Source organism: Ixodes scapularis, unplaced genomic scaffold, assembly GCF_016920785.2.
Source record: "Ixodes scapularis isolate PalLabHiFi unplaced genomic scaffold, ASM1692078v2 PGA_scaffold2__306_contigs__length_199485367, whole genome shotgun sequence".
NCBI lineage: Eukaryota > Metazoa > Arthropoda > Arachnida > Ixodida > Ixodidae > Ixodes > Ixodes scapularis.
The window spans coordinates 90,508,592-90,652,770 of NW_024609857.1; the positions used below are offsets into that span (position 1 = coordinate 90,508,592).

At 46.4% G+C, this 144,179-nt stretch overlaps 2 protein-coding genes, 1 non-coding gene and 1 pseudogene across 4 annotated transcripts; 1 reads left to right on the forward strand and 3 right to left on the reverse strand.

The window, feature by feature from the left end:
* Window positions 1-5,080: 5,080 nt before the first annotated feature.
* LOC8038680 (tRNA (uracil(54)-C(5))-methyltransferase homolog-B) lies at window positions 5,081-68,727 on the reverse strand. 2 transcript variants are annotated; one of them, XM_029983111.4, is made up of 14 exons: window positions 61,603-61,740; window positions 46,609-46,755; window positions 43,280-43,334; window positions 38,706-38,828; window positions 37,450-37,549; window positions 34,831-34,904; window positions 29,573-29,719; window positions 27,561-27,655; window positions 26,409-26,526; window positions 25,581-25,677; window positions 20,711-20,812; window positions 15,842-15,958; window positions 9,789-9,888; window positions 5,081-7,253 (listed from the first exon to the last, which is right to left on the reverse strand). In XM_029983111.4, the coding sequence occupies exons 1-14, from the start codon at window positions 61,716-61,718 to the stop codon at window positions 7,127-7,129; spliced, it is 1,518 nt and encodes a 505-aa protein (XP_029838971.2). In that variant the 5' UTR covers window positions 61,719-61,740; the 3' UTR covers window positions 5,081-7,126. The 2 variants fall into 2 exon arrangements, with proteins under 2 accessions (XP_029838971.2, XP_040062557.1); XM_040206623.3 differs by lacking the exon at window positions 61,603-61,740 and adding an exon at window positions 68,556-68,727 and having other exon boundaries at window positions 6,270-7,253.
* Trnaf-gaa lies at window positions 47,596-47,668 on the reverse strand. The gene has a single exon. It is a non-coding gene; the product is annotated as a tRNA-Phe (tRNA).
* On the forward strand, window positions 61,963-75,003 carry LOC115322761. Its single transcript, XM_029983112.3, has 2 exons — window positions 61,963-62,133; window positions 72,682-75,003. The coding sequence occupies exons 1-2, from the start codon at window positions 62,117-62,119 to the stop codon at window positions 74,852-74,854; spliced, it is 2,190 nt and encodes a 729-aa protein (XP_029838972.2). The 5' UTR covers window positions 61,963-62,116; the 3' UTR covers window positions 74,855-75,003.
* Window positions 75,004-133,444: 58,441 nt separating this feature from the next.
* Window positions 133,445-135,784, reverse strand: LOC115322768 (annotated as a pseudogene).
* Window positions 135,785-144,179: the final 8,395 nt, after the last annotated feature.

A 144,179-nucleotide genomic window follows, 5' to 3' on the forward strand; every position in this document is an offset into this window, starting at 1 on the left:
CTGCTGAATTCTGCTCCATGCTATTCAATGCCATTTTAAATTCAGATGCAGCTGACGCCTAGAGCTGATGGGACTAATCAGACAGCATCAAGAGCGCAGCATCATGGCGTTCGTCATGATTCTTTGCACGTTCTGCCGTCGCGAACCAAACAGAAAAGGCGCAGTGACTCGCGCTGTTGACGCTGCTTGCATGGTCCCATTAGCTCGTAGCATCATGTGTACTGAAGCTGAAATGAAATATAACCATTTTATTTGCAAACACCACCAGGCGGTGCTGCATTCTTTGACGTCCCAGTGAACTTCCGGTTCATAAAACAAATCACCAAAGCTCACCTTAACATTGCTGCTTGAAACGTCAATGGAACATCTAACCACCATGCAATCTCCAGGCGAATGCCAAAAGAACGAAGAAATGCGAGATCTGTTCAAATTTTTTGAATATTCTTGTAAACCAACTTGTCTCCTTCAAGACAGCCAAAGGCCTTCCTTAAATCTCCAACTTCGTTGTCCGCACAGCATTTATGCTTTCTAGCACTGCTGACATAAGCAAGCTCCACAGGCTTGCAAAGACACAGCGAACGGAAGTCGCTTGGGGCGCAAGCGGCAGTTTATGTTTGTAAACAGTAAAAGGGTCTATACCTCATGCTTCACATGACCTGCTTCACACACCTTGAGCTTTGTATGCATTGTTATGGGCATTGACTGCTTGGCCGGACTTCTAATATAAAGGGCGAGGTGTATGAAATCCACACTTATGATACGCGTCCAAATTGAGCGTTTTTATGCCGGACGTTTACGGGGGCATGTGTGATAAGTAGACTGGACGACCTCACCTCATTTGTGTCAGTGTATACTGAAGATGCCACCTGCATAGGTGGCGAAACGTCTGTACCTTTTGTTATTAATTTGTTATGTTAAGTCGGAGTAAACCTTTTCAATCATGAATTCACCCGGCTTTTGGAACATTTTTGCACGTGTTTTTATGGAAGGCCGTAAAATGCTGCCCCTGCCTTATATTTTTCTAAAAAGAGTTGATTTAATGGTTTTTGATGACGCCCAGCAAGTTTATAATTGGAACTTTGTCTGCTTTCACTAATTCAAAAGTTAATTAACAAAATTATACTTAGTTAGCCGGCTGATCGTTACGATTAGCCCCCTATATTATGTCCCCCAGGCCGCATAACTCACCTGCACAAACCACATAAATGTAGCTTTTAAGGCTCTTTTTAAACAAGTCTGTAAAGCTTGAAAAAAAAAAAAAAAAACTTGTACAGTCAAACCCGTTTATAACGAACAGCAGGAAACGCTACGATCAGTTCAATATAGCAAGTAATGAGGAAATTAGCGCAAATACAAGGAAGGAAGAACGTTGGGACAGGAAAGAGCGCTTTTTTGTCCCAACTTTCTTCCTTCCTTGTATTTGCGCTAATTTCCTCATTATGTTTAGCCAACTAGCCCACCAGATGATTTTAATGCAATATAGCAAGTAGTTTGATATAGCAAAAAACATAACGAACTTCCACAATGAGTTTGTTGTAAGGCGAGAGCTTCTCTTTCTATCTCATCTCTTCACTTCCGCCTTGTAACATTGCACTAAACTTGTTTTCTTTTAGCATGCGTGCAAAGTTTGTTTTTTAGCTTATCTTTTCCCTGAATCGTTGCTGTTCGTGGGCAAACGCTTTGGGATGAAAAGATTTTTTTTTTTTTTTTTCCTGTGCTTGCATTTTGTGTATGCATTTTTTTTTTAGCTTTCTCCCCTTCTGAATTGCTTTTCTTCGCGCAATTTTGTTTGCAACATGAGCTTTTGGAATTTTCTTTCTTTCCTGCTTCTTTTTTTTGGGAAAGGGACAGGCTAGAAGACGATTGTTTGCGTGTTTTTGGAAGCCTTTCCAGAGGGAAAGAGTTCGATATGGCCAATATGTTATTCGTTATAAAACATACTTTTTACATGCATTTTCATTTAAAATTTTTGTGAGTTCGATATCGACAATAATTCGCTGTACGTGGGTTCGTTCTAAACGGGTTTCACTGTATATGTGTGGTGGTTGTCTCTCAGCCTGCCAACACAACGGTCACAGCACCCATGAGATTAGTGCTGCATTGGTTTGCAAAAGGCAATGAGGCTAGTACAGTCCGACTGCCACACTATCGACACCAGAGGCGGGCCAGTTCAGTGGCTGTCTGTGTCCGAAGCTGGTGGGAGCACGAGTTTATCGAAAGGTTCAACGATTCTGGATGGTGTGAATAGGCCTGCAAACTGTAGCCAAGGGTGGCAACCACTGGCAACAAAGTGATGCAGAGGTGGGCTGGTCAGGGTGTTAGTTTACAAAAAAAATGTGCAACAAATTGCTGGGCAGTGGACCTCTTGGCGAATATGTGCTGCCACCTAGACACGTGACTGGGTTCGAGGCTAAGTGGCGAGAAAACAACATGCGCGCAAAGCTTCTCCCACCCGTTCCACACCCGAAACGTCAGCTACATCCTGTTCACCCATTCAGGCGCTGTGACCTAGACCCCCAAACTCGCTTTTGTCCCTATCGTGCGTAATCTTCCGCCCCGAAGTCGACACAACAAAACCATCTTCCCTCTCTACTCGGCTAGAAGGAAGAGAGAGAGGGTACTGGAACCATTTACTCTCAAACTGATGTTTCTATAAAAGATCCATAGTGTTACACATGAAATGTTCCGGTATCGCTCCGGAACGTTACCGAGCGTTACCAAGCCTGGCCCCTACGCTCGCGGCGCTCTTCATCGGATAATTGAACACATGCCATAGAAATTTGATAGCAGTTACTGGAATGAAGATCCAGGCATCTAGTCAGGTTTTAAAGCCTGGCGAGTTTCCAGAACCTCCCATACTCGCCGGAATTATCCAATCACTGTTGATCACGACCCTTCCACCAGCCAATCGGCGTCGAGCTTTGCGGTCGATTTTTGGGGCTTCACTAAATCTGGTGACACGCCCCCGACGAGCCAAAGAATGTTTCACGTTAAAGAGTCTGTGGCCTTTCTGGCGCATCTCACCAGTCATATCTAGGCGACGGGGCGTTAAACTATGGTGGCGAGTTGAACCATTGAGTGAGGAAAAATGGCGATGAAAAAAGCAGTTTCTTCCTTTTGTGTAGAGTAATGGTGAGGAGAAAGGGGTCAGTGTTCCTTCCTTTTGGTCGCAAGTCAGCCTTTATTAACGGGAAGCTCTGGCAAAATATTGATGGTCATTGATTTTTATAAAAGTTTCACCATGTACTAAATATCCACCCGTAAGTATGACTACAAGTTTAATCAAAATATTCATCTTCTTTCGAGAAAATGAATTTTGAAGTTTGCGCGTACACCTCCAAATCACTCGCTGCCGCTCTACTGATGAGCAGGGGCATTCATGACGTCAAATGTATCTGAACAGACGACGCTTCCCAATCCACGACGTATGTTGTAGTGAATGGGCGTTTGTGCTTGGTTTTGCAAATTGCGTCAATGCAGCAGATCGAGCGACATCTTATTGGTCTCCGGTAGAGGAAGTCTCTGCGGCAAAATTGGGTCCACGCAGTCCGATGTTCGCATTGTGCTAGAAAACATCTCACACCTTGCTAGCAAATAAAACCTTTCATGCCATTCTGCTTTGAAGCGGCATCTGGGTCCACACGTCGGCGGACCGCAAATGCAGCTTTCACGGAAGGTCCCCCCGGAGGCAATGCCAGTGGATCTAATGTGAATTACGAATTGTCCGAAATCATGAGCATCTGCTGGTCATTGTTGACTAAAACGAGTTTGATGAATTGTAGTCCATTATTTCCCACTGTCGAGATGACGTTCCGAGGCGAAACAGGTTTGAGCTGCCCGTGTGCTGATATTTATAAAACATCCGATGTCGCAACAAGATGGCAAACCAGTAAAGTTGCAGGTTAGTTTCGGTTAGAATGTATTTCTACATGCGAAAATGTATTTAAAAACTTTTTTCTGAAATTTGCTTGCTGCTTTAGGCTCACTTTCTTGTGCTCATTAAGAAAGTATGTTTACTTGAATACGTTCAAATTGACGCCGGAGTTCCCCTTTAAAGGGATGCGGAACCGAAATTGGGATTCCCCAAAACATGGCGGCAGAAGCGTGCAACGGGATGTTACGAGCAACAAAACATCACTCATACAGCGATATCTCGTACAAATGACCGTATTTTCCTAAAAAAAAAAAAAAGGAGGCACATTTGACAGATATGTTGACGTCTTGTTTAGTCAAGAAGGAGAGGAAACGGCCTCGCGTCTTTTCCGCCTTGCCGCCTTGAGGGGGCGAAGTGAAAAGAGGAGGAAACGAGATATGTTCACGTCGCGCACCTCGTCGGCCTCGTTCATTCTCGATTTCTTTTTCAGAAATACGGCCGTCCATTCAAGATATCGATTTGCGAGTGGCGTTGTAGAGATTGTAGCGTCCCGCCTACCACTCCTGCATTGTTTTTGTGAAATCCAAATTTCAATTCACCATTCCTTTAAGCACTTTAGAAATTTTGCCATTGCACCAGCTCCCCTGCCGAAACAAGGAGGGTCATTCCAAATTCAGGCCCAACCAGGGGCGGATTTAGAGGGGGGGTCAGGATGTCCTGATTCCCCTCTTGATTTCTGCATGTGTAAAATTTGGGGCGTATAACGAAGGAGAGGGGGAGGGGTTCCTAAGCAAATGGTACGCTGACCAACACCTGACCCCTCCCTCAGGAAATTCCTGTATCCGCCCCTGGGCCCAACACAACAGTCCAATTCGTTAGACCATGAGATGACATCACCAGCAGCTCCAATATGTAAGAATCTTGACTGAAGAACTAACGCGAAAAAACAGGGAGCCAACACCCAGCCAACACTTGTCATGTGGACTACTACATGGTGTTGGTAGTCCCATGGCTGGATGGATTGATGGATGGTAATGGCTATACCCTTTGCAACGGGTGGCAGCTTGCACGACCCATCCTAACATTTCGTCATCCCTTCTTTTTTTTTTAAATTTGTATAAATTTTGTTCTGACACAACCACCCACCCCCCCTTAAAGTTGGTTTTTCTAACACAACCACTTTGACCCTAAGGATGACTTTCAACTGTCGAGGTATGTTCTGTGTGTCCCATTCACTTGTGTTACGCCTTCAGTTCACGTAGATATGCCCCACATCTATCATGCTTTGTCCGCATTAAAATAATAGGGCTACATTTCCAAATTGGACCAGGCAGCATGATCTCTTTCTCAATCTCTTGACACTGCATAACTGCTTCCTGGGAGTTCCAGTGACGATTATTACGTCCACATTCCTGTCGCCTTTGTCAGTTACAGTTTTCATAATCACCGAGGCACTCTATAATATACTGACTCAAACGTGGGTTCTTGTATTAGCTCTTCAGTCATTGTTATAACTCATGGTTGCCAGTTTATCACTACTATATTCCAGATCTAACATGTCTCCTGCATCACAGATCTTGACTAATTCCTGGAAATAGCCTGCTATCCGCCAGTAGCACTACATATTGCTGGCGTACATCAGTACGATAGTAACTGGTTTGTAGCGTGAGCTACGGTGGCCGAGGTTTAGCAGTTTTGCGTGGCTGTCGAAGAGCCGTGCTGTGCAAGCGCGAGGAGCAGTGACGTCACACAGCGCACTGCTGGCGCGCCAGAGCCGCCGCCGCAGCAGCACGCTCTGCTGCCGCCACGCGTGCCTCGCCGATCTGCGCATGCGCGAGGAACAGTGACGTCGCACAGCGCACAGCCGGCGCGCCGAAGCCGCCGCCGCGTGCTCCGCCACCACCACACGCACCTCGCTGGTCTGCGCATTCCAGAGGAGTGAGGCCATAGCCGCGGCAGACGCACCGGCGCCGCCGCATGGCCAGCTGTGTGCCTCTGTTGCTCAGTAGCCAAGTCTGACGCTGCACCGGAGCTCATTTTGTGCGCATAAGCTCACGCTACGTATATCCTGGCATAGCCAAGCTAAGCCACCACAATTTTTTTTTATCTTTTGGCCACGTCTGCAGCACGAGGGATCAAGGCCGACACTGCTCTTCTCTGGCCTCCACTCTGCGAATCGTAAAGGCCGCAAAGAACATCCCTGCCCAAGTGCTCGACTCGTATCTTTACTTATGGGCCTATTTATTTTCGCCAGGGGGCTGTAGCTTCTGCTAGCATGAACGAGGCGTGACCATTAATGCTGACATACAGCGACGTCCCGGTGGTTCATCATGCACGGTCCACGGCGTCTGTCATTCTTAGCAGCACTTGTCCCTGTCCACTCTTTCGTGTTTGTCTTGTGTTTGCGCAAACAAGTTTATTCAATCTGCCAGTCTGTCTACGCACACTTACGGGGGGTTTGAAAAAAACTAAAAAAATCTCGGATATTAGCAGAAAAACGGTGGAACTGGCAAACCTTCCACGTCATATCAAAGTGCTATAATGATTTTCGAAAGTTTTTTCCTTCTTTTATTTCAAAAATTTGTATCGACAATGGCGAGCGTGGTGATGCGCAACTGAACAGCAGCTCAAAAGTATCGGACTTTGCCCTCTAGGGATGCTGCTAAAATCTTCAAAAACTACAGGCCTATTGGGTCTTCAAAGTTCCCTTTGCACATTTCGAGCCCCCCATTCTCTCTGCAAACTCCCCACATTCACGCTCGTCAATATCCCACAGATCCACTCAGTTTGCCTCGTCGCGAGCTCCCAACATCCAAAAACGCAAGCCAGAGCAGTCCGTTTCCACATCTGCAGCTTCTATGAACCGTGTTCGGGAAAACATAAATTGCCCTCAAGCCTCCCTCGTTTCTGCAATGCCAGACAACATCATTTGTTTTAACAATAGAATATTAAAATCTTTCCGTAGTTTCTTTATGAAACTGTCTAAATTTCAAATCAAAATCAAAATATGACAAACGCAGACACAGGGCAATGCAAAAAGGAACTAATGTCCACAAACGCCACTGCTTTCCTTGCAGACAAAAAGGGGCGATGCTCTGCACCAGCCCCGGCTCAATCACTTGGGAGACTAGCGGGCGGTGCTTGCGGGTGACTGGTTCCACTTCTTCGAGGGGCGCCTTATCTAAGCACCAGCAAGTGGTGGTAACATAGTCGCAGCAACGTTGAGGGCTTCAAGTGGGAAAGCGAGGCCGGTCACGATCGGCCAAACAGCATGATGAGCTCGCAGTGCCGCGTCTGTGGGAACATGTCCACGGGGCATGCCAGCAGCGGCCGGAATGGAGGTCCCAGAAGCCGCGACCGGCCAGTCGAGCGGCAGAGCCTGCAACGAACCACGAGGTTCCCACGGCAATCGGTGCAAGGTCACAGATTCGGATCATTTCTCCTAAAGCGGCAGGTAGAGAAGCATTACATAAGCTACACTTAGAGTAACGACACTCCATTTCCCGATTCTCTCTTGGGCGCCGCCTTTTTGTTGCCGGGTGCAGGGCGGGCTCAACTGACGACGGTCGCGATTCGAAAATGCGACTTCATCCGGTTTGGACGCACTGTCAGAAGGTTGAGGCAATGTTGTTCTGCTCTGTTGCAGACTGTTTCGACATTTCTGGAGGATGGAAAACGTTTTCTGCAATTTCAGATGACGCTTTCGATAACAGGCAAGGACAATTTTAAGCAACAAGATGCCTGAAGGGTCATTAGTAGGAAGCTTAGCTTATATTTAGTGGTAGAGAAAACCAAACGGTGCAATGCAACGCTGTTGCTGAGGAAGTGGCCCGTGCATCTATCTACCACTTGCTTTGATCTGGGAGTTGAAGGGGTTAGGACATGCCAAAATACAATAGGAGATAACTATACTGCTAGGACCCATTGGATGTTCCCATATTTCTGCTAAATTTGTTTAGAAAATTGTGCGATAGTTTCGTGGATAAATAGATTCATATGCGGGATGCTCGGATCCGCCTCATTCGAAGAAGTCGCCGTGGTGGTTGGGTTTATGACGTCACCTGCCCATCGTGTGGCATCCCTTTGCACGCGCTTACAGGCTTGGCTCTCTTGGCATTTCAAGCTTCAGCTTCCTTGTTTACGTTCTGCGTTTCAAGCCTGCGGTTCGTGACGATTACATCTGCGGCATTGCTTGCTTTGTCGAAGTCCTCGACACTGATCGCAGCAGCGATGAGTGTGATTGTTATCGAGAGAAGTGAAAGCTGGTCATTTTGACTGCGACCCACTGGCGACCAGCTCCAGCGATGACGAGTCGCGGACGAACTCGCAGTGGCTGCCGTTGTTCGTGACAATCTCGCAGGTGCATGCGTGGAAGAAGGACAAAGGGCCAGGGATGAGAGCGAGAATAGCTTTAGGGTTGCTGAGTTGCATGAGCAGTTTTGATCGTGCCACGGCAAGGCAAGCTTGGGCGATCATGGGGGCACCTAGAACAAGAGAGCGTTCAGGATTGTGTGGTTTATAGGCACCATGGTGTGATTAACTTGAGCAGTGCGCCCTGGTCACCAGACGAAAATTATAAAATTCGTAAATTGATTATTGCAAGTACTAGAGCTGTGAAAATTGTGAAACTTGGTGTATATACTAAGTAGCCAATGAGCATTCTGTGTCAAGAATAATCTACCCGTTTAATTTTTGTGTCCTAACCCCTTTATACGGAGATGATGATATTTAAACAGACCACAAAAATCATGCCTAGAATTTTTAGGAAGCAATTCCATTTAATTTCTGGCACTGAGAAAACAATGCCATACTCTTCAGTATTACCTGGGCAGACTACGAGCCAAATATTAGACTATAATTCCAGCTAAATGTCTATAAAACTGGCCAACGTAGTCATCAGAAGCTGCTAACAGTACAGCGGGTGGCATGGGATGCCACAAAACGGTGCAACCCAAGTAGTATGTACATCGCAGGGCCGACGGGCAATGCAAGCAAGTGGGTGAGGGCAAGCGCGCAAATGCACTGCCTTTTCTATTTATCTCTCATCAATGTCACGTGTTAGATGACATGAAAGCAAGAAGGAGCATATGAAACGTTCCCATAATTCGAATTGTGCAAAGCCCGCGACTATTTGAGATTTTATGGAACTGGTTTATTGCAGCCAAGCAGAGAGAAAACCTTCCGCACACAATGCACTCTTAAGGGGTGACATGGGTCTTTGGAGCCGAAAACTTCCTAAAACTGCATTCTTTTGAAAATCGCGATGGCTGTTGTTCTTCTGAATCTACCAGGCTTATAATTTCGTGAATGAATATCTGAGCTATAAATCAATTTATAATATCTATGTGGGTTGTATGTGCATTGAAGTTGACTCTAAAGCATTGTTTTCACAAAACACAAGTTTTGAACTCCTTGAAAATTTACAGGAGGGATATCTCAGCATCTACAGCAGATAAAAATATAATCTTTTTTGAAATGTGTTGCTAAATGTGTGAAGCATACAATGTTGAGAGCAGATTTTTTAATATAAGTCTAGAAAAATTTCTATTTGATCTTTTGCTATATTACTTGTTAGACATGCATTGAGCACTGAACTTCAATGTGTGGTAAAATCTCTAATAATGAGTTTATTTTAAAAGTGCTTCCAACATTGTATTCTCTACACTTTGTAGTATCTAGCCATCTGTTAAAAATAATATTTTGTTGAGCAGTTTTTTTTCTATCGTTTTTCCAAACAAAGGCAGGCAAGTTTTAATTATTTTAAGGACAATGCTACTGACCGAGAAAGTGAGCAGATATATAAAATCAGCACAAAAAGCTGAACAAGCATGTGCAGTTTCATTAAGTTTGGTCCTAAAATAAGAAAAAAAGCTCCAAGACCAGTGTTCCCCCTTAAAGAGTACCCAGAACTCACTGCACGAAGTTGTCCTGGGCGACCCCCTCGGGCTTGCAGGAGATGTAGACCAGCCTTTTGATCTGCTTGTAGTCTCGCATCGCCCGGATCGCTTTGCTGCCTGCAGGGGTGGGAACAGTGGCATGAGGGCAGTCCTACGTTCAGCCAGCTCTGCCTGGGGACACCAACAAGTGTCTCAGGGAAAAGGGGTGTAAAGTAGTTAAGTTACCGGAAATACTTTCCAAGTTCTAAAGAAATTTCAGTTACTCAGTTCGGTTACAGTTACTTACAAAACTTGTGGTGACAACTACAGTTGACTCTCATTATTTCAAACTCCAGGAAACCAGACTTTAGATTGAAATATCAGAAGTTTTGGATTGTCAGAAATTCATCTAAATATGATGTAAGGCAAAGAAGCGATTTGCTATAGGAATAACTACATATACCAAGCAGATTTTTGTATACTTTTCTTTGCACAGGCCTGTTTATAAGCAGGCACGCATATGAAACATTGGTGAAGTTTGGTATAAACAGCAGTTTTGGCCAAATATTTTCTAGTTGAATATCAAACAGTTTCTACAGGCCTTTTACTACAGTCATACCATGCTTAAATGAAAATTCAGCTGAACTCACAAAGGTTGTTCCCAACCTTCCACTTGTCCACTTCTAAGCTCTGCAAGTTTTTAAAGAACTATATCTCTGAACTGTGGCCTCAAAGTCCAATGCCTACATCGGAGTGGCACATAAATGACAATAAACTTAAACAGGCGCCCAGCTATCCAAATCGAGGGAATTTATAAATCTGCTCGCTATATTCAAATATTCTTTCTTTAATCTCGAATTTAAGCTTGTCAGAAAAATTAAAAAAAAACAAGCACGAATAATTAAAGCAAATTGTCAGGACAGTACTGCTTGCATAATCGCAGTGGGTTAATCCCATCAAGTGCGCTTCTCGCCGAGCACCGGCGTACTGTGAAAAAGCAATACCTCTGAGCTTCGTCGCTATTGCTTTCCCGCGGTACACAGGTGCTCCGTGAGAGGCACACTCAACGGGGCTAACCTGCCGCTATGAACAAGTAGTATAAATTAAGCGGAAGCGATGTTTGAAGTAAGCAGCTTATAAATGCATTTAAAACATTTTGGGACAACTAAAATTTTTAAATTCGTTTGAATTAGCCGGAAGCATGAAATATTCGAGTTTGAATTATCGCGAGTCCATTTACTCTGTTCACCCCTAAGCTGACAGTGCGCTCGAAGCTACGTGATCGTCAGACCAATCGCCTCCCTTTAATCACCTGACCCCCACACTCTGTACACGGCTATGGGTCATGCACACCCACTATGATCCTAATCGCATGGCAAAGGGCAGATGTACGACCTCTACACCAAGCATGCAGCTTCCACCGCAGTGTCAGCTTAGGGGTGCAGAAAGTATTTTGAAATTCGCGTGGCAAAGGGCAGATGTACGACCTCTACACCAAGCATGCAGCTTCCACCACAGTGTCAGCTTAGGGGTGCAGAAAGTATTTTGAAATTCGCGCAGATTTTGTCTCGACGTCAGCTGTTATGTCAAAGAGTCTGTCCCCCTGAGTGTTGGATCAAATTGGAAATGTGCCAACATCTCCACATTGGAACACGAACTGTTGGATCACAGTACATCTCAACATCACAGAATACCTTACAAGTACACTTTCCAGGTTTTCACCGAAAAAACAAACAAAAAAACCGCTAAACATTCGACAGTGTCGGATATACAAAATCGGCTAAAACCGAAAAACAGTTTTTTTTCATATTTCCGAGCAAGCGCTGGTTTTTTTCACCGAAAAAGTCCTGCATACTTCCCAGTTTTAACCGAAAAACATCAATAAACATTCGCTGGTGACGGAAATAAAAATCGTTCAAAACAAAAAAACACCGGTTTCTAAATATATTTTTTCTAGCAATGTGTTATTTTCAATGAAAAAGTCCTTCGCAAACTTCTGTCAAACACATTATCATACCCGGAATCATGCACTTTGCCTGCCTTTCTTTTGTGACCTACAGGGTCTTGGACCCTTGGAGGACAGTAGCTCTGTTCCACTGTTCTCCAAGGTTAGTGGGACTCCTGGGCTGCTGAGTTAGACCACTATCAGTGGCCTGAGATGCCAGTCATAGCTGTCTGCAGTACTGTCCCAAGCCTCGTTGGACGCCTTGGGGTTTCCCGTGTCCAGCGCAAATGTTGAGCGGGCATCCTCGAAATTGCGTGTCGTTAACAGGAGGGAGCGGGCGTAAGTGGCAGGCATGAGCCCAGGAATGTATGCATTAATTTACTACAATAATCAAGTGTGAAAGAGATTGAGTAAAAGATATCCTTCAGTGGTAGTTTACATTCGCAAATTTTTCCCCAATAACCACCGTTTTTAGTGTCTGCGCGACAGAATTCATCGAAAAGCACCAGTATTGGTGAAATAAATAAACACCGACAAACAGCTGCTGATTTTTGTCATAAATAAACGCCGGAAAGTATATACCCTACTTACAAGTAATTGGAATGTAGCTGAGTTAACTTTTAAGAAACTGTCAAACTATGTGCTTTTTGGGAATATATGACAAAGTTTGACAGGCTCTTTCTTGTGATCTATTTCAGATTTCTGGAGATATCAAGAATATTGATCTATTGTATATAGATGTATTCAGATGTGTATAGGTGTATTCAGTTCAAACATTAGCAAACAGCAGAAATAAAAAAATATTCAGGCTTCATCCTCTTGCACAAAAAAAACAACAAAAAAAACACTAGAGAATAGAATGTGACCCACACAAACCACACTCGTTTGTGCAAGATTTTTCTTTATTACATTTTTGTTTTATTTGTCTTACTTTTATTTATTTACGTAATTACTTTTAATTTATAACTTTTTTATTTATTTTGTTTCATGCTTTCTATTTTATTTTTTGCTTATGCGTTATTATTTTCAACCAAAACCTGCCGCTGTCGCCGGCACTTCTGCAATCAAATAAAATCATTGACCCATCTGTATTGGCTGCGCCAGTAGCTCAGTGGCTGTACACGGACATGCGGCTCTGATGTCGCGCCACTGCGGCGGCACTGTTGTTAACACAAGGCATGCACAGACGCTTCACCTCATGCGAATGTGGTTTCTGCGCACGCGCAGTGCCCACACCTTGTCTGGGCAAAGGCGGACTTGTTTGTAAACAGTGACCACCACAACACCGACCCAGGTTTGAGCCCCACTGGGAGCTCACACTTTATATATAAACCTCATATATACCCTTACTGTGTGCAACACTCCCAGCTTGTCACTCATTCATGATGCTCGTTCATGACAATTTTCTCATAACAAACGCCAAATAAAACACATTCTGTGTTAAAAAACAAATATACAGATACTTTGGCTATGGCAATGCAACATGATTTATTTGAAAGTAAAATGAATGTTTCGAAGCTTAAGATCTTGCCACCTCTGCATTGCATATGCAATGCAGAGGTGGCAAACAAAACGCACAACATAGCATGCCTAGCGGCTGGTTCGGCAGCGCTAAGGTAGTGCTGCCAAACCTATCCAAGCCTTCTAAAACATCGAGCCAAACCCACGGTCAAGCCAGCAAAAAATGCAAGATGACAGCCTCTCTGCGACCGCTGCTCATAATTCATAACTATTTTTGGTCCGAGAAATCAAAATTTTGGACTGCATCCGAAAAATTGGTTGTTAATACATAGTATTTCAATAGGCCTTTCCGGAAATATGTGATGTCCCCAGCGTCTGCGTTACGCATTGCGACGCTCAGGTGTACGGCACATGAAATTATGCAAGAACCAAAAACAAAGTTGACATTGGTTTATCAGTTTGTGATTTCATAATGCAGACAAGGCGTAAGGAAAGCAAAACAGAGTAGGTACGTGATGACCCTCTTTTCCGCTTGCTTAATTTTTGCGTGTGTTCCGCGCTCCTAATGACAAGATAAAATTAATTGTGCCGCTACCAGGATGTATGAAGCATTCGAGCCGGCACGAGTGTAAATACGAACAGCCCCTCAATTCCCCCCGTTGCAAGGTTTCCCGGGATTTTCTGGAAAGGTCTATTGGCTGAGTAACGGTTCGTCGTCGATGTCCGAAATAATGAGCAAGTCCGAATTTACGAAGTCTGAAAAATTGGTCGGGGACTGTAGTGCAACTTATACAAACTTATTTCTGAAAACAGCCGTTTATAGGGGGGGGGGGGGGGGGGGGGGCGGGAGGTGCAACTTATAAAAAAAAACTGTCGCATCTGCCCCTTTGCGTCATACTCTCGTCAAGCTTCACCGCGTTTGCTGCTTGCGGCGGCTTGGAGATCCACTAACGATGATGTAATACACCGGCCCGTCTTCGAGGTAGTATTGGATGGATGGACATGGTCGAACCCTTTTAATCGGGCGGCGGCTTGCACCACCCGGTCAAAGCTTTTAATGTCAACAATTACCCCCCATTAAATTTAGAATTAAGAATGACAAAGTTTCTATCGTGACGTCACAGCCACTGTGGCCATCTGTACTCCATTCACCCCTAAGCTGAGACTTAGGAGGAGGCCACACCCGGGTTATTCGAGTTGTACGCCTCTCTTTTGGCACGTGGTCACGCTCTATCCCATACCCGAGCGAAGAGGGCCGGGTCAGGTGACGGAAGGGGAGTGGCCGATTGGTTCGGCAAGCACGTAGCTCCCGGCGCAGTCTTGGCTTAGGGGTGAATGGAGCATGGTGGGCACTGCGCGAGACTCAAAAGCATATGAGTCTTCAAATATTGTATGTAAAGCAGATTGTCAAAGCTGTGGCGTAACTCTGTGGCAATGTGTCAGACCCAGGGTCAAATCCTGAGACCGCAGCGGCGGCAGGCAATCTTTTTCAAGCAGTTGACAATGTCGACGACAGCGCCCTATGCCCTACTATGACAACTACAACTTGAATAACTATGACTACGACGACAACAAACATTATTTCCAGCGGTGGGAAGAGCCCAAACAGCCATCTCTGCAAGAGGCGCCACTTATAGGCCACAAAATATGACCATACCTAGGCAAAAGAGGTGGCTTAGCATTTTTGTGGAACCTATGAGAATTAGTAAATACCTACATGCTAGAGTGGTCGATATGGTCACTCCACCTTTGTCCCGTAAGTAACAAAGTCTTCAAATCAAATTTTTATCCGTGCGAATCATCATCAGTTATTTTCTAAAGTTGTGCAGATATTCAAATTTCAAATAGTAGTTTCGAATATTACACTATTCGATATTCGCTTTGAGGTGTACTGCGATATTCATATTTTTCTAAGTGTTGAGGGTTAGCTCTGTCAAGTGTGCTTCTTATCGAGCATAGGTGCGCTGTGGAGAAACAACACCCTTGGAAGCCGAAGCTCTGTGGGTGTTGCTTCTCCGCAGTGCACCGGTGCTCAGTAAAAAGCGCGGTCAATGGGGTAACCCACTGCGATCAACATTTGGAAAAGGATGAGTATGGCAATGGCGTGCTTGGGAGAAAAGCACACTTTTAAAGTGGGATGGTGCATGCATGTGCCTGGTGTTTTTAAAAAGATGCGGAAACTTTGTGAATGTTGTATTTACGTTGCAGTAAAATCTTCAAAATTAAACTGTGGCTGTTATGCTTTAGTATATCTTGGGCAGAGATGCCCTGACAACTTGTGTTCATCATTCATGATTTTTCTTAATTTTTTTTTGTTTGAAAGTGAACAAAGAACATTTGCACCATAGCAAGGTTTGTAAATCCACTAAATATTAGGTATAACTGGGCATCTCTCTAGGTCTCATTTTATGTAAAATTCATTTACTTAAAAAAACTCTTTCACCTCACCGTGTTCAAAAAGTAAAGTATGACATCAGAGCGCATAAAACAAACTTTTGGCATTCGTTTAAAGTCGGTCCCACTCAGTTGTGCATGCCGAGTTGAATGGCAAGCCACTGACACGGAGAGCAAGCAATTAGAACTTTCCGAATTTTCCTGTGAGCTGGCCACAATACTATTTTAGAGATTCGACCCCCTCCAGTTTCGGCCATTGAGGATGCCTATCTTGACAAGAGTGAGACTTACTCAGTCCCCCACGTCCAGGGTTGACAACTGCACACAGCTCCTCGGCAAAAAACTCATTCCGCATGTTGGGGACCAGGTGCTCCGCACGTCCAGCCACGAACCTGGCATTGGTGATGCCTGCAAGAGCAGTACACTGTGCGGTTAGGTGGATATATGCAAATGGCTGAACCATTCAAATAAGATGACAGCTTGTGCCACCTAGGCACTGTTTTTAATATCAACATTTAACCTCTACCAAACATTAGTTTAGGTTTTTTAAAGTGATACTTCAATGAAACTCTAGAACTTATTTTATTGTCTAAAAGGCAACCACGTTGTGGTCACACTACAGAAACCAATTTTTTGTTCGAGAAAACACCAAAACATTATTTAAAACGAAAAAAAAAGAGGATGTTTACAATCTCCTGTAACGCCGAATTAGAGCGCAGCTCTTGAGGCGGAGGAGGAGAAGGTACGGAGAAGAGTCTATGCCCCTCCTCCTCTCCTGCTCGCGTCCTATTTAAAGAAAAATTTTCCGCTAAATTTGGCGGAGGGTTTTTTCCGCTAAATTTAGCGGGAAAATTTTCCGCTAAATTTAGCGGGGAAATTTTCCCGCTCATGTTAGCGGGGAATATTTGGCGCTAAATTTAGTGGGGAAATTTTTTTCGCTTAATTTAGAGGGGAAAATTTGGTGCTAAATTTAGCGGGGAATTTTTTCCGCTAAATTTAGCGGGAATTTTTCTGCTAAATTTAGCGGGGAATTGTTCCGCTAAATTTAGCGGGGAAATTTTCCGCCAAATTTAGAGGGGAAAATTTTCCACTAAATTTAGCGGGAAATGTTTCCACTAAATTTAGTGGGGAAAATTTAGTGCTAAATTTAGCGGGGAATTTTTTCCGCTAATTTTAGCAGGGAAAATTTTCCGCTAAATTTGGCGGGCAATTTTTTCTGCTAAATTTAGCAGGGAAATTTTTCCGCTAAATCTAGCAGGGAAAATTTTCTGCTAACTTTAGTGGGGAAATTTTTCCGCTAAATTTAGCAAGGAAATTTTTCTGCTAAATTTAGCAAAAAAAAAAAAATTCTGCTAATTTTAGCGCGAAAATTTACTTATAATGCTCACACAGTGACGTCATCTACGATGTCACTGTGACCCTTGTGACGTCACACGTGACGTCACGTGTGACATCATCATAAGAAACGTCCCATAATGCACCGCGCAACTTGATTCCCAGCTTGAGCGACGGTGACACCGCTCAAGCTGGAAACAAGCGCTTAAGAGCTGCGCTCTAAAAAAAAAAAGATAACCAAACTGCATTTGGTAGATGTTCCCGAATGTTGTTAGCACGTCAAACTTCCCCGAAAAGCAGCGCTCCTCCGCGGAAGTACGGCGCTGAGCTACGAGCGCGCGTAGGCTGTCAATCTTGTACGAACTGGACTTCCCTTTTGTCCCGCACCTATTCAACTACTGCATGAAGTGGCGAGCAAGCATCTCGAACAGCCAGGTTGTGACGCATTGACGCCATCAAGTGGCAAAGCTCAGAACCACGCCAGCCTCGCTGTGTGCTTGCCCATGAAGTTGAACGCGACGTTACAAACGCCCTGGAGGTGCCAGATCTCCCAAAACGCATCGCATCCTCCGATGGCTGCTCTTTGAGTGCTCGCCGAAACCAGCGGTATTTAACGAAAAATATAGCCATCCGTTTAAAGCACAAACATCCAATTGTCACTAGCAGATTTTGCTGATCATGCTCAACCTATTTCTGAGAGCTATACTATATTTAAATTTTCATTTCAGTATTCCTTTAAATGTAATACTGCTAAAACTTACGATCGATGTGATAGAAGCACTTCTTCGCTAGGAATAAGACAAAATCGTTTATTCTTCCTCGATCTTATGCCACAAGTCAGAAAACCTATGCCTGTTCATAGCCACAGGGTTACCAGTCATGGCTAGAGCCACACACATTCTTCTCAAGGGAAATTCCTTCCTTGTTTGTGTAATGCTTGGATTAGGCTTTCACAACCACTGTCTTGCAGGGAATTTCCGTCAATTGGACAACTCGAGTATGATAAACATCCGCCAAGTAAATAAATCAAGCTTTTGACAACAGAGTATTGCTGCCCGTACATCCCTAAGCTGAACACCCTTAACAGAACAGTGCCATGGCTACAGGTAACAAAATAGAATATGCTGACAAGACTAGATTGTTCCAATGATCCTGAGCACCAACCTGTTGTTACGAGACAATATTGCCGCGCGCAGGGTCACGGACTTCTGGAACTTTCTCGTTTATTCTTGCTCCGGACATAACTTAAATCGTTTATCCCTGCTTTTGTTGTTCTGGAAAGTGCGTGTTCATTCTCGCCCCGAGCGCGCTACGCTCGAACCTTCTCCGCCGAATCTTTAAGATAGTGACTCACTCTAGATAAGACGCCGCCCGTGACATTGTCGAGTCAGTTTCGCCCCAGCGTTTGACTCTGCTGTCACGCCGACTTCGACGCCCGCAACGCTCTGCTTTCTTCTGCTCCCTTTTTATTTTTGGGCACAAGTTCGCCACTTTAAACGTTTATTTCTTCCTCCTTATTTATTGTTCTTTTGGTCACCACCCGTGACACTATTAGGGAGAAAAGTTCCATAGGTCACTTTAAGCACCTTCTCATGCACTCTACTCGCTCGGACATAACAAGTGTATCGTAAAGAGGGCCCAAAAGTTGACAAAGAGACAAAGGCTAATAAAACAGATTTGTTTTATTAACCAACTAAAATCTCCATAGAAAAGGAAATCTCACACAAAAAGCCAAAGAAACAATGCAATATTTGTACTTCGAGAGCGTACTGAAGTCTGAATCCCTGACCCAACCTCCAGCCGCAAATGTCGACTCATATTTGCTGACTTGACTTGTGTGAGACAGTGTTCCCTCGGGTTCCTAAAGGTCTGTCCCTCTCAGAGGTTCTTCTCGCAGCTGACTCGAGAAAGTACAACTAGGATACCGTCTATCTTAAAGGCCGGCCAACTAGCAGAAAGGAGGACGCTAACTCTCCACTCTCCTCGATTTTCTCCTCCCCGTTTTTCCCGCAAGAGAAAAGAAGATAACCCCTCTTTTTTGTCGCTGCTTAGGATTAGACAAGATTAATCTAGCGGCCAGTTAATAAGCACACAAAGAAATGCAGAAGCCACACCCTCTATCTTCCCCACTTCCCCCTTCTTTATGCTACCCTTCACTTTGACCGTCACACTTGCGACGCCAACAGTGCCGTGGAAGCTAAGTGCTTGTCGGCCTAGTCATACGCCTATCTTTCCCCACAGAGGCTGCGCCCCCACCCATACCTACGTGTAGAGAGTGGGGTCCGGCAATGAAAGGAAGCGGTTGAATGGTCCGACCAGCTCATACCTCCCACCACACCGTCAGCTTTGGGCTGAAGAGAGTCTAGACTAAAACCGAAGAAAGCCAAGCGGCTATTCTCGCATGTTGGCATCTGCTTGCCCTATTGGGTTCCTCACGTGGTTCGTTCATTTCTACAACTGTCATTTTACCAATAAAGGAACATCAACAACAGCTTTTTTTCTAAGCAAAAACTTTTTTTCTGTTTAATTAAGGTTTTTTATTTTAGATATCTTGCAGTTTTTAGGGGTTTCTTTTTACTTTTATTTTTTTTATTAGAGAACGAAATGTGATTCTTCACTGTTTCAGCAACCGCATCAGATACTAAAACGGACAAACTTTTGCAAATAACTAATTTTGACAATTTTCATGACTTAAAAATATTCAGAAAAATTGATCATGCAAGTACATCACTCCATCGCAACCAGTACATAGCAAACCACTTCCAATCGTAAACTGTAGTGCCAACTAAATATTCCCAAAATTAATACTTTACGAAATCCACGAAGTTACGCGACCGCAAAAATTTAAATAATTTATAGTACAACGAATGTTGAGGTCTCTGAGCCTTTTTTCTATGTTCTTCTCAAAGAACAGGATGCGAGACTACGGCCTGAAAGAATACAGATGTCGGAGGAGGAGACATATTTTGCGCTTGAATGGCAAGCACTTACGAGCCCTATTTCTCACGGCAGAAGATGATGCAAAAAGGGTATGCAGCATGCGTAAGAAAAATTAAGTGGAAACTTTCGAGAGGGGCCGGAAAACTGTGAATGCAAAACTGCAAAACATGGGTGGAGAATCACACTGGGCAGGTTTCAACGGTCCGAGAGTGGGGCAGAAAATTTCTAACCAATAGACGACACGAGAGCCACATCGGCTGCACCGTCACCGGCAACGTGGCGGCGACCCAGAAGCATCTTTTGGAAAGATGTATAGGTGCCTGACAAGGCCTTGCCTGCACCCCCCCCCTCCCCCTCTTGATTTACAACCAAGAATGGACTAACGTTTTGTGATGTTTCAGAACACAAACAACACCGAACTACTCATGGTAGTGGGATGTTTTTCGAGCACCCGGGCCATCCGCCTGTTCCATGGGGGTTGGGGCGTCCTACGATGTGTCCCGTTTTCTTCGCCGTAAGCCGCGATGATCATCACTAGTTTGTTACCGAAGATTACGCTGAACAGCAACAAACTAAAACAATAAATAATCCTAAAAAAAAAAAAAACGCCAAATGCAAAGCAAGAGAAATAAACCCGAAAAACATAAAACCGTCATTATTACGTACCTCTATTAAAAAAAATTTGTAACGTAACAAAGTCTTCTCAGATTACTCATACTTCTGACATAGAAAGATAGTGCACTTCTTCCAAATTAGCAGAACAGGTTCAGGCAGTAGCCCTGATAGTCCACCGCCGATAAATAACAGTGGACAGGGGGAAACGGACGGCCTCTGCCGGAAAGCGAGCCTCAGAGAGGCGACGGAAGGACGGTTCAAGAAGCTCACCGTTGAGCTGTGCGTTGTGGCTTGCATCCTCCACCGCCTGGGAGCTCGCATCCATGCCAAACACCGAGTGGATCCCCCGGGCCATCGTCAAACCAATGGTGCCTGACAAGAGAAGGCGACGGGGCAGGGCAGCTCAGCCGTAGCACGAGGAAGAGATCGAGCAAAGACAAAACCTGTATTTTTCCTCTTCGTTCCTAGTAGATCTGAGCTGCACCAACTAGCTTGCGTCCGCGGCGCTGCACGTGCATCTCGCAGCATCTTGCAATGAGTGCCATGCTAGGGTGCGGCAACAGCAACATCTGTCACTGTGCAGGGCTCGTCTTTTATGTGGTATTAGTTTGAGGTGCTTCGTGCTGACTCTTTAATATGGAGGGCTGGCACACTGGGAGACAGCCGAGGCCCAATGCTACATGGTGGGACCAAGACACCGGGACGACGTTGTCTGCTGCAAGTGGTCAGCGCCGCGCCACTGACCAATCGAAGCAGATGACGTTGTCCAGGTCCCTTCGTCCCGCTGTGTAACGTAGGGCCCCAGGTGCATTCGCACATGTTTGCATTCGAACATTGCTGAAAAACGGCAGTGTTCGAATGCAAAAACCCACGTGTTCACTTCCTCGTTATCGTTTCTCGCACAACCACGTCGACTGTAGCGAGAAGCTCTCTCCCCGCAATCACGCTGGTTTTTGCTTTAGAACGTCGCCAACGCAGCATTGGGGTTCTGGAAGGTTCTCCGGAGCATCAAGACGTCGCTCCCTCAGTTTTTTCCCCCAGACAGGACCAGGCCCCACACGATACACTCTCCGTCCGAGAACTGGGAACGGCAAGCGTGTCGCGCCGAACAGGATAGACAGGGCGGCAGTGGCATGAAAGCAGCAAAAAGTGCAGGATTCTGACTATCACGTGCGGGAGGCAGCGCGTAAGCATCTTTCACACATCTCCTAAAGACCACCTCTTACAACTATTCCACTAAAGCCAGAGCACATCAACTAAAAGCAAATCTCTTAAAGTACATCTTTCAACAATGCAACATTTACCGCTGTCAATTGCAGCACAGTTTGTGTGGTTGTTTGCAATTCTTTTTGCTCTCGGGACATAAATAACAGCCATCGGTACCCTTTCCCCGATTTGTGTAAATTACTTCTTGAGTTAGTCGATCCCGCAAACATTTACAGGAAATTAGTTCCTTAGATTAAAGTCTGTTTGCTTGCTGCATGTTGTTTTTGACTAACTTTTGGTTGTTGGGAAATATGTTTGGGGGCCATGTCATTTTTAGGGGCTTAAAATATAAGTTTCATGCTGTTGACTGTTGTAAAAATAGTGAAAGCTGCAGGTAGTGTCAAGCATAAATGCCTAGGTGCTTCTCCATAATGTGCTCATTCAATCATCATCAATTAAGTATTAAAAGTAATTTTTTTGCAATATTCACATTAGATGCATATAAAACAGTTTATGATTTCACTCCCATAATTTTCAGGTTGTATAAGCTTTCAGACAGGCATTTTTAGAAATTCCACAGAACTTCGGGACAACTCCGCTCCAGTTACAGTATTTCTTGAAATCGTTCAATTTTGGGATAAGCCATAACTCAGTCCACATTTTATTGAGAACACATAACCAAGCTTGATAAAATTTCTATTACACAACAAATATTGTCGTAAATGTTCGGAATTTTAGATATTATTTCCAGAAATTAACTTGCCAGAAAAAACAAGCATGTGGGAAATATGATTAAATAAAAAAAACCTTCTTAATTTTGTATGAATCAATAATCAATACTTTTGACACCATTTATATTGAACAACTCCTTGATCTGATTCCAAGAATCCCGATTTGGAGACATCTAAAAACTCTAATTGGCGAACAACTGCAACACAAGAACAACAAAATATGTACAATGCTCAGTAAACTTATCTGAAACACATGCTAAGCCTACTCTTGGCCTGTTCTATTTTATTTTTTTCTATGTGTGCGTGCATAGCTGGTTCTAGCCCTAAGCTCTTTCACTTTGTATCACACTATGTCCGTAGCATACCTTCAGTTCACATAAATTTACGCAGTTGTCTCATACTTTATATTTTTTTCTGCATTCAATATTCCACAAGTGTTCCGTACAAGTATGATGAGCACTGCACTTATGTGCTCTCAACAGATGTCACGTGAAACCACCTCAGCCATTTGGTCTATTTGAGGGACTAAAAATAAAAAAAATTGCCTAATAAACAAAAAAACATTAAAAATATGTTGTTTTTTTTTTGTTTTTTTTTTTTTTAATTTTAAAACATTTGGTTACAGGTGACATGGTGCTCGAATTTTCTAAATTGCTCCACAAATGGCAACGTATATGAGGAAAATGCAAAGGGTCTGGACTTGCTCCACCAGGGATGGTGGGGAGGCACCTGGTACTACATTGTACAGTGGTAATCCCACTTCTGTCCGACGTGGGAGCATGTAGCTTTCTTTGGCGAGTCCTGGGCTGGTGGCATTTGCAGCAACTAATCCAGCCATATAGGACAACATGGAAGGGCGTTCCACCCGCTCTATACTCCACCCCTACGCTGAGACTGCGGTGGGAGCTATGTGCCCGCCGGACCAATCAGCCGCCTCCCTTTTATTACCTGAGCCAGCTCTCTGTAAGTGGTTACGGGCGGGAGCATGATGACGTGGCGAAAGAGAGGCATATGACTGGTCCAACGACGATGTAGCTTCCATCACAGTCTCAGCTTAGGAGTGCATGGAGTACACATGCCACAGCTGAACGCTGAAGGCTGCTCGCATGCTCTTCTCAGATGTCAGAAAGCTCTAGCAACGGTAAACAAAAATAAGGCATGAGAATTTATCAACATTATCATGATCAATAAGAAAAGAACAATAATAAAGTAGGACCGCAGGAAAAAGTGATGTGTTGACCTGCAGCCGATATGGGGACCAAAACCGGCAGGAAGCACGAGAGCAGCCTCCTGCGTTTAGCGGTGGCCTTTAGAGCAGGTATGACACCTTCAAGCTAACCGCTCCATGCTGCACCACGTGACTATATTACTATTGCGAATGCCACCAGTCTAGTGCTTGCCAGAGAAAGGTGCATGCTCCAGCATCATTGTCATAGATAGAAAGGAAAGAAGAATATAGAACTGGAAATAATAAACCCTTAATAACCAACTAGTGCCTGCTATTCAAACAAAACAAAAAGGCTCGAGGCACACCTAAGCACTTCATATGATTTGTGAATGTGAAAGCCATGCCAGTGATTCTTCCGCTCCTTATTTCGTCTGCGGCATATTTGCGTCGACGGCACACCGCGCACTCTCCTTGTCGCTCTGACCTTGGACGTTTCGTGTTACCGGCGCGGTGACGGCACAGACACGCAGCGCCATGGGGTGGCGGTCGTTGAAACTGATGAGCAGAGGCCAATGGGAGCCTCATTCTTTGAAACTATGACGCGCGCCAGCCAATGGGACCGAAGCCAAAATCCATGAGCGTCACTCCGCTCCTTTGGGGTAGGAGAAACTAGGTGCCGTTTGGCTAGGCTTTTCGCATGGTTTCAAAGCTGGGAGCCGGCTTCACTTGGAGAAGAGAGTTAAGGTGCCGTTTGGCATGGCTTCGAAGCTGATGATGTCGGCTCCCTTCATGGGACCAGTTAATGCTTTCGCATTAACTGGTCCCCGGTCCCAGGGAGCACCGAATGTGTCCCACACAAACCACACTCCCCGTGTGTGGTTCATGCTGTTTTTTTACATCTTTTTCTGAAAACATGCTTAATCTAGACATGGGCACTTGTCCGGTCAAATCGATAAAAACCAAGATGGCAGCCAATAAACGGCTTTGATGGCAGGGTGAACGGAATCAGAGAAAGCACATTTACCTTCACACGATATCCTCGTCATCGCCGCAGGCAGTTTCTTGGCTGCCGCAACAGGGTTAATATTTTCAACCCATGCCAGTGCTTTGGAGTGTTGGCACTTGACGTATAATTTGCAGAATTCCAAAGGTCGGGTAACGTTGGTGGTCGGGTAATGGTGGACACTTCCACGGTATTTTACGATATCTACTTTTTTTCTTTTTCATTTTTTTTTTTATTATTTTATCCTCTTATCTATTTTTTATGGCTATATTTTTATTTATTTAATTCTATTTCTTTTATTTATTATTCTCATCAAACACCCGATGCTCTCGCCAGCAGTTTTGCACTCAAATAAAAACAATAAACCCCCGCACAGCAGATATGCTAGTAGCTCAGTGGCTATAGTATCAGACTGCCACCGCACCGACCCAGGTTCAGATTTCTACTGTTGCTCATACTTTATATATAACCTTAACGTCTGTAACGCTCTCAGCGTGTCACTCCTTCATAACACTAGCTATGATGCTTATTCATAACGCTGGCTACTCTACTCGTTTTTACGCTCGTTCGTGACAATTTTCTCATAAAAAACTACTTGCTTAAGCAGATTTCACGTCAAAAGGGTACTGCCGCATCCTGCGTCGACGACGGAAGGGCAACTCCACTGAAACAGTGCGTTACCGTTGCTTTTATACACACGGTACATCCAGGAACGTCCTGAATCAGAACACGCGACGACAGCCCAGAATTGGCTGGAACTTTCCAGAAAAACAAAGATTGATGAGAGAAACGACTGTACCAAGCAGGGTTCGAACCCCATCCTTTTGTACAGAAGCCGCACGCGTCACCAACTCGACCACGCATGCGGCATTATGGACGAGTGCGACTACCTCTGTACACTGCAATACCCTTGTGCTTGCAAGTGATGACGCGGCACTCCTGTTTCATGCTTTTGTCGAATCGGTTTCATGAACCTCCTCCCACGTTGCAGATTAAGACGTTTTCTGCAACATAAAAATGCTGACTGCTCACCGGTGCCACAGCAGATGTCCAGGAGGGTGGAATGTTGGTTGCAGTCCAGCATCTGCCGCACTGCGTCGTACATGAAGCCCGCCACCGCACTGTTCACCTGCGTCGACCAACGGGCAAGCACGATGTCGTTGCAGACTCTCAACGTACGCACTCTATTTTGTGGGCCCGAAGTGCTGCTCGTGCTATGTTCAGTCTGCACACTGAGATCACTTCAATCTTGCACAACGACGGACTACACGAAAGGGTTTGGGATAGAGATCTTGCTTCTCTTTAGCATTTCTTAGGCACTCAGAAAAAAAGACATCCACTCTTGGAGATGTTTAAATTTCTACGAAGACTCAAGTTTCCCTCAAATTAAGTTTAAAAATCAGTGTATGAAACCTGAGGTTGGGTCAAACTAGAAGAAGGGTCGGTCCTAAGAGGGCCGAGAGAACTATGGACTTCTGATGCACCTAGCCTAGAATACGACTTGCATTGACGGCGCTTAAACTAGGAACGCACCAAACCACCAAGGTAGGCAGTCAACTGAACGTCTGGCATCTGCGTCATATGCTTCGCAAAACGATCAAGTAAGCCATACAGCTTTCTTGAGTGTTCAAAGAAGTATGTAGTGTGACACGGTAAGCAAAAATGGGTGTCTTTAGCCTTCCATTGCAGCACAGAATGCTAAGGCAAGAGCCAGAAACCAAAGTAGTAAACCAAAAGGGACAGTAAAAAGAAATCCAGAAGCACTCTAGTCAACGGTACGTTCTAGGTACCATAGCAACAGAGCACTGCTACACCATCTAATCAGTTGTATGGTACCTGGGATGCATGAGACAGGCTCACCTGGAAGAAGGACTCTGGCGAAAGGCGAAACCTGAGGTCCCCCATCTCCTCCTGGAGGTGCGGCGGCCCATGCAGCAGCTCAAAGGGGGCCTGCTCGTGGCTGCACCTTGTGTGGGGGCTGAGAAGGGGACATTCTCAGTCAGTGGGGAACAGGATGTTGGATCATCCCTCTCTTCAGGTCCACGTAAGGACATCTAAGAAAGAAGTTCCTTGTACACTGAAGTGCATAAGGAATGCTCAAGCAACATGCACACACATGCCATCTATGATACATATGAGCAACAACAGGAAAGAAGTTCTTTCCGTGTATGTAGAGCTTAGCCAGCTGTGGCTATTCCTGCGCTGCACTGGTCCATGGCTATTCCTGCACTGCCATCTCGATGAAAGTATATACTGTATTTACTCGAGTAATAGCCGCACTGTTTTTGAAGAAAACCTGAGGGTTCGCTTTTCCGCGTAGCATGCGGCTTTGCCAATCACCGCGATCGGCAGCATGTTTCCAGCGGTTTACAGGACAGAGATAACGTCTTCGCGCGAAGATACCATCTGTGAAGATTGCGTTTGTATGGAGAATCGTGTTCTCAATCTCGTTATTCACTATGTTATTTATGCACAATGCGATGATTGGCTGTATATGTATTCTGCAGGAAAGCAGACGCAAGGGCCTTGTTCATAAATAGTACGGCTACTACTCAAGTAAATACAATATAAGTAGGATTTTGCAATAAAATTTTTTAAAATGAGCCGAGCTCCATTTTTGGTGCCCTACTTGGTGACCCAAAATATGTTTTCTTCCGCATATGGTTCGGACAATAGACTTTCCTCCCTTTTCTTTTCACCTTGTGTTGAAAGCAGGCAATGCCACATTTCCTCATACATACCCCACACTTCTACTATGAAAAGGCCTGCGTATCAACTTTTGCACATTGCATGAGCTAATCGTGGCAATTTACCGGGTTCCGGCACAGTTCGCCGTTAAAATCTTTTGCATGCCTCACTGATCGCTGGAATCCTCGGCTCTAACACGTCGCCATGACTGGCTCCTGCACGTTTTGCAAAAAGCGCGTGCTCTTTGCAAGGGCTTATCGCACGAGAGTGGGCTCTATGTGAGGAAATGGGGAAGCTTTTGCCTGAAGCCAAAGAGCTCCTTACCATGCCTGGAAGTACAGAGAAGCAAGGTTGCAGTCCTTTCCCTCCCCGTGAACGAAGTAATCCACCAGACCCTGCTTTTCAGCTATCAGTTGTTCCTGCAAGTGTTTGGGGGGACAAGGTGACAGCACTGAAGCCTAGAAAAAACAATCACATTTAAAGTCATCACAACTGCACAAAATGAACCTGAAAGTTGCTCCAAATGAGGCAAAAGAAAAAAATGGAAGACGTTTACATTTCTTTGTATTACGTAATTAGGGCGCAGCTCTTGAGGAGGGGGGGGGGGGAGGGTATGCTTCTGCTCCCCCTCCATACCATCCCCTCCTTCTCTCCTCCTTCCCTCCCATTTAACGGGAAATTTTTTTTATAAATTTTCCGCTCAATTTAGCAGGGAAATTTTCCCACTAAATTTCGCAAGAAATTTAGCGAAAATTTTCCTGCTAAATTTAGCAAGCTAAGTTTCCCCACTAAATTTAGCAGGAAAGTTGACATCACGTGACCTCAACACTAATTCAGTTTTCCCGCTAAATTTAGCGGGGAAAACTGGGACGTCCCATAATGCAATGTGTGCGGTTACGCCGACACCGCTCGACCCAGAAACAAGCACATAAGAACTGCACTCTAAAAGTAAATTTTGGGAACCTTCACACCAAATTACTGTGTTAAATATATATATATAGGTGAGGACACACAGCACTGCAAACGCTGCGACGCAATCGACTAGATAAAGTCCTATTGGCACGCGACCGAGTAGCCTCAGCCAACAGCTTCTCCACTGTCCAGAAGGTGCAACTAAGAAAAAAAAGATGCAAAGACAACCTTAAAGGTGTCTTTTTCCCATGGTTCTCTGACCTTGACAGATGCTGGCATGAAAACCATGCTAGAAATCTTTCTGCTTCAACGCATTCATAGAACTGTTATTGCTTCCAGTGAGGCACAAAGCTAAGGTCAATGACAAAGAAGTGTCTAAGCAACATGTGATGCACAAGTGCAAAGTTCTACATGAGGCGGCACACCCAGAAAACGACTTTAAAAACAAGCGTGTTGTTTACCATACAAAAGCATGGGAAACCGGGCCTGCGACAGGCTGCCATTAGCCCCATACCGAGGAATCATCTCGTGGCACCACTTGCGACCAAACGGGGAAAGGACTTCATGTGGTGGCTGCATTATGCACGGTGTCCACACCTATATTTATCTTGCACAGTGCACCAAACTAACGAAGAGCATATGCCATCTGGCATGCCCTTCATTGACTTATACCACCTAAAGATCTTTGGTGAAATCCTCTCCGTAATGAGCATTCGTAAAATTGCAGGGACCCCAACTAAGCTTCAACTAAGTCTCAACAAAGCAATACGGCACCTCCCGAAAAATAGAAACACGGAAAAATTGTATCATCCCACCTTCTCCATAGGGAAGGCAACCGTGCTACCAAACCCGTGGTCCCTTCCCCGACAAATTCAGAGCTATAATTCCAAATTCCCCGATTCGTTTAGCGAGAAAACCAAGTCAACCAGTGATATCCCAGTGTGGATGATGACTCTTGGCGAGCCCGCAAGATACCAGAATCACGTCCGAAGCTTCTGCAGTGCATGTTTATTGACTTTCTACTCATGATGTCCCGTCCTCATTTCCAGGGCTTGAAGTGTGTGCGGTGAAACTCAAAACGACGTACGAAAACTGGGATTGGTGGCAGAGCGTGTTAGCGCACCGCAGCGCACACTTTCATGTTGAGTGAAAGCGTGCACTGCGGAACATGGGGATCTTGGGTCGAGTCCCCACCCCAGCCCGTTTTGATCTGGATAAGCGTTGTACCGACGTGCAGCCGTGCACCGCCACTGCGCGACAACAATTAAGACCCCGGGCTAGCAGTTGTACCACACTGCTAGCTCGGGATTTTTCACCTACAGTGAAGTTAGTGAGCCCACTGGGGATCACTAACTTCTTGCTATCTAAACAAACACACAACGTAACAACCTTTTTTTTTTACGCAAACTGACACTGGCACCCACCTGAGTCAGCTGCTGGGGGTGCATCACCACGATGGCCATGACGTCGTCCCTGCTATTGGAGCGCACCACGACGTTTTTCCAGTGGCCCTGGAAGTTGGTCTCGTAGCAGCCAGCAAGAGGCGACCTCTGGATGTAGCGCTGGAAAGCCTGCAACCAGTGTCTGCCCTCAGGAGGCTTGCCTACCGCAATGCCCGCAACCTGCCCAATGAGAACTTATTTTCCGAATGAGGAAAACGAGAAGACTGCAACTCACCAAATTCAATTCTGGGTAAATTGTGCCTCTCAAAAAAAAAAAAGAAAAGAAAAAGGCTGATATCATTTTTAGTTTTGGCACAACAGTATTTTGACATATTTTTTTCCTTTGGATTACCCCGCAGCACTTGAAGCACGTTTAAGGGCAGACATGGGTTCTTGAAACTTTTTTTAGGTTTCTGAACTGAACTGATTTCAATTAAACTTGTCATGCATATGTATTTTCTTGTGCTGATCCCAAATCTGGAATTAGTTTTTATATAGGTCCATGGAGAGAAGTGCTGTGGAAGTTATTAAAAATATATTTCAAGTACCGTATTTGCAGGAATATAAAGCAACCACCAATATAATGCGAGGGTAAACTTGAATGGCATAAAAAAGAGAAACAAAATTTCGAGGACACCTAGGCACTTCTTATGAGTTGTGAGTGCGAAAGCATGAATGTCCTTCTACCGCTCCCTAAGTTCGTTTGTGGTGCACTGGCGCGGACGGCCACGTTTCGCAACTGCTGAGGTAGCACCCGACGGCCGAGCGCGCGCTCTCTTGAAGTGGCCGCATCACACTCAGCTCAGCCGTGCAGCCTCTCCGGAGTTTGCCTGTGCAGGCTCTGCGACCAGCTGTTCTCTTTCACCGGCGGCCAGGCCAGTAAAAGAGAGGGCTTCTCTGGTGGCGTTCCTTGGAACTACGCTGTGCGAGAGCCAATGGGAGCCTTGTCCCTTCAAACTATGATGCGCAACAGCCAATGGAAGCCTATCCATCATATTTATGCTACAGACAACAGGGTTGGGTCTAATGGGACAGGGGAAGGTGCTGTCTGGCGCGGCTTCAAAAGGTGATGACGTTGTTTCGCTCCATAGGCCAGTTAATGCTTTCGCATTAAAAAAGATATTATTGCTATTATAACACGGACTGAGGCTGCGTAATTAGTGCACTTGAGAACATAAAAAAGTGAAAAGAGACCGGAAGTCGACATACTTTTTTTTTATTCTACTTGTCTTAGCTGCTGATCTCCTTGTCACTGTCCGTTCGTCGTTCGTGCCGTCAATGTTGTTGGAGAGGCAACCCTTGAGGAAGGCATACGACACAATTGAGCGCGGCATAGCCTCCCATGCGTTCGTGATCCACTGGGCGACTTGCAATATCGATCCCCACTTGACACGTCCCGCCAGTGTGAGCACCTTGTTATTCTCGACAAGGCACTCCTCATACTTCCTTTGCATATGATCCTTTAAAGGTTTGTTGATGCAGACATAGAGAGGCTGCAGTTGGGAAGTCATGCCCCCACGTATCACCACGAGGTCACACTTGGCTTTCCTGATGGCATTCTTGAATTCATCAGTCAAGTGTCCTCTGAAGGCGACCAGCACGAGCATGAACACCTTCGCCAATGCCGCACCCGGACGATTGTCCCACACAACGCAAAGCCACTCGCAGTTCGCATGTCGAGCATGCGAGCACGAGCTTGGCACAAAGCCCATGCTTTTTCTTTTGGTCCTTGGACACAGTCACGGTTTTCGCACTGTACTTTGGGCAGGGCATAAGTGTGAAGAATGAGTTGATAACCCTCAAGTCCAGGTAAAGTCTGTGCCACTGTAGCTTACCTTGTCGACATTCAGTAGCTTGAACTTGCGTTCTGTTGCCGACTGCGATGTCAGGCATTCTTTCATGCTACTCGCATTTGCTGCCCGCTCAGCAGCCTCCTCCGCCGAATAGCAGGCGGTATCCGTGCGGTTTTTGCTGGCACTCGTGACATGGGCCAGTGATGCCTCAACACCGGGCGCACTACTGGCCGTCTTCGACATGATTACAGCAGAATCCTCCGGTTTTGATGCAACAGGTAATACTGGTGGCTCAGCCTTTTTTACCGCCTTCTGCCGCACATTTTAGTGACACTTTCGTTTCCTGCCATTCGCCTCACGCATAGTTTTCTTTAGTCGAAGATCACCAGGCATTCCGACAGCAAACAGAAAGTCCACTTGTTCACCACGTTTCGTAACAAGTTATGTTCGCAGGCTCCCTTACAACACGAAGCGACAAATGCCACACGGAACTAATAGGAATGCACAATAAACACAGAAACTATTCAGTAATAAAGATAAAAAAAGAAATGTAAAAGGAGGCAAAAGAGATCGAGCTCTACAGCGGAGTCATGAGCATAGGCCAGAGCGAATGCATATCAGCAACAACCCACAGAGAGGCGAGGAATTCGGGGAGGTGAAAGGTGCGCTGGGGAAGGGGAGGCCAACAAAAGATGCGCACTCCACCAACCGCACGCTTTGGCTTATCGGCGGCTTGCAAAAGTCTTCAGAAAAACCCGGGAAAGCGGGAGCTTTCCTTGAGCGACGCCATTTTTTGACATGACACGAAACACGGAGAAAGAAAGCAGTTTGAAAACGAGACCAAGATGGTGGCCGCCTAGTGTCAGATTCGCAAATGGCGAGCGCCCAAAGTTGGAAGATATTTTTGCTGATATGGGGGCACTTTGTCTACTGCGACGTTAAAAAGTCAAATTTTAAATGCTTCCTGACTGAATTTCACGTTCATAAGTCGTGAAGAGGTACTTGAAGGTTAAATAACCCAAAAAATGTTTTCCAAAAAAAAAAAAACATTTCTAAGTTTTTTATTTATTTGATTTGCGTTTTCTCTTAAACGAAAGAAAGTGATTACATGCGCTCTTACTGCTTGCCAACTTGTGGCGACATAAGCTTGTTCTAATGTCATCATTACTCAAGGCACAGACTTCTTGAATATGAAAAGTCGGAGCCAGTAATGAAAATTCTCAGGGATGTTGTTGGAAGGAATGTGTCGGGGGTAACCATGCTTTCTTTATTATTTAAGAAAACTAAGTGAAATTTGTTTGATACAGCTTGTTTTTAATGTTCTGGATGCCATGAACAAGTGCAAAAACCATTTTCTTGCACACACATGAGACATGGCAACACACTTAAAGGGCAACTCCGCTCATTTTTGGTTTTGAAAAAACAATGCAGTCCTCTTCAGTATCGCCTAGGAAGACCACAAATGAAATGTTACGACGCAGTTCTGTCTAAATGTTTCTTAAACGGAGCGGCAAACTTTGCAACCCGCCAAGTTGCCGAAATTGCCTGACTTGAGCGGGCGAATTCAGGCGCAACCAACAGCGCAGTCAAGACTACGGCATGGGCGAAGCCAACATTGAGCTAAACATCATTATCATGGCCCCCTTTTGCTTGTTTTCACTTCTCCGGGCGAGCGTAGCGCATGACGTCAGCAACATTGCCTCTCTGCGCTCAGCGGTGTCCACGTGATTCATGTAACGTGCCTGCGCAGCGCGTTTCTTGGGAGCCGTCCGGCCGCCTGCAGTGGTCCCGCCGTTACCGCCGTCTTCCGCGTCACAACCGCCATCGTCGTCTCACCGATTGTTATTATTGTCTCTCGGAGTTTCGTCCACACTACGGACACCACATGCGCAGACTTATGCCGCAGTTGTGCAGACGTCGTCGAATGCCGTAGACACCAAAACATGACGAAGAGTGCGGTGCAGACGACACTCGCACCTGCCACACGCCCGCCCCAATCCCGCCCGTCGTTGGGCCGAGGATCACGTGACATCTCGTACCACGTGATGGCCATGTACTTGGTGACCCGAGGCCGATGTTTCCGGGCGGAGCCGAAGTTTCGGTTTCAATTTCCGCTCGTGTTTAAAATTAGATTTAAAAATATATACCCCATTTTTCGCGAAGCAAACGACGTAGTGTGTTTTACTAGGGCTTTTTAATTTGAAATCAATCATTATGCCAAAATCTTTGGAATTGAGCAGAGTTGCCCTTTAAAATGGCCTAGTAAAATAAAAATAATTTGCTCCTTTTAACCCCTTAAATGCCTTGGACGAGCTGAGCTCGTCGGCCACTTTCTGGCTAAAAATGCCGTGGACGAGCTCAGCTCGTCCTGTGGTTTTTTCGGTAGCCCTCAATTCCACAGACGAGCTAGGCTCGTCTCAGCAGTTTTGTGGCGCAGATCATAGATGACAGCACTCGTTTTAGTTGGCAAATATTTTTTTCGCCGCCGCTGATTTCTGCGTAATAAACTTTTCAAATTTTATGTGTAATACTAGAGGAATAACAATTCAAAATAAAAAAAAAAAATATGGCACTCTTAGGTTACTTTTGGAAAAAAAAAATGGCACTTCAAAGTTAAACCACTGAGTGCAATTAACAAAAAAGAAATACTGTGTGCAAGATCTATTTTGTTTTAAAATAATTGAAAATCTCAAAAACACCATTTTCAAAAGACAAACAAAAGTTCCTTGAATTCTTTATAAATATAAAGATTACACATTCTAATCATACCTAGATAGCTGCATTTTACATATTCTAAAGCATATGGCTGCCAAATTTGGCTAAGATAGGACAATATTGAGAACAAAAATTCTCATGCGCAAACTGCAAAGATGCTTCAAAATAAAACTACATAAAGAGAAAAACGTTTGAATGTTACCATAGATGTGTAAAAACACTGTTTAGTGGCGGGAAAAAATAATTTCTTGTAAGAAACTGAAACTAGAGAAGACTGTGATGGAAAGAAGATGGCTAGACCAACTTCTCACCATAAATCCAACAGCAGGAGACGTCACAATCTGAAGAACCGCGCACACAAAAATTATTCAAATTTATGCCATTCTGCATTCTGGGTTGCCAAGAGTTCTTCGAATGCTTATTTGACCAATTTTGCAATCATAACCAGTCCTCAATATTTTTAAACATAAAATATGAAGATTCAAAGAAAATAAAACACCATGATACCCAAAGTGCACATTTTCTGCAAAATATTGCCGTTTTTCAAACAGCATCTCTCCTTAAAATTAATCGCTAAACAAGCCCTTGGTGTAAACTTAACAAGCTTGTTGGCCCCAGACACCAATTTTTCCGGCTCATTTTAAGGTGATCCTGGGGACCAACCTAGTCACGTACCCAGGGTCTAAATCTATTCAAAATCCCTGTCAAACTTTAGGTATTTTCCGGACTTACCCTGGCAACCCTCTTGTGACTCTCCTTGCATATGATGACGTGATCGGGGCTGACGCACACCGCCTTGCCCTCACCTAGGGGCACAAGGATACACACTTAGATAGTCAGAGCCCTAAGAGCTACCCTCAACGACGAACTGAGCGAGGGTTTGTTGGGTAGAAATTTAATCACGGTGCTTGGCAACATGTCTCTGACTAGTGTGCTTAACGTCCTGTACCGCCCATGCCTCGAGAGGGGTCCAAAAGTGGCAACGAATTGCATCGCAGGAGCTGGCAAGTCATCAAGTAAAATGTTGTCACTTGCGAGTTTGTTGTAGAAGTTCTACCAGAGCAAACACAAACGTCATCGGAGCATATTAACTCTGGACTGCCAAAAAGTCCGTAGACTATCAAGCTAAAGGTAAGCTATGCCAGAGCTGGAGTCCGCCACATCTGTCGCCGCTGCCATGCCACAGCCACAATCGCATCGAGCAACAGTCCGACGCGACTGTGACGTCATTGGGCGGAAATCAGGGAACCAAAAATGACATCTTGGAAAACACACCAATTGGAGACACATTCCAAGCACCATCGTGTGATCTATGTAAGAATCTCTAGCTTGCTCAAGTCTGAGAGTTGTTTTGTAAAGCCTCCGTGGCACCATCTTCTCGCAGTCCCACCGGCGGCATGCACGCACAAGCGAACAAGTGAGTGACAGGTACAAGAACCCTTTTCAGAAAGGCGCGTTTGTCACACTGTCAACTTTTGAACCATTGTCTCAAATTGATTCAAACTTTCAGGGTGAATTGAACCCCATTAGGATTGATGACATCTAAAGTTACAGTCTTGTAGGCCAATTCTACAACATACTACGCCTAACAAGTTCCAGAAAAAGTTACTTTACTAGCAAATTTATTTAAGAAAAATAATAATTGCAATCTACAAAATGTTTGGTTTAATGTGAAGTCAAATACCCATAATGTAAGTTAAGGTAAAAATTAATTGTAGAAAATGCAATTCTAGAGAAAAACAATAACATTCAGTTTTTGTCATGAAGAATTTAACTTTTTCAGATTATGAGCACCTTAACATGTTCCTCAGAAAACTTTAGTCTAAGACAGCACTGAATGAAATCTTTACCCTTTCAAAATGTCAAATGATACATTTCCTCATACTACCACATTTCCTGCCAAAAAGCGAAACTAAGAAAAATGCATTTGAAGTTTCAACTTTAGGTTTCTTTCTTTTCTGTAAGTCGGAGGTAGGCAAAATTCACCTGGAGCATTGTTATCACCTTCTTCTTTGAGACTTTGTTGTCCCCCAGGCAATAGTTACCAGTTTGTGTCATTTGTAGGCAAGCTAACTTTTGTAGCAGGCATTCCCTGACAAATAAACTGGCAAGAAATAAGAGGCAAATCATACTAAGGAAGAGCAGTGAAGCAAGAATAGGATCTGAAGTGGAAGGTACTGTGAAAGGGTGTCACTGAAGATGGCAAAATATCATGTCACCAGGCAGGACCAATCGTAAACCCTGTTTCGGGTCTCAACCAATAAGATTGTTCATACCAAATTTTCAGGATATTTTCTGTTTTGATGTATAGGGCCCTCCTGGCCATTGATACTTTTAAACTTGGAAAGCTCCTACGGGCGAAATCTAGAGTAAATGGCACTCCATTGAGGGTGAGATGTTGTGGCTATGTTAAACAAGTATGAAACAAGGCTAAATAAAAAACACAAAGAACTTGCCCCATGCCGAAAATAATTTATCGTGAGATAAATGCTGCATGTTTAAAAATGAAAGTTTCTGAAACCATTCTTCAAAAGTTAATAAACATAAACATTTAAAAAAAAAATTTTTTTTCTGAAAAAATTTGAATTTTGAGGCTATATTCCTTTTTAAAAGGCTCAGCCCTAATGTATTTTTAAGGGTGTTTTTCTAGGCTTCACAAACTGGCTTAAAAAAGCCAAGAAAGCTACATAAGTGAGATTTGTGCAAGCGAGTGTTACGGTCAGGGGATATACTGGGGGCTAATTTTCGGGATATATAATTGACTAAAATTAGTTCATTCACTTTTTCCTCGGCGAAGATAGACATATGGTACCAAATAAAAACTTGCTGAGCGCCATCCAAAGCTACTAAAATCATAAAATTAAGCCCATGGGAAGCGGGGTGGTGCGCTAAAGTTACCACTCATTCAACAGGCCCAACACTAGTGGCGCAAAAACGTGCCCACGCAGTTTTTCCACCACTTATAATCTGCGTTTTTGTGCCACCTGCCGCGCATCTGTTGCCCAGGTGCTAGCCTAAGTGCACTAGTGATCTTCCCACGCGCTCAGTTCTTTTCGAACTTAGCGATTTAGTGGCTTTTGATAATGCTCAGCAAGTTTCTAAATAAAACTGTATGTTTACTTTCTCTAATTAAAAAGGCAATCGACAAATTTTAGGTAATTATAAAAACTATCGTGAAAATTGGGCCCCCTGGTCGTTTTACTCTACTGCACATAGACAGCATTAGTGCAGCTTTTATGGCATTTTTAATACTAATCTGTAAAGCGTAGAAAAAACACCCCATATATCCGGGGTTAACTACTATTAGCGTTAGAAGTCACTGGTATAGGTGATGCAAGCCGCCCCAGTTACCTGTGGGGCTCCCCACCAGAAAGCCCACAACCTTGGGCTCCCCAGAGGGACCCTCCCGGATGGAGAATTCGTCCTTGTTGCGGTAGCCCTCCAGCACGGGCTGCAAGCGGGGAAGGGACTTGGATCACATGCCGGGAAGGGACCACACGTTGCACCAGGTAGAAATGTCGAGCTATATGGGTAAGCACAGTGCAACACAAATATGGCGCTGCAGAAAGATAAGACTGGAGAAAGATAAGCATTCGTCTGGCCCGGCTTTAATGCAGAAAGTGTTGCACGGCCAACTCCTATACTCCGTCTCCCCCTACGATGAACCAGGGCCCGAAGGCTGGTGGGCGAAGCCCTACCTCAGAGAAGCTTGCGTCCGCATTGCAAAAGAGTGTGCGAGAGAAATTCCAATGCGCAGAGCATGAAGAGCATCTTACGCATATAAATCTTTGATGTGATAGCGCGCTATTTTATAGTGGTGACGTAAAGGTACACGGTATTTAGTTTCATAAACATTCATGCCATATTTCCTAAAAATATTAACTGTTTGAATCATTTCGCCTTAGCCATAACAATCGAATCCAATCTTTGCGTACGTAAAGCGTGCCCAGACTTGTATCTCCTTTCCGCACGTGGTCCATACATACGCTCCCGTGTCAAACACTCGATCCGAATCCTCTTAATTTCTGAACGGCTGCTGGTTCTGATCCTGGGTTCTCTTTGCCACATTGCTTCCAGATGGTATTTAATCCCTTCAGTAGTCTTCAGTAACAGCAAGCAGATGGAGCCGCCGCGAGGGCTCGATAAGCGGATGAAAAATTCATCTCCACTTGACGCATCTTGGCACACTGATATGTACGATGGAGCAAATATACCACGTGGTTTCAAACAGGCTCGTGATTGGACCCGGCGGCCTGTAGCATTAGGCTTTAGTCTATTGTAGGATGAGACGGAGTATAAAGGTTTCCTGTAATGAAAGAGCGTCGCGTGAAAAACGACTAGACACGAGTCTCCTCGTGTCCAAGCAACCAATGCAAGAGCTTTGTCAGCGCTTCAAAAACAACAAACATTCACTGGTGGTGCCCAGAGGGACTTGGTCCCCCTCAAGTGTTTGCGCGAGCGAGGGGATCCCAAAGCTGAAGAGTTTCACGAGCAGATTAGCCCTCGACTTGCCTAAAAAAAGTTTTTGAGATTAGAGCCTACATAAATGCATCCTTGTATGTTTCAAACAGAGCCATCTGCCGGTGTGGGGGGGGGGGGGCACTCACGGAGGGAACCACCGGCCTGAGGGGACAGGGAAGGCCCTTGGGGTCAGCCGGGAAGTCCACCCCTGCGGCAGAGAGCTTGCGCCCCAGCTTCTGCAGGACCACCGTCAGGTCCTGGTACTTGAACTGCACACCGGGGGCACACTCACTGTTGCGTCTGCCCCAGCAATAGCCGAAGTCGGCGGGGGATTGAAAGGCTACTACGGCGCCTGGGACGCATCTCCGACCGGTGTGTCTGGAGTGCTATTGGAAGTCCGCAACGAGATGGTGGCATCACGACGTGGCTCCTAGCAGAAGCATTTCACGCAGACGTTGCACATAGCGGTTGACCCTGGTTTCTTATCGATGTCAGCTTGCCCGAGCACGGTGCTGTACAAAACGTTCGGGGCCACAGTTGGCGCTAACTCTTTTTACGCGAGAACTGGAAATTAGAAAACACATATTCTCTGTGCACTGGTGAAAACAGTCGCAATCATCTCAATCCCAGTATGTTTGCTTAATCGGTGCCAGCGAGTGAAGAGAAATTTGATAAAAGGAGGAGTCAAAAATGCTTCTAATGTAGATTTCATCACTTAGTGCCACCGGTAAAGGTGGCACTAAGTGATTTTGCCATCTCAGCAGAGATGGCAAAATTACTTGAAGTAATTACATTAAATTTTAATTACTTTTCTGAAAACTGCAAAAATGTAATTTAATTCCATTGCAAATTAATGCATACTAAAAGTATTGACATTACACTACAATTACTTTACAAAAAGTAATAAAATTACTTTGACATTACTTTCCAATACCTTGAGTCAGCTATCCCTGCGCATTTCTTTTATACTGTGTACCAAAACTCAGATCTTCCGGTTTACACTGCAACAGCCTTACGTGCCTCAAAGTTAACCATACTGAACAATCGTTGCACTGGCGCACACGACTTAACTGTCAAGCATGATGAATACTTTCCTCTCTAGATGTGACTCAAAGACATTCCACTCATCGGTTTCACTGTTCATTCAGCAGTAAACGTCCACAGTTTAAGGGTGATATGTTTTAGAGCGCAGCTCTTAGGGGCCCGTTCCCGGCTTGAGCGGCGTCGCCGTCGGCGTAACCAAGGTCACCCCAAGGTCATCCCAAGGTCACGTGACCCCCAAGGTCACCCCAAGGTCACATGATCCCAGAGGTCACGTGATCCCTCCCCTAGGGTCAAGTGGCCCACAAGGTCACGTGACACCCAAAGTCACGTGACTCCCCAAGTCACGTGACCCCTCCCCGAGGTCACGTGACCCCCATCGAGGTCACGTGACAACTCCGAGGTCACGTGACCCCCCTCTCCCCGAGGTCACGTGACCCCCCCCCCCCCCCCCCCCCCCGAGGTCACGTGACCACTCCCAGGGTCACGTGACCCCCCGCCGAGGTCACGTGACCTCCCCGATGACGTCATCGTCACTGATGTCGTCACCGGCATCCGCATCATCATCATCATCATCACTGATGACGTCACCGATGACCTCACCGGCATCCGCATCGTCATCGTCATTGATGACGTCATCAGTGACGTCACTTATGACATCACCGACATCCGCATCGTCATCATCGCTGATGACGTCATCGGAGTCCGCATCGTCATTGTCACTGATGACATCATCGGCATCCTCACGTGAACCCCCAAGGTCACGTGACCCCCCCCCAGGTCACTTCACCCCCCCCCCCCCCCCCCCAGTACCCTTCCCTCCTCCTCCTCAAGAGCTGCGCTCTAATTCAGTGTTACAGGGAGTTGTAAACGGCTTTCACTTTTTTGTCTTCCTGATTTAGAAGTTAAAGACCATGTCAGCATGTTAAGTCGGGCCATGGGACCTTGTTTCTACAAGGAGTCGTCACGTGAAAGGTTTCCCTTCTGCCTCGGACGCAACCTAATCCTATCCTCCCAAGCCTCAAGGGCAATAGTTGACATATTCCCGGTCATTCCTCGCAAAGAGGATTGTTCCCAAACACCCGAAGAGCCCAAGTCATTGCGCGTTGTCGCACAAGGGGGCTGAATATGTGCTAGGCAGAAGTGTCACCAGCTAAGGAAAGGGATGGCGCAAGCTTCCTAAAATGTGTACATTCCTAACAAACGGGTAGCGATATCTGCTCGAAGTCTTATTACCGAAGAAACTTGCCTAAAAATGGCAGCGAGACATACCACAAGCGGCACCTGCTTTGCTGGATTCCCGTTTTTCCCAACAACAAAAATCACCTTTTTAACAAGGCCAAGAATACGCAGGAAACATTCTGGGGCCTTGACAAGGCATTTGGGATTAACTATTTATTCCGGTCGTTTGTTGTTCCCAATGGTAGAAGCTGACGGTTTGACCTTGCTTAAAGGGATGGTGAACCGAAATTTGGATTTCAAAAAAGCAGTGCTGGAGATGTAGGCAGGACGCTACAATCCCTACAACACTACTAGTAAGGCGATATCTCAAATGGACGACCGTATTTTTGGAAAAAGAAGTCGAGATTGAACCAGGCCGACGAGGCGCGTGACGTCAAGATACCTGGTTTCCCCCTCTCTTCACTTCGCTCTCTCAAGGCCGCGAGGCGGAGAAGACGCGAGGCCGTTCCCTCACCTTCTCAGAGAAACATGACGTCAACATTCCTGCCAAATGCGCCTGTTTTTTTTTAAAAATACAGTCATCCGTTCGAGATATTGCTGTGTGAGTGATGTTTTGCTGTTTGTAGCATCCCATTGCACGCTTTTGCCGCGTGTTTTGGGCAATCCAGATTTCGCTTCAGCATCCCTTTAACGAAAGAGCAAGAAGGATGGGGATCTGTTAAGGCCCGTTCATACTCTTGCAACCGAGTACGACCGAGAGAGACCAGACCGGTTTTTAAGCCTCTTGCGACCTCTTAGGACTGGATGCGCTACAGCGGAGCTGGTCCCAAGAAGTCACAAGAGGCTTAAAAACCGGTCTGGTTTCTCTCGGTCGTACTCGGTTGCAAGAGTATGAACGGACCTTTAGTCCTGTACTCTCAGGTTTTAAAATGTGCGGACCTCACTTGTGATAGGCCCCTTGCCACTCACCCCTAAGCTGACAGTGCGGTGGAAGCTATGTGCTCGTTGGAACAGTCAGATGTCTATCTTTCACCACGTAACCGCGCTCTCGTTACTACCCCCCGTGCAGAGAAAGGGACGGGTCAAATGATGAAAAGAAAGGATGTGATTGGTTCCGGTGAGCTCGTAGTTCCCATCACACTGTCACCTTAGGAATGAACGAAGCACACTATAGTCGTGATTCCATGATGCTGTGAATCTGTATTTCCTGAAGTTTGTGATCCGTGGCTTTCCAGCAATGTCTTTACACGTAAGCTTTGCTTCTTCTCAATTCCAGCCCACCTTTGTGCGTCTGTGGAGTTCTTCGTACCAGGCTTTGCGCTCAGATGGCCGTTGTTTATGTGCTCTGATGTCTCTTTCACTAAATTTCAATACGCAAAATAATTTTTTCTTTGTTTAAAGCTCGCAAACAAACTTTCTCATTTGGGACAAAAGTAATTTCAAAAGTAATGAGTAATGTTCTCGAAGTTACTACCTGAAAGTAATTCATTACATTACTAAATTATAAGCATAAAGAAGTAATTCATTACATTACTCAATACCACAAGAAGTAATTTTGTTACTGTAATTTCATTACAGTAATGTCATTACTGCCATCTCTGTCATCCAGTAGCAATTTCCATACCATCGAACACACAAATGCTTTGTAGAAGTATACTACGACACAGACAAACGAAAAACCTGGCGGTGCGTTGCCGTCGTTGCCGCTTACAATGGCTGGGGACGTGACCGAACACAAGCTCCGAGCGACTCCCGCAAGTCGAATGATTCGATAACGCATACGGAGCAAAGTTGGACATGGATATGTTTTCGAACATCAAGGCACAAACCTTTACTCTAGATCGAGGCCGAGAAACGCGGCTTCGGTGTAGCCAGTGTAGTTGCCGGGCGGATCGGTATGACCCCCTTTAAGTGTCGCACGCTCCCAATACTGCTTGTACGTCAGAAGTGGCCACCAGGCAGTAACAGATAGCGTCATAAGAGCCAGACAAGTGAGCGTGTGCGCTGCTGTCGTCACACCATCCCAAATCGTGGCTGCTGAACTTTCCATGGGCTGCTAAGCTTAACAGCGACCTACAACAAGACAGGCGTCTGCCACATTCACCCCTGCTGCTGTGTCACCATCAAGATTTTAACAGGCAAGGGTGTGACACAAGGGTGACATTACCAGGTGGAAATCGGGGCACCGAAATTAAGGACACAGTAAACACGCCAGTCGGAGATGCGTTTGAGACTCCTAACGCTACCAACGCTTGAGAGCGATGACCATTAAAATCGGGAACACTTGAGATAGCAAAGCTGGCAGACATTTAAAGCTTCTCAGGCTGCCCAAGAAGCATTAAATCAGAACTGTCGGTGGTTTGCTAAACCAGAAAGTATATACACCCGTTTGAATAACAATACTGTAGGACTCCCCCCTCACCCCCTCCCCCAACTCCTTCCCCCCAAAAAAGCCCCGTCGAATCGCAATTGCCAGGATATTGCGAAGTGCACGAACCATCAACTGCTTCCGGTATGGATGCTTCCAGAGAGGTGTCACCGAGTAGGCAAGCCTGCAAGAAAATGCAGCGGTCAATTGCAATATTCTCCTTAAAACTCCGCTTCACTTTTTCTTTTTGAAAAAACAATGCAGTCCTCTTCAGTATCGCCTAAAAGACCACACATCAAATATTACAACCTAATTCTGTCTAAATGTTTCTTAAACGGTCCGACAAACTTTGCAACTTGCCAAGTTGCCGAAATCGGCTGACTCGAGAAACGAATTGAGGACCAACCAACAGCGCAGTCAAGGCTACGGTGTGGGCGTAGCCAACATTGAGCTAAATGTCATCACCATTGTCCCCTTTTTGCCTATGTTTACTTCTCTGCGCAAGCTTATTGGGTGACGTCAGCAACATTTCCTCTCAATGCTCCGTGGTGTCCACCTGATAGGCGTAACACGCCTGTACAGCACGCTTCTAGGAAGCCGTCCGACTGTCTCGCTGTGGTAATGCCATTACCGCCGTCTCCTGCGTCACAACCACCATTGTCGATTCACCATTTGTGACTACTGTCTCTCGAAGTTTTGTTCCCACTACGGACACTATGTGCGCAGACTTATGCTGCAGTTGTGCAGACGTCGTCAAATGTCCTAGACACCAAAACGTGGTGAAGAGTGCGGTGCAGACGACACCTGCGCCTGGCATGCGCCCGCCCCAATGCTGCCCGTCGTTACGTAGAGTATCACGTGATATCTCGTACTACGTGATAACTCTGTTCTTGGCGTCCAGACGCCAATGTTACCGAACAGAGCCGAAGTTTCGTTTCGATTTCTGCTCATGTTTAAAATTAGATTTAACAATATATATTCCATTTTTCCCGGAGTAAATGACGTAGTGTCTTTTACTGGTGCTTCTTAGAGTGAAATCACTCATTATGCGGAAATCTTTGAAACTGAGCGGAGTTGCCCTTTAAACAGTTGAACACAATTAAAGCATAAAGGGAAGATGCTTTCTTTATTTTCCTATTTCGGGCTCCACACATTTATTTATTTATTTACCCTCAAGGTCATACTACATTACTGAAAGTGATAAAAGGCTGGCTTGAGGACCAATATATTCCAGCTTTGTTTCAGATTCTAAAATAAAGGCAAAACTCGCCAAAGACAAGGCCAGGTTGGGTTAGAGCCTTCAACGAGAAAAATCGGGTTAAGTTTTCAAAATTGTAACCCAAGAAGCTTTCAAGCAACCGTCTCATGGTGTATCTAAAGGCACCGTGCCAGCCCTTGGCTGGTTCCGTGTGACTGGCTGCATTGCAAGTGCTCGCAACTGCACATGACGAGAAAACATGCCACCATGTCGGCGCCATCTGTTGGCTAGCCCTGGAATGCTTCCAACCTGCATGTAACCAGACCGAAAGCTCAGCAATATTGACGAGACAAAATCTACACGCTACCTATAAGAAATGATAGCTTATAACACCGTCAACAATATTTCGAGCCCACTATGAAAGTGCTACAAGTCTATCCGAGGTGCCACTAAATGAGCTACGCTCAGAGTGTCTGCCCCCATTCCTCGATCATCTCGAAGGTGCCAACGTTTCGGTGCGATCTGCGGCTACGACTTTCAGAGCTCGAGAATCGGTGCCGGGAAGTTTGGACGACGTCGGTTTACAAAACAGCAGCCGTTATGGGTTCTTCCCACCACTGGAAACAACGTCCGTTGTCGTCGCAGTTGTTGTTGTAGCGGAAGGGTGTGCATTGTAGATATTGCGTACCGCTCGAAAAAGAAGGCCCACCACCATGGCGCTCTTGGTGTTCGATCCCAGGTCCGCCACGTTCGAAGCAGGCACGTTGCCGTGGCCGCAGTGGCTGCGACATCACGACGGAAAACTCTTTCTCATTCTTAAGTATTTTTCAGATTTAACCAGAGTTCATGGTCGAAATTAAGAGTTTCGGCCATGTGGTGCAAGCCACCGCCCGAATAAAAGGGTTCGGGCGTATCTATCCATTTTATAACCCCTAGAAGACAGGCTTGTACATCTTGTCGTCATCACTCGATCCCCGAGCCGCCCCGAGTGGCAAACACGCCGAAGCTTGACGAGGGTTTGGCGCAAGGCGGCAGATGCGGGTGTCTTGGTGTCGTCATGCAATGGCATCGCGCTTGTTGCGCAACACTGGAAGACGTGCTGGCGGCGGCGCCGATGCATCTAGCCATTTGTCGCAGGGAGAACTTTGAGGTGCGTTTTCATGAGAACGAAGCCAGGAGGCCTTGCTGCCAAGACCCCACGGTGCGTGAAAGCGACACCGATGCCCGACGACTTTGCCGTGACGTGTCACAGCTGTTGCTGAAAGCGTACTGTAGGTTAACGCGGGCCTGCTCGTTTTAGTTCTGTCGTGAACGTTTCAATGTTTCTGAAAGATGGAAAAGCATTTCCTCACATTTCGGACATAGCTCCAGACAACTGGCAACAATGATTTCAAGCACCAAGATGGCTAAAGTGTCTCTACTCTGAAACATAACTGACGTAGTGGCCCTAGGCTATCCGATAGATGGCGCCAGCATCTCATAAGGGGTGCAAGCAATCGCAATGCAGTCGTTTGCATTCAAATGTGAGCGTGTGAGCCAACCTTAAAAAGACACGCAAATAAAAATAAAAACTTTTTTAAAAGTATTTAGATGAGACGCAGATTTTTTTAATTTTTCCACAGAATTATTTTTTCTTTTGTGCAATATTTACGTTGTTAGACGCAGTTTAGGTGGGAGGTTACAGCCCTCGCTAAGCCCCGCCCACGGATCAGTGGCCCCGCCCACGGATCAGTGGCCCTGCCCATTACTACTGGATTGGCTGAACGCTCTCGCGAGCCTAGTTCCAACTTGTCGCGATGTCCGGTGCACCTAGTCTGGCGTCTGGTGCCGCCAGCTATACTTCGTTTCCCGATAACTTGGCGAACTGTGCTGGCTGCGGCTCCCGCAAGCCAGTAAGAGCGTGGGAGCAAGGCACGTAACAACACTTCCTGTTGTGACCACTTTTTGTGATAGGCTATTTATGGTCACAACTCAATCTATGGGCTTTAAGCATCCTAGAAAACCAAACTTCACATTCATGCGTGGCCGATTTCTCAATTAAACTCGGTGTCAAAAATTGATTACCTCGTAACTATTGCAGACACCAGAGGGCGCCGTTGCACCTTTCATTCGGTGGCACCTGTTGTCCGATGGCACATGAATGTAATGCACGGTTTTTTAAGATGCTTAGAGCCGCAGACTGAGTTATAACCATACAGTATTGCAGAAAGCGGTTCAGCGCCCCTTAAAGAAAAAATTGAAAAAGCGACTCTTGCCTCACCTGTCATACTTGTTCTCTTGGTCAACCTTGTACACCCGCTTCTGTTGGCGGGGGGCGACAACGGCCCTTTCCTGCTCTTGCGGCTTGGCCCCATGGGGTTCCTCCGGGGTCACGTGCTCCTGGGCCAGAGCTCCTAGGGGGACCACCCTGCACCCCACCCGGACAAACCCCTGGTTCACTCTGGCGGTATGCCGCAATAGACCCTTTTCAAAGGTGTATGTCATCTAGTAGCTGCTGCACTAATCATCCGAGTCTGCCACTGTTTGGGAATATATTCCGAGCGTGTATTGGACACGAAGGATGCACCTGCGTATGGCGTGAACTCGGCTCGGCTCGCATCAAAAACGAGCGCTGCATCGGCGTCTGGCGGGGACTCAGATCCAATCAAAGGCTTCATGCCCAAGGATGGATGGATGGACGTATGGATAATGTTAATGGCTATACCCTCTGTAATGGGCGGTAGCTTGCGCCAGCTGGCCTAAGTTTAAAAAAACTTAGGCTAGGTGGTGGCCAATGTTGCTAGACAAACTTCTGACAGGGTCAGTTATGTTTCAAAATCCTCTACACTCTCTTGCTGTGAGCCTGACTAGTGAATTGGAACTATCCTGTGGCTATGCTTTTCTGCTCTTTTCCCCGTTCCATTACATGTAGGTAGGGTTTGGTGTTTTAGCAGTTTAAGCAGATAAAGTGGAAGAAACGTATGGCAGGTTAATTTTTGGGGAATTTGGGTTTAATCAAAAAAAAAGGCCAGTATTTTAGAGTGGTACGGCACTGCTGATGGACATCTGGGGGTGGGGGGGAGGGGGGGTTGCCATTGTGTAATTGTATGACACGCTTCATTATTGACTTGTGATATTTCTTTAAGACCTCCTATCATACGCTAGGGGAGGGTTCTGCCATTAACGATAATAATATCTGGAGAAGGGGAACAAGGGGGACAGAGGACAAACACAAATAGGTGACTGGTGCGCAACTGTAAAAAAATCCCGCCTGGTCCTGGTATCGAACCAGGGACCTCTCCATTTTCAGTGGAGTGCTGTACCAACTGAGCTAACCAGGAGTTAGACGAGATCAGGCTTTGCATTTCAAAATTCGCGAGGCAAGCAAAAGGAAAACCATATACACACAATCTTGGGTTGAGCGCAGATATCACACATATCATCGAAATAAAAAAAAACACTTTATTTTTAGATAAAAACAAAAAATAAGCCAAATTTCAAAATATAAAGACCAAAAATACCAAACCCTACATGTAAGTGATTCTTAGCGCTGTTTTTGGAGTTAGCATATCACAGAAGCATGGTTAGGTGATTTTTCTGACAACAGAACTCGAGGAGCACAATCGGAGAGGTATTTGGGATGCACACACCGTCACTTTCTGGAGTCATTTTGGCTAGCCTTAATTCAGAATAACAGCTGGCAAGCATGCAAAAACGAGCACCCCTCGATGCTCCTTCATGTCACCAGCTGCCCTGCCTGGCGCAGTCAATCAGAACAAAACATTTTAACCAGACAGCTGGAACACCCCACCTCCCCACATAAAAGAAATGGAGGGTAAGGGTTCACTAGGATGAATTTTCGCAAGAGTTTGAGTCAGATAAACTGTAGAAGAGTAGTAAGCTGGGCGAGCTAGGCGAGCTGAGTAGTAAGCTGGGTTTTTAACCATGTTTAAGTCAGATGTGTAACACGTCAAACCACCCAATAGTCATGAAGTCGTAAAGAGTTTTTGACTTGGGGAAACTGCAGACTTGAGCATCTACAGCAGTTCGAATCTCAAACCATAGCAAAAACCTTGGAGAGAGATGCGACCTGCACGTGCAGTATGCAACACCTACATCCTACCAATTATTCATGAATTCTGGTCCATGTATAGCCAGATACGTAAGATTTATTGCAGAGCACTACGGCCATGTAAAGTTTTATATATTGATGCATAGCAGTTCCTGTTACTCTTAAGTCGCATATTTCTAAATACATTTTGTGTTCCGGAATCAATGGCATCACACATTTCTTTGACGCTTATCTCCGAAAAGACGAGTTCATACCGGACTCAGAATATCTCAAAGTTCAGGTGCGAAAGCGAAATACACAACAACGACCCAAGAGCTCGGGAACCAAATGAAACCTGGAAATACACTCTTAAACAAACACAAAACAAGAGAAAGGAAATAAAAAGTTGTGCATATGCTGAGGCCAGACAACACACTTCTCTGCCTCCCGATTCAGCCGAGGACGTTTGTTTCCCGCTTTTTTTTTTTGTCATCTTTGCTGGACAGAGAGTGTGTTGTGAAGCCATGCTTATGCCCTCTCTTCTTTTGTGAGGATTTTTTTGTGCCTGAATAATTAAGAAAGAGAATGAAAAGAAAAGAACATTTGGGAAGAGGAAAGTACCATACTTCTACCTTAGATTTACACATATGACATGTTTTTTTTTTTGTTTTTTTTTTATAGGCTTTAGCCTATATTTCCCTATAAGTGAGTGACATGATGCAGTAGCCCTCCTAAATAACAAATAACCTCAATGTATTGACATCTTTTATACAACATAGCCCCTCACGTGCATTCCAAAATGCGGACAAGCTGCCCCTACTCCTACCCTGAGGAATGTGGAAGCAACCATGCTTATGACATTGTAACTCACTGTTGAATGACAGGATAATTAAATACTGGCAACTCATGCCCTGCTCACTGGAGACTAGTGAGCAGTTGAAAAAAATTAGATGGTTCGGGCTTCAAGCCAAGGATTTCTCCATGACTAGTAGAGAGATGCACTAATCGCACTAGCCAGGTGGTTAGATGTTGGCAGAGTAAGCAGATGTTATCAGCCACCACAAATTTAAACCAAATCGCAAGACAGGGGTGAGCAGCTGGCAGTAAGTAGTTAGACGTCTAGGAAATTTGACTGCCTCTTTTCTACTTCACCTATGCTGTATGGCAAAATATGAGGTTGTATCACTTTAGAAGTTTAGATAAAGGCATGTTTCATTCATCCATTCGTTTCTTTGATTAAGGATTCTCGTGAGACCATCAGGGGAAGATGAAACGCACTAATGGTCGAAATGTGCTACAAGAGGCAATGTTTTCTAACATTTCCTCTTGTAGCACATTGAATAAAACCACGAACCCAATCCTAAAAGGAGGTTCCGACGTTTCAAAACCGGCTCAATCTTTTTCTTCAGGGCGACTATTTGCAGATAGGGACAGAAGCTGCTGTCCCCTATCTGTAGTAGTCGCCCTGCAGAAAAAATACCAAGCAGATATTGAAATGCCGGGACCTCCTTATAGGATTTGGTTGGTGATTTTATTAAATTTTCCAAGTTTTTTCCCAACCAGGCAGACCTCTGCCGAAATGTTTACATTAAAGAGGCAGTGTTGGACCATATTTGAAATCCTCCATATTTAAAGCGAATTGTGGATCACAATAGTCAGGCACTCCAAAGCAGCAAGGCTGCTATAATCTATAGTTCGCCAACAGTTATTAATGGCCTGCCAACAGTCCTTAAGGATGGAGGAACCCAGAGACCAGCCAAAGTTCTAAGCAAGCCCAGATTTAGTGGCTGCTACTGTGCCATTGATGATATTGCTTCCGAGCTTTGCTTTAGTTCTTCCTTCCTTTATCACCACACGATTGTCACCGTTCCAACTAACAAAGAGAAGAGGTGAGATTGGCCACCCTTCCCACGTTACACTGATTTTCTACTGTGAAGGCTATGCTTTCATATCCAGGCAAAGGTTGATTTATGGTGGCCGAATGCATTGCCCACATGAAGCAAAAGCTCTCAATGCGAAACCCAAGAGTCCTGAATTTGATCCCCACCCCTGCACATTTCAATTTAGAGTTTTAGACGAGCACCGTACCAGAGTGCAGTCGTGCATCACTACTGCATGGTGCGCGTTAAAGACCCAAGACCAGCACTTGTACTGCAATGGCTAAATTTCTTGTCTATAGCAGAAACACTAGATGCTCTTTGGGATAGACTAACTTCTCGCTGTACAGTCGCTTGCAGAGGTCGGCATTTTAGGTCGCCCTCACTCACCCTCACCCTCACAGCCACACTCACCTAAGCCCCTCACTCACCCTCACCCTCACAGCTACACTCACCTTCAGCACCTCACTCATCCTCACCCTCACACTCACCTTCAGCCCTTCACTCACCCTCGCTGAACCTCACGGCCCTCACGCACTCACCGCCCTCACGCCCCTCACTCACTCATGGCCCTCACGCCACTCACCGCCCTCACGCCACTCACCGCCCTCATGGCCTTCATGCACTCATAGCCCTCACGCCACTCACCGCCCTCACGGCCGTCACCGCCCTCACGCACTCATAGCCCTCACGCCACTCACCGCCCTCACGCCACTCACCGCCCTCACGCCACTCACCGCCCTCATGCCACTCACCGCCCTTGCGGCACTCACACCCCTCACCGCCCTCATGGCCCTCACGGCCCTCACAGCCCTCACAGCCCTCACGTCCCTCACGGCCCTCACAGCCCTCACCGCCCTCATGGGGCGATTTCGCCCAGAAACTTTACGTCGCAACACCAACAACACGGGCCGCCCGCGATCACACGCAGCAACCAATTGCTGCAATTTGCCATCGTCATCATAAAATTTTATTTTTCTTGCACTATTTCGACACAATTACGCGTTATAAACGTGTTTTTATGCATTTAAATCTCTTTAAGAATACTAATGCACCTTTCTGAAACAGTTTATTTCCAAAAAAAACGATAGATTTCAAACCAGAACCAAGTCTTTGGGAGTCATTATCACCGGCACGAGGTATCACGTGAAAATTTTGAGTCCCTGATTGGATGCAGCCGCTTCAAACGTATTCGAATTGCTCCGAGTTGCTTGCTTATTTCGAGCCGGACCCGATCTCAGCAATTCGTGTCGATCTAGGGAAAGCTAGAGAACAACCCGCCATTAACACCAAAATTGCTGAGAAAGATGCTCGATCTGAAGGGCGCCTCATGCACTCACCGCCCTCACGGCCCTCACGGCCCTCACGTCCCTCACGTCCCTCACAGCCTTCACAGCCCTCACGGCCCTCACCGCCCTCACGGCCCTCACCGTTCTCACGGCCCTCACGGCCCTCACAGCCCTCACGGCCCTCACCGCCCTCACAGCCCTCACGGCCCTCACGGCCCTCACTCACCCTCACTCACCCTCACACTCATGAATTTTCCTGGTTCAGAAACTCACTCACCCTCACCTCACCTGTAAAGATGAGGGTGAGTGAGGGTGAGTGAGGGCCCTCATGAGTGAGGTTTGCCGAGGTATGGTCGCTTGTGATGTGAGCTAGAATGTGCAAACAGCGACTAGGCAGTACAGACCAGACGGTCTAGAAGGCGGCGAGTGGAGGGTCAGAACGGCAGTGGGGGTGTTTAAACGTTTCTACTTGCCCACCGTGCACGACACCTCTCCTCCCTCGACGCATGCACGGTAACCGTGCAACAGCGTGGTTTGTACTGCCTGATTGCCATTTGCGTGTTCGAGCTCACATAGCTATAGCCCCTGTACATATTGGAACACAAATATTGTGACAACAAAAATGGAACCTCACAGACTACTTCTCGCTGTGCATACAGGGTGCGACCGTAAGGGCAAATACATTTGGCATGCCTTACAAAATTCAAATTCCAAATGTACATACTTAAAATTGGGGGTGCAAACAGTTTCCCAAGAATTTTTGTGTGTGTTTTTTAGAGCTCAGCTTGGAGGTAGTGAAATATTAAAAATGAAGCAAAATCAGACGCTGTGTATTTTCTATGTCCTTGTCCAGCTTGTGTATCGTCTGCACACTGGTTTATGAGCTCGCTCCCGGGTGGCTTGCTGGACGCAAATGCTAAGAACATATAGTAGAGGCTGGCGACGAGAAAGATAATCGCAATAATTATTACTTTTAACAAAATATTTCAACAACAACCATCACGGAGCAAGCTCACAAATCAGTGTGCAGATGACAAACGTCCAATACTTGTGACTCCAACAAAATGGATGGCACTAGTGGGGAAACACTGAACTGGACGAAACAGGTCCTTCCATGATTTCTGCTCATCCCTTGTGGCTTCTGTGATTACACGTTGTTGGCGGCTCTTGCAATGGAACAGTTGTCCCAGTGACTCTGTCGTTACTTTTGTATCGGCGTGTAGCCCAGGTCGCTCTGAACGCAACCTACGCTGCCGTGTGAGCCAGACGTAATGCATTTATCAACATTCATCAGCACAGCAGTTCTTCCGTCACTTCCCCAAAGGAGGTTGAGCCTCAGGAAGCTCTCTATCGCCGACACATCGCCGCATGTTGAATAAAACTCGCAGCAAACCATTTTCGAGTTTAATGCTTGCCTGCTGAAACCTGTCCGTTGTGTTGGTACATGGCACGGCACAACCTGTTTTAGACCACCATATTTGCCCGATAGTGGCGACCCCTATAGGTCGCTGGAGTCGGGAATAGGGTATAGGAAATGCACGGCCACCTTTTTTGCTCCATCTTTAATATTTTGTTACCTCCGACTTTGACAAAAATAGACAAAAACCTTTATGCGAAACTATGTTTGTCTGTCCTATTTCAGGTCTGTATGATCGAAATTCGAATTCTGCAAGGCGTATTACATCGACCTGGCTTTCGCCTTCGATACGACGCGGATTGAATTCGTCGTGCCTCCATGGCAGTGACCACAAGGCTGTAGAAGTTTGCTATGCAGTCTCCTTGCCATGACAGGCTACTAAGCTGGACGCTGTTGAAGTTTGACCAGCTAGGCTTAAGTCACATGGCTCACATTGCACACCTGGCACCGTGGTGCATGACTATGTCAGAATCATACTGGTCGACAAAGTCTCATTTGTGGTGCCATTTTCTCTTTGCCATACAGGAAGAAAGTGTCCCACATCTGTATGTTCATAAGGACAGAAGCGTTCACCCTAGATTGCTTCTGACATTATCAAAGCCGCACGTCCTGAGCGACTACACTTCCGAAGAGCGCGCCGTTCACAATGTCTGGAAGCACTGCACCTGGCAAGGAACCATTGAGCTCCAAGGACAGTTATCTACTGTGCTCTTAAAAAGTATGTCAACAACATTGCAGCAAAGGACAAACCTGACCCTAAAGACTTTTTGGACCTATGTTAGCCGCCTACGCTGAAATCTCAGTGACCCTGCTTCAAATTGAGCGGACATGTTGCCGACTCACCCGCGAATGTTGCCAAACTGTTTGCGAACTACCTTTCGTCCATAAACGGTTCTTGTTTCAATCGGGAAACCCCTCTTTCGGTGCTGTCCGTACCGCAATCAACAACTATCCCCAACTGTGCAACTAGCAACCACGGACACAAGTAGCAACCCCAACCAGCCTGAACTCTCCTCAGTAACCTTTCATCGCCGAGTTGCTGCTTCACAGCACTTTCCAAAATCAACAATTCCCAGTGCACGGGATCAGACAGCATCCCACCCACACGCTTCAAGGCGTTATCTTTGCATCTGCTGCCAACCACTTTCCATCTGCTGCAGGGACTTTTTGAGAGTGGAATCATCCCAGAGGAGTGGTGCAGAGCTCTGATCATTCGTCTGGATAAGGGGAAAGTGCAACCTGTGGACTTGCCCAAGCATTATCGCCTTGTTTCACTCATCTCGATTGTGTCCCATACATTTAAGCGTGTTATCAGCAACCAGCTCCTCGAATTCCTGGAGACGTCTGACCATCTGTCCACTTTGCAACATGGTTTCCACCGCAACCATAGTCGTGAGACAGCTCTGGCTACTGCAATGCATTTTGTGAGCAACTAAGTAAACGGCCGCATTTCTACAAACCTTATTCAACTTGACCTCAGCAACGCATTCAACACACTAGACATAGAACTTGTCGCTTGGAAGCTTGCCCAAACTGGTTTCCAGGACTCTCTTCTTGTCAGGCTCACAAATTTCTTCGCGGTCGCAACCAGCAAGTTGTCTACAGAGGTTCGCATTCCGCACCATCAATAGTCGCGTCAGGAATTCCCCAGGGTTCAATACATGGACCGATCCCGTTTCTGCTGTACATCAACGACATGTCTCGGAACGACAAATGTCTTCTGGTTCAGGATGTCGTGGCACCCATCGCATTGCCTGCCAACTCTTACAACCTGCAATACTACTCGTCGTAAATCTAGAGGTAAACACAAGAGCAGTGCCTTCAAATAAGTTTACCCAAGAGCAGCGTGATCTACTTCACGAACAGCCGAACAAGGAACGACAAACTACTCCACAGTTTAGCCAGTTCCGCACTTTCTGTCTCGGATCCCATAAGCATTTTCGGTGTCACACTATCTAAAAATTTGAACTTTAATGCTCATGTTGTAAGTGTAGTCTCCAAGGCCAGATGGACACTGGATTTCATATTGTGAATCACTAAACCGTGTGTGCATGAAGCTTTGCGGGCGCTTTACATGGCACTTGTACTGCTCTCTCGGCATTACTGCTTTGCGGTTTGGTCTCCAGCCCAACAGCACCTCAGTGAATGACGCCGCGCTACACGTGTCATCTGGCATCGATCGTCCGGTGTGGCGGACAGTTTATACGGCACACGTCTGGAAGCCCTCAGTTTTGCGGCCCTTTAAGGACAAACGGTGGACTATATGGGTATGCGCAGTGTCGGCTTCTCGATCGGTCACTTTCGAGAACCCCTTTTCTATCGCAGTGAGAGTCCACAAAAGAATTGGGCAGTCAGAGCCTCTACGCGGCAGAATCACTCAGCACAGTGAATCTCTGCTTTCTGCAGCCATCAAAGACTTACCAACTATTCCCCTAACCACTCGAAGTTCTCTATTGACCTCAAACAAGGAGTCCCGGGAACTATGCGGGCTTTTCTACCGTCAAGTAGCGTCGGGCACCTCATGGATTCTTACTTTCAAACACCATATTTTTGGTGATCTTGTATGTTGTCTCCCCAGTAAATCTCCTCCCCCTCTCTCCCTCCCCTCACCAGTGAACACGGCGGCCGGCTAGCAGGCGTGCATGCATAAAGACACGACCACATTGGCGTCGCAGAGGCTTGCCGCGCGATGCTGGCCGCCGCGGGCTGCCGTCCAAAACTAGTTTTCGTCTTCAGCAGTACGACAGACAGCGCCGCCAAGCTAACCCGTCCTTGCGTGGTTCAGAGCTCGCCGCTCCTCGCCACAGAAGAGAGGAGCCAATGGGAGGTGGTCTAGATAGTGACGTTGCGATGCCATCGCAACGCACAAGCTGGTTCTCTGTGCGTCTTTCATGTTCCCTATTTCCCCCAATGCCTTTCCCAACAGAGCGGTTAATTGAAACTGTGCGACTGTTGCCCTTTTTATATGACAAGACGCAGCTAGACTACCTAGATGAGAACACTAAGAACAACCACCGGGAAAATATAAGAGAGGAATTCGGAATTACAGGTGAGTTTCTCCGTGGCACTTGTTGCATGTCGTCTGTGTTGTGACAGATGTCGTGTTGATTTGGTGACAATCTCGAAAGCAGCCTTCATATCTGGCGCACCGCTGGGGCAGCAAAGCACTGACCTGTCCTTCGGTGTTTCGGTAGAACCAACTCGACCGGACCCAAAACCTGCGCCTTCTTCCTTTCACAGCGCGGTGACGTCGCGAGATCAACAAGCAGGCTAGGATAATCACATTCACGCTGATCACCAGGTCATCATGGACACCTACCATGTAGGCAGCGAGTGCGGTTTCGATGCTGATATATGCGGAAGATAGAGCCGAAATGGAAGAATCTAACGAGGAGCAGACGACGAAAGAGGAATAAATTCGACGGGAAGTGCACCCGCGATCGCGAGAGCCGGTGCTGTCACGCGATGCCCCTCAAAACGGAGGCCAATGTGGACTCCTCGTAATGGGACGCCAGACGGTGGTGCCGCCCAGTGGCGCCGTTTACGCTAGTGTGGTCAGGCCTTAATGGTTGTAATCTCTCTGACTAGGCTCGCACGACGCCGTGGATGCACCTATCTCTTGTGCAAAAAAATTACAATTACAATAGACCGATGTCACCAAGCGAACTGTGCAGGCGCGAGCAATCCGGAAGTGGTGCCGCCGCCATGCAACTTGTAGTCATCCCTTTCCGGCTTCCTAGCTACATAGGGCTGCGCGTACATCATTGTAGATTATTATTGGGGACGCCCCTGTATCAGCTTGATTCTCCTGCATGTCTGTACCTCATAAGATCATGTTGTTTGCGATGCCTTGGTTTATATACAAGCGTAGAAAAGCAGTTGCAGTCGTCTCATCACTTTAGAATCGCTTTGTTGCCTGCTTCTTCGTCTTCGTGAACGCGCGAGGCCACAGCCGTTCACGCGGTGATCCCACTGCGGCCGCGGAAAAAGAAAAATGACTCCCCTAGCTTCTTGGATGTCTCAATTAACTTAAAACAAGTGAACATCTAGTGCAATGTACAACACTCGCCCCTCTTTCCCACTTACCCTCAGCGTTATCTCTCTGTGCGAGCCGAACACATAGCAGTGTTTATCTGAACAGAGTTTGGCAGCTTGAGAAGCGAGGATCAAACAAAAAAGATTGAGGACACCCCGAACGACATGCGCGCATGCGCAAACGTCACCTATCAGTTCCAGCTGGCGCTGCTAGATAGCGCAGCAATGCAGTTCAGTCCAGAGCTGTATATGGGGAGAGTTTGGCCAGTCTAAGATCTCACCGCTGTAACGCTCCCCTCCCAAATGAGCCAATCAGTCCGCGGCGCAGAGCGAGAGGCGTGAGCGCATGCACGTGAACTCCCGGCTGCTCCCAGCAGAGCGGGGAGGGCCGCCATTTTTATTCATTCGCCCGGCGGAATGCATGGGATCGACACCCAAATTTCGGTTATTTCTTTTTATGTGGCAGGCTCTGGCAAGAAAATGATAGTGTTACTCCTCGGTGGCTTAAGAAACTATTGAACGAAGTTTCTCCACGTTTTAACGTAAACATTTATTCAGGCGAAAAAGAAATAAGCCGGTAGCAGACGATGCGTAGCTTCAACAGTGCTCCGAGCCGACAGCGCTGCGTCAAAATGACGGTCGTCTCCTCTTTGCTCCCTTCTTCCTCTCTCACTCCTTTGGCGCTCTACTCCCTTTCCTTCACTTTTCTCTTCTCCGGCGCCTTCGTCGCCATACCCACTGGCCAGACTCTCCCCATATACGGCCCTGGTTCGGACTAAAGTTTGGTTGCTGCTCGGGCGCTCTGTTTTACTTTGAGGGGACCTGTACAGAGCGCGACACTGTTACCGTGAACAAGCGATCGCCAGTCTTTCCAGTTTTTCTTTTTGAAACAAAGGGATGTCATCCAAGTTATTATTGCTACGGAAAGTACTGATTTAGTTCTATAATGTAAGCGAAAAATTTCGTGCTCGCTAATACTGTTTAGAAGTAAAATTTGAAAATGCGCCGATGTCGTGTTCGCGCTAACAGTATCGCGAAGTGTACCATACACTGATCTCTATGGCTATTTGCTGGATCGCGTTTGACCAGCTCAGCCTATAAACGGGAATGCGGCCACGGTCGGCCATCTTTTTGGTAGAGTTATATTATCTCTAGCCATCATAGTAATATGGCGGACGGCGCAACGGCGGCAGGCTACCATACAAGGAGGTTAGAAGTACTAGGAGGGCGCACATTGCAATATTGGTGAAGCCTAGTCATAAAAAGTTTAAACGATGTTGTGGCCAACGTGACCGTAGATCTCTCTGGCAATTGGTGCGCGTGACATGTCACGTGTGAGATGGATGGTTGATTGTAGAAGGACTCCTTGCAGGCTTGCGCGCGCTCCATCCGGTAGGTTTTATCAGATCGAAGGCTAGACTGTGGTGTATTCTAGTACCCCATAGCTAGACGAAGGCTAGCTACGGTCACGTGATGTGGTCACATGGCCTGGAAAGTGAGGATAGTAAGGAGGAAAATGAAAAAGAGGCGAGGCGTCAAGGGAGCATGGCTTGTGGAGCCTACGCGGCTGGCGTCATGCCCTCTCCTACCCTTCTATCCTCCTCGCTACCATAAAATAGCCGTGGATCTAGCACACTGTACCGTGGGTGATATCTCGTGCTTGATTGAAGTTGTTCGACGAAGCAGATTCTTGAAACTCGGCGTGAACGGTAGCCTCACCTTTGAGGACCCGGCGAAAGTTCTACGAAAGCGCAGCACCGGGGGAAAGGAGCGCAGCTCGCATCAAAAGCAGATTCCGTACCGGCGTCTGCTTTCGATGCTTCTTTCGATGCGACTTTCAATGCGTGCTGTGCTGCTTTTCCCCGGTGCTGCGATTTCGTGAAACTTTCACTGGGTCCTCAAAGCGCGGGCTACCGTTCACGCCGGGTTTCAAAAATATGTTTCGTCAAACAATTTCAATCAGGCACTTAATATCACCCACGCTATTTTGATGGCAGCCTGCGACCACAACTGCCATAATGCTGTCTGCCATGGATGGATGATAGTGGCTGCAGCAGCTGTACCTTGGCTAGAGGTAATATAACTCTACCAAAAAGATGGCCGCCATTGGCCGCATTCGCGGAGCGGGCAAAACGCGATCCAGCAATCGTCATAGAGATCAGTGGTACCATACATACAACAGGGTTGCCAGGTTGGGCTATTAATAGCCAAATTGGGCTACCTTGTCATGCATTTGGCGTCGAAATTTGGCGGTTGGCTATGTAGCTATTTTTGGGCTATTTCAAATCCTAACGCGGCACATATATATATATATATTTTTGCTTGGTTTAGAGTAGTTGCACAAAAGATACTTCAGCATGGACACAAGGCGACAGTCCACCCTTTCTGAATTCCCGCTTGTATGGATTTTTCGCGTGAAGATTCGTGAGCGTGATGCCAAAACCTATTAGCTCAAGTGAGTTACCGTGACCTATATTCAGCTCCGACGACATCGCTTTTGTGGTAATTGTGGCTTATTTTATGCTCCCAAGTTCTTTCTGCTTACTACTGGCGTCTCTTCTTTCCTCGAGTTTTCCACCATCCTCCTACAGGAAGCACACCATCCGAGGGAAAATGATACTAAATGCAACTCAAGACATCCTGCAGAATTTGATGTCGCCCGATAACGCGTGCTGTATCGGATATAACAAAGGAGGCTTTTCCACGAAACATGGAAGTTTCTTAAAGCACAATGAGCCATAACAAAAGACAACAAATTCGGGACAATGAATATTCCGAACAAGGCCAAGATCAATGCGCAGGAGCAGCCCTGTTTCCGTTGCTATCCGAGCTTGCCATCGCGCTCCAGACACTGCGCATGTCGAATGCCGCCGTGGAGAGAGTATTCAGTCATGTGTCTCTCACAAAGTCAGTCCTAAGGTAGAACATGTTCTTTCCAACTCTTCAATGCGTCCTCTATGTAAAGTGTGCTTTCCTTGGGAAGAACGAGTTCTGTAAGGACATCAACCCTACTGAAGAAGTTTTGCCCGTTTTAACACGGAAATCATGTATGAGGCGGAAAAGCCGGGCACGAGCGTGTGCTTCATAACTATGCGACTTCAAAAACGCGTGTGGAAAATTTTTGTACTTTTGTGTTTGAAATAAAACATTCAATACATTTCAAGATGTAGATCTTGCAAGCTACTCCTAAACCCTAGATATGCAGACGCAGTGTCTCCGAATTGAGCTCCCACATTCAAGCGCGCAATTTTTTGGGCTCTGCAGAATATGGCTACTCTTGGGCTACATAAATTTCTTGTATTTGGCTACTTTTGGGCTACGCCGTCTGGCGTTTGGCGGTTTCAGCTAGAAACTACCTGGCAACCCTGACATACAACACCACTGTGCATCGTTCCGGGACTCACGTACGCAAATGGCGTACTCGTCCTCTCATCGCAAACAAGGGCCTTCCTGGAGAGAAGACAGAGGGATGCGGGAAGAATGGCCTTGGCAGTTTCAAGAACAGCACCCAACGAGGGTGTCCAGGGGGACTTGGGCTGGTCGTCCTTCGAGGCCAGAGAAGCCAGCGCCAAGGCACTGTACGAGAGGAGAGTGCACAGACTCCCGGATGGGAATTGGGCCCACCGCACCCTGCGCTACATGATATACCAGGGAAGAGGCACCAAATGGATGCAACGCCTCCGAAGGCTGCGGGACCGCTATGGTTTCGAACCGATCTGTCTGGAGTCAGCGGGCGAGAGCCGGGAGGGCCCAGCGGCAATCAGAAAGGGCATCCGAGCAGTGGAGACGGAGAGATGGAGAGCGGGAGCGGCGGCGAAGCCGTCCCTCGCGATGTACTGCGCGGAGAAAAAGGCCATAGGGAAAGAGCCCTGGTACGACAACTCGACAGGCAGTGGACTCCTCGCAGAGGCCCGCATGGGCACATTACGGACCCGGGTGTGGAGGGCCAGGTTCACGGAGGGACAGGAGAGGACGTGCACACTCTGCGGGCAGACCGACGAGACGATGGAGCACCTAGTGCTGCAGTGCCGGCACATTGTACCGGTCCCAAGTACAGAGGTGCTACCTGTAGCACTCGGTTTCCGAATCGGTGCAGAACAAGGAGAGGAAGAACAAAAGAACGTTCGATCGGCGGTTGACGTGACGAAGAGGCGGCTGGAGGTCTGGTGGAGGGAGACGCATCGGCGGAGGGAATGCAACCGATCAGCGGAACATCAAGCGGAAGCGGAAGTCGCGGGAGGCGCGACAGGCTAGATCCAGTACTTGTTGCTGTTGATCACCCCATACAAAGGGAAGAGCCGCAGAGCCGCAGACTCCAATCCAATGCAACACGAATTTGACAACGAAAATGGAACCTCACAGATCTTGGCGGTCCCCATTGGGCCCCCACAAACAAAATTCAAATGAAAAATTTCTCGGACTGCACGCCATTTACCGAGTGCACTAATGAAACGCAGAGTTTTAGAACGAGTCTGTGAGAAGATAAGCCAAGCATTTATTTAACGAAGATTACCCATGTGTCTCTGTCCCGCTTTGGGATTCCGAGGTCTTTAAGAAAGAAAGCCTGCGTTTGAACCACTCGAAGGGCATAAAATCATAACCATACCTTCCCCTTTGAGTGCGCAGCCAGCGGATAGAAAGGCAGTCAGCTCCTACTGCCAAAACTTGCGATGTTCGCGACAAAACGTGCGAGCGAGCGCACTCCACACTGCGCGCCGCCATTTCTAAAAAAAGTAACGGATACAAGGCTAGAGGAATGGCAATCCCGTATACTTATGTAATAGCACCCCTGGTTACAAGCATAGTTTTCACTCTTGCATCGTGCTTCCCACTGTTTACAACCTTTCTATTGTATCAAATTTTATAAAATATGCGCCGATTTACTTATTTGCATAAATTTTTTTAATAAGTGATTAAAACGAACGCTTTTTAGCGCCACCATTGTGATCACATACAATGTTGTTGCAGTTATGTTGGTTATGCCATGCCGTTATGTCGTTATGGAACCGTTTGAACGACTGGTTTGAACAGTTTGTCTTTTCTCTTAGTTTTGCGGATGACAAATTGTACCACCAAAAGAAAGCGACTTTGAAAGACGAGAGGCCCAAGAAGGCCAAGAAATGACGGAGAAATCCGGGTAAGTGTAAACGGCTGCTAGCACAAACTGCGTTGGTGGTTGTTCCTCTGCCTCAACCATACAAACCCCCTACAAAAGAAAACGTTGTTTTTAAGACCAAGACCGACAGCACGGGAGAAGCATGTAGCACCTAAGACAAGTAATGTAATGTCTGACACGGACTGTGTATTGCTGTTTGTGTGTTGACTAGCTGGTAGGTTTTACTTCTATTTTGGATAACTATTAAGGGTGTGGGAATAGGGAAATTTTAACTCTAATCGAATAGTAGCCAAAGCGACGAATGTCGTATTAAATACGAACACTAAAATTTATCCGCTGTGCTCAGAAAACTAAACGCGGCCCTATTTTTCTGCGGTGTCTCGGTGACAACTACGTCGACGTGCGATAGCATTGCTTGTCTTCTATGAAGGTTATATTCCGCCGATTAAATTGCAACGAGCCCGATGGCTGGAAACTAAGCATCGGATGTTTGTACATTTGCATTTGATAAAGGTGTTGAAATTCAGCACGTCACCACTTCTGTTCAGTGTTCATTGTTTGTCGACTCCAGTGATGGAACCACACATGTGCTCGTCAGCCATGTTTATTGCCCGACGCCTAACCGGGCTGCCGCCACTGGCCACTTAGTGGGGGCCAACAGAAACAGCCACAATGCCATATTGTAACATCCCCTTTCTTTTGGGAGTGTCGAGTTATCAGATTCTTAAGGTACATAGTCCTTCAGATAGTTCGGTACTCGGCGTTCACGAACTGGTCGGGTACTTGGGCTGCTTGGAACCCCTGATGTTGCCTTCACCGGATTGCTCTGCGGCTCGGCGACACAGCTGTCTCCCGCCGGGCCTTCATCCTGATGGTGGCTTTCGGTCTCATCGTTCTCCACTTCGGTTTCTTCGTAACCGTTCCACGTTGGGGGTGGTACCTTCCGCAGGAAGACTCTATTTCGCCGAAGCTTATTTCCATTCGTTTCAACATCATACGATCTGTTCTTTGCCCTATGCACGATTACTCCCTTGTCCCATGTGCGTTTTCCTGTAGGTTGGATGCACACATTGTCTCCTTGGTGTAGTGGCGGTAGATCTTTCGCCTTTGCGTTGTAATGGTTCACCATTTTGTACCTCAATAGTTGTTTTTCACACTTGCAGTTGATGATCCGTGGACGTAGCAGCATGGTCGTGGTAGGGAGGGTGCTTCGGGTTCTCTTTCCCATCAGTAGCTGCGCAGGGCTGGCATTTAGTCCTTGTCTCGGTGTGTTCCGATACTCCAGTAGTGCTGGGTAAGGGTCACTTCCATCCATCATTGCTCGCCATAGTATCTTCTTTGCTGTTTTTACAGCAGCTTCAGCCATGCCGTTCAACTGCGCATGTCCTGGGCTCGATGTCATGTGTTCGAAGTCCCATTCCCTTGTAAACTTCGCAAACTCTTCACTCAAAAATTGCGGGCCATTGTCGCTGACAAGAACTGATGGACTGCCATATCTTGCAAAGTGCGCTTTCATTTTCCGGATAACTGCGGCTGATGTAGTTGATCGCAGTTGGTCTACTTCGAAAAATCCACTGTAGTAGTCTACGATCACAAGGAATGTTTTTTCTTTGCATTCCACGAGGTCTGCACCCACTCGCTCCCATGGTTCGCTTTTCATAGGGTGAGGCTTCAGAGTTTCCTTCTGTTGTCTGTCGGAGTGAGCTTGGCATATCTCACATGCCATGATGTAGTCTTTCAATTCCGAGTTCATCTGTGTCCAGAATACACACTCTCGTGCTCTTCGAAGTGTGCCTTCCACGCCCATGTGCCATGCATGAAGTTTCTTTTTGATCTCGTCGCGCAATGTAGCGGGCACGACAAGTCGCTGTCCTTTGTAGATGATGTTACTTTCAACAGTTAGTTTGTCCCGAACAGTGAAGTATGGCTTCTCCTCTGGTCGGACGTCGCGCTTCGTGTCAGGCCATCCTCTTAGGATTGTTGTTTTCACTCTCTGTAGAACTGGGTCTTTGAGTGTTGCCTCCTTGATCTTCTGTATTGTCTTTGCTGACATTGGGAGGTAGTTCACAACGTTGACATCAGCAAACTGTTCTGGCATTACAGTCTCTTGTAGATATGCCCTTGACATAGTGTCCGCCAGGACGAGCCCCTTCCCTGGTCGGTACTCTATTGTGATGTCATACCTTTGAGTCTGGAGGAGCATTCCTTACAGTCGTCTGGGGACCTGATCTAGTTGCTTGCCAGAGATTGACTGCAGAGGCTTGTGGTCCGTGATGACTCTCGTATGGCGACCAAAAGTGTACTGATGAAATTTGCCCAGTGCAAAGACCACTGCCAGCGTCTCCTTCTCGATTTGTATGTATCTGCACTCTGTTGGAATCTGAGCTCTGCTTGCAAACGACACAGGTTGTCCCTCTTGAAGGAGAGCTGCTCCCAATCCTTTTTCGCTTGCGTCGCACTGCACTGTCAGTTCCTTCTTGGGATTGTAGTAGGCAAGGATCGGAGCTGTCGTGACCAGCTGTTTTGCTTCCTGGAATGCTTGTTTCTGCTCCTTTCCCCATGCCTATGGCTCGTCCTTGTTGGTTAGTCTTCTTATGGGTTCCAAGATCTGCGATATCTTTGGTAAGAACCTTGCTAAGTAGTTGATCATACCGCACAGTCTCATGACTCCTGGGACATCTGTTGGTGATGGCATGTCCTTGATGGCTTTCACTTTTTCTGAATCCAGCCTCAGCCCATCCTTTGTCAGTTGGTGTCCCAGGAAGACCATCTTGTCTCTTTTGAACTCATTCTTTGTCTCGTTAAGCCTGATGCTAAGCGTCTGGCATCGCCACTGCAGGTTCTCAAGATTGCGATCATGATCACGCTCTGCCTCTTCCGTGCTGGCTCCTACACCACATACCAGGATGTCATCTTCAACACAGTGGACACTCTTCAGGCCGTCTAGCGCTGCTTGTAGACGCTTTTGGAAGATCTCACTGCTCACCGCAAGTCCAAACGGAAGTCTTAGCCATCTGTAGCGACCTGCTGGGGTTTGGAATGTTGTTAGCATGCTTGACTCTTTGTCTAACACATACTGCCAATATCCATCTCGGAGATCCAGCTTTGTGAAGACTTTTGCTTTCGCTAGCTCCGGCAAGATGTCGTCTAAGACGGGTAGTGGATGCCATTCTCTTCCTAGTGCATTGTTGAGTGCTTGCGGGTCTATGCAGATTCGCAAGTCGCCTGCCTTCTTTCTTGCGATCACCATGCGGCTCACCCATGTCGTCGGCTCTTCCACTTTTGTTATGACGCCTTTCTTCCATCTGTTGCAGCATCGTTGCAAGTTGTGGTTTCACACTAACCGGCACTCTGCAGCGCCTGTCACTGCTTTTGGTTGCGCTTCTGGGTCAGTGACCAGATGTACTTTTCCTAGGAGTGTTCCTAGGGCTGATCCAAACACGTCTGGGTACCTCTTGACAATATCATTTCTGGTGGCTACACTTGCCGTTCCCTTTTCTACCTTTGCCACCAAGTGATAATCGATGGCAATAAGGCCCATCTTTCCTGCTGTTTCTCTCCCAACGAGAGGCGTGAGCTCTTCGTCCACGACAATGAATTCCGCCTTGTGTTTCTTGCCATTTTTTGTGGTAGCATCCAACTTGCACTTTCCTGCTGGAGTCACTGTGCTGTCATTCCACATTCTCAGGGTTGTTCTTGTAGGCATAATCTGTTCAGGTCTCACATCCTTGCTTGTGATGACGTTTACAGCAGCACCGCTGTCAACTTGAAATTTCAACTCATTGCCGTTGATGTGCAGTGTTGTGAATATCGATTTCTTTGTGTCACTCCTGCTTATGGGAAGGATCTCTTCGTCTGAGCTCTCGCTGGCTTCCACATTTGCCACATTCTTGGCTCTACACTCTGCTGCAAAGTGATTCTTTCTCTTGCACTTGTTGCACGTTTTCTTCCACGCCGGGCACGCTTGCTTTGTTCTCTCATGGTTCCCGCCACAGTATCCACAGTTGTGCTGCTGCGGTGTCTGTTTCGGCAACTTTTTGGCGTTGACTCTGTGACGCGTTTCCTTCACGCCATGCACGCTGTCGGTCGGGGTAGCTCCGTTCTTGAATGCCTTCAGTTGAGACTTCGTCGTCTCTTGTGCTAGGCAGATTTGCACCACCTTTTTAAGCTTCGGGTTATCGGTCTTCAAGATGTCGGCGCACGCTTTTTCATTGTTAGTACCAACGACAACTTGGTCTCTGATCATTTTGTCCCGCTCTGCCCCAAAGTTGCAGTCTCTTGCTTTCGATTTGAGATCCGTAAGAAGGCTGTCGAACGTCTCTTGTTGTTGAGTACGGCAGCGGAACACATACCTGGAGTAGACTTCGTTTCGCTTCGGCGCAAAATGGCTCCCCAGTTTCGTAAGCACGTTTTCGTAGTCGAGCTTTGGGTGTGGTCGTGCCGTTGTTGGAGTTCCAAAGTCAATTGTGTTGCAGGCATCGAGTAGTGCTGGACCGTCGGCAATTAGAAGTATAGCCACTTTCTGTTTGTCCGGCTTGCTTGCCGTTTCTGTAGCCTTCAGATAGAAGTTGATCGCCTGCTTGAACGCCCGCCACTGCTCGGCGGCGTTGCCGGATGCGGAGAACTTCGGCGGTGGTGCCAGTCTCTCCATCACTTCTTTATCGGGGCACAGATGGTCAGTAACTCACTCGTTTTCCTTTTCCAAATTTTTAGGATCGACAATGATGACCACTTCTGACACCATGTTCCTTGTTTGTCGACTCCAGTAATGGAACCACACATGTGCTCGTCAGCCATGTTTATTGCCCGACGCCTAACTGCGCTGCCGCCACTGGCCACCTAGCGGGGGCCAACAGAAACAGCTACAATGCCATATTGTAACATTCAGCACTCTTCAGTCTGCTCCTTCATCTTGCAAAGCATTGTGAAGACTGCGGCTCATCCAGTGAGTGCCTCGGCTTGAGACCCACCCGTGCATGCTATAGCAAGGGGAGAATGGCACGTAATAACTTATCAATTCGCAGGTGTCCACCTTGATAATTTAAATTGAATTGACACATGTTGTTTATGTTGCAATAAAGGAGATAAAAAAAAGTGGCCCTTTTGACACATTGCTTGAGCATCGTGCTCAAGATCTTGGGGTCCTGCTCTCCATTCTCCTCGATAGACGTTTGGAATTCTGTTCCTTCTCCTCAATGTATCTGTTTATCATTCCCCTGTGCATGTGCAAGCGTTCTCCTGTTATGGATCAAAATTTTTCGGGGAAGGTTGAAAAAAGAAAATGCCATCGCATTTTATAAAACCGCAAAGAAAAAAAAAAAAAGAAGCCTTGAATGCTTATTTTTTTGCAGCGTGCATAAAACGACCCAACCTAGCATAAAGCCTGATTCACACGATGCGACTTTGCTTGCGATTTCGTGGCTGCAACGTTGGGTGCTGCAGCTTCTACCATGCTTTTCTTGCTGCACGAGCAACGTCGCGACTGCGAAATAGCAGCTAAAATCGCACCGTGTGAATTGAGCGTTCCACGACAAACTTGAGGCATGGCTGGTGTATGTGCCTACCCATCCACGTGTGGATACACAACGTGCAGGATAAATGGACAGATATATGGCTGAACCTTCCGAATCAATCAATGTCTTGCGCCTCCAAGCCCTATACTCCGTTTCACCTTACGCCCGGCCAAAGCGGTTGCTACAAACCATCTCGGCCAATCCAGCTTTGTGAACATAGTACATGACTACGCTTTCCATGCACGGCTCTTCCTCTTGAAGGTCACGGGAAACTCGTACAGCCTTTGGACTGGCTCCGATGTCTCGTAGCATCTACTGGGGCTCAACCTAAATAGAATTGTAGTATAGCACCTTGTTCGACGTTGCAGGCAGCGACAGATTAGCGTAAGAGGCCGGTTAAATTTTTGCTATTTGTATTCTGGCCATAATTTGTCATATTAAAAAAACACTAACACGTCAACATTTTTTTTTTTTTTTTTATCTGAAACGATTGAAAACAATGCCTGGACATTACCCTCAAAATTCAAAACTTGGGAATTCAGTATTTGTGAAGTAAAAAAACAATTTCCAAATGCCGAATTCGAAGTTCCCGCACGATCCGCGCCAGTGCAGTGGCGTCAAATATTGAGCTGTCCTGCGAGTCCAATTTCTTTCACGCCTCCGCTCCAAACCGCCATTGCCGCTGTGACCCCCGGCGTATCAGGAACAACCGGCTTTCTCCGTGCGTGCCGTGCCGCCTATCGCTGCGAGCGGACGACGCTTGACGTCTCCGGTTCTGCGAGAAAGGCTGCCCCCGGCGGAGTTACACCTGAAACTACAATACACAGACACCAAACCCAGTTGTTTTGGCTGTCTGACGATTTCCTTTTCGAAGTCTGAGAGGTCGTTGGGCATCTAAAAAAGACCACTTCGTCCAATTCACCGACTCACCGATCATCCTCTGCTAAATGCTTCGAGCGCCGCCATGTTTTCCAAGGGAGGGTAAAAATCCAGGAGGCGACATCACACCAGACTTTGATTTTCGGCATTTTAAGAAGAAGGGCCGTAGTGCGTTTGCAATGGCGTTGAAAAGCATGTTTTACGATTGCCGTTACTAAAAGGTATAAAAATGTTGCCTACAAAGCTTCTAATTTTCATGATATTTGATGTCAGAAATCAAAAGAAGCGTGGAGGTGAGAAGCGGGAAGGAAAAACGCCAAAAATAAAAAGGCGCGAGCGTGTGTAGGGAAATTTTTTTTGTCCATCACTATTCAATTTGAATTCGAACCTCAAATATTTACACCACCCCTAATTACTATATATAACAGAGTTGATAACTAAAATAGGAAGTCTGCTCTCTTCAGAAAAGAGTGAAACTTGACACTACATTACACTATACAGCTGCCACATCTATGTCTTACTACGGCCATGTTCCTCGATTTCATGCCCGAGTCCAGGTTTCATACATTGGAAAACCTACCTGCATCCAGCATTGCTGTATCTGGGGTTTCACGCAATTTGACCTGCAGGACTGGCTCGAAGCTCAGATTCAATGATGTCCTTGCAGGGTAACCAGCAACGATGGTAACACAGTGCCATATTTTTCACGTATTTGCCTACGAAGTGCTTGTGTGTTTGACGATGGTCTAGTAACTACTATGGGATGACATTCACCAGTGTCAGTGATTGTTCAAAACTAAAGTGTGTCCCCTCAAAAAATGCCCAGTGTTTTTTTGTTTTTTTTTTCATCGCAAAAATAAATTATGCATTGCCAAACGCTCGCTCTCTGCCTACATTTAGCGCTAGCAGTCCGAGCTATATACCAAATTTTCAGAACTAACTGTTATCAATGAGGCAGCAATTTGGGCCAATTGGTTCATGGTCACCTAAAAAACCGCCAAAAAAAACAGAAGGACGAGGAAGTAGACAGATCACTCTTTTCTGTCTACTTCCTTGTCCCTGTGTTTTTTGTTTTTTTTTGGCGTATTTCTAGGTAATTGTTATCGTTTTTAAAAGAGCTATAGGGAATTTTTCGACAATTTCACTGGGAAAATTAGGCCTTTTTTCGATAACTGGAGTTACCATGTATTTGATAGCTCCGTCAACAACCAACTTCCCATTAAAAAAAAAAAAAAAAAAAATTGCATACTTTTTGAATGAGGTAATGGTTAATTCTGAAACTTTGACATCCGATTCGGAATGCTAACACTACATTTGAGCGGGAAATGAGTGTTCAGCAATCAGAGGTTGGCTTAGCATTTTGTCGCCCTTAAGCAGCCTGTCACACTGCCGCCCCCACGCCCCGCTCCCCATGGTCAGTGATCATAGGGAGGGGGGGGGGGGGGGGAGTATCTAAATTTAGAGTTAAAATTTTCAGAAGCATGTTAGATTTGGAGGCAGAATTCCCAAAACAGCTTAACTCTAAACTCGACTTAAAAAAAAAAAAAAAATTAGGAGAGCCAGTTAGTTTTGGGGCGGCTGCAGATTGGCCGCTTCCAAAATTCTGCAGCCCTGGGCACCTGGCTACTCTGCCTATTGGTAAGTCCACCCCCTGTCTGCAGTGCATAGTTCATTTTTATGGTGACAAAAACCTCGTAAATTTTTGAGGGGAACAACCTGTACACGGGAGGTATTTTTGTATCTGTGTGTCAAAACTTTAATGTCAATAGATGCCCCATCCGACGCTTTATGATTCGGAGCTCTTGAGTGTCCACTGGACGTGAGCGACCAGGGCCTGCTGGAAGGAAAAAGCCAAAAGAGTAAACCCAATTTTTTTTTATTACATTCTTTTTGTTTACTAGCAGATTGAGCTCAGTCTACTGGGAATGAGGTGATTGCAGCTGTTTTCACCAGAGCGTGAAGGCAATCATGTTTAAATTCCACGTCTAGTATAAAAGTAGCAAACGACCACGCAACGCAGCAGCGGTAACTGCTACATTGTAAAAAGGCATGTTGAAGGGGATTTTGCCTTCAGCCAGTGTGCTGTACAATGTTTTGAATGGGTTTGTTGCTTTCGATGGAATTACCGTAATATCTCGAGTCATCGTCCACCCTACTTTTTGGGCGAATATCAATTTCCAAAAAATTGCCGAGTGATCGCCCACCCCTACAAACACTCCAACGCGGACTCCGCGATCTGCAAACATTCATCCTATCCGAATGATGCAGCCATGAACCTTGAGGTTGGAGGACATTCATTACAAAGTAAAACAATGGATGGAAAGACACTTTACTTTGTTTACGCATTTCCTCCGCAGTTTCTGTAACCCCAAAGTTGGAGTGCTTGCGTGCGAAAGGAAAATGATGGAGATAGCAAATTTAAATAAAACTTATTTTGCTTAAAAACAATTTGTTTAAATAAAATCTTTTTTAAAAATTCAGGAAGATAACAGGTAGTAACCATTCACGTATTGCGAGGTCAGTGAAAGCCCCATATCCGGGAATGTAACTTTGGAGTGTAAAGTTAAAGTTTGTCTCAACCGCAATTAGGTCCCTGCAAACTCGCTCCAAGACAACAAGCAAATAAAGATTTGCTGGAACACCGCACACAGATGTTTGTAAAGCGCCCCATTTCGAGCTTCGTGTTCGTCCATGCCACGCAACAACGCCGCCTCAACCCGCGTTGATAGCACGGATGCACGCACCGAACAAGAAAGTTGCACAAGAGCCTGCTCTCGATGCCAAAATATTTGCCAATGTGATCGCCGGTTTTCCCACTTCCCCAGCATCGCCCTTCATCGCTTCTTTCGCCCACTCGCTGGCTCGTTGCGTGGTAGTTGGTTTTTCTATTTTCTTGTTGGATTTCTTTTTTCTTTTTTTTTTACTAACGAAGAGAACATAGTGGTGCTAGAGACGTGGTTTCAAAGAAAAAACGTTCGTGCTGTATGCTGATCAGTGGTGTTCATCACGCGTGTGCAAGTAACGGACTTTGCGATAGTAGAACATGCTTTCATGAGCCTTTTTTGCATAAAACAATGAAGCTAATTCGTGTTTTGAGTTTAATGTATTTCCTGTGCAGCCGCGCTAGATTAGTACAGAAAAATAGGTGTTTTTCTAGCGTTTTCTAAACCTTTCGTGCTTACCCACCGAGAAATGGCCCACCCAAATTTTTTTATGAATTTTAGGTGGCTGGGGGCGTGGGCGATGACTCGGGATATTACAGTAATGTAGGAGACGTGTGTGAGGAAATTTGTGCTTCGCTTTGGTGGCATGATTGTGCAAGATGTTGCATGTGCAAAAAGACTGAGGCATGCTTTTTGCTGAAACACTTTGAGAACGGGGGCACCCGTGATTGTGCCTGCAGTGGAAGTAGTGAAAGTATGTACACTATTTGTTGTGTAGAGGTGCGGAGAGCTCACGAGAATGGAACCTGGGCAGCGGCAGTGGGGAAGTAAGGGAGCATGTCCGCACAATCACACAGGTATTTAGCAACAGTGGCTGCTGGGGGGTATGTGGATGTAGCAGGGATGATGGGGAAGCACAAAGTGCTCTTCTCCCTAATCACATTTTTTTTTTTTAACAGCTGAGGCCTATGAGGGGGAAGGGGGGGGGGGGGGCGAGAGAGATTTGCCGTTGGTGAGGAACAATGGGGGGGGGGGGAGAGCAGTGCCTTTGTTGTAGAGTGGGGTTTTGCATTCGTATATGAGCACTTTTTTGCCGGGAAGGGGCACTAACAGCTACAACTGTAAAAAGTTACTGCCAACTGTGGTCCTGAATTTCATCTGTAGCACAAAATGCTGATATTTATTAGAAACAATTGACACAGTGCTTGCTCTCAGTCGGCTGCCACACGGTATGCACAAAAAATGGCCCTGCTAGGAGTCGCACCACGGCTCCACTATCTTGTTGCACGCCTCCAGTAGGATTCGTCTTAGTCTAATCAGCAGAATATAGCTTTCATAAAAGACAAGCAATGCTATCTCACTTCGACATAGTTTGGAGCAAAGCACCACAGAAATATGACCTTTTCGTTTACTTCCAATTTTTTTTTTTGAAAGGAAATAGAAATTTGGTGCATTCATCTGTGTCAAATGGCACTGGCATTCAGTTGTGTACATCTTAGCATTTGTTTTTGCAGCACAGCAGCCCCCCATCAGACAGGACCACTGAACTGGTATGCTGTATATATCAAGAGGCTCTGCAAAGGATATCCTGTCGGATCCCAGGAAATCCTGTCGGATCTCTGCAACACCAAGAGTATATTCACTTCAAGAAAAATTGACTTCGGTGTTGGTTGCACCCAAAGTGACTCGCAGCAGTGCCAAATCTTCAAAGACCTCAAACTCTGGAATGAATTTCTTTGGAACATGAACGCAGAACTTAAGGAGGTGTTGCCTGGTAAACTCGGTGTGGTTCCTGGTTCCTGTGATTTCGACACAACTAGTGACGACCAACTTACTCATGCTTCTATTCTCCTGCACTGGCTCCTCAAGGAACATCGCTGCATACAGGTGTTTGAACTGCTTGAGCATTGCACCACCTGCTGGGACATGCGTCTTTTAGGTGATGCACTGCGCCTCAGTGCCGGAATCAAGAGACTGAAGCTTGACAAGTTTCATCTCTCAAGGTGTTTTGTTCACACGCTAGCCACTCTTTCGAAGCTTGAGGAGCTGGAGCTTTGTCTGGGGACGATGTCTAAGAATGCATTGGCTCACTTACAGCTTGTGCTGGAGGAGATGCCATCTCTCAAGTCACTCAAGCTGGACTTGCGCTCTATGAGCCTAAACAAAACAAGAGCGCTGCTACAAGCTCTGAAATGTTGTGCCGCCACATCGCTGTGCTTAAATGGCAGCTGCCTCAAGCTGGAAAATGGCAGAGCATTTGCTGAGTTCTTTGCACAGAACTCTATGTTAAAGGAGCTCACTGTTGATCACTTGGCTAAACGAGAGAAATCGCAGGATGTGAAACCTCTCTTCCATGCTCTGAGGACAAACAAAACACTGGAGAAGTTGTGCCTTCCTGGCTGTTGTCTAGCGACGTCCGAAGCAAGATTACTTGTACAAGTGGTGGCCACAAATAGCACGCTGAAGATCTTGCAGGTTAAGTGCACCTGTGCAAACGGGCCAGCAGTTTTCGGCGAACTGATTGGGAGCAACAGAAGTCTTTCAGAACTTGAGATTACCTTGGCACCTTCTATTTCTGAACTGGCCGCATCCATTCGTAAAAACACCACAATGAAGAAGCTGAGCGTTAGTTGTAAATACTTGACAATTCAAAGCACGGAGACATTCCTTGATGCTCTGGCATTCAACAAATCGCTTGAGCTTGTGAGACTGGGAAACATTTCTGAACAGGAGCCAGGGTATTTCCACAGACTTCTAGAAGAGAAAGGGCTGGACAGTAGGGTGCACTACGTGTGCTCCATTATCGAGCCTGTCATCTACATGAGCAACAGGAAGAGTGGTGCCGACCTGCGTCGTACTCGTCCAAGGCTGTCTGAAGCCATGCTAGACACTGTTCATCATGTTTGTCGCCAACTTGCCCGACCTCATCAGTTCGTAGACCTCAGCATTTCATTGTACCATTTGGACCTTGAGTCGGCAAGACTACTGGCAGAATTCCTATCATCTACCAAGGTCCTGAAGCACGTAAACCTAGCCTTCATCTTTGGTGACAGATATTCTATGCAAGGTATTCTGGAAGGGCTTCGTTGCAACAAGAGCCTTTCCTCTGTTGCTCTTGAAATTGTTTTTGAGGAAGAAGATGCCTACGTGATGGGTGCTCTAGTGAAGACCAATAAAAGCTTGCGGGAAATAACTGTGCTGTCACCGTTTAAAGACATGTATTCCAAGGTCATTTTTGAGTTGTCGGAAGGTCTTGTTGACAACTACTACTTGTTCCGTGTGGAGACAAGCAATTATGCTCAGTGTGCAGAAGCAGTGTTTAAGATCAAGGATATCATGCGCAGGAATACTTCCATGCTGCTGGATGCAGTTAAATTTGCCATGGGGTCTTGCACAAAGAAGCAGGCTGAGGCATTTGAACTGCTTTTTGAAAGCGATGCACTTGTTGAGAAGCTGCAAGAGCTAGCATATGATACAGATTTTGAGGCAAGGGAAAGAGTCAAGAAGCGCTTGCAGTACCTCAAGTACAACTTTATGACAGTGGCAGGCGTTGTGAAGGCAAACATGGTTTGTGAGCTGGGAGAAAAGCAAGAGACTCGGCTGGACCAGATTGCATTTGACAGTTGGCTGAAGATTCGGTCCTATTTGAAGGTTAGGGACATTGCAGATGAACCGGTGGCACTGTGATCACCTGCCTCTGATGGATAGGAGCAGTCACACGTGAGAAGCACTCCTGAGATTGCATAAGGGCCGCTAGGAACTGCCATGTGCACTGGGACTTTTATATCTTGCTTTGATGAATTAAAAAATCCTTGTTTGTGGCATTTTCCTCTGTTGGACGAAGTAAGATGCGTTTTTTTTTGTAGGATTGGTGACTTGGCAGGCACTGCTGGCTCTTTCAGCTCCTGTCGAGAATGGAACAGGAGACACAGACTTTACTCATTAAATATTCAGATTTAATTACAAATATATAAAGGATATTTACAGGTTAAGCAGTTGGCAGAGCCGTAATCCCATCTTGCCGCGCCCCAAAGACAACCCCTGGGGAATTCTCTCGCAATGCAATCTCCATTCCCATTTCTCCGCGACCCAACGTATCATAGAGTCTTGCATTGTGGCTAGTCAGTGGGGGAGGTGGCCAAGTGCAGTCTCCAAACCAAGCAAAATAAGGGCCACAAACCTTCCCTTACACTCATTGTGAGCTCCTATACAGCTGCAACACAGCCAATCGCCTTGAAAACAAAACAGCTAAACAAAAAAGAACAACTTTGCTAACCTTACAAATGGATCGAAGTTTGTAGGCAGGTTTGATGCGATCGAGCTGAACTTTTCTAAATAGTTGCCTGTGAGCACTTGGCTTTGATTTCTGTTGCGCTGTGCTGTGCACTTACTGTTAGCCATTGCATAAAAAGAGTTGATGGCCTGCCATAGTCGCCGTAAGGATAAATGCTCGGGTTATTATTTAAGAACACCAATAGAATTGTGTTTTCACTGTAAACTTCTGGATATCAGCAGTAAAAAGTTTTGAAAATGAGTTTATGGCAGGAGTGCACAACATATGGCCCGTGGGCCGCATGCGGCCCGCGGCCCAGCTGAGCGCAGAAACCGCTCACCGTGTCATTCAATGCACTGCGGCCAGTGACTTGGCAGAAAGCATTCGAACCCGTTGACCTACTTTTCTCAGAGTCCTCTTTTCTGGGGGGGGGGGGGGGGGGGGGGGGGGGGGCGGGGGGGGGAAACTTTGCGTCCTCATTTCAAATATTCCCTCTCCACTAGACCCATAGAAAACAACAATACAAAAGCCTGTACAGCCATCCAGTGCGTTGTTTTGACCCGATCCCGCGTCCCTGTGTTTGTGAGTGTTCCAGTTCTTCATCCCGTTTCCTCCTCCCTCTCTCCACGGAGGCTACAGCCCTCTCCCCTCCTGTTGGGACATGATCAGTGACAGCTTGTTGCAGATAGAGAAAAGCTAGTCGTGTCAGTGCACTTCCAAAGAAGAAAAAAATCGACCAGGAGGGCCGGAAATTCAACCAGGAGCATAGGTCGGCATTTTAGAGCCCCTTCATTCACCATAACATCACAAACAAAATCATGTCTCCAAATTCATTCGCGTTCACGTCACAAGGTACTTTGACCTCCCAAAGTCACGGCCCATCACATCCCGGCGTTCAACCGCGCCAAAACTTCATCCCCATCTCATCACGGCTTTCAAACTCCGCCGAGAATTCATCCCCTTCACATCACCGCCGCCTCCTAATTCACGGAGTCATTCACCAACACATCACCAATTCACGAAGTCATTCACCATCACCACGAATTCATCTGAATTCACCTTCACTTCACGAATTCATCCGAATTCACCATCACTTCACGAATTCATCCGAATTCACCATCACATCATGAATTCATCCGAATTCATTATCACTTTACGAAGTTAATCACCATCACGGTCAACACGAATTCACCGGAATTCGCCATCACATCATGAATTCCGCATAATTCACGAACTCATTCAGGTTCATTCTAACTAAAATCGACTTCACGGCTGGTAGCCCTTCACGAGTTCGCAGTTCTTGCGGAATAGGATTTCGGCGCCTTTTTGTGTCAGCCACTTGAAACCAGGACCTGACTTCGTCGGGGAAGTGGGGTATTTCGACTGCGCGAAACTCAAAACACATTGATAGAGCGCCAACCCTGCCAATGCCGCGCTGCGATCGTGTCACGTGAATGTGTTCCGTGCGCCGCCGCGCGGATTTGGCAGGTCACGTGATATGGTCTCGGCGCCGGATTAGGTGCGCCTGCTCGTGACGTCGGCTTTGTCTCTTCATTGCCACTGCCACCGCACTTCCCTTATAAACGGCTGTTACTTTGAAAGCGCTCGACAAAGAGCCACTGCGCTGAGGCGGGCACGGCTATGCAGCGAGACTGATGCCCAAACCGCTGAAGTCAAATCGGTTCCTGTCGTTTGTGAAGTATGAAAACAAGCAGCAAGCAAGCACCTGCGTAACATGTTTTCCGCCTATTCTGGATTAATAACAGTATTCAATATCACGTCGAGAATTAAGTTCACGGTATTATTTCCCATCACAAACTTATCAACTTCATGAGCCACTCGCATCACAAATCCATCGTGTTCATGAGCCATTCACCATCACGTCACGAATTCATTGAGTCATTCACATCACAATGGATTCTATTCAGTTCATGAAGTCATTCACAATCACAACACATCATGAGTTCATTTAAATTCACGAAGTCATTTACCACCACATTACGACTTTATTCAACATCATATCACGAATTCATTGAAATTCACGAAGTCATTCACCATCATATTACGACTTCATTCACCATCACATCACGAATTCATTCAAATTCACAAATTCATTCACCATCACATCATGAATTCATAAAAATTCACGAAGTTATTCACCATCACATCACGAATTCATTTAAATTCACAAAGTCATTCACCATCTCATCGTGATTTTTTTTTCAATTTCAAGAAATCATTCAGAGCCATTCAGGTTCACGCCGTGAATGTGAATGAAGGTGAATGAGCGAGTTCATGATTGAATTTGCCGAGGTATGCCCAGGAGTGGACATGGAGGTACTGTTTCATTGAGAACGCATCGAAGTGCTTATGTCTTGTGTGTCGAGAATCTCTCGCGACTCCTAAAGAATACAACGTTCGACGCCACCACGAAACCAAAAATGCCCGCGACTTCAGCGCTCTTTCGAATTTGGAGAGAAAAACAAAGTCCGAGGACTTAAAACGGAATTTGCTTGCTGAGCAAAGTATTTTTACGAAAGTAAAGAACACATCTGAAGCAGCCACGCGGGCGTCTTTTCAGATATCTCAACAGATCGCTCGTTCAGATGGCGATTAGAGCACTATATAGCTCCTTCGGAGCAGAGTAGCGCAATCTACAACGCCGTCTTTCGGCGACTAGCGGCAAACGCCCGGGGGTTCCAACTCCGGCAACAAATGCATGGGGAACGTGAGAAAATCGCTGCTTCCTGATTATTTCGGGGATGTACGGAACGAGAATAGTTTTTGACATAATAAAGGAATAGTTTAAAATAATTTGCGCTAAGTTGTGCGCCATGAAATAACGTAATTGTTTTTAAAAAAATTACCTGAGCAGCAGCATGCAGCAGACGACGCGGCAACGTCACACCGTTCACGTGACCCGCTCCGGCCAATCCATAAAGCCCATCTCCGCTGCGTAAAACAATCTCTGCTTCAAACGTCATTGCTTTGAAAATTGCCTTCGCAAAATTTTCACACGCATCCGATATTATTAAAACTTTGATAAAGTGTTTAGTGCTTTACCAACTTCACGACAGACTAGTTTGGAAAACTGTGAACTGGCGTCTATTTTTTAATCAGCCGTGTTGAGTCGATCTCCATGTATTCTCCCATAGGGCGGGCCGCGTCCTGGAACCCTGAATACCACGTGACTCGCGCCACGCTGCTCTGTCGGCCATGTTGTCGGCGAAACACGGGGATCAAAGGATTGCGTTACTCTGCTCCGTAGGAGCTATATAGTGCTCTAATGGCGACTTCATCAAGGAATGTCTTATGATTGCTTCTGAGGAGATGTGCCCGGACAAGAAGTTGGTTTTCTAAAACCTGAGCCTATCAAGAATGACAGTACAACGACGTGTGCATGACATTGCCGACGACATATCAAAACAGCTGGAGAGGAGTTGCAGTCATTTTGTCTACAACTCTTGCTTTGGATGAGAGCACAGACGTCAAAGACACAGCACAGCTGCTTGTTTTCATCCGTGGTGTGAACGAAAACTTTGAAGTGACTCAGGTGCTGGCAGAGCTTTGCTCAATGCACGGACGGACTACGGGAGAAGAGATCAGCAAGGAGGTCAAAGACGTCATCGAGAAGCTCAAGCTATCAAGGGAAAAACTCGCAGGTGTCTGCACCGATGGAGCCCCAGCCATGATGGGAAAGAGAAACGGAGCCGTTGTCTTACTTCAAGCGTTCAGTGGTGTAGAACTGAAGCAATATCACTGTGTGGTTCACCAGGAAGCACTCTGTGCCAAAGTGATGAAGTTTGACCATGTGATGAAGGTCGTGACTTCGGTTGTCAACTTTATACGTGCTCGGGGATTGAAGCACAGGAAATTTCAAGAGTACCTGACAGAAACGAAGAGTGAGCACATGGACATCCCGTATCACACTGAAGTTCGCTGGCTAAGCCGTGGGAATGTTCTGAGTCGCTTCGTTGCGCTGAAGGCCGACATCATCGCTTTCTTGCAAGAGGAAGAAAAACACATACCAGAGCTGGAGGAAGAACAATGGTCATGGGATCTGGCATTCCTCACCAATATTTCAAGCCATCTGAACACGCTTAACATAGCTCTCCAAGGAAAAGACCATCTCATTTAGGACATGGTGAGTGCGATGTTCGCGTTCCAAGGGAAGCTGCGCCTCTTCAAGTTGCAGCTTGGGGGTGGCAGCATAGTTCACTTTCCAACCTGCCAGAAGCTCTTTCCCACCGGCGAAAATCGGAAGACGGTAGCTGCGACGTACGCTCTACAGGTTGAGTACCTGCTTTCCGAGTTCCGGCAAAGATTCAAGGCATTCGAAAGTGGGAAGAGTAACTACGATTTGTTCCGCGGTCCGACGCTGCAGCTAGAACTCATCGGCCTCCAGTGCTCACCAGAACTGAAGAGTATGCATTGTGAGTCTCAGCTGCTTGACTTCTACAGAAGCCTTGACAGGAGCAAGTACGGAAATTTTGTGGACCACGCATTGAAGCTTGCATCACTTTTTGGGAGCACGTATGTCTGTGAGCAGACGTTCTCACTGATGACCCTCAACAAGAACAGTCTTCGATCTTCTATGACGGACATGACACTGCGAGATGTGCTGAAGACGGCAACTAGTGCGATGACGCCAGATATTGAAAACCTGTCTGCAGCAAAATGGTGTAACGTGTCACACTAGGTGCGGCCCGTGCAGTTTCCAATAAACAATATTTGGCCCGCGTCATTTTTGAGTTGTGCACCCCTATTAGCATGTGAGCTAATATGTTGTGTGTGTCTATTGCTTTTTTTTTTTGCTTTGTACTTGGCCCAGTTTGTAATGCATAATAAAATACAGATTTTTTTAAAAAGATGTGAGTTGCACTGATGGCATCCTCATCTATTTACAGGCTTGGCGGACATTAGATGAGGAAATAATAAGTTTCGTAATGCACTAATATTTGGTAATTAACTCTTTAACATTGGTTTTATGATTCATGTTGTGGTTGCAGTGTGGAGAGCAGTTAGGAATGGAGATAACCAGTTCAAAGTTTTCTTAATATCATTAGACTGATATATTCATTGATTAGTTTTCACATCCAGTTGCGGAATCTGCCGATGAAAATGCAAAAACTGATTGATGAATATCTTGAAGCATGGTGGCATCCAGAAAACTGCAATTGCAATTTGAGCCAAAGAACCAATCAATAAAAATTAATGAACCTATATTCTTTATATCTAGTCTAGCTGTTCATGATGATCATTACCCCCTTTAACCTCTGCCGAGCCTGATAAATATGGCTGCACTTCGTCCGACACCGGAAGTTATGCCATCTTGTTAAAGAGATTGTCCGGTCGAAACCGGAAGTACTTAAGTTGCTGCGCTCGTTACATCGAGGGAGCCTTAATATAGACAAACGTCATTTTTATTTTGTTATATGATTTCCCGTTATTAATTAAACCTTTCATGAGCCTATGTACGAAACTGCACCCCGAATTTCGCCAGTGTCAATGGCTGACATCCGAAGGTGCTGCGTGACGTCACAAAACGCAAAGCAAATACTAGTGAGTGAGTGAGTGAAAACTTTATTAAAAGGAGAAGTAGGATGTGGTCAGTATGCGATGTCCAGACCATGTAGGTCTCGGACTGCATAGGCCCATTCGACGGCCTTGACTTGAGTGTCTGGGTCGTTGCTGGCCTTTACTGAGAGCCACGCGTCGAGTGAGGGAGCAGCCATGAGATCTGGGGGTGGAGGGTGCGCTTTGCAGTCCCAGATCATATGATCTAAAGTAGCTTTTTCACCGCAGAAGCGGCAGTTCGGGCTAGAGATTTGAGCAAATATGTGCGAGTATACATTTGGGTTGGGGAAGGAGTCCGTCTCAGACAAAACGAAGACAAGACGAAACAGACGAGCAGTTAGTCCAGAACTACAACTCCTACAACCCCGACTGGATCGTCACGTCGGCAAGACGTTACGGGAAAACTAACCACATCATGATTACGGTAGCCGGAACGGAGCTCCCCTGGCTCCTCAGATACCCCGGCACAAGACATAAAGTGGTCCTCCTTCTCAACCGAGTGGAGGCCAGCTTCAACTGCCGCAAGACAGGGCACAGACAAGATGTCTGCCCACAAAAAAGACGAAACCTCTGCTTCAGGTGTGGAGAAGAGCACCCACCACCACAGGAGGGACAACCAACAACCTGCGCCCCAGTCTGCATCATCTGCGCAAGGGCGCACAAAACTGGGAGCAGCAACTGCAAGTTCAGATTCGCCAAGCAGCAAGTCTCCCAGAGACCCCACCCGCTCAGCAACCCTGACCTAAACATCGGGCAGAACTTTAAGCACCAGTCGAGGGACAGAAACCGGCAACACGAGACCCTGACCCGAGGTGACAAGAGGGAAGCATCATCGTCCTTCCCACCACTACTGCGAAGCAGAAGCAAGTCGGCGACACGGAGCAGCCAATCGAGGGACCGTCAAAAGGACCAACAACGATCGTCCAGCAAAAGGCGAGACCCCAAAAACCCCTGGACCAAGCCAGGAGAAAGGGCCATCAAGTGGCAGGAAGATCCGGAGAAGCAGGCCCTTCGTAATCAAGTGAGGGAGCAAGCCATTGTAATAGAACGAATGCAGTCCCAGATCAGTGTGCTAGGCAATAAAATCGCGAGTCTCACACAAACCCAACACCCCGGTGAAAGCGCAACAACCACTAACAACACGTGCCGCTCCCTCACCCCTTCCGAGGGTGCAGTTATGGAAGTAGAATCCACGAACGTTCTCAAAAGACAGGCCTCAAAAGATCAGCAAGATGCCCAGAATCCCAAGAGGCGAATCGAAACTGCCTCGGCGTCCCAAGCGGCGTCAACTTTCGCAGTCAAAGCTAAACTGGCTCTCGAACAGAAAGAGAGGCTCAACAAAGTAGAGGCCCGAGCAGATAGGCTAGAAGCGACATCCATGGACGTTGTCAAAAACCTGCAGCAGACCAAAGAAGAAATGATGGAGGCCATCAAGGCACTACAAGTCCAAGTGAGCACGATAGCGACCGCGGTTGCGCAGCTGACAGTGCCCCAACATGGCAGCCCATAACCGGGAGATCAGTATCTGGCAATGGAACTGTAGGGGTTTTCAAGGCAAAAAATCCAACCTGCAGCTTCATATTCAAAATTTAGAAGTCAAACCGGACATTATTACAATCCAAGAACCAATGGGGCCCGTTAGCCTCACAGGGTACAAAGCCATATCTCAAAAATATATACCACGCAAAACGGGAATGACTGCTACGCTGGTGAGCAACCAACTCACGGCTATACAACACGAATTCGACAATTCTGCGGTAGATTACACGCCAACAGAAATTATTCCCGCCAAGAAAGAGCAGGTGAGCCTGTACATTCTCAACGTGTACAGCTCCCCGAAAGATCAATCCAGAGAAGTCACGGCATTGCTAGAGTCGACCACGCAACTAGCCAAAAAGGGGCAACTAGTGATAACAGGCGACTTCAACGCGCCACACGTCGAATGGGGATACCACAAGTCGTTCAAGAAAGGAAACATCCTGTGGAATAAAATCCAAGAATTGGGACTCTCGCTACTAAACGATCCTCACACAGCGACCAGAACTGGCAACAGCATTAGTAGAGACACCACCCCGGACCTCACGCTAGCAAAGAATGTCAAGAACCCCGTCTGGCGGAACACCGGCGCGGACAACGTTACTAAAACACTCAGTTGGGAAACTCGCCGTCGAAACCTGGGCCGCAGGCGTCCACCGAGACCGAGCTAAATGCGACAACAGCGCCACTCTTTATCGTTTGTCTGTACTATGGTCACCTCGAGCTTTTTGAAAGCCTGTTTTTTGCGTAAAAACAAACGGAAAAGACTCTTTTTGTATGAAATTTATTGGAGTTTAGTACCAAATGATGGGCGCGTGATGTTTTTATCATCTTTAGTTCGCAAGGTTTTGCGGAACAATTGATATTGTTTTTATAAAACCATGCCTCAGCGGGCCTTTCAGGTAGCCCGTCCCGACCTAGGTGCATTTTAACTCCAGTCGTTCAACGCGGCGCGTCCGCCGGGGAGACGGGGGTTGACCCCTGTCAAAGCCAAAAATAGAAGTCACGTGCAGTTTCTCGAGTGGCCGCTGAGGGAGAAATGGTGGCGTTGTGTTCGTCATTAGCTCGGTGCTCGGAGACAGATTGGGGCCATATTTTTAGGGCTGTCTCTATGGGAGTTTCCCAACTGAGTGTTTTAGTAACGTTGGGCGCGGATCTCAACAGTGATCATTACATCCTTGCCACTACCCTTCGCACGGAGAGTAGTAAGAAGAGTTGGAAACGAACTAAATTCACAGATTGGGATAAATTCAGGAAAGAAAGGAATCAAACGGCCCCGCCTGAAATTGAAGACATCGAAGATTGGGTCAAATCCATATGTAAAAGTGTAGATTCGCATACGAGCGAAATACCAACCGATGCCGAACACTGTAACCTCGATTCCAGATTGGCACACATGTGGGAGGCAAAAAACAGACTCATGAAGAGATGGAAAAGACAAAGGCTCAACAAAAGGCTACGAAGTAGAATCGCCAAACTCGAAAGTGAAATCGAGCGACATGCGAGACAACTCACCCAGCAAGAATGGTATCAAACTTGTGACAGCCTAAACGGACAACTAGGGAATAAGAAGACGTGGCACCTGCTTCGCCACCTTCTCGACCCCACGCAGTCCAAGTCGGCTGCGCAAGGACAGCTCGCTGCGATCATCCATCAATACCCCGGGGACGGACAAGACTTCTCGGACCTCCTCCGGAAGAAATACCTGAACACCGCAGACGACGGAGAAACGAGCCCACAATATTCGGGGCGACCAAACGTGCAGCTGGACGAGCCGTTCACTGACGCAGAAGGGCAGAAGTCTGGGCCGCGCTGGGCCAGCTTAGAACAACCTCAGCGGCAGGACCAGGCTATATAGTGCTCTAGACCAGACCTAATTACAAATAAGGCCCTCCGTAATCTTGACATGAAATCTGTCACGGCACTCACAGATTACATCAACGTATGCTGGGAGGCCAGATTAATCCCCAGCAGTTGGAAACATGCCAAAGTGACATTCATTCCAAAACCTAACAAGAAATTCAACGTGGACAACCTAAGACCCATTTCCCTCACGTCCTGTCTCGGGAAGCTCATGGAGCACGTGGTACTCAATAGACTACGGGGCTACACGGAAGACCACGACCTCATGCCATACTCCATGGTGGTTTTTTTTATAGAAGGGGACTCTCCACCCAAGACGTCATGCTACAGCTATCACGTGACATACTCGACCCCTCCATTAAAAGCACCAGAGCAATATTGGGACTCGACCTCAAAAAGGCTTTCGATAATGTATCACACAATACCATCCTGAAACAGCTAGCCGACCTCAACCCAGGCGAACGGGCGTACAATTATGATCTCTATGACAATTGCTGGATCGCGCTTCCCCGCTTGTTCGCTGCAGCGCAAGTGAAGCCACCGGACTTCACTCGCTTGGGATACGATTTGCCGTTTTTGCTAGCCTTTGCTGCGGTTTTCCAGCGTGCTGTGGACACGTTTTCTACTCGTTCGTCGTCATTCGCCGAAGAAGTTTTTTGAAGACTCTGTGTATTGTTGAGACTTGCCGTCGTGAACACGTGGAAAATTTTACGAAAGTGCAGTGTCGCAGGAAAAAGGCACAACGCGTCGAAAGGAAGGGCTGGCGGCGTGTTCAAAGGTTCCTTGGCACGCCGAAGTGCCGTGTGTCTGTGCCTTCTCACGCTTGGATACCGACCAAGAATCGACGCCGTGTGGATGTGTTTTGCGAGTGCAATGTGCGTGAAGCTGTTCGTGCCTCTGGATCAGCGTCTTTTCCCCTCGCGGTTTAGGAACGAGCTTAATCCAGCTTCCACTAGCGACGGAAGATGGGGGGAAGGTACGTCTTTTTTTCGTCCTTAGACGATTTACACAGTACCGTGCACAACAGCTCCTCATCACTGATCAGTGCTGGCTTATTATCAACCTACTTAATTGCACTTGACGTTTGAGCGCGGCTCGCCTAATTGTAATTGGTCAGCAGGTTGCACACGACCATATCGGCCGCGCTTCAAAGATTTTCATTCTCGCCGTCTTGTACTTTTGCTTTCGAAAACCCCCCTGGCTCCACAACGTTGCCCTATTCGTGCTCCCACGGAATCTATTAGAGTAGATTTGGGACATAGCCATGGTTAATATAGTACATAAGAACACGTACAGATCTCTCCCTTTTATTGATAGCAACTCACCGGAACAGCTGGACGATCCAGAACTCCGTGGCCGATATATATAAATGATCTAAAGGCTTCTACGCGCGACACACGTTCAGAACTTTGGCGCGGCGTCAATTCTTGACCGGTATCCAAGCGTGCGAAGGCACAAAGATGCATCACTCGGCGTGCCAAGGAAGCTTTGATCACGCCGCGACACCGGCGACACTTGTTTTCGACGAGTTGTACCTTTTGATACGGCTTCACGCACATTGCACTCGCAAAACACATCCACACGGCGTCGATTCTTGGTCGGTATCCAAGCGTGCGAAGGCACAGACACACGGCACTTCGGCGTGCCAAGGAAGCTTTGAACACGCCGCCACCCCTTCCTTTCGACGCGTTGTGCCTTTTTCCTGCGACACCGCGTGGTAGGACCGCGCGCCACCGCGCTGCGTCGCCGCCGCACGCTGAGCGTTCTGCGAACACCGCTTCAACGCGTTTCTCCACGCCGCCGTCGCCGCCGCCGCACAAGTTCGTCTGCTTCGGGGCGCCGCCGCCGTCGTCTGGCCGGCGCACAGGTCTATCACGTCTGCTTGCGCTTTTTCAGGAGTTTCCTTTGGGCTCTAAAAGATACTTATTCATCTTAGTTTTTTGTTATACTTCAAACAAAGATGAATAAGTTACTTTTAGAGGCCATAGGAAGCTTCCGAAAGAACGCAAGCACCACGTGATAAATAAAGACCAGTCACGTGATAAATACAGACCACTTTTCCGCGGCTCGGAAGGACAAATAGAAGCTCTCCAAGCAGCGGCTGACACCGTAGAAGAGGAGGCACGGCGAGCCGGCCTCGAATGTTCCCAGCCCAAATCAGAACTCCTAGTCCTTAGACGGAGCAAAAAACCCGAAGACAAGATCCCAATGCGGAGGGCAAGTTCGTCTGCTCCTTGCGCAGGGGGTAGCGGTGACGTCAGAACGCCGAGCCCTGATTGGCTGATCGAGCCCCCCTATCTGAGCGTCGCCTGCTTCTTTGCAACGTCGTCTGCTCGCAACGTCGTCTGCGTCTGTCTTACGTTTCCTGCGACTTTCGGAAGTGCAGAGGCCAGATTCACGAAACGATCTTACGCCAAAAATGTGCGTAAGACAAAACTTAAGAACAAATTCGTATTCACGAAACGAAATTTTTGTAAGTTTTGCGCAGGTTACGGCGAAATCCTACGACAGCTCCGAAGCTGTCTTACGCACTTCTTGCGATCAAGTCAGCATGGCCGACAGCGTCGCGGTCGCGATGACCCACGGACGTTTATTTTTCTACGTGAGCTTCTCACGCGTCCTGACTTCAAGCAGCAAAAAAAAAGTAAAAATTACTTGAAACAGAGCACGACGAACAAGAACGCTGGATCCACAGACACCGGGGAAAAGCTCCAACGGCGACGATTCCACCGAACGCGACCAAACGAGCTGGGCAGTTAGGCCTAGCAGGCACTCCGCGACTCGGCGACCGTCTGCCCACGACCGGCTGACGTGCTGAATGGTATATGCCCCCGCGCGACCCTTGTGAACCCTTCCCGTGTTATACTTTGATCGCTGACCTCAATTTTAGATTAAGAGGTCAATTTCTTCCTCTTGTTATCTCCTTGTTTCCCGAGGCAACGGTGACTCTCGCCGGTGAAAAAGCGGCGAATCTCCGACAGACGCAGGAAAGGTAAAGCAGCCATCGCTTTGACTAGCAGACGTAAAGCAGACGACGTTAACTGCGCCAACCCGCCGGCGCCGTTAAAGGGTGAGGGGTCTCGCCGCACACGAATGGAGGTAAAAAGTATTTGGGAGGGAACTTGCGGACACTAAGCAAACAAACATCGGCGCCCCGGGACACCTCGCCAGTGAGTCCTTTGACTTCCCTCCTTGATGCGCGTCTGCTAGTTGTTAGACGAAAACAACGTACCGCTCGAGTTATTTCGTCTGCCCTCCCGTAAAGGCCAAGTCGAGTTCGCTCCGAAAGTCGCAGGAAAGGTAAGACGGACGCAGACGATGTTGCGAGCAGACGACGTTGCAAAGGAGCAGACGACGCTCAATAGGGGGTCGCGATCAGCCAATCAGGACTCGGCGTTCTGACGTCACCGCTACTTCGTTTCTCATGCGCAGAAGACGAAAATGAGCCCACTTGCGAGGCGTAAAGATTCAAGGCCAAAACATCGAAGAAGTGGAGAACATACGTGTCTTAGGACTCCACATCTCCAACACCCCCAGCAACATTGCAGCCCTTGGGAGACTCGAGAGCTCAGTACACCAGGTAGCGCGCATGATCAGGCGCATCGCTAACAAAAGACGAGGTATGGAGGAGCACGACCTACACAAGCTCCTTCAAGCTTTCGTCATCACCAAAATCATATACGCCTTCCCGTACCTCCGACTCAAGAAGGCAGAAGAACAAAAGATTGACATTCTAATCCGACACGCATATAAAACGGCGTTGGGCCTACCTAAATTTACGGCCAACGAGAAACTGCTCGCCCTGGGAGTACACAACACCTTTTCTGAACTTAAAGAAGCACATCTAACCACACAGACGGCTCGACTCTCCAGCACACCACCGGGGAGAATGATTTTGGATAGACTGGGCATTGAAGGAGAACCTATGGCGGACCATCCAGGCCCCGTTCCAGGCTATATACGAAAAAAGATTAGAATAAAACCTTTACCAAAGAACATGAACCCGCAAACCCAACAGGGTCGACGAGAGGCAAGAGCCAGGGCTATGCATCGACACTTGCAGAGACTCCAGGACGTCATATACGTTGACGCAGCCAACTATCAAGACAGCCGCCACCGGTTCGCCATCTGCGGGGTACCCCATCCCCGAGACTCTGACGCGGCCACCCCACTCATTGCCGCTACGGTATTCACCAAAAACGCGGAAACCGCGGAGGAAGCCGCAATTGCAGCGGCCGTTGCCTTTACAGAAGCTACAACCATCGTGAGCGACTCTAAATACGCCATCACCAACTATGCCAAAGGCCGAATCTCACTCACAGCCAGAAATATTCTAGAAAATGTTGCCGAGACATCCCCCCTCCGAGAAATTGACCTGGTATGGGTCCCGGCGCACGCCGGAAACCCCGGAAACGAGGCTGCCCACGCACAAGCTCGAGTTAGAGCCGGCCGAGCAGTGGACAGTCCGATTCCGGAGGCAACCGGTGAACCGCTTACCTCCTACCACGACCACACCACCCATTTCAAACTCCGACGAAGAAAATTCCCGCCGCCGCACCGCTCTCTCTCGAGGGAGCAGCAGGTAGCGTGGAGAAGACTTCAGACAAATAGTCTAGTGATGGACCAAATCTTCCGAACTTCAGATTCGGCAAAGTTCGGCAAATGCCGAACCTTTGCAGGAAAGTTCGGCAAAGATTCGGCAAAAATTCGGCAAATGTCTGCGCACGCGCGAGAGCGCGACGGAGCCAACGGAGCCAACGGAGCCTTGGATTGCAAATGGACGCCGTGCAGTCGCGCGGTTATCATCGTGCAGTGTTGAACAACCAGCGGTTAAGGGGAGGAAGTGGCCGAGTGGGCTAACGCGTCTCAGCTCGGAGCGTGGAGCGAAAGCTTGCGCTGGGAACCTCCTGGGTTCGATCCCCGCCGCCCCCGCCCGTTTCGATCTGGATGAGTTTCGTACCGGCACGCGTTCGTGTGATCACTACTGCGTGATACACGTTAAAAATCCCAGGATAGCGGTTGTACCGCACTGGCTAAATTTCTCATCTACAGCTAAGAGACCGATTACCCGTTGAGGCGCATCTCCATCAAGGCTGTATAAACATAAAGAGCAAGCCAATTTTAACAACCAGCGGTTACGGCGCGGTGTGGGGTAGGGAACACGGTAACTGTGCGTTTGTGAGCAAGTGCGGTTCTCTTAAATATTTTCTGGGAGGCTGCGCTGCGCAGCTCGGATCCGGCCTGCCGAGGTCGCCGAGGCACACGGGCCCTCGGCCGTCAAGCGCGCCTAGCCACCCGTCAAGAGCAGTTTCTTTGCAGACCGCGCTTGCCTCCAACAATAAAGTTTATTCCTCCTCCTCCTCAAGAATAGAAGATCGACCAGTAATTTACGCAGTCCACTGCGCAATGGACAAATGATGTGGTGCATTCTGAAAGATCAGAGACATTGGCCGACAATTGCTTTAAAGCACTCCTCGCAATTATAATAGTTCTGTGTTCGTCTCACAAGTATCGCTTGTGCGAAAACGAAATAATATTGCTTTTTCAATTAGTGTTATTTCGCGATTTTCATGTATCTGCATGAAACTAAACACAGAACTATAATGCTCGACGTTGCACATCCGACATCCACTCTCCCTACCTTCCGAAACGTTCGTGTGTGTCCTAACACCAGAAACAGGCATTTTAACGTTAAAAACGAGACGTTGCGAGTATGGGACGCACACTTTCATGCAAAGCTGACGTCAAGTGACTCAAATCGGAGAACATGCATATTTATAATATTATTATTCTCTTTTCTGGTGAAGGCTCAGCAACCGTTGCATTCGTTTTCGCGCACGAAACGGTGCCTCCCAGAGAAAGAAAGAACGCAGCGTTATTGCCTTCATTTTAGCAATGTACACCATGTACACACAGATGCAGACTTGCGCTGATGATGCCTCAAAACCGAAACTCTCGTAGCGTGATTCGTGACTGCGCCACGCTCGCTTCCACCCAACCTCGTTGTTACGCCACTTCTGCATGGAGTCACTAAAATTGCCAGTTAACACACAAAAACGACACCGGCACAATTATCTTGCAGAATATTACCTTATTTAGTAAACATGTTGCATTTAAGTTTAAAAAAAAAAAAGAGAAATATAAAACTTTTTTTTTTCGCCAGTACAAAACGAAATATCAACGAGTCTGGTAACAATGTATTTTTGCCGAATCTTTGCCGAATCTTTAGAAAAGTTCGGCTTTGCCGAATCCCAAGATTCGGCACCGAACTTTCGATTCGGCAAAAGTTCGGCCCATCACTAGCAAATACCGTGAAAGCCGATACTGGCAACTCCCGCGAAGAACGGGCGAAAAGTGATTGCAGCGCCCCTGGCGAGCTCGAAGTCTCCGTTAGCAGACGAATTCTCCAAAATGCATTGGTTTCGCCTATCTCCATGTGAGGTGACCAACGAAAAAAAATTGTCACGGACATTCGCTGCTTTGAAAGTTAAAAAATGGTTGCCACCTCATGAGTGAAGGACATTTTCTTCGCGTGGGAAAGACGTTACAGCTTGTAGGGTGCAATTTTGGAGTTCTCCGGAGGAAAACATTCTGTCACAACTTATGTAAGCTAGGCAAAACACGAATGTATGTATGCCTTCGCGCTGTTTTGTGAAAAAGGGCAATGTACAAGCATTTCAGAACATAGCTTCGTTTCAACTTTATTCTTCTTATCAGTCAATTCGTTTTGTCGTTGCAATTCCCATTTCTCATGAATGTCTTGCCTATAACCGTTTCGTCGAATAGGCGAGCTGGCTAATCCCGTTAAGATCGCCTCCGGATGAAGAACCAAAAGTCAATTTCGAACCACGTACGTTACGGCGATGTCAGTATGACGAAAAGGCAAACAGCGCGCAGAAAACGGGGACTAGAGGAAGTGCAAACAGGACAAGCGCTGACTCTCAACTAAAATTTAGTCACAAGGAAAAAAAAAAAAAAAAAAAAAAACAGCAACTCCGCCCACGTTACATGACATATTCAGTATTCGCCCACGTTACATGACATATTCGTGTCCAAAAAAAACATCTCTTTGCTACTCAGGCCCAGTGACGTTTGGCTTACGCAGTTCGCGCCGGCTTTGGTGATTGCATGCGCCTCTAAAATTTCTCTATTCACTCTTTCCCTACCATTGCCAATGATACTAGTCTTACTGAAGATAGGTTCCCACAACCATGACAATGCAATGAAAAATGCCCCCCTACAGCCCCAACCACAGATCGCAACGACAAGTCATGCTCCCGCAATCTGTGATTAACACATCTGCCCGTCTGCCCGACGTAGGCTTTCCCGCACGTTAGTGGAATCGTGTAAACAACTCCCACTAACGTGCGGGAAAGCCTACGTCGGGCAGACGGGCAGATGTGTTAATCACAGATTGCGGGAGCATGACTTGTCATGCTCCCGCAAATGCTCCCGCAAGAAATGACCGTGCGAACACTTACCGAACTTAGCAGAAAAGATGGTGTCGCCATTCCCGACGAAAATAAAAAGAAGCGGGGAAGAGAAGCGAACAACGGCGAATAAAACAAAGAAGTTAGCAGACGATACAAAGATACCCAGCAAAAAACTACTTCAACGACGACGATCGTTGCGGTGCTTATAGAAAAAAGAAAGAAAAATGGACAGCATCAAATGAATAGCTGGGGGTCGCCGCCGCTCTTGAGCTCACAACAAACAAAGCGGAAGCGACAGCCGAAACTAATGAAAAAAGAAGAAAGCGTCCCTTTTTTTCAGCTGCTTGTTGTAAGTTTGTTTATTTGCTTTCGCGGCGTAGGTACAACCTAAAAACAAAGCAGGGGAAATAAAATTCGAATAAAAATGGTTAACGAGCTTACACTTCTTAATATATTTAATAAATATCACAAAGCACGTATGACGATTTCGGATTAGAAACTCAATCGAAGGCGAAAATAGGAGGTTATCGCATACGACAGTGGAAGAAAACATAAACAACAACAAGCCCAGCCTCCTACATTGGTGAAACCGGGCGGAGGAGAGAGGCCAGACTCAAAGAACACAAGCGTGACGTCACGTACGCATCCCACGCGACGCGACTGAAGACTGAACTTGTGGACCACACGTGGACGATGGGGACTTTGCGGCTGCCACGACCTTGGCAAGAGAGAATAGATGGGGGCCCCGGAAACTCCTAGATTCGTGGTTTGTCCGCAGGGATACATCCATGTGTAACAAAAACCACGGCCCTCTCCACGAAGCTTATACGGACATTCCTGATAAATGACGTTGCGGTTGAACTTTGCATTTGCTTTGTAACTACTAAAGATGCCTCCCGCATGGGAGGCGAAACGTCCAATGAAATTGTTTTTTTTTCTGTTGTGTCAAGTCGGTGCCTTTATTTTAATTACATTATTTTACATATTACGCATTTGTTTTTTGTGTTCGTTTTTGTTTGAACTGCGCATGCATATACTAGGCACCTAAAAACTAGATTTAATATTTTCTTCCCAGGTTAATTTTTCTCTAGGTGTTGACATTTTTTCCTTCAATCAAACCCAGCAGTACCGAAAATGGTGTGCCCGCCACATGACACACTCACAGGTAAAGATCACCGGGCCACTCAGTCACATATGCTGTCTGGCCCTAGTCTCTGTGATCACAGTAGAAGATGATGGTTGACCCATTCAGTGAGCACTTCGCCCTCACCGTCCTGTAAAGGCCCGTTCACACACTTTAAAGGGCCCCTGAAAAGAAGAAAAAAAGTTTTTCAAAAACAGTCTGGTTGAGACACGCGTGTCGAAAAATGAATTTTACGCGAAAAAAAAATTTTTTTAGGGCAATATTGACTGCGCCAGACGCAATTTAGTCGGCAGTCACCTCCTTTCCACTTTTCTCTCTCTCGGCATCTCGGGCGCGTGGAGGAGAGGTAGTCCCCGCCTCTTCGTAGTGGATCGGCTTGGCTGCTTTCCTGGCTTGGCTGCGCCCCGCACGAGAGGCATTGAGCCATTGCTACTTCCTGGCCGTGTTCCAAAATTGACTCGATCTTACCCCAGGGTGAGGGTTTTGTACTCTTGGCGTTCTAAAACCTACCCGCGTACAGCGTTTTTCAATCTGTGCTGTCACGTGATACGATCCATAGAGTTATGTGATACGATCCGCCGGAGAAACTCGGATCCAGTGTTGCCAGGTCTACTGATTTATCAGTAGATCTACTGATTTCGTTCCGGGTCTACTGATTCACTGAAAAACAAGAAAATCTACTGACTTTTTTTTAGTAAACATATTAAAAATTGATTATATGGCCCCTTCAGTTCCCAGTGTCGCCCATCAAAGGAAACTCATAATGTCCCAGAATTAAAAACGAAGCACTGGCTAGATGGCCCAGAAGCCCGTCCTATTCGAGTGACGTAGCCGTATATTCATCTATCTATTCACCCAGAGCAGGTTCGGCAGGTTCGACGGTGACATCCGATCAGAGCCATATATGGAGAGAGTTTGGCTAGTCTATATCTCGCCGTAACGGCCCTCTCCCGAGTGAGCCAATCAGCCGCGGCGCAGAGCGAGAGGTGTTTGCGCATGCGCCTGAACTCTCGGCTGCTCCAATACAATCTACTAGAATAGCTCCGAGTTGAGCGGAGAGAGCCGCAATTTTCGTTCATTCGTTCGGCGGAATGCATGGGATCGACATCCAAATTTCAGTTATTTTCTTTTATTTGGCAGGCTGTGGCAATAAGATGATATAATCCTAATCCTCGGTGGCTTAAAAAGCTAACGAATGAAGTTTCTCCACGTTTGAATGCAAACTTTGGGTCAGGCGAAAAAGAAATAAGCCCGTAGCAGACGACGCGTAGCCTCAACAGTGCTCCGGATTAACAGCGTTGCTTCAAAAACCTTCCACGGCCCAGTAAGGAAAGATGGCAGCATGCAGAGGACTTCCATTGGACATGTTCGCGCGCACTTGCCGGAGCGTCTTGTTTCGGTTTCGTTTCAATAATAGCGACAGGTGAACGTCGCACTGTCGCCTTCATCTGTGATCCCAAAAGTGCCCTCAGTCTCGATTTCAAAGAATAATCCTCGAAATAGTCAATAATGACTAAAACAAAAACATTTATGGTGCCATTTTAATTTGTCCTTCATATAAAGTTACCCGAGAACTGGTCTTGTTTTTTTCTTTCATTTTTATTTGTGTTTATTACCATGTTTTTTGTTACTCTATAGTATTTCTTCGAAGTGTGTATTAATGGAGATAGCAAAACATGGCAAACCACATATTTCGTGGAATCTACTGATTTTTGTGCAAATCTACTGACTTTTTGGGGATCAATCTGCTGACGTTTTTCTTCTCCATCTGGCAACACTGCTCGGATCCATTTGGAGATTTGGAACCCAGCCCCTGGCCGGCTGTCTGCCGGTCGAACGACATACCGCGTCGTATCGTGCACGTACCATGGTCGTACACACAGTACATAGTCGTCGCGGTGGACCCCGACCTGAAGCGCCGGTTGCTTCAACGCTGCCAGCAGCTGGGCCTCCGTCCGTACGAGGACACGCCTCGCCAGCCGGAAGGCGTCCGCTCCGATCGCCGCGAGGCACCCGCTTCGCCGAGGCGAAGCGGGTGCCTCGACGAGTTCGTTCGAGCCGCACGATCCTTCAAGCCGCCGCGAGGACACGCAGTGGTAACTGATTTCTTTTTTTTTATTAAACGTTGAGTGCGGTGCCGCGTGCCTCACTAAACTCTTTACGGGAACCGCGGGAACCGACATCTAAACAAACATTGGCACTGGCGCGCGCCAGAAAACAAACAAAAGATGAGGTAAACGGGACACACGAATCGCGCAAAGAAGAGCAGAAAAACAGAAACCTGTCACCCCGCACCACTTCCTAAGTACTTACTATGACTGACTAACTAACACAAGCAACAAGCCCTCTTCAGAACGCGAAACGCGAAGACGGAGACCACGACAGAAAACAAAATGGCGAAGCTTTTGTTTGTTGTTTTGTTGTGGTATCCGAACAGAAGTTACGATTTTGTAAAACGTTTGTAAACAATTGCGACATTCATTCGATGGATTGTTTCTTAAACCTAAAAATATGTAATTCAAAGGCGATTTAAAAAAATCACGAAGATTTTAAAACCAACATCTAAGCTGTCACTCATTCTATTGGCCAGTGAGAAGCTGAGTTGAATGACCATCGCTACCAATGAGAAGCCGAGCTGAATGACCATGGAATTTGCGCGCAAAACTTCAAATAAATCTCTCGCCGTCAATATTGCTCTAAAATTTTTTTTTTTCGCGTAAAATTCATTTTTTGACACGCGTGTTCCAACCAGACTGTTTAAAAAAAACTTTTTTTTTTTCTTTTCAGGGGCCCTTTAAGCGCCGTTCACACATTTGCAACCGAGTATGACCGAGAGAGGCAGACCGGTTTTAAGCCTCTTGCGACGTCTTAGGACCGGATGCGCTGCAGCGGAGCAGGTCCTAAGACGTCGCAAGAGCCTTAAAAACCGGTCTGGTCTCTCTTGGTCTTACTCGGTTGCATTAGAGTAACTGTATAGGCTCTGCTTGCAGAGCCAGAGTATCGCGTTCCTTTTCCTTTCGCCGCCATCTCCGTATTGGCGGAGGAGTGGTCACGTGGGCAGAACTGGATCCGACCTTCGTGCGGGAAAGCGGCCTTCCAGAGCGCCGAGTTTCGGGGGAACATATTTTCCGCTTTGAGTTCGCCAAATATAGATCTTAGACTAAAATCGAACGACCCGAAAGCTTCCTAAGTCATTGAACATTATGTGCGTCAACTAGGTACAATACAATCCTGTTTTTTTTATAACGCGAGTGATGTTGTAGGACATCCGTTTCCAAGGTATGGGAAGCAGACGACACGGACGGCGATCGCGTTGCTCGCGTCTGCGGCTCTCGCGGAGTGATACGCGATACGCGACCGGCACATCCGGCCGTCCTGGCGAGTCGGCGAGCTCTCGTGCGAAAGCGAGGGGACGGCGTTTTCGTCAGCCGCTGCGTCGTTTACCGCAATGTATTGACGACTTCTCCTCACACGTGACCCGCAGGATCCGCGGTTGCGATTTTTGCGATCGAGAGGGAAACAGGAAACGACGGGACAACGTTGACGGCGCTTGCCCGGCTCGTCGCCGCACGCCGCACTATTTTCCTTCCGCAGCGCGCCGCAGCACGCCACAGCACGTCGTCTCGCGTCGGCGCCTTCGCGTCCTCTGCAAAAACTGACCGTGGCTTCCCGCAGTGCTTGGTTCCAGAATGGCACCATTGCGGTACTCTACTCCGCAAGCGGAGCATATACAGTTACTCTAGGTTGCATATGTGTGAACGGCGCTTAAAGTGCCTTGAAACCTTTTAAAATCTCTTAGGACGAGAGAACACGCTGGCGCCATCTATGTGGCGACCCTGGAACCCTGAAAGCGAAGGTTTTGCGGGATTTCCGAGATCAAATGTGCATACTATTTATGAGACATGGTCGTTTATAACGTTGACAAAAGTTTTTGGAGCCAAGAATGAAAGGGTGATGTGCGGGAGAAAGAAAATATTCGGGACTCCCAAGTTTCCACTGCTACACGATATATGACGCCAGTGTGTCCTCTCGTAAGAATGAGATTCCAAAAGGTTTTAAGGTACTCTGTCGGTCTTTAACTTTGTGCTTTTTATCTTTCATTTATTGTGCTGAAATTTAGGATACTGATGTATTTCTCAGTAGTGATTTCAAATATGCAATTAATTTTCAGATAGCTTTACAAAATCATGAGTTATCAATAAATTTGCTCTTTACTGGTCGTTAGCGTAACATTTTCTAGAATATATAAGACATTTTTATAGAATTGCATTAACCAAGATATGTTTTGTGCGGTGATGTTTTTGTTGCTTTATATCTCATACAATCATTTTAATCAATTAATCTAAAAAAATATAACCTCCCATTTTGCGCAACTTGATTGCAAATGTTTTCTACCGATATAGATTCATTAGATTAGGCTTAAAATAGCATCACCGCACAAAGCCATGTCTGGGGGAATGCAATTCTATAAAAAATGTGATATCATCATCATCATCGTAAACTTTATTAATTGATAAAGTGAAAGGACCTTGCGGTCTCTGGTCGGTGCCCTTAGTCCAGGGCTCCGTTGGCCGCCCAGATTCGGCGGGCTCGCTCAACCAGTCGCTGCTGGTCATCAAGCTCTGTGCCGGAAAGGGCCGCCTTCCAGGAGGAAAAGGTGGGGGAAGGTATGGGGGTGATACCCTCACCGAGGGGGTGACGGCATTCCCAGATGGAGTGGTACGAGTTAGGGTGATCGCTGCCACATCCCGGACAGGTGCCTGGGTACCGGTTGGGGAACCAGCGATGTCGCTGGTGGATGTTAGGAAACGTAAACGTTTGAAGTTGTCGCCAGTCCGCTGCCTCTGCCCGGGATAGCGCCCGATGCGGAGGGGGCAGGACCCGGCGGGTTGTTCGGTAGTATTCTGTTACCAGGTGGTAGCTGTTAAGGTGCGTGTCGGTTGGAGTGCGGAGGGACTGGGAGTCCGCGGGTGTGTTTGGCTCTGGGTCCCGCTGTATCCTGATCCCATCCGACAAAGCCCGGTTTGTCGCTACCGCTCGGGCTAGTGGGTGAGCACTTTCGTTGCCGGATAAGCACAGATGTGCAGGGGTCCAGATGATCCGGATGACCGGTATTTGTAACCATTCGGTGTTTATGGCGTTGATGAGGTGTGCTGTCCGTGGGTAGAGGGTGTTGCCCGCAAACGCTCTGCACGCTGCTTACGAGTCGGTGACGATAATTATCTTATGTTCGAGGTCGGTGGTGTCTCTGCGTGGGATTGCGTGTGAGATGTTTGTTTGAAGGCCAACACGCCGAGACTAAACACAAAGAGGAGACGTGCCTGGAACAAGAAGACCTCCACATCGAGGAAAGCGACGCCGTCGACTTCGCCGATGCCGCAAGCCGCTCTACCGCTGGTGGACGCGACTGGATCAAGTTTGTGTTCGACAACTTCGCCGATGCCTCAAGCCACTTTGCCGCTCGTGGACGCGACTGGATCAAGTTTGTGTTCGACAACTTCGCCAATGCCTCAAGCCGCTTTTCCGCTCGTGGAAGTGGCTGGACCAAGTTCGTCTAGAGATCGAATCGACACTGTGTTCTACACGGAGGAGGAGTGCGTGGAGCGCGAACAACGTGCGGACGACAGAAAGGCTTCGTTGGCAGATCAGTCGGCGACTTCACGGAAGTTTGAGCTTCTCGACGTCTGCGTGGAGAGCGACGACACCGACCGCGGTACGGAGTACGTCATCGTGGACATAAAAGTGCTACAAGAACACTTTGCGTCCACGGCATGCGGCAAGTGCGGAATGGCTACCGTAGGACTTTCAAAGTGCGAAGAGAGGAAGTACGGCCTGGCAGTAAAGTTGGTCCTTGCGTGTTCGAGCTGCGATTTCGCCGGGAGTCGATTTTCTTCTCCACGGGTCGCCGGGGAAGCCAAGATTACGCCATTGGAGATCAACTTGAGGGCGATGAAGGGAATACAGAGCATAGGAAAGGGGGCGACTGCGCTTGCAGACTTCTGTGCAACCATGAACCTCTCCCACCGAGGGCTTCATCATAAGGCATTCAGGAGACACATGGACACCATTGTGCTTGCCAGGCAGCAGCAACAGCCACAGAAACAGCGAGTTTTGAGGTGGTGAAGGACGTCTACGAGAGCTTCCTCAATCCTCCCGGAAACATGGATATAATTTTTGACGGCACGTGGAGAACACGCGGACACAACTCCAACATCGCAGTGGGGTGCATCATCGAGCTTTACACTGGCCTGGTGCTGGACCACGTTGTCCTCTCAAGGTACTGCCGTGGCTGCCAGGGTGCACCTGACCCAGACGACGACAGCTATGGGGACTGGGTGATCAACCACAAGTGTATGAAGAACATTGACTGCAACGCAGCACGAATAGAAGCCGAGGCAGCCCTCATTCTGTTCAGGCGGTCCCTGGCAAAGAATGGACTGTGCTACACCACCATCCTTTCCGATGGTGACAGCCACACCTTCCATGCCCTGACACAAGACAGCGTTTATGGATACCTCGACATTGAGAAAAAAGACTGCCTAAAGCACGTACACAAGTGGATGGGAGCACCTCTTCGTACCCTGGTGGAGAAGAAGAAGGCACAGGGAGAGTCGCTCGGAGGAAAGGGAAAGCTGACCCTGGAAAAGATAAAAAATAACAAACTACTATGGGTGCGCCTTGAGAAGCCACAAGCATGATGTGCCAGGGATGGAAAAGGCAGTGCAAGCAACTTTGTTGCACATGACCTCGACAGATGAAGCCCCGGACCACAGCCACTGCCCCGAGAGGGACAGTTCCTGGTGCTCCTACATCCGGGCACTGGCCAACCACGAGGAGCCACCACCACACGAGAACCCATTGCCAGGCTTCATTCGTACTGCGCTGGAGCCAGTCTTTGAGAGGCTGGGCGACCGGGCACTCCTGAAGTGCTGCAGTGATGGCATTACGCAGAACGCCATAGAGTGCCTACACTCTGTGATCTGGGGCCAGAACTCTAAGAACACACATGACTCTCTGCTGTCAGTGGAGAGGGCTGTCGATGAAGCCGTGTCACGCTTCAACCAAGGAATGGCAAAGACGAGCAAGGCTGTAGCAGCACAGCTTGGCTACAGCACAGATAGTTGCCTGATTCGCAGGAGTCTTGAGAAGGACAGGCGGAGGCTTCGCAAGGCCAACAAGGCTCACTCTGAGAATGAAAAGGTCAAGAAGAGGATGGCCAAGAGACACAAGCCTGCCAGGATCCAGGACTACAGCCCAGGAATGCTATGACCGTGTGCGCATATCGGAGACTACTAAACTAATTTCGTGGTTTCATGTTTTTTTTTTTTTTTTTTTTTGTCTGGTGCCATTTTTCTACACAGGTTTTGATTATGTTTCCATAAGCAGATTGCAATAAACTTGGTGTTGTTGTTTTCAGCAACAACTGAACTGCACCCTAAAGCTTTTCTTTTTTTCTCTAGGCTTGATATGTAAAAGTGCCAGCATCGGAGGAACTTCAAGTGCGATTTTCTCAGCTTTGTCTTTTTTGTCCAGAACCATTGCCTTACGGAAGTTTTCATAATGTTTGCATGGGCGGATTTCAGTAAGCGTGGTATCATTGTTTTCAGTAACAACTGAGGTGTATCCTAAAGCTTTTCTTTTTCGTCTAGAATCAATAGATAAAAAGTAATTAGCTGAAATGTGGATTATTTAGTGACAAGTTTTTGCTTTGAAATTCCATGATTTATTTCTGGTAGACAAAATGGCTTTGCAAACATTCACTTAGCTTTGGATATATGGTGAACCCTTGGAAATCACTGCTTATTGTTAAAGTATAAATTTTTTTATGTGAAATTACCATAACGACCCGTAAGAAATTACCTTATTGGAATTTTATATTTTGCCACGTCTTTTGTTCTAAAACAGATATCTGAAATTCAACTGCAGATTTTAAATCACCATCCAATGATATATATGCATGCCAACTTTTAGCAAGGTATCTCAATAAAAAAAAAAAAACATATTTAAGTACCCTAGTCCCACCTTGAAGACAGACTCGCACACAGAGAGGCAGACGATTATTGCTATAATTCAAATTAATTGTGTCGAAACAGAAGCTTCCTATAATAAAATCAACAGGAAACCTTGCAGAAACCTCGCAAACTTTAAGGAAACAAGGTAAATCTCGAGGGAAATTTTCTGGAGTATTCCGAGATATTCCTTAGAGTCACGTGCACTTCTGTTTCCTGAGAAATCAATGGTAAGGGCATTCCCCCATAAAATCTCATAGGATGGCGTTCAGTACAAAAACCTTGTATTAATAATTTTTACTGAAATATTTTTAGTATATTTTACATTTCCTTTGGTCTCCCGACAAGATCCTGATCATGAGAGCCACGGCTAGACTACATTACTTTGCTATACTCCCGTCTCTTCACTCTACATCATCTTCTTAGCTACGCACACTTTATATTTCTGCGCTACCTATTTGTTTTATTTCTCTACTTATTCCTCCATCTTTACCTCTATCCCCCCATAGATTGGTAGTTCATTTCTTTTTACCTCCCCCCACAGTCCTTCATTCATTAATCAGATTTCACGCATAGACCACCATCTCCTTCTCTTATAAAAATCTGCTGACGCGATATTATATTTTATATGATTCTTCAGAAATATTTTATGTATGAAAGGGCAAAGCTCTAAATTTTTTTTATGGCAGATGTTAGAAGTGTTTACTCAAAGCAGGAAGCATTGCATTCTGCTGTTCTCTCATGCTGTGCAGACGTAATCATCAGCGAAACGTGGCTAACGCCAGATATTGCAAATAGCGAAATCATCTTCAATGATTGGTATTTTATCATCTGGAGAGATAGGATTGAACGCTGGAGAGGGGGAGTAGATTTCCGTCAGAAGTTCCTTGCATGTCGATAAATGTGATGGAATATCAAGTTTTGAAGGTGCTTGGACAAGGAACAAAACGCCCGGTGTGTGCATTCTAGTTATCGCATGTTATAAGCCGCCTGACTTGTTAGGCTTCTCACCTTTACTTCATGGCTGTTTAGATTCACTTGCTCATTCTTATCTAAATGATCTCATTGTTCTTCCGGAGACTATAATTATCCTGAGATAAAGGGGCCGGCTGCTCCGAATTTGATATCCTTTGACACGTGGTATAAACTTCGTAAGTAAAGTCATGACTTTGTAGACGTGATAAATGCCTTCTCTCGTTCTCAAATGACTGACAAGCACCCTTAACTCTGCTTTCTTGGATATTTTTTTTTTTTAGATTTCAAAGCCTGACTACGTGTGTAGTTGGAGTGAATTTCATGGAACCAGTGATCACGTTTTCATAAATGTCAAACGTGCTATCCCCACGCAAAACACAGTCCACTCGTCAAATCCATCTACAAGTAGTTATTTCCGAGCTAATATAGATGACGTCTGTCAAAGCCCACAATAATTTTCAGGTGCATACATGACTGACTTTGAATCTACTAGAACAGTTCATGGAAACTGGAGATCTCTGATCTGTTTATTCCTAGAATAAATATTCAGTCTTTTGAAAAACCATGGTTTTCGAACTGTCTTAAAAGTCTGCTCAGTAAGAAACAAAGGCTATATAAAAGAGCCAAATCATCTTTGTCTCCTGCATGGGCAATGTACAATTTCAACGCAGACCTCCAGAGTCTTATGAAAACTAATAAAAAAAAATTGGAGTGCGGTTACGCGAAAGGAAAAAAAAGTCCAAATATTGATGGCTGCTGTGAGGGGTGCATTCATTATCCGAGTAGATGCGGTACCTGCCAACTGGAAACTGGCAAACGTCACCCCTGTTTTCAAAAGCGGTCAAAGAAATGAGTTTACAAACTACCAACCAATCTCTATGAGGAGCGTTTCGAGCAAACTAATAGAATATGTATTATTTTCAAATACCATGGATCACTTGTATGCGAACAACCTCCTCTTTGCTAACCAGCACGGTTTCCGGTGGTCTCTTTCTTGTGAGACCCAGCGTTTTTTTAATTTATAACTGACATCCATAATAACTTGCACTGTAAAACGGAGACTCGCGCAATTTTTATTGAATTTCAGAAAGCCTTGGACAAAGTTCCCCATCTTTGACTCACGCATAAACTGCGCACTTTTCATGTAGAGCCATCTGCGATAAAATGGATTTCAAATTTTTTCTTGAACCGCTCACAAAGTATATGTCATGATCAGAAACGTTCTTCACACCAGAAACTAGAATCTATAGTGCTGCAAGGAATCGTGCTGGGTCCACTGCTTTTTCTTTTGTATGTAAACGACTTGCTGACTGCTATTCGTTCCACCATCCATATGCCGACGACTGGGCGATGTATAGAAAAATAATGTGCACTGATGATTGTATATAACTTCAAAATGACTTAACTACCCTAGAAGAATGCTGTCCAAAGTGGCCAATTCAAATGAACACCTCCAAGACAAAATTATTAAATTTCAGCAATAAGTGCCACGGTGTTCAGCTACTCCCTCTTTGATGCACCCATTGAGCGCGTGCACACATACAAATGCCTTGGGGTTCATTTTACATCAAACATATCCTGGGAGGCGCATATCAATCACATCACTGCAAAGGCAAACCAAAGTCTTGGTTTTATAAGACAAACATTACACATGGCAAATTGGGAAACACAACTCGTAGCTTACACCGCCCTTGTTCGCCCGCAGCTCCAGTATGCATCTACAATATGGAACCCCCACCAGGCTTACCTAATACTGAAATTAGAATCAGTACAAAATAGAGCCACTTGCTTCATCCTTCAAAACTATACGCATACTAGCATCGCCACACTAAAAAGAGGAACTTGGCCTTCCGCTACTAGCAGACAGGAGAGAAGCTGCCAGACTAGTCTCTTTGCACGCTTTGTATTACCACTGGCCATCAAAGAGAGTTGTATTGCCCTGCTGCACATCACATTTCACCCCGTACATACCACTCTCAAAAACTTCATTTGACCACACCAAGAGCAAACGTTTTCGAATTTTCCCCGCTTCAGTTATCCATTTCAGATTGGAACTCCCTTCCAGAGAATATTGTCAATATTCAGGAATCATCCGGTTTCAGAGCTGCACCTGCAACTTTTTTAATACTTAGCAACCTCACATCTGTTTTTTTTTTCATTTCTTGAATATTTGTTGTGCATGCCCCCTTATGTAAAGTCCTGGGCCTTTTAATGGTATATTAAATTAAGTGAAATGTGTCAGTTGAGCTGGAGTCCTATGCAAGCTAGGGTAGCCTATGTGTCTATGCCAGGGAATGATCGGTTGAACTGGTGAGTGAGGGGATAGCTGCAGATGGACTTCCTGAATGTAAGTATTGTTTCAGAGGTTAGAGGGTACTGAATAGTGGAGAGATACCATAATTATTAAATGAACTCCCTTAGTGTAGGAACTATTAACAGACAAGCAATATAAAGAGAGCAATATTCTTGCACATCGTTGCTTATGCAACTTAACATTTTTACATTTGGGTCTCTAAACTCGTAAAACACAATGTTGGGGCCGAAGTTGACGGAGCGCACCGATTGGCCTACCACGACGATGACTTCGCGCTTTTTTCCCGACGTCCATTTGGCGCGCTCCGCGTACTTTCGGCTCCAACTTTGTGTTTCACAAGTTTAGGGTCCTTAAAGTGTTCCATATCACTGAACATTTTATGACTGTTACTGTTTTATACTGATTTGATAATTCAAATGAAATAGCTATACCACCATGTGTGTTTTTTTTATGAAAATATTGTATGCTGAGTGCAGAATCCTGGCTGAAACTAAGACGTATTTCGTACACCATTTATTCGCACTAATCTTGTACTCGGGAGGAAACGTGCTCAGCACAATAGCAACGTTGCTGAAGTAAAGGTCTCAAAATAAATACAATTAACTCCAAAGTCTGTTTGCCCTCTGGGAGGCCAATTTCCTAAAACATCTGTGCAGTAAAAGGCCCACAAGCACGCTTGTCATTATAAACGTACGCTATCCAGGATAGCGAGACCCACAAAAGCGGCTCTTCCTACAAGAATGTGCCTTGTGTTACAGTTTGAAACTCGGAAAAGAGCTTGTAACCCAGAAGGAGGGCTTCCCCTTACATTTGCTGTACAGTGGGAAAGCCGCAGGCCAAGTAACCCGGAAGTGCGCTTCCACCCGTTGCTATTATCCTTGTGGAAAAGTGAAGAACCAGCAAATGTACTTGTCCCTTGCAAGGAGGTGGGAAAGCAGTAGATCTAGCATACCATAAGCGCGCTTCTCGTTTCGATACTGTGCTTTCCAGAAAAGCAAGAAACTTGCGAGTGCACTTCACCTTACGAAATTGTGTACCGCAGACAAGCGGCGTAGAAAGACTTCTTCATTATCTACATTTACTGCAAGAAATCCTACGCAAATCTCAGCCTCCAAAGAGCACTTATGACAATAGGTTGAATTGATTGACTGAACATGACTTTATAATTGACCAAATTAGTTTTCTCACTGGCAGAATCAAAAAAAGAAATAACAAAAACATTGATTTGATTTAAATCAATTCTAGTTGATTTAAATGGCTTTCTCTCAAAATAATATTTTGTTTGTCACTAATTGTCTTTCTAAACATAGCAGATTTCTTTCCTAGTAATCCCGATCGCATAAAACAGTCTGGGAAGGGTGATTCACTGCAAACTGAATTAGAAACTCCCTCTTATGGATATAAATCACGCATTGCTTCTAGATTGGAGCAATGGCTGCTTGATCCAATGGTCGTTTGGAGAATAAACTTTATTTGCAGCGATGCATTGGAAATCATAATAAAACCTATGGCGCATGCTACAGGAGAGGCACCGAATTTGTGGAACTAGACAAAGTGACGCTGCTGGGTGTGCCCATTATTCATACCTTCTCTTGAAAGCTTCCATTTGGTTCGTTTCTGTCAGCTTCGTGCAGCTTCTTGCAGCATCGTAACTATAGGAACCGTGCGGATCTAAGTCAGGCCCCGACCAGGGCGCCCCTAGCGGCAAACGGGTCCATTACATCGGGGAGCTTCTGCCAGTCGCTGCGTTGGTTGTGCGTTGTAGTGGGTTAGCGCTGTAATTTCTAAGATGGCTATTCCACACCAAGAAAGCTGCAACAATTGCTGCGTGGTCGGCTGCAACAGTACGTCGAAGATCACGCACGGCACGAAGTACTACATCGTCCCTTCGAAGCCATACGAGGCGGAGTGCTGCGCGACCTGGGTGCGACTTGTCCGTATACAGGTTAGTGGCGTTTCTTACCTTTCAGTTCGCGCTTAGTTTAAGCTGCTGACGAATAATACAATTTACTTTTTTTTTCTATTCTGTCTAGCGACGATGGAACAGCATCGACACCGACAACAAACTCTAAAGTATGCAGCAAATACTTCACTGGAATCGAGAAGCGGAATGCGGTCGCCCACCTAAGCCTACCCTTGGATGTTTCCATCAGCCTTCAGGAAGATAGTAGTGGGAATCGCGGAACGGCGAGAAAAAAATCGCCCAGTTATTGTCAAGCTGATTCAGAAATAAACGTACATAATTACCACGGTCCACTCAACGCCAATTACATTTTTTTCGGGCGCGCTTAATTTTGTTAGCGGAGTACGGCGCTCCGTGACGTCCACTTGTCCGTCGAAACGGACCTCCTTCACGTTGTACACGCGGCCAGATTCACGAAGGAGTTTTCTCTTCTTCATATTGGTACCACGGAAAAAGCTTTCTGGATTTGTAACCGCCTTGAACCCCGTCGTAATCATCCCGGGAACACTGCCCGCTGTGCTGCTCATCGCCATTGCTTCCCCCCGATGATTCTGCACCGGCTACCGAAGAGGTTTCCCGGATTCGTAATCGCCCACTGTCCTCTGTGGTGTTCGTTCCTATTACTTCCCGATGATTCTGCGCCGACGGCACCGGCTACCGAAGGAACATTCCGAATTCGTAACTGCCTTAAATTCCTTCGTAATCACGACGGGGACACTTCCCGCCGTGCTGTTCGTCGCCATTGCTCCCCGATGCTTCTGCGGCGGCTACCGCTAGGTCGCGGCGAACAATAGGCGGCCGCCGCGACGCGGCCGGCTTGCTCGCTTCCTATTATCTCTGCGGCTGGCTCCGCACAAAACAGGAACTGTCTGGCCACGCGAAAAGTCGAAAACAATTTTAAACGGCTATGTTGACGGCGTGTAGAAACCTGGTCTTTCAGTTCGAGCGCACTTTTGAGGTCAAGCCCTGTCTCTGGCTTTACTTTCTGCGTAATATATGGAAGTCGGTGGTATGGTCTTACAACGAGAGGGCAACCTCATGTAAGCAGGTCGCATACACTAGAATATGCAAGATCAACCACAGACATACACTTTAATCTGTCTTCCTGCTTCTATACCTCTCTCTGCTGGTATTTGAGTTTGTATGCTTGTTCATGCACGCATAGTTTTCTTGTTCTTGTCTCTAGCCTTCCCCTTGTTTTGCTATACCTGAAGAACGAGCTGAAACGCAGAGAGAGCGCTCTATTCTCTGATTTACTTTTCCTTCAAGGAAGTCTTTTATTTGTTCGTTATCCTCAAATCCATATTATGCTTTATAATCATTTCACATGGAATGAAAAGATTAATGTGCCTGAAAGTAATAAAATGATTGAGGTTCCAGTGGTAAAATTGATGTTTTTCAAATATCTTTTATTAAAACGTTTGATTAAAATAGACATGGTAAAATAGGCATGATCAAAATTGCAATCTAAATCATGATTTCAACTGTGATTTAAATACTTGATTTTTATTCTCTACCCTGCCCAAGTAGCACAAAACCAGGCGAGAACCTCGGCCATGGTTTAGCCATTGCTCGGGAAAGGGTCGGACAGGTTGGCCATCGGCAAAAAGTCGGTATACAAGGGCGAAACAACCCCGGCAATTAATGGGCTGCATGCTCACTGGCAAACAAATGTACTGAACAGCACCTTCTTGATACATAAATAGGCTGGCACTTGTCCGAATCAATTGATAAAAGGAATATTAAAAAAGATGTTTGTTCCAGAATGAACAAAACTGTGATTCACAGACATAAATACTAAACACCTTTTTTTTTTTAAAAAGCAAACAGGCAGAACCAAGATAACAAAATTAACACATAACAAAAATGGCAGTACCACCACTACGACGCCACACCCCCAAAGAGTAGCAAAAGTATTTCTAACAGCCAAGGCAACCTATAGCTTATGCATTTTGCTTATTTAGAAATTAATGTTTCATATAAAAGAAACAGTTCTTCCACTTTCCCTTGTAATCCTTGTTACTGGACAGCCCTCAATGGTCCAGAAGTGGAACTTACACTTGTACACTGAAATGAAAAAAAAAAAGGTGCTCAAACGCTACTAAGGAAATTAGAAGTTCAAAAGCTTGGCAGTCCACGCAAGCAAGCTACCAAACACAACTTTATACTATCCCTTAATACTACTAACCGATACGTGTGTCAGTGCATGGCCACTGCCAATCATCTCACTTGGAGCATGCGACAATGAGCCCTCAATTCTTTATACTAAGGCAATGGGGGATGGCCAAGAGATGAAGAGGGGCTGAATTACTTTTCCTCCAACATTTTGTTAATATGCTATTAGATAACTTTGCGCTCTGCCAGTGAAATTTGGTTTGATCTGCTTTTTTGGTATCGATCGGAAGAACAACGAATGTGTAAGTCGAATAAATCAGACTACTGTAAACAATTCATTTCTTGCGGGCACAGTATTTCGATCGCGATTTAGGTCAAATTTGAAGTTTTGGAACAATTCGCAGGTTCTAATTTTCGCGACGCGGTGGGATCTCGCTATAGATTCCAATATGTTTACATTTTACCGGAATTGTTCGCAGGACCTATTTTTTTTTTTTTTTTGCGAATTCGCGAAATTCGCAAAAATTAGGTCCTCGCAAAAATTACTTCGTTTACAGTATGTCCCATGCAGAGTGACCAAACTGTGTTACTTCTGGACAGCTAACTTACTAATATTGTAATATTGCTGCTTTTATGCATGTCGAAGTGTGTAGATGAGTGCAAGCGCAAATGCTCAGAAAGAGTGGCAATGATGTATATGTTCTTTATATACTTGATCATACTGGAGACAAGAGCTTTCTGGGGAAGTATTTGCAACTCTGTGGAGACGTTGATCAGGCAAAGACAAACGCTGCCTTGTACCGCACAGACACGAGGAAATATGTAACACTTTTCTTCGCAAATAACGATTCAACAGGCTCGACTAGTCCAGAGATGCTTGCAAATGAGTGATCAGGGATACGGCGGCGGTAGATAGTGCTGGCAAAAAGGGGTGTCATTTGTGGCCGTCAAATTAGGAGGGTCAAAAACAGAATTGAAACAGTTCAGCGCTAGTTTGCCTGGAGCTCAGTTTACAAAGGCATCGGTGGACGTCTTCATGGACTCCCACTCTAGAATTACATTGTTGACACACATTAATATTACAAGAAATATGATGGACGTGTCTGCAAGAAGCATGGACACCGTTGCACATCCCATAGGCCGTACCAATTTGATATTACCCATGCACAAGAGATGTTAATTGCATGAAGTAATTAATTACCTTACAAGTTGTGTGATATGCAGGAATTTACGGCTCCCATGTCGACCAAGGCAATTCATTTGTGCCCCAAATATGAACGTCTATTATTGTCACTCCGATGAAAAAATTCCTTGCATTTTGTGGCAGTGCTACATAGGCTCCGGTGGCACAGGCCGCCATTCTCAGTTTGACGATAATGCCACGTGCGTGGCCGAGTGGGCAGCCACACTTGGCCTTACTCCCCCCTTAAAAAAGTTGCGCTAGTCGTTTGGGGGTGTACACTGCGGTGCCTGAGCGCATCTATGGCTGGTGTGTTTGCCACATCCTTATTTTTGGTCCCTCCTTTACCTTCCGATGACGACATTGCTCGCACATTTAGTCGCCAGTTGCGATCCTAGCGGTGTCAGTGGCCACCACCTGCCCCGCCATCGCTCGCTCTGCAGTCAGACAGCCGGTCTGACGACATAGCCAGTTGGGACGCTGCGACGTCCCAGCTGCAGGTTTCTGCGGCATCCATTTCGCCACCTTGGGACCATTTTTGAAACATGGGCGGTGTAGGACGGTGAACACAAATGGAGACGCGCCCCAGGCAGTGTATACCCAACGCCTCCTTTATGTAAGGCTTGCACACGCCGTCAAAGCCGTTCTTGCTGCTGGTGGAAGCCTGCCGTTAATGCACTGGAAGCTGCGCCGACTCGTTTCCGCTCGCTTGCAACGCTCGTTTCCTGTTTGTAGAATTAGTACAGTAGAGGCTTCGCTCTACCTCTAGAGAGGAAGACCAAATTACGTCTGTGCAAGCTATAGATACTGAATGCCTGTTAGGTGTCTCATATCTCATCGTTGAGAATGGGACCCGTGCTGGTGCCGCGTTTCCCGCAGTATGGCACCCAGGCCCGAACCCCATGCCATTCGGGAAAGAAAATTGAGAGGGCATGTGTAGTTTCGTGGTAGAAAAGCAGCTTTTCTACCAGGCAACAAGAACCCAGTTGTCTGGTAGCATCACAGCTACCTGATAACTGGATTGTCTGGTAGCTGTGATGATTGTCCCAATAAGTTCAACAAAATAATTGTTAGTAATCTGGGCCAACTGCCTCTGAAAAGCATTAATCTTCCAATACATTTAAAGATTAACAGGAAAATAAGAAATAAAAAGTGTTGGTTTCAAACTTTTCGACACAGAAGGAATTGAACACAAACTCTGGACAACAATCACTTAAAGGGACAATGAAGGCAATTTCGGATATTTTTTTAGCGATGGAACTGGTTTCCAGGCACGTCTCAGGCCACGTTGCCCACAATTCAGCCGAAGCCGGCGCTTGTGTGCCGCGGAAATCAATTAAACAGTCGCGGTAATAATCGTACGATACCGGGGTCGATTGGGGCAACGCCCTGAGAGTTGCGGGAGAAGCCAGGAAAAGCGGAGCTCACGTGACCGTTTCGGGGCCGAGAAGCGCGACGTCACCAGAGTCGCGTCAGCGATTGGTCTAAACGAGAGACGTGCCCTCGGTCACTTTTTGGTTCGCGATTTTTAGGAATACTGTTCTAATTTCCGCTTGAATAACCATGCAAATTACAAATCGGACCGGAAATGATTACTAAACCGTAAATAAAACAGCATAATTGTTTTCCCCTTTGCTACGCTGGACGCGAAACGGGAAACGCAACGAGCAACTATGGGCAAACAAAATAAAATAAAAAAAAGAGCACGCGGGAGGAGTTTGCTTTAAGGTGCGAAGCTCCTTAGGGTCTAGCCTTGTCCGTCCGTCCGTCCGTCCGGCGTCCGTGCTCACATAAAAAGAAAAAAAAATGTTTGCGCAGTCGACAGGATTCGAACCGGCGCGGGGAGACCCCAATGGATTTCTAGTCTATCGCCTTAACCACTCGGCCAAGACTGCGGGACGAGTAGGGGGCTCTGATATGCGGTAGTAACTCAAGATCTGGGGTTTCTGTCATGGATGAAACGTTGCATGTAGCCGCTCAACGTTTATAGACGAGAGGGCGCTGCGGTCAAATGCGTTCATAACCACGTTCCATATTACACGTTCTCTTTCTGACATGGACCGTTGACTTAAGCGGTGGATATGCGTTCCCACGGCTTCTAGCGGATCGAAGCTGATCCGCTAGAAGAACCACTGGCTCTGCATTTTACCGACCATAAAGCAGTAATAATGAAGTCGAAACGCTACCCGGAACTCAGCACTACCTATGAGTAGGGTTCGGAGTTTTCGGTTTAAACCGATAAAAACCGATAAAAGTAAGCCGAATCCATTGTCTAAAGCTCTGTTTTAACCGAAAATGGTCAGTTTTTTTAGGGTCGCGTCGAGATGGGCGTGGGGAGAGTGGAAGGGGGGGGGGGGAGAGAAAGCGTTGCAAGGTTCGACATTGTGTGACCTCTTCGTGATTGCCCCCTTCCAAGGTTTAACATGCAAAAAGAGGTCTTGGGTTGTCCTTCGCGGGACATCTGTGTCCTTTCTGTGATCGGGCTTAGTGTGTCAAGTTCCTGGTCCTAAAAAAAAAAGTTCGGGTGTGGGCTCGTATAAGGTTTTTAGTTTCATGCAAGATCTGCAGCTAGAATTTAGTGAGTACACAAAATATATTGTGCTTCAAAACGTTGCACCGTGTTTCTTTTGGTAGTCACATTTGTGTGATTGGGCGATTTCGGATCAGGCAGCGCTTTATCTCCTCAGCCTGCCAGTGTTCAGTGTTAACGTTAAGAGGGCATTTTCGAAGCCCAGGGTCATTAACAGGAAAGAATGAGCGTGGGTCAACGAGGAGAACCTGGGAAAGTACTTATGTGTTTACTATAATAAGATCACGTAATCCTGATGTACAGAAGGTGAAGTTCCATGTTTTTGGGGCACTGACTTGTTTGTACTTCTGTGGATTTTTTTTTGTTTTTGTTTTACAGTGGCACATACTTGCCAAATAAAGTGTCGATGTTTTTCTTTCTTTTTCAATGTATTTGTGCCGTTATTCCTTGAGGGATCACAAATATCAAAGTTACAAGGATCATCCGGACCGGTGTCCGACAATGTTTCTTTCATATTCACCAAAAAAAAAAAAAAAGGTGAACTTTTGTGGGCATTAATATACACCGAAAAAAAAACACGAAAATTTAATCTTAAAATAAACGCCGAAAAAGGTACGCCGAATTTTTAACAAATAAAAACCGAAAACGCGGAACCCTACCTATGAGGAATAAAAAAAATCAGCGCCATCAGCACTACCTATGAAATATAAAATCAGTATCATCAGCACCACCAGAGCTTCGCCCTAATCAACATCATTCACCACGTGGAGATGCGGTAATTTTTTTGGTTTCAGACGTCGGTGTTGTGTTTACTTCGGGAACACGGTACTCGAAGGATTCTGCAAAATGGTAATCATGCCAAATTCGTGCGCTGTAGATGGCTGTTCTAACGGTCGACTGAAGACCAGTATTCGTTCGGGCAAAGCTAGTTTTCACGTGTGGGTCGCTGTTCGTGTTCTTTGACGACGAGAAGAGAGGACGTCCGACTTTGGTGAAAACCAAAAATGGTGCTGTTTATTTTCTCCTTCTTGGGGAGCGTCCCCCGCGGAGTAACCGGTTCCTGGAACGGCTTGGTCGGTGCCGCTTTCCCCTCGGCATCTCCCCCGCGTCCCTGTCCTTCGGCACGGCGCCGCTCTCGTCTCGCCCGCGCGAATGTTGCTCACTGCTTCGGAGCCTGCGGGCCGCTCGTTGGCGGCTGGGCGGTCTCCGTCCGGTGATGGCGGAGGCTGCCACACACGTACTCCCGTTCCGTTGGTGTTACGTCAGAGATTGGAAGCTTGAACTCGCTCGCGAGAGGGGCATTGTCGTCCATGTTGACAGATTCGACGAAACGACCGCGCCACCGCGCTACTATAACCCACCGCGGTAACCAGAGTCTCGATCTCCTAAATACTACCGATACCGACTATTTACACTTGACGTCACTCCCTACGTCACCGCCGTTTTCGGAGGCCCAGAAATGAGAATGGCGGTAGTTCAGTTTCGGTTTCTTCAGTTCTTTTGTAGGTACAGAAATACGCGTCACAAATGTCTACAAAAAGATTAGGCAGCGTGCTAGGTTCCCAAAAACCCTAAAAACACCATTAAAAAAATCCGTCTTTATTGACCCTTTAATTCAACTAGCAACGAAATTCATTACTGTCATTGCTGGTCGAAGGAAGCAGTCCACCATAGTTTCTCTCAGTCTTTCTGTGTTGGAGTCTTTGTATGATGTACTGATAATCAGAGATATATTTTTCGATAGTAAAACATTTTTGAAAATGCTGTAAACGATTGCCACCACAGTGCACTTTCAGCTTGTTGGATTAATCAACCCCATGTCTCTCTAAACTATGGTGTTCGCAATACAATGCTAGTATCAAGCTTAATACTTTGCGACAGTGCTCTCGTGTCAAGCTTTTCCTTATTGTACCAGTGCAAGCGGAGAAGCGCCTGCGCCCTCGCGGTTAGCTTTCTTGCATTGCTCTGGTGCGCGCGGAGAAGTGCCGGGTACTCTTTGTGGAGTGATCAGAAAAGTGAAAAGGGGCCAATGTGTGCTAGCTATTGTTGGGCCACAACTCATATCAGATGAAGTGTGTTAATGTCATTACTAAGGTATAAGACAAACTGGCACCCCACCAAACGTAAGTAAACAACATCAAAATCGATTTGTAATGCAGAACAATTTATTCACACTATAACACAAAATTCTGATGTCCTCGTCCCACTTCAGACTCGGAAAGAATCATCTGACTGTACAGTACTGCATAGTTGTTGGTTTCTTCGGAGCCGATTTACACAAGTAGCAACTTCCTTAGTCTTCGAGGCATCAAGCTTGCCTCGTTTTTGCAGCCCTCTTGTTACCAGATGGGAGGCCGACAAACTTTTTGCTGTAATTTCCTCAGCCATTGCTATGACACAAATTAAAGGCAATCTTTACAGAGACTAACTATGTGGTCAGATGAACAAAACTCTGCTGGAAAAGTCAGAGAATTCCGAAGAGATAACTTGGTAGACACACCAATGATAATGCAGCAACATAACTTGTTTGGCACAAAAAAATATGTTGCTATCACAAAAAATATGTTGCTAAAAGGGTTTCTGGATCAAGAATGTCACAATTGGGAAATCAAATAAGTTTCTTTTTCATTATTTCACCGTAATGGATGCGGAATTTATCAGCAAAAATGACAGGTTAACAATATGCAAACAAAGTGGGGAAGTAGCCTATAGTCAAACACTGCAGCGAATCAGCCTGCATGGTGGTTCATTCGCAGCAGAGTGAGACAATAACTCATAGCCAATATTGTAAGCTTCAAGGGAAATCTCCTGCTCGAGACTTCAACCCTGACAAAATCATAAGCCCCTGCATAAGCCTGGTTCGCTGCTTCACACAGCACCCTTCAATAAGTTCGTTTTAACTTGAAAAATGCCATAGTGGCAACCAGAAAAAGACGAAATTGGGTAATTAGTTAGCTAAGAAACTAAGGTTATTTAATTAACTTTCCTAGTTTTTCACTTAAGGGGTCATATTGCATTTAGAAAATTGAAGCTCAACCTCAATATAGTCTAGCAGTGCAGTCAAAGTTTTATAAAAAATTTCTAGTAGGCGCTACGGGGTCGAAAAATGGCATCCTGATACACGGCGTCAAACTGAACCTGAAACGGTGTGCAAGAGCACCAGTGAAGTCATCGTTCCACCCTTTGCTTTACGTACCTGCGGCCCGGCATGTGGATCGACTTTACCGCAACCGTATCCGCTCCAGCAAGCGGAGCCAGCTGCGGTAGCTCTGACTCATGTGCCCGCGTCATGACACTAAGATGACGTCACTGGCACTCTTGCCCACCGTTTCAGTTATAGGTTCAGTTTGACGCCATGTACCTGATGACACTTCTCGACCCCCGTAGCGCCTACTATAAATTACGCAATCAAAATTTGACTGTACTGCTAGAACATACTTTTTAGTTCATATTTAACTAATTACCTAATTGCACCTTTTTTCCAATTACCTAACTAATTACCTAATTGCACCTTTTTCAGTGTTAATGGCCATGACGTACGTCATGGCCATTAACACTGCTCCAGGGCTGAAATTGCCCTATCTCATGTTCTATTGTTCTAAAACTATGGTCCAGCTAAAAAAAAAAAAAAAAAAAAAAAAAAAAAAACGCTTTGTATAAGGCTACTTCATAACAAGGTGACCAATAACAAGATAAATGTAATGATAATAAATAAAGCTTGAGGTTCTGGAACAAACTGTTGTTAATTAAATTAACCTCAGCTTATTTTGCGTTTTAGCTGCAATACAACTTCGACTGCAAGCAAATGTCATGCCACGTTTTTTTTTCTAGACATGTATTGTGAAAGAGAAATTGGCACTCTCCACATCGAATGACCCCGGGAGCATATCAGCACGATGCAGAGGCTGCCTGCACAAACAGAGAGAGTCGTGATGTGAGTGAGTTGGTTGGTTCATGGTAAGCGGAAATATACAGCGCGCAAAAATACAGACAAAGACAAAGGGAAGATGCGAACGACACAAGCATTGGACTCACAACTAAGCATTTATTGGAAAAACACCAACGAAGTCAACCGCAGTATCGCTTCAGCACGTGTCAAGAGAAACAATTTCTTTTTTTGTGTAGAAAACCGTTGTTTGGCTGACAGATGCATCTTGCCCCTCTTTTGTTATTGCACACGCTTTCAATAATTCTGGTGGTTTTATCTGTGCCCCTCCCGATGATGGTGATGTTGCTAAATTCGGCCTGGCATTTATTAGCAGCACAAACTGCACAATGCAAGTGACCCCCAGCGGTCGACCGAAGTGACCAGTCAGGCTCACGGGCTCGGTCATTAATACATTGGTCAGTTTGGCCGATGTACACTCTTCCGCAACTTAGTGGGATCGTGTATACCACACCAACCACGAAATCAACATACATGTTCCTGTTCTTAATGGCACATTAGCTCTTTACCCCAGCCAGTTGCGCCAACTTCCGAGGCGCGGAAAACACAACGGGAACGCCAAACCGCACGGCTACTTTTTTCAAATTGTGCGAGATTTTGTGCATGTAAAGGATTACCTGGGGTCTTGTTGTGGGTCTCTTTTTTTTTTCTGACTTAACCCTCCTTTAATCTTTTTAACCACGTCTGTGCCACTGCTAGAATAACTGACGTTGGAAAGCCAGCGTCTGTCAGCCGCTGTACCTGCATCCTAAAACTTACTGTCATTGAATGGTAGCAGGACTTTTCCAGTGTGGACTGTAATCAAGAGGACACAATGCTCCTTTTAACGAGTTTAGAGTATGCAGAGTCATGTGGGAGTAGTACCTTCTTAGTGCGTGGTCGGTAAATCCAACACACGTGACTTTTTTTTTTCAAATTCTCGTCTTAGGTTTAGAAGTTGGTGGAGGTGTGCCCCATCCTGTAGTTCATGGGTAAATCTTAGCCCCCCAGAATGCTGAGCGAACACATATCCAACACAGCTTTTACAGTCCTCTCATCAGAGGCACCTAGACCTTTTTGTAACCACTAGATAATCGTCAAAATATCTAAACACTTTCTTAACACACCTCTCGTCTAACAGCGGGATCGGTGGCCGAGTGGGCTGAAGCGCACACCCAGCTCGACGCGCGTGGAGCGAAAGCTCGCGCTGCAGAACCCAGAGATCCTGGGCTCGAGCCCCACCCCTGACCGCTTCGATCTGGATGAGCATCGTACCGGCGTGCGGTCCTGTATCACTACTGCGTGAGCACGTTAAAGACCCCAGGTTAGCAGTCGTACTGTACTGGCAAAATTACTCATCTACAGTGTAAACCAGTGTCGCCTCATCCTGGCAGACCGACCTTACTCTGTATAAATCACTAAACGTTCAATTTTTTTTCTCGTCTAAGTTTTCATTGATTGCCTGATCACATTTGGCAAAGAAAATGTCACAAAGTACCGGCGCTACACAAGAGCCAACGCAAATCCTTCTTTTTGCACATAGTGACCATCGTCATACATGATCAATGTTGACTGCAAACAAAACTCCAGTAGTCCCACGAAACTATCGACCCCTACGCCACACTCAGTTTGGAACTGCATGACACCGCTTTCATCAATACATTCACGCACCGACACAAAGAGCCCCTCGTGAGATACAGACTAGAAAAAGTCCTCCACATCTATAGAGCACGCCGCTGCATCTGCGTGTTCGCCTGCACTAAGATATTCCATAACCGCATGCGAAGTTTGTACTAGAAACTTACGCCGGAGGCGTATTTCCAGAACCAGGTTTTGGAAATACGCGTCTTCGCAGGTCTAGGGCTAATGGCAGTAAGATGACACAAGAGGAACTGGCTAACCTGTTTCTGCCACGCCCGCCTTTCCGTTACAGTAACCCGGAAGGGTGAGTACACCTTATCTGTTTTTACGGAAAAGAAATCCTTTAGGTGGTCTTCCTTACTCTTCTTGATGTCTTTTCCTAATTTGGTCAACTGAAGAGTATTGCACAAGCTTCGTGACAAAAAATCAACCTCCTCCAAAACACATATTTCTCTTTCTTCCTTATCAGTCTTTTCCAACACCCTCCGCACCAAGGCCAGCAGTTCATATGGTCTTAGATACGGTTCCAAGCTGTGCCTAGGTCCTCTTTCCAGAGTTCTCATCACATCCGCCTGAAGCGGAACGCCTCCCATTACTGTCAAACTGTCTCCACTAGGCACCGTTATCTGCGCTATTTTCGGTAACGCGGTTCGAACTTGTTGCCAGAAAAATTCTGTCACCTTATCCAGCAGCTTTAGATACTCTCCGTGTCTCCGAAATCTCGAAGATGATGCAACACCACACAACCAAAGCACTTTCAGGTAATCGTGCAGAAGCCATACTTGTGCCCAGTTTTCCGACCATAAAATCTTGCACAAGCGTTTCACATGGCCGCTGGAAGGCTGCATGCACCCGAAGATGCCCTCAACTTCAGAAGTAGTAAGCCATTCTCGATGCAGAAGGAAGGGTAGCGGGCTCGGCATGTCGACACAGCAATTAGGTTGACACAGATGATAGCTTGGCAGTTGCCACTGTTAGCACATGTAAATGGGCCTACTGTAGAAGAAATAAACTGGATTCGAGTCGTGATGTAGGTGAGTTGGTTTATGGTAATCGGAAATAAACAGCGCACAAAAACACAGACAAGGACAAAAGGAAGATACTAACGACACAAGCGAAAAAAAAAAAAAATAACAGCCATGTAAACCCCACTAGGTTTTCTTTTCCGTAAAAACACATAAGGTGAACTCACCCTTCCGGGTTATTGTGACGGAAAGGGGAGTGTGGCAGGAACAGGCTAGCCAGTTTCTTCTGTGTAGTATTAGTGCCCCAGAGCTCCGGCGCCCGTTTCTAGTACGAAATTCGCATGCGGTTGTGAAATATATTATCGCAGGCGAACACGCAGATGCAGCGGCGTTCTTTATAGATGTGGAGTACCTCCTCTACTCCGTACCTCACGAGGGGCTCTTTGTGTCTGTTCGTGAATGTATTGACGAAAAGAGTCATACAGTTTCAAAATGAGTGTGGCGTAGGAGTCGATAGCTTTATGTAACTACTGAAGTTTTATTTACAGTCGACATTAATCATGTATGACGATGGTTATTATGTGCAAAAAGAAGGAATTTGTATTGGCTCTTGTGTAGTGCCAATACTTTGTGACATTTTCTTGGCCAAATGTGATCAGGCAATCAATGAAAACTTGGACGAGGAGTCTGTTAACAAAGTGTTTAGATATGTTGACGATTATCTAGTGGTCACAAGTGTGGACCATGCGTAAGAATACACCCGCACGCGGTGATCGCTGAGAAACTAAGACGTTTATTCGCGCGCTTTTGATTCCGACTGCATAGGGCTGGCGGCGCTGCTTGTGCCGGTAATGCATATGACGATGCCACTGGCCACATTTCCCTTTTTTAATAAAAGAAAACAAGGATAAAACTAAGGCCTCAGTCACACGCACACTATGCAGCGACATGGCTTGCGGGGCTGCCTTGAGCTTCTCCGTAGTTCCACGGGTTGGCGTCCCAAAGGCTGCGGCGTCGTTGTTTTGGGGCTGTGGGAGCGGATGTGCTCTCTGTTGTGGCGAAGCTGTTGTCCATTTTCGTTTACCACTATGTAGGATCTGGGTGGAGGGTCGTCTTTGACTACGACTGCTGGCGACGACTGAGACCGTCGACCCAGGGTGCAGACGCTCCAGACTTCTACCTTGGTTTTAGGATGTCTGTTGGCGCTGGCGTATGTCCTTAAGTCTTGCAGTCACCTGCCGGGGCGGCACTGTCACCAGGTTTAAAAGCTTGCGGTGCGTAGGCAGCAGTGTCCTCGTCCTTCCCATCAGACGCTATGCTGGGGACTGCAGGAGCCTGTCTCTTGGCATGTTCCTCCATTCCAACAGGGCACTGTAGACTTCTGCCGTGTCGTAGGGAGTCTTGGTCAGAAGCTTCTTTGCCTCCTGGACGGCTCGCTCAGCCCTTCCCTTTGAGCGGGGTTGATATGGACTTGATGTCGCGTGGTTGATGTCACAGCGCTCCATGAATTCGGCAAAGTTGGGGCTGTTAAACGGTGGCTCATTGTCACTGATCAGCTTGTCGGGAAGACCATGCATAACAAAGACCTCTTGGCAGAACTTTATGATAGCATTTGCCGTTGTGTGTTTCAAGCATCGAAGTTCAATATAAAACGAATGGAAGTCCACGATGATCAAATACTCTTCTCCTGCTTGGTGGAAAAGGACCATGCCAACTGACTGCCAGGGCGGTCCAGGGACATCATGGCTCATCATCGGCAGCCGTTGGTTCCTGGGCTTGTGTTGTCGGCAGAGCGCACATCTTTCCGCTTCCTCTTGGATGTCTTCTGACATTCTAGGCCAAAACATGACGTCACTGGCACGTTGTTTCATCTTGTCTGTACCCCCATGGACTGCGCGCAAAAGATCTAGGACTTCGTTCCTTATGGTGCTGGGAATGATCAGTTTGTTTAATCGGAAGAAAAGGTCGTCTTCAAAATGGATCTCATCACTCATCTCGTCCCCGAACAAATCCAAGCCAGTAGGCTCGGATTTTTTCGGGGACGGCATTTTTGTCTTCTGGCCACTTCATACTTGCAGGCTCCCTCAGGGTACGGAGATTCTCATCTTGGTTCGTTGCCCGCTTGATCTGCTGTAGTATTTCTGCAGAGACTGTCAGCTCTTGGATGGCGTTCACTTGGAAGTGTTCTTCCTCTGGTACCTTCTCTTTCGATGGTAACCGAGACAGGACGTCATGTTTTGGCTTGTACTTTATCTGAAGTGAATACTTCTGGAGAATCAGGGGCATTCTTTGCAGACGTAGCGGACATTGGTGAAATAATCTCCTGAAGTTAGCCTCAAGAGGGCGGTGGTCACTTTCCACCAGGATGCACGGCTGAGGAAAGACATAGTCGTGAAAGCTGGTGTATGCCATGCACAATGGCTAGCATCTATTTTTCAATTTGTGCATATCTCCCTTGCACTTCAGTCAGTGAGTGAAAAGAGTAGGCCAGCCCTTAGCAAAAAGAGGCCGTAATTCAAACGTAGTCTAAATATATTTAGTACGAATATTCATTTTGTATTTATTCTGTATTATTTTGGCCGCATTCGAAATACGCGCGTAATGTATTCAAAATACACTATAAATATGAATCAAAAAATATTTTAGATATACCAAAAATATTATCCCTTCACACTCAAGATGCCATTTGTGCATTAAAACCGGTTACACAATTTTTTTTTTATTTTCGATTTTGTCAGCAAATGGTGTCCCTGCGGTATTTGAAGGCGCTACTAGATACATCTCACCAAGGTACATTACAAACGAACACAAACACAAACACCATGACGCACTGAACAGCCCATTCACAGTCCCGTTGACTGCTCTAGAGCCTTATATAGCCTACATATTGAAGGTAATCATTTTTTCGGTGACCACCTCTGCGCTTATTAAGGTTCCAAGTATTCGATCTTCTCCTCGGGAGTCTGTCGAAGGGGAAACAGTGTTTTGAAGTTCGTGGACGATATCTCTTAGTAAAAGGCATTGGTACAACTAATAACAATTCGGCACAGTCCTTAAAACAATATCCACACAAACGGCTCATAAGATACATGTTATTGCTTCTGTGCGTAGCACCACTCAGGACGAAGCGAATCAAGGCAGTATCTTCACATTAAAATACTGTAAACGACTTTATTTTTGTGAGGACCTAATTCTCGCAAAGTTCGCGAATCGCCTACAATTTCGAAAAGTAGGTCCCGTGAACAATTCCGGCAAAATGCATTAATATTAAAATCTATATTGCGATCCCAGCGCGTCGCGAAAATTAAAATTTGCGAATTATTCTAAAAATCCAACTTTGACCTAATCGCGAAATATTGAGCCCGCGAAAAATAAATATTTTACAGTAGTTGTTTTGCATTTCCATTTTAGTAGTTGACTATTTAATATGGTAGTTAATATCACTATATTAAAGTCACTATTCACATCACGTACAATGGTGAGTATACACGTTCAGTGAACTAACATTGTGCTAACAAAACCACTCCAAACGTATCTGGTCACAGCACCTGCTGAAGCTTTCCAGCATCAGCAAATGTTGTAGTTGTAGTCCCCGAACCCCGTTTGTGATTGGTGTGCAAGGAACTGATCAGGTGTGTCCTTGATAGAAAAAAGGAAACAATAACATAAACTGGGCTGATTTATCAGTGCGATGCTCCGCAATTCAGTTGACAAACTAATCAAATGTTGTATTTAGGCGCTTCAGTGTACTCCGTATCTACTTGAAGTGAACTTCTAGAAGGGGAGCTTTTCAATATTTTGGTAGTTTAAGTCAAACTACCCAAGTATTGAAGTCAAAAGGTACTTCGAGTATAACACAACAGTATTTACGATTTTCAGGTATTTTAAGAGTATTCTGCACGTATTTTTGATTGCTCCATTTTTTAGGGTTGGAGTATATTTTGCATGAATTAAATAAATATTTCAAGAACTATACGTGAAAGGTATTTTGTGCCTATTAATTTAGTATTTACATATTTCAAAACGCATGAAGTGAACTTCAAATGTAGTTTAAGTAAAGGTATTTTAAAATGATTTTTAGAAGTATATTTTAGTACTAAGTAAAAAAAAAAGAAGTTTATATTTTTGGTCTATTTTTCGTGTACTTAAAATTATGAACTGTATTTCAAATATACTCAAATTAGAATGTGGTATATTTCAAACGTATTAGTTTTCGCTAAGGGAGGGGGTGTTCATTCTGCAGGATGACAGCTCCTACTCCTCGTTGGCTAGCATCTACCTGCAACAGAAGGAACTGCGTCTTGTCGTAGTATGCCAGAACCGGTGCCTGTGATAGGGCTGTCCGAAGACGCTCAAAGCTTTCTTGCTGGGGGTCGGTCCGGACCCATGCGTTGTCCTTCAGCAGGTCTCGTAGAGGTGCACTTAACTCCGACATGTTTCGAATAAACCTGGCAACAAAGTTTACCATTCCCAGGAATGTCTTCAGCTCCTTTGAGTACTGTGGGACTTGAACTGCAAGGATATCCTCTGCTCCGTTCGAGTCGACCGAGAGTTTTTGGTCGGTTAGCACAAGGCCAAGGTAGCGTGCCGCCGCTTTGAAGAAGTGGCACTTGGCCAGGTTCAGCTTGAGGTTCACCTCTAGGCACCGTTACAGGTTATTTTGTAGACGTTTGTCATGCTCTTTTGTTGAACCCCACACCAGTAGGTCGTCCATGACCACCTTGACGCCGTCGAGACCTTGAAGCGACTGGTGCATTGCTCTCTGGAAGACTTCTGGGGCAGTGGCGATTCCCAAAGGCATCCAGAAGAATCTGTATCTTCTGCAAGGCGTGTTCATGATGCGAGCTGCCGGGCTTGTCAAGTCGAATCTGCCAAAATCCTGTGGCAGCGTCTAATGTAGAAAACTACTTGGCGCCCTCGATATTTGTCACAATGTCCTCCAGCGTCGGCATGTGCTAATGCTGTTTCTTGAGCGCTTTGTTGATTTCAACTGGGTCCAAGCATATTATTATCTTGTCTTTCTTGACCACAAGTACCATCTGGCTGGCCCATTCAGTTGGTTCGGCGATGGGGGTTACCACTCCATTTGCTTCCATTCGGTCGAGTTCAGCCTTGACCTTGTCATGGAGGGCCAGTGCGACGCTACGGGCTGGTTGACTACACCTTGCGATCCATAGTGCAGTTTCATGTGGTACACCACTCCATGTTGTTCACCTAGGCCCTCGAAAGTCTCTTCGAACGGTCGTGCCGCTTCGTAGAGTTGGCCCTCTTCTGTCACTGTGGCCATAAGTTTGTTGAGGCCTAGCTCCTGGGACAGTTCGCCACTAAGGGTTGCCTGCACCGGCTCTTGCACAACGAAAAACTGTGCCCGAGCAGCTCCGTGTTTGCTGGACACTTGCAGAGTCACCTTTCCGGCTGCTTTCTTTTTCTGGCCGAAAAATGTGTTCAGTAGTGCGTTGCTTGGCTCCAACTAATTGTGTGTTATCGCCTTCAGTTGCTTGAGTGAAATCACTGAACAGTTTGCTCCTGTATCCAAGTTGCAGAACACTGGCTTACGTTCACTGTCGATGTCGGCTTTCCAAACTCCACCTTTTCTGCGTCTGGCTCGACGAGACAGCATGCAGAAAGTAGCTTTCTTCGCATTCCAGGTTGTCAACCTTCCGGGTCATCATCTGTCATGCGCCTCTCTTGTTCTGCTTCTTTGATCGGCAGACGCTCGCGAAGTGGTCGAGTTTGCCGCACTGCTTCCATTTCTTGCCTTCTGCGGGGCAGGCTTGGTTCTTGTAGCATGCGTAACCGCACTTCGCTCACGCTTTGTCCTCTTGTACGAAGTTAACCTGTTCAGTGCCGTCCTGGCGCTTGTCGGCGTTGCCGCGGCCTACTTGGGTCGTTTTTAGTGCGCAGCTCTGAGGCGCCTGTTTCCGGCTTGAGCGGCGTCCGCGTAACCGCGCGGTGCATTATGGAAAAAGTCTATAATGCAACGTGCGGGACCGTCATGACGTCACGGGTGTCGTCACGAGGGTGACGTTTCGGCACGGTGCCGAAACGTTACCGCGGGGCGTTATGGGACATTTCCCATAATGCACCGCGCGGATCCGAAACGTCTGCGATGTGCATTATGGGAAACGTCCCATAATGCACCGCTGTGACGTTTCAGCACCTTGCCGAAACGTCACCGCACCGCTAAATTTAGCGGAAAAATTACCCCGCTACTGAATTTAGTGGAAAAAGTTGTTCTCGACATTTAGCGGAGAACTTAGCAAAAAGTTTCCGCTAAATGGGAGGCGAGCAGGAGAGGAGAAGGGGAGGGTACGGAGGAGGAGGATGGGCATATCCTCCCCTCCGTACCTTCTCCTCGTCCTTCTCAAGAGCTGCGCTCTAGTTCGGCGTTACAGGGATTGTATAAACGTCCTTCATTTTAGAGCGCAGCTCTTAGGGGCCCGTTTCCAGCCTGAGCGGCGTCGGCGTAACCGGGGGGGGGGGGGGGTCACGTGACCCCCCCCCCCCCCCCGAGGTCACGTGACCCCCAGTGAGGTCACGTGACCCCCCAGGTCGCGTGACCCCGCCCCGAGGTCACGTGACCCCCCTCCCCCGAGATCACGTGACCCCCCGGGGTCACGTGACTACCCGCAGGTGACGTGACCCCCTTAGTACCAAAGTGTATCAAAGTGGCAATGCAGGCGAGTTGGTTCATCGTTACAAAATGGAATCAGCGCGCAAACAACGAAGACACAAGGAAGAGAAATTGACAGGACAAGTACCCTAGTACCCCCTAGTACCCTTCCCTACTCCTCCTCAGGAGCTGCGCTCCAATTCGGCGTTACAGGGATTTGTAAACGGCTTTCATTTTTTTTTGTATCTCTTCTATCTGCTCCTTGCTTTTCTCTCGCGTGCGACAAATTTCCACGAGCTTGCGAAAATCAGGGTTCTCGTTGATCAGATGGCTTTGCAACCGCTTGTCCTTTATGCCTAGGATGATCCGGCTCTTCAACATCCTCTCTTCCAGCTGCCCGTACTCACAGTTCCGGATGAGCGTACGAAGCTCCGTCAGCCATTCATCGAAGCGCTCTCCCAGCTTTTGGTCTCTCGTGCCGAAAACAAAGTCGTGGTACGCGAGGTTAACGGCGAGCTTGCAGTGCTCCTCAAATTTTTCGAAGAGCTTGTCTACGTAGTCGCGATCCGCTTCCGTTTCGAAATTGAACGTGCGGAAGATCCTCCGTTCCTTTTCGCCGATTACGACCAAAAACGTTGCTGCTTGAATTTTTCTAGGCTTCGTTGCGAGCCCCGTCGCAGTCGCGTAGAGCTTTCACTGACTCGCCCAAAGTTTCCGTGCCACCCAAAGTAGCAGGGATTTCATGTTTCCCGCTATCGCTGCTGTAGCCATTGCAGCGGCAGGGTTGCACGGCTGTTCGGCGAAGGCTGACCGTTAGGCCTTTAGAGAGCTAAGTCTACTTCGCCGGGGTCCGCGTCTTCTGACACCACGTAGACCACGCTTAAGGACACACCCGCACGCGGTGATTGCTGAGAGAGACAGACGTATATTCGCGCGCCTTTGATTCCGACTACAGAGGGCTGGCGGCGCTGCTTGTGCCGGAAGTGCGTATGACGATGCCACTGGCCACAACAAGGAGGTCTGATGGTGCCTTTAATGGTAGGACTGTTAAAGCAATGTTGGATGTGTTCGCTTCAGCTTTCTGGAGGGCTAAGGTTTACCCATGAACTACAGGATTGGGCACAGCTCCAATTTCTAGACCTGAGACTAGAATTTGGAAAAAGTCACGTGTGTGTTGCTTCCCCAACCAAGCACTAAAAAGGGATCACTCCCATAATTCTGCCGAGTCTAAACTCGTAAAAAGCAGCATTGTGTCCTCTCACCTACAGACCGCCTTGGAAAAGTCCTGCTACCATTCAATGTCAGTAAGCTTTAGGATGCAGGCACAGCGGTTGAGAGACGCTGGCTTCCCAACGCCAGTTATTCTGGCAGTGGTGCAGACGTTGTTAAACAGATTAAAGGAGGGTTGAGTCAGAAAAAAGAGAAACCCACAACGAGACCCCAGGTGCTCCCTTAAGGCCCGTTCACACTCTTGCAACCGGGTACGACTGAGAGAGACCAGACCGGTTTTTAAGCCTCTTGCGATCTCTTAGGACCAACTATGCGTTGCAGCGCATCCGATCCTAAGAAGTCGCAAAAGGCTTAAAAACCGGTCTGGTCTCTCTCGGCCTTACTCGGTCGCAAGAGTGTGAACGGCGCTTTACATGCACATCTCGCACAAATTGAAGAAGGTAGCCGGGCGGTTTGACGTTCCCATTGTGTTTTCGGCACCTCGAAACGTGGCGCAACTCTGCCCTATAGAATTGCGGAAAAGGCTGGGGGCAGGAGCGATTGTGCCGTAAAGAACAGGAACAAGTGTGTTGATTGCGTGGTTGGGGTGGTATACAAGATCTCACTAAGTTGCGGAAGAGTGTACATCAGCCAAACTGGCCGATGTATTATTGCTGAGCCCGTGAGCATGACGCATGTCACTCCGGTCGACCGCTGGGGGTCACTTGCCTCGCTGCGTGTAAATGCCGGCCCAAATTTAACACACTCACAATCATCGGGAGGGGCACAGATAAAACCACCAGTGAATTATTGGAAGCGTAGGCAGTACCAAAAGACGGGCAAGATGCATATCTCAGCCTAACATCGTCTTTTCTACACACACAAAAAAAGAAATTCCTTATCTTAACAAGTGCTAAAGTGGTAGTGCGGTTTACTTTGTTGGTGTGTTTTCAATAAATGTTTAGTTGTGAGGCCAGCACTTCTGTCGTTCGCAGCTTCTCTTTGTCCTTGTCTGCATTTTTGCGCTGTTTATTTCCGATATCACAAACAGAAGCATTTGGTCGCCCACGAGAAACAAGGAAAAGTGTTACAAGGAAATCTTCCATCATCCCATTACAAATGCACTTCAGTAGATGGCCCCTCATTAATTCCTGTCTGAAGTTTACAGTGATAGGGTCTTTCCTATATGCTATGTAGTACATGTTAGCGATAGCAAATAAGCCACATTCTACAATGCAACCTTGGCCCTGTGCAGGTCTTACAAAAATAGTTGTATTTGCAGATGATAGCTTAATTATACTGCCTATTTTACAGCATCAGGAGTAAGAGTTTGATCAATAGAATCATAAACAAAGACAGAATCAGGGGGTGCCTCAATAGTTGTTACTGTGATCCAATGATCCGGGTTCGTTGTAAGATTTGAATGAATTGTCCCTTTATCTCCTTGAATAGCAGTCCCTGGCCCAGCAGAGTGTCTTGGAGACCCTCCCGATGAGAAAATGTTTGGCGTGTTAACTGCTGTGCAATATTCATTACACTGTCTGGCAGTGAACGATTACATACTACGTCATCCAAGTGTTCATCTGTCACTGAATAAGCGCTATAGAGAGAAATAGACTGTGCACCAATCATGCTAGGACAGAGGCGTTTGTCGCAGATTTCTGACAATTTACTCTTTTTCGTGACTTTCACAGTTCGTAGTCTCCCTCGTTTATTTTTAATTAAACTAATGCGTAGCTCTTTGGAAAATTTTCTACTGTCGCTTGTTGTGTCCGTTAGTTGTTGATCAGGCACATCCTTTTGATCTGCAATGTGCTACAGACTGTGAGAAGAGCTGCACCTGGGCCCGTTTGCTCGAAGTCGGTTAACTTTAACCGCGGTGTAACGTTAACCGCCCTTTCCTAGGTACCTACCACTGATCACCACTAAAGGGGGCTGGATGGCGCATAGCTGTTCTCTGAGCCTGGCGCAAGTGAAGTCACCGGAAGTTCGATGCTTGTCCCGTAAGCCTGGCGTGTGCTGGGCTTCCTAGTGCATTTAGTCGATATTTTGGTTAATGTTTTTTTGTGTCTTTGATTGGGTTTTAATACTCCCGTTCCCAATTAAATCTTGACAATAAGGCATTTGAACGTAGGACATACGCACACTTGTTCAACTAGAATCTCAAGATTTTCGCATAGAATGGCTTCCCAGGAGACTTCTCGGGTTCGCATGCTCACTTACTCCGCAACGAGCAGGCTCTATTGGGATGACAAGAAAAAATTCAGTGCACTGAACGCAGTTCGATCCAGCACTCGGAAGAGTTGAACAGCCTGTCAAGCGCTATACTTCCGGGAGAAGCCGCTTACTTCCAGTGGCTTCATACCTGTCAGGGCCGTATATGAGGAGAGTTTGGCCACACTATGATCATGCCGCCGTAACGCCCCCCTCCCGAGTGAGTCAATCAGCCCGCGGCGCAGAGCGAAAGGCGTGAGCGCATGCGCGTTAACTCCCGGCCGCTCCCAGCTGAGCGGGGAGGGCCGCCATTTTCATTCATTCGCCCGGCAGAATGCATAGGATCGAGCACTGATCTCAGTGACAATTGCTGGATTGCTCATCCCCGCTCCGCGAGTGCGGCCACCGAGCGGCCATCTTGCGTGCTTTTTTTTTTCGTTCTGCTAGCGTTGCAGAGGCCGGTGGCAGCGTGCTGAAGGCACGTTTTATACTGGTTCGTCGTCATTCGCCGAAGACGTTCTTCAAGATCCTTTGTCAGGCGTGATACTTGCCTTTGAGAACGCGTGGAAATTTTTACGAAAGCGTAATGCCGCAGGAACAAGGCACAACTCGTTGAAAGGAAGATTCGCCAGTCTCGCGGCGTGTTCAAAGCTTCCTTAGCACGCCGAAGTGCTGTGTCTCTGTGCCTTCGCACGCTTGGATACCGACCAAGAATCGACACCGTGTGGATGTGTTTTGCGAGGGCAATATGTGCGTCAACACAGCCGAGGGTCCTTCCTTGAAACTCTAAGCAGAGACAAGACATCCAAGATACTGTCAGTATGCAACCGGCCCAAGCTGAAGCATCCCGTAAAGGTGTCTTCTTCGTAGCTCACAACGTCAAAAAGCTCCTGTGAAAGGTACAACAAACCGCCTTTGTCGCACAGCCTGGTAAAACCGGAACACACATCGGCTTGGCCCTCCTAAGCTTTACGTAACAAGTTATAAAGACTTCCGGTCTTTTTTACATATTTTCTGGTGACATACCCAGCCATGTAATAGACTAGACGTGCATCACTTTTCTTTTTTGACAAGGCTGGAGTGTTCGATGGAACAGTCATGATCGTTCTTGCAGGTGGCACTCTCTCTAAGCTGTCAATGTCGCCTTGCGAAATGCACTTGTCAATCATTTCTTGCAAGCCCCTGGAGTGAGCCGACGGCGCGTCTCCAGTGTCAAGAACCAATGACCAGGACCAATGGCTCAACACTAGCGCCACAAACTGGTTTTGCCAGGCTATAAAAGTTTGAGCAGTTCGCAGTTATAAGGAACTTCTGCGGAGTCGGATGGTCGTTGCAGCAGATGACTGCCATACAATCCCAAACAGGTTTTCAATGGAGTCCCGACTCATGCGAGGAGTCATCAAGTACTTGTACACAGGTTGTTTAGTAATGTAGTCCAGTAATGACAAGACACTAGACAGAGTGACCCTGAAGCCGGTAGCAGTCGACTTGCTAAGGAAGCCAATGCCGTTGTTGGCATGCTGCTCCCGCTTTGTGATGCATCTGTGGAAACTTGAGATCGCAGCGGCATCATTTGTGTTCTGCCACAGTGCTCCAGACTTAAAGCGGAAGGTCATGATCTTGATGAGTTTGTTGATCATGCTATAACAAGAAAAAATAAGCATATAAAATGTCTCGTTAAGATGATGAAATGGAATACAAGTTTTACGATTATTAAGGCTCACAGTTCTAGTATCTGCTGACTAAGATTCCGTGTTTTCCGAGTCCATTTTTCTTTCGAATTTGGAGGTATATTTTTACGGGTTAACTGTTTTCTGCATATGCAATGTTTTTTGTGTAAATTTGTTATGACTGAAACTAATTTACACAAAAACACCGAATTTGTGGGAAAAATTAGATCTAGAAAAAATACCCCTGAATTCGAGAAAAAAAAAAAAAAAACTCCGAAAACACGGAACCCTACTGATGATTCAATATTCATGACTTCTTGCTGTCGCATACACACCTTGCTGTAAACACCATTCTGAAGAATGATTTTGTGCCATCTAGTGCCTCCTTTCCATAGCTCGGCTCGATAGCGTCCTTGGAGTGGCGCCGGCCACGCAGCACACGGTCCTCGAACACCTGGGAAGCGAGGGAAACTTCCATTTTCTCGGACCCGTCTGGCTCAAGGTGGCTGGTGGTCAGTCCTGGCATTGCCGTCAAGGTTATCTTGTCTTCGTCAAGGTTGAAGGCTTCACGAACATAGTATGCGGACACCTGCAACATTTAAAAAAGCAATGAAATGAGTAAATTAAAAAAATAATATATATATATATATACAGTCATGTCTCATTAATATGGACGCCTCCGTTCCCCAGAAAAATCTTCCATAATGTGAATCGTCCATAATAACGAATCAAGGTCAAAAACACAAACATTAGGTAATAATTGTTAAAAAAAAGCATTGTTTATTTCGCAAAGAACGAGGAGATATGAGTTTGCACTGACGCTTTCGATCCCACTTTAGTGTCCAAAAAGCGCAACACTTCGGCCACTTGAAGTGCACGTTCTCCGTCCCCCTCCTGCTCAAAGTGGGCGATTGCTGTCTCCAAGCCTCGGCGAGCTTCACATCGAGTAACGGTTGGTCTCTCTTCTTCATCGTCTGTTTCTGTCGGCGCAAAGTTTTCGACAAGTTGATGGCCCTGTTGAGCGGATTCACCGACAAGCTCCATGATCTGCTCGCCGCTCATAGGCTCCCAGCTGTTAGTCTCTTCGTCTATATCCAAGAATGTCGATGTCTCTTCATCTGGGTTTTTCTCCCCGAGTTGTCGAAGAGCTTCACGAAGGGCCGCGAGCGGAAGTTCATCCATCGGATCCTCCACCTCCATAGCAGAGCTGTTAACAAGAATACCTGCGTGACGCCAGCAGTTCACAATGGTTTGAGGCCTCACCGCGTCCCACGCCCTCTTCAGCTTTTGAAGGCACCACCTCAAGTCAACAGTTTGCGGTTTGTTGTCTTCCGCGCAAGCGATGTAGTGCCGCACAAGTTCACCTCTGTAGTGTGCCTTAACCGCGCGAATAATTCCTGCGTCCAAGGGCTGTATTTTGGCAGTCATGTTGGGTGGAAAGAACTTCAAGGTAAGGTTTTCATAGTCCGCACGAACAGAATGGCATGATGCGTTATCAACCAACAAAACAGCCCTCCTCTTCTCAGCCTTCAAGAAGCGGTCGAATTTCGCCAAGAAGATTTCAAATATCTTTCCTGTCATCCATGCTTTCTTGTTGCAATTGTAAGAGCAATACATGTTCGGGTCAAATGTCTTTCCAAAACATCGTGGTCGCTCCGCTTTTGCCACGACAATGGGCTTCCACTTGTGCGTGCCGCTTGCGTTGCACAAAAATCCCACCGTGATTCTCTCTTTGCTTCGCTTGTTTCCAGCCACAGGTTCGGATGCCAGAGTCGAAGATGGGCCCAACTTGTAAAAAAAGCCAGTCTCGTCGAAGTTGTAAATATCATCTGGAGAATACTGAGCAAGAAATTCCGCAAGCTGTTTCCGAGCACTGGCAACGGCGGCTGTATCCACGCTTCCACTCTCTCCATGAATACGGTGGCTTGAAATTCCATGCCTTCTCTTAAACCTGCTGAGCCAACCCCTTGAGTAGTTCAGGTCATGAATGTCTGCATAAAGACGTGAAGATTGCAGACATTAAAATAAAACCACTGAAGAGAGAACAGTTATTTTAACGTAGATGCGTTATTGCACAAGAACGAGCAACTAGAAAAATCATTAGAAGAAACAACATTTTTGGGGAGGAATGCGTAACATTTTGAGAAAACATTTTCAAACTCAGTGCTTAAAAAGATACACTCAGAACTGACTTACCCGTCGTTGTGCCGAACTCCTTCGCCTTTTCTTGCAGCATCTCGTCGCTGACGGCGGCCCCTCTGGAGCGCATTTCCGCAAACCAGATGTTGACGGCCTCCTCCAACTTCTCAAACTTTGGGGGTCGCTGCCGGCAGGAACTGGAGCTGGCTGTGGGAACGCTCATCCATTTCTTTGATTCTTTTAGAATTGCGTGGACTGTCGATTTTCCGAGATCAACGCCAAGGTGTTTTCCACTCCACTCTTTCACGTACTGAACAGACGCTGAAGGCGTTTGAATTTTGAATTTGCATATCTCCTTTTTCAGCTGAGCAGAAAGCTCTGTCCGTTTACGCTTAACACCTGTCATCGTCTCCACCTCCGAAATGACCGGAGAAGCGTCCAGCCTTGCCTCTTGCCTCTTATGCACAACGAATGTGATTCATCACGTATGCCAACCCGGAAGGAGATGGCATACGTTTAAGCTTGAAAGACAAGAAACAAAAAAAAAAAAAACAAAAAAAAAAAAAAAACGACCATTTTCAGGCGCGCAGCTCTTATCTCAAGGGCGGAGGACAATAGTGAATTCCGGGTACAAACTGTGACCTCTACGATTCACTAACCTTTTCTTCTGTCGGGTATGTGGACTCGCCTTCAAAGTAACCAGGCGAGGAACAAAAAGGCAATGGTGAATTCCGAGTAGTACACACTGGGGTCACTAATATTTTTTTTTCGTGGACACGTGTCCATATTAACGAGACAAAAATGCCTGTATTTTCCCGTTTCGTCCCCAAAATAGCCGTCCATAGTCCGGACTGCGGGTTTCTGTATTAACGGGACAGAATTGCATGGCGGGAGACCTGTCGCCGAAAATTTCGTCCATATTGCGGGGTGTCCCGATTAACGGGGTCCATATTAACGAGACATGACTGTATATATATATATACACACATTTTTGAAAGGCAAAAGGTCATACCGTCCGCTTGGTGTGTTGAAGCCGCCTTTTAGTAGCGAGTTGCGGAGGCACTCCACAAGGTGCGGAAAATCAGACAGAAAATGAAGTTTCCTTTTGGAGTTGATGGGATGCTTTACCTTGCAGGTGATCTTACTTGCTGTTCATTGAATGTCCATTAATGTCCACATTTTCCTGTTCCACAAGGCACCATCGCATGTCACAGTCTACAAAGAGTCCCGCCTGCTCTGCTAGGATTGTGGCCTCGACCGATATTTTACTTAAAAGCTCACCTTTTACATTTACATTTGTAGTGAACACTCCTAGTATTTGCGAGAATTTTCCAGCAAATGGCACAAACACCACAACCATGCGATGGTTGCACGGAACGTTTGCATCCCCAGGTTCCGTGAAGGGGCCTAAGTCCACAAAGCCTTGCAGTCTCCCAGACTTCTCAACGGAGAGATGTTCAGGCAGCGTCATTTCGTCGATTAGGAGACCTCTATGACGCTTGAAGGGGCTCATTGTGCTTGCCTTCTCCTCCAGGTTCTCCAACATTTTCTTGCTGAATCCGAAGCCACTTTTATTCATAGCTGTGTACTTTTTCAGTGTGGTGTTGCTTGGAAGAAAAATAATGTTGTGCCTTCTTATATGCCAATAGAGCTTCGGACTTTCCATCTTCATCAAAACGCACTCCAGCATCCATTCGTTGGAGAAACGCAGGTCCATGGTACTTTTCCTTTTTGACGCTGCGAAGCAGTGCCGCACACTTTCCTGTTGCTTCTGGGCCAGCATAATGATTTTCTCTTTCAATGTCTCCTCTTCTATTGCAGAATCTTGAGATTTCATTTGTTCGATTTGCCCCTCCAAGCTTAGCACCTTTCTAGAAAGGCGTCTGTGCTTCTGCAAAGCTGCAGCCTTAGCTTCTGGGTGGCCGTTCTTGTGCTACTGCGATGACGACGCCTCTGTCGCGAGATCCGTGTGAGCATGGCCTTGCGTAGGTAGCGACAATGTATGCGTCGTGTTCCTGAAAAGTAGATAGATTGATGTTATCCTGTTAAAACGTGACCTTGTGCCTAAACCAATTTCAAATATAAACGTGGGTCTAAGACATTCATCCAGAATCTACACGCCACAAGGTTATTCCTCTACTGGCTTGCTTAAAACGAGAAAAAATATCTTGAGAGCTGAGAGCTACTGCTCAAGCTGAGCTTGAGAGCTACTGGCTTGATCGCCTATATTTTGATGCCTCAGGCTTCTTTTGACATTGAATTAAAGGTGCACTGAACACACACACACACACACACACACAAACACACACACACACACACAAACACACACACACACACACACACTTTTTAGTGTGTCTTTATAACAAACATTGTGTCCACGCGGGATAAAAAAAAAGAAGAAAAAAAACTCTAATTGCTTAGGTGCAGGCAAACTTGCTATGCAAGCAAACAATGCAATAGCATGCTAGTGAGGATTTGATTCTTTAATTCACCTGCGGTTGCCGTCATCCCTGCACATTTCTTGTAGAGAGCACTCTGGATGGTGGTTAGCTGGCTTAGAAGCTTGCTTGTGAGATATTCTTTCAACATCGCAGCGGAGGACATTGCATCAGGGCATCTTAAGAGTTTGGAGGCGTGAAGAAGAGCTTTCTCCAATTCCGAGACAGTCTCTATAGCTCCCTCAGCAACCAGTTTCCCGTTAAGAAACGTCCTGAAGGTGATGTCTTGCGTCGTGCTCAGACTAAAGAGAACCGACCTCTCGGAGCTTACTGTGCCAGAAGATTCTTCAAAGTCAAAGTCCATAGACGGTGCCTTCATGCGGCGACCAGCAGGCTGATGGAACCTTGAGGTGCTGCAGGTTCTCAGCATCGAGGTTCGGCAATCCGTCATCATCGTTTCCATGGTCATCGTGCAGAGCGGAGCTCGCACTTCTTCTTACCACCCGGCTTGTCAAGCTTCCCACACGCCCCCCGTTTCCGAGGTGAACGTTTGGGTGGGCATCTTGTGCTTATGTACTTCGTAGCATTTGGCAAGATAGCGGGCATTGGGTCGCTTGTCAGAGTCAGCACTCCGCGCGGAATCCTCACCTCTTTTCCATCCACAATGTGCACATAGTCAGGGAGTATGTAGTGGCCCTTGAAGTGCAGCTCACACACCACGCATTGGTCGTCGAGAGGCTTGTCACTATCGTGAAGATTTTTCTCCCAGAGTTTTCTGCGCGCTTCATCTTTGGGCACACTGAACAAAAATAGTTTCTTTTCGGTTTTGATGCCCGCATAGCCGGTGCGACAACCCGGTGCATAGCAGTGCCGATGCCTTTCTTTTGGCATGCTGACAGGGTTTTAGTGAGCGGCCCTCAAGAACATAACGCACACATAGAAGCAGCGACGACGCTGCCTGGATACTTTAGTCTGCTTTAGCGAGGAAAAGTCAAAACACTTCCTCACCACCACCACCATGACACTCACCGACTAATTAAAATGCTCACATTTTGGAGCTGCCTCTCCTTGTAGGAGGCACCAGACACGTATCTAAAGGAAGGGGGGGGGGGAGGCATGGGGCCCGGGCCCCCTTCCAAAATCTTCCATTTTGCTGGGGCCTCCTCTCCCCCTCCCCCTCATACAGCACTTTGTCCACGGAACTTCTTTCAGGGAAACCCCCGCAACTCCTCCAGAACTGACAGAGCAGGGACGATCCTTCCGGAATACCTGGTACTGTCTGAAGAAGTTTGTATGGCTGGGGTTTAAATGAGTCTCCTGCAAGCAAAACACACGTGGCTTGTTTCCTCCAGCAAAAAGTTCAGATCATCCAGGTTACTTAGGAGCCCACGATAGTTGCACTGCATTAGTACTGAAGACATTATAAACATATGGAATTACGAGCACACAGGTCAAGAGTAAAACAAATGTCATCACTTCGGAGGAATCACAGGTGTTTTAGTTTTTTGTTTGGACTCCGGGCCCTGCCACTCCGTCTCCTCCTGGTCAGACCCGGGGGTAGATAGGAAGGTGGACAGGGAAGCAGCTCCTCTCTCCTTAGTTCCGAAAGCAGGTCTACCTGCCGGACTAGGAGGGCCGTAGCTGCGAGATCCTAATCTACGGCCGTGACCAGAACCTGACATGAGGTTGGCGGATGTAATTGGGAGGTTTTCACCCTTGTCCATTTGCTCCGCCTCCTTTTGTGTTACAAAAGCTGCACGAGAACCATGCAGCTCCTTGGTTGCTTGCGGTCTCTCCAGGGAGTGAGGCTGAGAGCCCCGCTTTTTCTCCCTGATAGGACACCGTGCAGACTGTACAGGTGCAGCAGACGCTGGCCTGTCCTGAGACGTGGGAGCAACTGGCAAACCCTCTCAGCGGAGGGAGGGAGACTGGTTCCCCTGGGTAGGCTTTAGGGTCTTGAGGGCGACAGCCAGGTCTTCAAGCGAGACCTGGGTTGCCCTCGACTTCATACGTGGTGCAGGACCCCAGCGCGCCACGTCGGCATAGAAGCCTTGTGCAAGGAATGAACAGCGTTTTTTGGCCTCTAGGTATGTAATGTTTTCATTAGCCTTCAAACACCAGATGTCCTTCTCCTGCTTTCGCGGGGGACAAACACGGAAGTACTCTGCGTGAATTCCCTTGCAGTTGGAGAACAAAGTGTTTTCACAGATGTCTGCGACATGTTCGTTGCTGCCTCACTTGGCGCAGATATCTCTTCCACGGCAGCTCCTGGACCCATGCCCGAATTGTTGGCACCTAAAACACGATTGGGGGTTCGGCACATACGAACGGACATGGCAGTTCAGGTAGCCTGCCTTCACTGTCGCTGGGAGACTGCCATTCGAAGGAAAAAAATCAAATCTCTTAAGGGGATCTCCTGACCCTCACGGCGAAGTATAATCCGCTTTACTGCGGGTACAGCCTAGTTTTGTAGGCCTTCAAAGATCTCATCTTCGCTTTCACTTAGGCGGTCTTCTTCAGAGATGACACCACGCACAGTGTTCAACGTCCTGTGCGGCGTTACCATATTGTCACGGGTGGTGACCAGAATAACAATAAATAAACAGGAAGAACTAAACGTTTAATGTGGCGAACTTGTGCCAAAACAAAAAGAGAAAAGAAAATAATAACAAAGCGTCGCGAGCGTCGAGGTCGGCGAGACAGCAGAGTCGAGCACTGGGGCGAAACTGACTCGACAAGGTCGCGGGCGGCCTCTTATCTAGAGTTAGTCACTACCTCGAAGATTCGGCGGAGAAGGTTCGAGCGTAGCGCGCTCGGGGCGAGAATGAACAAGCACTTTCTAGAACAACAAAAACAAGGATGAACGATAGTTATGTCCGCAGCAAGAATGAACGAGAACTTTCTACAAGTCCGTGACCCTGCGCGCGGCAATATGACAGAGGTGTCGATGATGCTTTTCATGTTCTGATTGGTCACACTTTGCGCTTGTCTGTTGACCGCTACAAGAAGGTCCCCAGAGTGCAGCTTTTTTGCTTGATAGGAGTGTCCGATCAAGAGCTCAAGAACTTTGGCAACAATAAATGGAGACAGCTTGGTGACAGGGTGTTGATTGTCTTCAGAATGAACTACAAACGATTTAACGAAGTATGTATTCTGTTTCTGGTGCTTTGGAAAGGACTTGGTTCGGACAGCGCCGTTTGTATGGCTGCCAGGAACCGGGTTTAGAAAGAGGAGCCATAAAAGGCGGAAAGTGTTTAGAACCAGTGGTGTGCCGCCCACCACGGAGCCGAACGAGAGAATAGGTAACGCACCATAGCAAAAAGGGCTTTGCTAGAAACGTTACACTATTAGCACTGCCCAGGGGTCTGTCGCCACCCAAGGTTAGCCCTTGGCGACAAAGAGTTGAAAAAGAAAAGAAGAGAAATGAGAAGAGTGAAAAGAAGGAGAAGACAAGAGCGAAAAAAAGGGGGGGTGGTAGAAGGAGTGGCGACTGATTGAATCATCCTGGTCGGGCCAAGCCAGGACACCTGTCTACGAGAAGCGGGGTGCCGAAGTGGTGTATTGCCTCACCTGGGTGGCCCCGAATGGTGCAAGCTTACCCCGGGCTTAACTCGACCACCAGGATGCCCTTTTCTCGGTACACGGGAAAGCCAAGCACAGCCAGACGTGGGTGGGCGAACCCGCATGGCTGGGGGTGTCCGTGGTGACGCCACTCACCATAGATCTGCAGTCACAGGCGCCCCCTGCGGGGAACTGTATGGAACACTATCATAAATCGAACACCATGCAATTCGGCCCCAGTGAATATAGACCGGTCACTTAATTACCTAAGTACCGAGGAGAATGCAGAAACTATGTCTACGCTCTGTGCGCTCTGGCCTTCTCCGTATAAAGGTTCGAAGTAAATAATCATAAGACTTCTACGAACGCGCATGCAAGGCAAAATTTGTTTTAGGCTTTTGCTTTAGAATACTTACTACAGCAGACGCCAGCTCATGCAGCGCGTGTAACTACACTCGTAGCATTCACCTTGGTGCCTGAATAATTTACGAAAAAAGGTCTATTGGGACGCTGTCTGCTTCTGCGTGCTATGAATACCCAGCCGATTGGGTCAAGGCAATCCACTATAGTATCCCAAAGGCATTGCCAGGCCGACAATTACCGCGTTCATTTAGGCTTGGGAATGGCCAGAATTGTAAGGCTATCTAAAAAGTCAGGTGATGATTTTTTAGATAACAACCTGATGAAAGAGGTAAGTAAACTCGGTTCAGTGATTTACATTTCGCCACATTAGATGTCGCGTTTACACATTTTTAAAGGTGACGCAGAATACTGTTTCATTTACATTTAATCTGTCAGGCATATAAATAGAAAACAATAAGAGCCCACGAACGATCCCCTGGAAATCACCGGAGGTAGCAGGACCGAGGGAAGAATTAGCTTAAGCAGTAGTTATAAACTGAGATTGCTTAGTCATATGCAAATAACTAATTCTATGACAGAACTTTTCCCTTGGTGGAAAGCTATACAGTCATAGTCAATAGACTTTATTTATTATTAGCGCCATCTCTCGGCGCCCGTGGGTACTATCAGAGGCTCGGCGCGATCTTTGAGGCTTCTCCACCGCTCCCGTCGTCCGCCGCCCGCGGCAGTAGAGCGGCACGAACCCCTCTTCCCGCGTAGCGTGCGTGCATTTTTCTTTTTTTAAATATATATTAGTCGTGCAAGCCGACCGAGAATAAGTTACGAGCATTAAGCGCAAGTTTGTTTTCAGTGGTTTCACTAAGAATCTTTTTTTTCTTCTCTTTTTTTTTTTTTTACAAAAATGAACTTTATTTTAGCCGCGGAGCAGGCCGACTCACGCACTTGTTTTGAATCGTGTGTTAACTTGCCTGGCCAGCTGATTAGGCCCGTTCGCATAGTGATGATTTGTATGATATGTTTAGCAGCACCGTGAGCCCCTGTGTGACAGTTTGTTTTTATTTGGCTTTCGCGGCTGCGGGTCTAAAGAAAGCGAGCATGTGCGCCTCGACCCAGCGTGTGCACCCGAATTTCAGAGTTCTACGATGGGGGCGTTGAACGTTTCATCTTTGTTCCTCGCTGGCTTAACCTTAGGAACATTGCAGATATGATTCCACACACACACGCACACACACAAAATCATGAAATTAAATTTAATAAATAAATTTGTATTCAGCTCCTTGAGGAGGAGCTCAAAATCTCATTATAAGGAGTGCTTATGATACAGCACAAATTTACGATAGTAGTATCTTTTATTGCAGGTAAAAAATAAAAACTCCGCTGAAGATCTACACCAGCATACTCACACAAGTCTATGCGAGGCACTCAAGCGTAAAAGGAAATGGCCTGCCCGTGTCGCCGCGGAGCAACTACGCAAAATATATAACGTATTAAAAAAAAATCATCACTATTCTACGGAAAGTTAAAAAATTTTCCTTTTATAATCATAATAATAGTATCAACAAATAAACTCAGTACTTGCGTATATTTACTCTTCGGCCCCTTAGAGAAAATACATGATTAAATGTCAGCGACATTTTAATGTGCTCCTCCTATAGTAGCACGGTCATATAACTCAGCGCACTTTTAAATTTCATGCTTACTCACAATAGAATATGACCAGCGCTCATAAAAGTGGTTGTTTGCAGTATTGGCTAAAAATAAAAGAGCTTCTCACTCAGCGCGAACCCGATCTGTTGAGAAGAGAGCAAAAGCGACTGTTAAACTCGTCATCAGGTTCAGGTTAGCAGTCAAGAGCCCGCTTTTATGCTTCCGATTACATCTAAAAAATGTTTCTCCAAATGTGAGAGTCTTTTCATAATAATGATGCAGCGTAAAGTAAACGAGCCTGTACCTTTGCTTTTTGACACCTGTTCCCTTTATCATTTACCTGTGAAACGAAGTCGTTACGTCGCGAGCGAGAAAGAAAACAACACAAAAGAAAAAAAAAAACAAGCGCATAACAGTTTATCTGAGTGATGTTGACTGGACCTCGCCGTTGCTCTGCGGCAGCGAAGCTACGACGCTAGCCAGCACCAAGCACCCGAAAAATCACATAAAATAACAGATGCTCGCTGACGTTACATACAACTGTCATGAGCCCTTCATGCCATTGTGGAAAGTGTCATATATTAAGAAAAAGTTTAGAAGCCCTGCAAAAGCACACAACACTAAGACGCGGGTGCTTTTTTAGGAGCATGAAATGTACAGGAAAGCGCTACGGCTATTCAGACGTTGGCTATAATACCTTTAACTTGAAAAGAAAAACAATACGATCCACATCTTTACATCGGTTGTTTTTAGTTTTATTTCCTCATTGAATAAGTGACGGAAGACATCAATCATCCAGGTCGCTGCGCGCCGCTTTCACGCGCCGCAAACGGCCACAGCGCCTTGCCAGTCGCCTCAAAGATGGCGTCGGAAGGAAGGTTGGCGGACGAATTTGAATAAGGTAAGTAAGTAAATAAGTAAGTTTATTTCCCATCAACACTGATGGCGGAGGCCGAGAAAAAAAAGCTGTAGAGCACAGCTTGACAAGGTCCTCGACCTCCTTCCTACATAGGCGAAATAGCAGAGGCACAGGAGAAACAACAAAAAACAAAAAACACACACCAAAAAGATTTTCCATACCAAAACATGGTTCAAGGTGAAACAAGAGGACAGCTATACAAGCGCAAAATACGTACTAAGCAAACAAAGAATAATATATATATATCTATATTAAAAATATAAAAAAAAATATTACATGAAAGATGAAATCATTGCTAATTTACCTATCTAAGCCCATAAAATATAATCTAAGTTGTTTTGGTGATATTCTATTCAATTCCAGCTCACTCTCTTCTAACTGGTTCAGCAATTTAGGCAACGTATATCGAACCATCTGGGAGCCGTAATTTGTTCTCCGAGCCACCATCTCCCAAAGGTGTGCATGACGGGTGGGGTAAACCGGTTCTTTTAGATAAAGATTAGCCAAATTTGTAAGGAAACGTGTATTTCTATTATTTTTCGTTTTAAACGTATTACTAGGTCTATAATTGTATAAATTGTATATATTAATAACGCGGAAAGCCCTAAACAGACCAGCTGTATGGGAGTCAAACGAGACGCCGCCGATGGACCTCAGTATTTTTTTTTTTGTAATAAAAATATCTTCTCAAGGTTCAATAATGTAGTTGAGCCCCAAACAAGATGGCCATAATTTAAATACGAATAGAACAGAGAATTGTAGATTAGGAATTTCACATTCGTTGGCAAAATTGATCGATGGCGATATATCAATCCAGTTATTCGTGACAGTTTGGGAATTATATAATTTATGTGATTATCCCAGGACATATTCTCAGAAAAGGTCACTCCCGAAACCTTAAAATTGCTCACAATCTCAATTGGGGTTATGTTAAGAGTAATATCTCTCATTATTCCAATCGATTTATTTCTCGTGCGAAAAAGTAAGGCTTTAGTTTTGCTTATGTTAATTTTTAATGAATTTTCCCGGCTTCAAATTTCTAATCTCGACAGCGTCAGATTTGCAATGTCCACTAGCACGTCGCGATCCTCGGCCGAGATAAGTAGCGTTGTTTCGTCGGCGTAATTTACAAATTTGACATTTGGGTTAATGTTGACGACGTCATTAACATAGAGGTTAAAGAGGAGGGGACCTAATATACTGCCCTGAGGAACACCGCAAAGTATAGGTTTCCTAGAGGAAGAATTCCCATTCAGACAAACATATTGGGCTCGATGCTCTAAATAAGACCTAAAAATCTTTAACGCGTTTCCCCGAATGCCATAAATGTTAAGTTTTTTTAGAAAAATTTCGTGGTCAAGGCAATCAAAGGCTTTACTAAAATCTACAAACACTGCCAAAACTATTTTTCTTTCTTCAAAACTTTGCAGAATAAATTCTTTCTGCACAAGTAATGCAGCCTCCGTTGAATGATCTCTCCTAAAACCGAACTGCGAATCCGTAATCAGTCTGTATCTATTCGTAAAATTCGTCAAACGGACATGAAGCACTTTTTCAAGTGCTTTTGAAAATACCGGTAGTATGGATATGGGTCTGTAGTTTTCCATTTCGTTTCTATCTCCTTTTTTATGCAAGACCGAAACTTTAGCTATTTCCATGCGTTTTGGAAATGCAGAAGTTACTAGAGCCAGGTTAAAAATATGACTTAGAGATGGAGCTATCAAATCAACAACATACTTTACTGGTTTTATCTGGATGCCGTCGGCATCGCAGCTCCCGCTATTTTTCAATTGCAAAGTGAGAGAAATTACCTCATATTCAGTAACTGGTTCTAAAAATAGTAAGGCCTTGTTTCTCGCATCACAAAAAGTAGAATTAAAATTGTTCTTGGTGCTCGTTATACTTACAAAATGGTCATTGAAAGCCTCAGATAACAGACAGCCTGTCAGTTTTGCACCATCATGCTCTATTTGCTCGGTATTTTTTGATAGTTGATTGCGGCCTAAAATTGAGTTTAACCTTTCCCACATAATATCTACGCGTCCGTTTGCAGACTCAAAAACCTCATAATAATAGCGAGCTCTTGCCCGTCGGATCTCTTTTGTTAAGTTGTTGCGATATGATTTAAACACTTTCAAGGCATCCCGTCTTCTAGTCTTCGCAAACTTCTTGTACAATGTATTTTTCGTGCGAAGTTTGCAAAGCAAATCCGGCGTTATCCATGGTTTTCGAATACGCCTGGTTTTTCGGAAGTACTTAAACGGAAAATGGGTCTTATATAGAGTAGAAAAAAGATCCAAAAAAGGGTTATAGGCCCCGTCAGCATTGTCCTTACCGAGTACTCCGGTCCAGTCTGTGTTAATGACATCTTGTCGAAATGCGTCCAACCGATCCTGAGTAATACTTTGAAATAATGTAGGTTGTGTTTTGTTCCTGTTTCTAGAGATATTCTTTACGCTCAAAATATTGGGAGATGATCGCTCAGGTCACAAACAATAACTCCACTTTTTATGTCGCCGACTAGGTGATTGACTATAAATAAATCTACTGTAGTTTCGCTGTGCCAGGTAATTTTGGTTGGTCGAGTAAGAAGATTCTTACAACCGTTCGTATTTATAACCGAATCCTTGTCCCTTTTAACCTTTGTATCTACACCCATATCAATGTTAAAGTCACCCCCACAAACGAGATTAAATTTACCTTTATTGATAAACACCAAAAAAGCATAAAAAAACTAAAAAAAAACAATTGAACATTTCCGTCGAGGGCGATAAATTACTGCGAAAATATTTTGTT

Coding starts and splice junctions, on each gene's coding strand:
- LOC8038680 (XM_029983111.4), bottom strand. CDS start 61,718: ATGGCGGCGCGCAGTGTGGAGTGCGCTCGCTCGCACGTTTTGTCGCGA. Junction 46,756..61,602: donor CTGCGCACTCAAAGGGGAAG/GTATGGTTATGA, acceptor GGTGGGGTGCAG/GGTGGTCCCCCTAGGAGCTC. Junction 27,656..29,572: donor ACCCCCAGCAGCTGACTCAG/GTGGGTGCCAGT, acceptor AAACACTTGCAG/GAACAACTGATAGCTGAAAA.